The 144179-nt window shown below is 44.8% G+C and overlaps 3 protein-coding genes across 3 annotated transcripts; 1 reads left to right on the top strand and 2 right to left on the bottom strand.

Moving 5' to 3' along the window:
* The first annotated feature begins 4391 nt into the window (after window positions 1-4391).
* Window positions 4392-18663, top strand: LOC120997724 (dysbindin domain-containing protein 2-like). Its single transcript, XM_040427988.1, has 4 exons — window positions 4392-4487; window positions 5190-5325; window positions 14931-15068; window positions 17509-18663. The coding sequence occupies exons 1-4, from the start codon at window positions 4470-4472 to the stop codon at window positions 17706-17708; spliced, it is 492 nt and encodes a 163-aa protein (XP_040283922.1). The 5' UTR covers window positions 4392-4469; the 3' UTR covers window positions 17709-18663.
* A 32947-nt stretch (window positions 18664-51610) lies between these two features.
* On the bottom strand, window positions 51611-58906 carry POLR2D (RNA polymerase II subunit D). Its single transcript, XM_040427987.1, has 4 exons — window positions 58770-58906; window positions 57797-57977; window positions 53824-53919; window positions 51611-52265 (listed from the first exon to the last, which is right to left on the bottom strand). The coding sequence occupies exons 1-4, from the start codon at window positions 58840-58842 to the stop codon at window positions 52187-52189; spliced, it is 429 nt and encodes a 142-aa protein (XP_040283921.1). The 5' UTR covers window positions 58843-58906; the 3' UTR covers window positions 51611-52186.
* Window positions 58907-66714: 7808 nt separating this feature from the next.
* Window positions 66715-136520, bottom strand: AMMECR1L (AMMECR1 like). The gene is made up of 7 exons (XM_040427986.1): window positions 136409-136520; window positions 118561-118887; window positions 108967-109077; window positions 100992-101106; window positions 80771-80861; window positions 71217-71313; window positions 66715-69165 (listed from the first exon to the last, which is right to left on the bottom strand). Exons 2-7 carry the CDS (start codon window positions 118872-118874, stop codon window positions 69054-69056), a joined length of 840 nt encoding a protein of 279 aa, XP_040283920.1. The 5' UTR covers window positions 118875-118887; window positions 136409-136520; the 3' UTR covers window positions 66715-69053.
* Between the last annotated feature and the right edge of the window lie 7659 nt (window positions 136521-144179).

Genomic DNA, 144179 nt, shown 5'->3' with positions numbered 1-144179 from the left:
GTAATGGCCGGACTGGGGGGCAGAGCCTTTAGGGGAGGCCCACATGACGGGGGTTTGGTTCAGGGAGACCCCAGTGGGTAGGGATAGGTCAGTGTGGTGAGAGGGGTTGGGTTAGGGAGAGCCCGGGGGGTAGGGATTGGCCAGTTTGAGTTTAGGGGTGGGGAATAGGGGGTTAAAAGGGGGGTGCAGGGGGAAGAAGGGTGCCATTTTAGGTAAAAGAAAAGAGCTACGCCACATTCTTACAGTGGAGTTCTCTTTTGCATTGCTTTTGGAGTTAGGGGAACAGTTAAAAGGGGTCTGTAGTTCGGCCTGGGAGGTGCGTTTATTTAGACTAGCTTTTTCTTTGGCATTTTTTTGGGGCCTTACACTTGGGGGAGTTGGTTTGTCTGACGGTTAGTCGGGTGGGAGGGTTGCTTAGGGATGATATGGATTTGTTCCACAATAGGGTGGAATTCATAATACGCCGTTCCAAGTCGGATGTAGAAGGAAGAGGGCGTAGAGTAGTGCTGTTCAGTGTTCCGGACTGTGCAATGTGCCCAGTGCAATGTATGCGGGAGTATGGGGCAGAGGTAAAGGTTGGGGTTTTGCCGTTATTAGTGCACGCTGAAGGATCCTTTTTGTCCCGCTTTTAGTTTACAACGGTTTTTACGAAGTTATTCTTATAAAAAAAAACTCATGCATAACCCCTTGAGGACCGGGCTAATTTTCACCTTAAGGACCATTTTTTTGCAAATCTGACATGTGTCACTTTATGTGGTGATAACTTTAAGATGTTTTTACTTATCCAGGCCATTCTGAGATTGTTTTCTCGTCACGTATTGTACTTCATGACAGTGGTAAAATTAAGTAAAAAAATATAAAATTTTATTTATAAAAAAATTCCAAATTGGCCAAAAATTTGGAACAATTAGCTAATTTACAAATTTCAATTTCTCTACTTTTATAATAGATAGTAATACCTCCAAAAATAGTTATTACTTTACATTCCCCATATGTCTACTTCATGTTTGGATCATTTTTGGAAGTTTAGAAGCAAATCTTGAAATTTTTCAGAAAATTTCTAAAACCCACTTTTGCAGGACCAGTTCAGGTCTGAAGTCACTTTGTGAGGCTTACATAATAGAAACCACCCAAAAATGACCCCATTTTACAAACTTACCCCTCAAGGTATTCAAAACTGATTTTACAAACGTTGGTAACCCTTTAGGTGTTCCACAAGAATAAATGGAAAATAGAGATAAAAATTTAAAATTTTACTTTTTTGGCAGATTTTCCATTTGAATCCATTTTTTCCAGTTACAAAGCAAGGGTTAACAGCCAAACAAAACTCAATATTTATGTCCCTGATTCTGTAGTTTACAGAAACACCCCATATGTGGTCGTAACCTGCTGTACGGGCACACGGCAGGGCGCAGAAGGAAAGGAATGCCATACAGTTTTTGGAAGGCAGATTTTGCTCGACTGGTTTTTTGACACCATGTCCCATTTGAAGCCCCCCTGATGCACCCCTAGAGTAGAAACTCCAAAAAAGTGACCCCATTTTAGAAACTACACCCCTCAAGGTATACAAAACTGATTTTACAAACTCTTTTCACCCTTTAGGTGTTCCACAAGAATTAATAGAAAATAGAAATAAAATTTCACTTTTTAAAATTTTCCATTTTAATAATTTTTTTCCAGTTACAAAGCAAGGGTTAACAGCCAAACAAAACTCAACATTTATAGCCCTGATTCTGTAGTTTACAGAAACAACCCATATGTGGTCGTAACCTGCTGTACGGGCACACGGCAGGGCGCAGAAGGAAAGGAATGCCATGCAGTTTTTGGAAGGCAGATTTTGCTGGACTGTTTTTTTTGACACCATGTCCCATTTGAAGATGATTCTTTAGTGTCTCCACATTCTGAAAGCCATAGTTTTTATTAATTTTTTGGGCGACTGTCTTGTGTAGGGGCTCATTTTTTTCGAGATGAGATGACAGTTTGATTGGCACTATTTTGGGGTGCGTATGACTTTTTGATCGCTTGCTATTACACTTTTTGTGATGTAAGGTGACAAAAAATGGCTTTTTTTTATGGTATTCACCTGAGGGGTTAGGTCATGTGATATTTTTATAGAGCAGGTTATTACTGATGCGGCGATACCTAATATGTATACTTTTTATTTATTTATGTAAGTTTTACACAATGATTTAATTTTTTAAACAAAAAAAATCATGCTTTAGTGTCTCCATAGTATGAGAGCCATAGTTTTTTCAGTTTTTGGGCGATTATCTTGGGTAGGGTGTGATCTTTGCGGGATGAGATGACGGTTTGATTGGCACTATTTTGGGGTGCGTATGACTTTTTGATCACTTGCTAATACACTTTTTGTGATGTAAGGTGACAAAAAAATGGCTTTTTTTACACGTTTTTCTTTTTTACGGTGTTCATCTGAGGGGTTAGGTCATGTGATACGTTTATAGAGCCGGTCGATACGGAGGCGGCGATACCTAATAGGTCTACTTTTCATTTTTTCCCTATTTTTTACCAATTTGTTTTTACTTTATTTCGAGAAAATTAAGTTTTTAGTTTTTTTACTTTTAATTTTTTGGGGGGAAAACTTAATTTTTTCATCTTTTTTTCCACTTTATTTTTTGTCCCACTTTGGGACTTCAACTTTTGGGGGGGGGGGGGTCTGATCCCCTTTACAATGCATTCCAATACTTCTGTATTGGAGTGCATTGGCTGTATGAGTAATACAGTGTGTATTATTCATACAGCTTCCTGCCTGTGAGATCCAGGGGGCTGGATCTCACAGGCTCTTCACCGGAAGGAAGCCCCGATGCCTAAGAAAGGCATCGCGCTGCCTTCCATGCCATCGGGTCCCCATTACAGCAGCATGGGGACCCGATGGCAGCGCCGATCCCCGCCGGAATGACCCGTAAACGCTGCAAACCGCAGGTCTGAATTGACCTGCGGTTTGCAGCAATTGCCGATACGGGGGGGGGTTACCGCACCCCCCTCGGCATTGTCACAGAGTGCCTGCTGAATGATTTCAGCAGGCACTCTGTTCCTATCACCGCCCGCCACGCGGCGGTGATCAGAAATACACAGGGCGTACCTGTACGCCCTGTGTCCTTAAGTACCGGGACATCAGGGCGTACAGGTACGCCCTGTGTCCCCAAGACGTTAAAGGTCATGTGCAAGTGAAAACCGAAGAAAATAATTTTTTTTAGAGAATGACCCCTTAAAACTTACTATTTATTAAATCCTTTTAGAAATAACCTGAAAACACAGGCTAACTATACAACAACTCACAGGGTAAGTGAACAATAATCAGTAAATTTACCAGATAGCTAGTGGGCCGCCAGTGATTATAAAGGTCAAAAGGGGGGAGGGCAAGGAAAAATGACAGAGGGGTACAGATATCACCCTAGTGTAGCCCTGCTAAGTCCTCAGCCCGGGGATGACTCCTGAAGGTGGGGCCTCCCCGTCCCCGTACCTAACCTGGCTGCCCCTAAAAAAGCCCTAATAAAAATTGGGTTTCCTTACTGCCCCGACGCGTTTCCCCTACAAGGGTTCACCAGGGGGTCATGCGGGGGGAAAAAAGAGATACAGGGCCCAAAACACTTAGATACTGCAATAGATAACAAACAATGATACATTATGTGCACCAGAAATTGGCAAGGGTGGTCAATACAAGGGACAGCACAGCCTTAAAATTCAATAGTGGATCCCCCTGATGAGGTCATGATACATCCACCTGCATACAGAATATGCAAATAAATAAACAAATCATGTCACCTAAAGGGAGCGGGCAGACAGAGATCGTACTGCCCATATTCTGTTACTTACAGATGATGGTCCCCTGCAGCGGACCCAGCCAAGTCTCCATGAGGTGTGATCATGCCAAGAGATCCTAGTAGTGGGAGGGGGTTAAATAGTAGTACGCTCACCTCTTACCGCCCACCGCTCAGGGCGCATCTGACCGGTGAAACGCATAGCCTAGGTTGTGGAGCGCATGTTGTTTCCGCCGGAATGATCATATGAATGAAGGACAATAGTCCCACGGGCGGCCCTTTGCGCACAGCATCAAAGTGACCTATGATGTATGCCGCTTCGGGACATATGTCCCGCTCATGGACCGTATGTCTCGGAGGGCATACGATTGTGTGCATGAGCCCCAACAAAGCAAATTGGCATGTCTCCTCATGATATAACAATGTATAACAATGTACTATCAGGAGTCTTAAACCAGAAAATAGGTTTATTTTATTATCTTATGTCTCCCTGGGGTTAACCCTGCCCCTTAATGAGTTAAAGGACACATTGTGCTGGGTTACATCTGTATATATAGTGAGCAGTGACTGTGACACCCCATTCTCTGAGGATGAGTAATAGGACGTGAATGTCCCGCCCCGCTCTGTGCTGAGAACTCCTGACAACTTGTGGAACAGGAGGGAGCTCCCACACTGCAGCCCGGCTCAGACATGACTGCCAGATCCCAGGTCAGTGCCTCTGTATACTGTCTGTATGCCCTCTCTTCTGTTCTGTGGGTGACCATCACCCCCAGCAGGCACCATGTGCATGCCTCACACTGACAATGAGTAGTGTCCTGTATGATACAGCAGCACGCCCTTCTCATAGAGGAACCAGGGCACTATATACATCCTATATCATCACCTCAATTCATTTTCCGCTCTCATTTACTGTAGTCCTTGAGTGACTGAGGCATTTAAATGACAGAGTCCATAAAAACCTCACCCATAACCAGTTGAAAGTTTTTATATTGTCTTTATAGCGATGACCTTTTGCTTTGCTTGGAACAATTTTCCCCCGTGAGATCATGTGTTCTAGCCGTGCACCGTCCTAAATGGAAAAATCATCTGGAGCAGTTATTGGCAGTGACTACAAACCAAAAGCCATTTTTAAGCATTGCAGTTACATTTTCCCACTGATGGAGCTAAATGTTTTGTCAAAGATGCTTGGGGGACATGCTGATTTAGGGCGCCTTCACACGCTGCTGATTTTGTTGCAGAATTTTCCGCGACTGAAAAAGTAGTTCCATTCACCTGAATGGGGTTTGCAGAAATTCAATGTGTTTGCATTGAAATGAATAGGACTGATTTTGAAGTTGCGGAAAATTAGAATGTCTGTGACCACCTTACAATGTGCAGCTGTGGTCACCTCATTCTCTCCCTGTCACGCAGGGACATCCTGTCTTCCAGAGCCAGAGCTCCAGCACGCAGCATCTGAGAGACCGTCAGCGCTTCTTCGAGGATGTCCTGTCGCATGATGTAGACACGTACTACCCCCAAATACACCTGCTGAGCGACCGATGGAGGCGTGAGTGCAGGGTGCCGGGTTGTGGCTGGGTTATGGTATTAAGGGATTACACTCTTCTGAAATGGTTTTACAGGGCTGTTAGATACACCCAACTACTTACATGTGTCAGCTACATGAAAAGAAAGTGGGAAGTGCAGATTGCGTATTTATATGTGCTGTGCTGTAGAACTGCTAGATAGATAGACAGACAGACAGACAGACAGACAGATAGATAGATAGACAGATAGGAGAGATTAGATAAGACAGAGATAAAAGATAGCTAAAAAGATAGATAGATATAATAGATTAGATAGATAGATAGATAGATAGATAGATAGATAGATAGATAGATAGATAGACTGATATAAGAGATTAGATAAGACAGAGATAAAAGATTGATAAAAAGATATATAGATAGATAGATAGATAGATAGATAGATATAATATATTAGATAGATATGAGAGGATAGATAGATAGATAGATAGATAGATAGATAGATAGATAGATAGATAGATAGATAGATAGATAGACGGATATGAGAGATTAGATAAGACAGAGATAAAAGATAGATAAAAAGATAGATAGATAGATAGATAGATAGATAGATAGCAAAAAGGCAGCCTTTTTGCTATTTTATATATTGGGAAATAGTCTAGTCCCCCCAGGCGTGCGCCTATTTTGTTGTTTGGTTCATTTTTGCTCTAGTGCTGCAGTTTTTATGTTTAGATAATTAGGTAGATATGAGAGGTTAGATAGATAGATAGACAGATAGTTTCTTCCACATATGTATACACACAAGTTTTGTGGAAATCTTCTTTCCAGCCAAAGCATAAAGTGCCACATTTGGTGAGAAGAAAGGAGAGAATACAATTTCAAACACCTCCCATGTAGCGCTGAATAAATAACATTGTAGTTATCAGGAATGGGATCTGGAAAGGAATCATAGCAGTATATTCTGTGAAAGGAGTGATAGGGTGATGTACGAGAATTTTACTTGAGCCTGAAGAAGTGCAGGAAAGAACAAGCCAAGAGTTCCAAGTAATTCAATTGAGGTTCACGTTGAGTGGATCTATAAGAAAGGAAAGGAACGTTACATTATCCCATAAATGCCTAACAGATACTGTAGATGTCCTACCCGTCTCTTCAGGAAAATGACGAGCTTGTGACCGCAATTCTGGCATTTTTTTTTTTGCTTGTTTTTCCACCATTTGGGATAATTTACATGATTATTGTGTAGTGCAGGTCATTACTGATGCGGCGATACCAAATGTGTGGAAGGGATTTTATTTTTGCAATTGTTTCCATTGAAATTTTAAATAGAAAAATGAGTATTTTTTGCTAGGATATGTGGCCATTGTCTAATAGGTGCGGGTCCCACCTCTGGGACCTGCACCAATCTCGTAAACGGAGCCTTGAATGTCATGGAGGGCGCACTGTGTATGCGCGCCAGCCCTCCATTTCATACGCTCCCATTCATTTCTATAGGGCCGATGGAAATAGCCGAGTCAGCGCTCGCCTATTTTCGGCGGCCCCATAGAAATGAATGGAGGGCCACTGTGCATGACTTTCAAGGCTCCGTTTATGAGATAGGTGCGAGTCCCAGATTGGATTGGACAATGGGGGGCATATCCTAGCAAAATGCCCCCATTGTCTGAGATGGGAAAACTTTTTTAACTGCTTATGCAGTATGCTGACAAGTCACCAGCAGGCCACACCAGAGAGGCTCAGCCTGAGACAGATATACTGCAGGCAGGTCTGGGGCCTTTATTAGGCCCGAAGCTGCCATGCATATACATTGGCCGATGCGATACAGCGGGAGCCCACTCTAAACCATTAGGATGCCACTGTTGCTATTGACCGAGGCATCTAAGGGGTTAAAAGGCCCAGATTGGAGCTTCTGCCAACCTGGGCTATTAGAGCAGGAGCCCAGATCGCATGGGAGAGCTTAGTGCTCTCTGCAGCACAGGAGACCCGTGTAGCAGCCCTCATACTAGGCCTAAGGCCCCTTAGTGACCATGCTAAAAAAGCATATTGGTGGTCACTAAGGATTTCAAGATAGATTTTTATTTCCTGATTTAATATCTTTGCATGGAAAAATGTAGTATGGTAAAGAAACAGAAGGACGTGTATCACCATATATCATTGCTATAATTTATTTGTATAGCTCTCTAGCATTGGAGGATAGAAGCGAGAGGAGTGAAGTGAGGACTAATAGGAGTAGGGAGATAGTGGTGGTGGGACAGACACTGGAGTGAAGGTTATGGCCTGTTCTGTGCTTCCATCATTCTGATGGGTTGGATGGGTCACAGGCAGCTGGGCGTGGAGAGTACTTGTGAGACAAAGATACCTGTACCCACTATGCTCAAGGTGTGTCTGTACTCAGCAGCACTGTCACACAGGTTTTTGCCAGGGGACATAACAGTGTGTGTTGTTTGTCTAAAGCAATGTTCACACATTTATTATAGTATCGTGTATAACAGTGTTTCTCAACTCCATTCCTCGCCACCCCCCAGCACGTCACGTTTTCAAGATTAGTATTGAGCAAGTGATCTAGTTATAGTCAATGCATCAGGACTTACCACAGGTATTTATTCTGTCGGATATTCTCTAATCTCGACCAGCGGGTGTGCCCTGAGGGCTGGAGCTGAGAAACATTGGTCTATAATATACATCTGTACAATTACTTTATGACTTTGTGTAACGTCATCCAACGTGTCTCTTGCAGAGGACCTGTCACCTCTTCTGACATGTCTGTTTTAATAACTACTTACATTCCCCATGTAATAACTATTCTTATGGCTCTATGTTGTATCATTTATTTATCATTCCTTCTAGAAGTTATAAATTAATTTCTAGCAGTTTGCAATGAAGGTCCTGATGGCTGCTGCCAGTGTCCTTGCACAATTTGACATTATCCAATCATTGCTGCCAGTGTCAGACTGTGCAAGGACACACCCCAAATGGTAACATCCATCTGGACCTTTATTACAAACTGCTAGCAATTCATTTATAAGTTCTAGAAGGAATAATAAAGGGATGGCATTATATAGAGTCATAAGAATAGATGCTTTAGAACTTTTATCACATGGAATGTGCAAGGAGTTACTAAAACAGACATGTCAGGAGAAAAATACTGTCACCTCTCCTGTCATGGCTGTTTTAGTCTCCCTGCAGAAAGCCCAGGAGAGGGGGGAGAGGATAGGAGTGGTAGTAGTACAATAATGGAGGTTGTAGTTGTTACTCTCTCTGATGCTGTCTTGGTCCGTTCAGTGATAGGAAGGGCGCACCTTTCTTCCCTTCGAGGCACATCTTGGTTCATGGGTTTTTCCTGCCTGATTTTGGTTCGGGGTGCCCTTGTTTCTGGTTTGGAGTGCCCTTGATGGTGATGAAATGTGAGGTGCAAGTCAGAAGCCCCTGCAGTGATGGAGGCAACGATGGGGCCGTTGAACTTCTTTACGGAGGCAGTTCAATAAGTTGTTCACAGAGGCACTGTACACATTAAATGCAGTATTTTGTACGCATTTCCCAAGGTTGTGCGTGGGAGGCTGGTCTCTTTTTAAAATCTCTCCTTTCCCGGCCCAAGGGGTGCAATATACCTCTCTCACTGTATGGTATCTCTGCAGTATCCACAGTGGAATACAGTCTCTGAACAGAGGGCCCTTCTGTCGTTTTGATATGATAGGGAACCTGAAGCCTTTTGCTCCCACCAGTATTCAGAGAACTCTGTAGCCACAACATAGGTGCATTACCTTTCTCTGACAGGTGCTCTTCACTCCCCTTATGCGGCCGCTATATGTTCTGCTGAATCCACTAGATCTTTCCTCAAATGCTGGTACATCTTCCGTCACTTTAGCTGTTTATTATCCACAGGGTGACGTATTCCCTGGACAGCTCTGCTCCTTAGCTGTTTACTCACCCACATCTCGCACTACACTGACTCGCTTCGTCTTAGAGAGGGAGAGGTGGAGCCAGCCAAGCCTAGCAACAGTAGCTAGCAACTTCCCACTGTCTCCGTAATGCAACCTTTGGGATACATAGTTCACAGAATACAGTGACATTAACACTTGCATTGAAACACTGTTTTCCCAAAAACAAAAGGATCTGGCATGGCGAAATCCAACTGCCCAATATTTTTGTCCCATGACATCTGGTTTCGGGGAGAGTCAGGACACCACAATACACATTAGATAGTTGGCTCGTCCTAGTGAAATCAGAGGGAATGTGTATGGCCACTTTACCTTCTAAATAACATCATTTGTATATTTTGTCCTGGATTCATGTTGCTTCCAGTCAATAAAAAAGAGGCTAAAATACAGAAGAATGTTATATATTCAAAACATCACCAAAAATATGTCTCAAATTATGCTGAAAATGTACAGTATGCGCCCGAGGTCTACTATCTGTAAGGGAATGCAGCTGTACATGTAATTCTTCAGAGGTTAATGACCGCCGCTGAGATCATCTGTGTATACGTTAGTGTGATATAATGCAGAAATCACGTGGAATTCTTCAGGTAAACCTGGGGATAATTTCATCATTTTGGAAATCTGTTGACCTAATACATATGGTTTACTGATACCATTACACTGTACCATCCGAGGTTGCCCTATACTGGGGTATATAAGCCAATTAAAGAGCAGTGTATCAGATCACCATTGCTTATTATTTTTTATCGTTATAATTTTATCATTTTTATTACATTTTATCTATTATTGATTATTGTATTCAGCATCAAATGAATTGTCTTTTTATTGTCTTTATGTGATTCCTAATGTATGAGTGCCCATTCACATGTATATTACTTTAATAAGTAGTATATGTGATACAGTTTGTGAAAAATCAAGACAAGCCTTTGAAAAGGGGAATCTTATCAGTAGCACTTTAGTCTGTGTTCTGCAGCACAGAGGATTAAAGGAGTTTCCAGTCTTATCTAAATAAAACATAACATTAACATGACATTATTTATTAACGGGAACCTGTCACATTGTGCAAGCAATCTGCAGGCAGCATGTTATAGAGCAGGAGGAGACGAGCAGACTGATGTATAGTTTTATGGTAAAGGATTCAGTAAAACTTGTCATTTATACATTTATATCTCTGCTCTTTTTATGCTTAGGAGTCATGTGGGCAGTCTTACTGATCGTCAGCTATCTAATGTGTAATGCAGTCAGAGTTAGATATCAATCACTGAGTAGGACCGCCCACATGACTCCTAAGGGTGCATTCACACGACTGTATGTATGTCTGCAAAATGCAGATCCGCAAAAAATCTGGATAACGTCTGTGTGGCTTCGGTATTGCATCCGTTTGTTTTGCTGACCCATTATAACAATGCCTATTCTTGTCCCCAAAAACGGACAAGAATAGGACATGTTCTATCTTTTTGCGAGACCACAGAACGGACATAAGGATGCGGACTGCACCCCATGTGCTGTCTGTTTTCTTTTTGCGGACTCATAGAAATGAATAAATCCACAATAAATGCAGACCAGAAATGCGGTTATATAAATGGAGCCTAAAAAGAGCATAAATGAATCAATTACAGGTTTTACTGAACCTTTTCCTATAAAACGACCGTATATATCAATCTGCTCAGCTTCTTCTGCTCTATAACCTGCTGTCTGAAGCTTGCACTGCATTTCCATGCGACAAGTTCTCCTTAATTGCAGCTCTGCTGTTTAAAGAATTAAAGGTGTCTTCTGGGGTTTTCCTGGATGAGTGTTGAACTGAGCCAGATACCCAGGGACCACAGTGTAGTGGCAGGTAGCAGTCGAGTATGATTTATTTCAATAGGTAGAAGAGGCCACTAGCAAAAGTGGACAGGGAAGAGATGAGAGAGATGCAGAAAATCTATGCCAGCTCCTAGCTGGAGTAAGTTTCCATTTCTGGTGCACCAACCTGCTGAGATGCTCCAAAATTTTTAAGATGCATTTGGCTCATCTTACACCGGTGTATGAAATGTCATGCTTAAAGGGGTTGTGTCACTTCAGCAAGTGGCATTTATCATGTGGAGAAAGTTAATACAAGGCATTTACTAATGTATTGTGATTGTTCATATTGCTTCATTTCCTGGCTTGATTCATTTTTCCATCACATTATACACTGCTCGTTTCCATGGTTATGACCACTCTGTCATACCTCCCAACCTTTGAAAAGACGAAAGAGGGACATTGTGTGCGGCGCTAAAGCTAATTTTTTCAGCACTAGGCCATGCCTCTAACTCTGTCCAAAACATAACTAAACACCTAATCCCACCCAGATCTCTAAATGCCCCCACATAGTAATTATTCCTCCTTTATGCCACCACACAGTAGTTATGCCAGCATTGTGCCCCCCTTTACAGTAGTTATGACCAGATATGTGCCCCCTCACAGTAGTTATGGCCAGATATGTACCCCCACACTAGTTATGCTCAGATATGTGCCCACTCACAGTAGTTATGGCCAGATATGTGCCCCCTCACAGTAGTTGTGACCAGATATATGCCCCCACACAGTACTTATGCCCAGATATGTGTCCCCTGACATTAATATGCCCAGTAAAGTGCCCACTGACAGTAATATGCCCAGTGAAGTGCCCCTGACAGTAATATGCCCAGTAAAGTGCCCCCTTCACAGGCAGTAATACGCCCAGCTGTGCCCTCCTTACAGGCAGGAATATACTCAACTGTGCCCCCTTCACAGGCAGTAATATGTCCAGCAACATGCCCCCTTCACAGGCACTAATATGCCCAGTAACATGCCCCCTTCACAGGCAGTAATATGCCCAGCTGTGCCCCCTTCACAGGCAGTAATATGCCCAACTGTGCCCCCTTCAATGGCAGTACTATGCCCAGTAAAGTGCCCCCTTTACAGCCAGTAATATGCCCAGCTGTGCCCTCTTTACAGGCAGTAATATGCCCAGCTGTGCCCCCGTCACAGGCAGTAATATGCCCAGTAAAGTGCCCCCTTCACAGGCAGTAATATGCCCAGCTGTGCCCCCTTCAGAGGCAGTACTATGCCCAGTAAAGTGCCCCCTTCACAGGCAGTAATACGCCCAGCTGTGCCCTCCTTACAGGCAGGAATATACTCAACTGTGCCCCCTTCACAGGCAGTAATATGCCCAGCAACATGCCCCCTTCACAGGCACTAATATGCCCAGTAACATGCCCCCTTCACAGGCAGTAATATGCCCAGCTGTGCCCCCTTCACAGGCAGTAATATGCCCAACTGTGCCCCCTTCAATGGCAGTACTATGCCCAGTAAAGTGCCCCCCTTTACAGCCAGTAATATGCCCAGCTGTGCCCTCTTTACAGGCAGTAATATGCCCAGCTGTGCCCCCGTCACAGGCAGTAATATGCCCAGTAAAGTGCCCCCTTCACAGGCAGTAATATGCCCAGCTGTGCCCCCTTCAGAGGCAGTACTATGCCCAGTAAAGTGCCCCCTTCACAGGCAGTAAAATGGCCAGCTGTGCCCCCTTCACAGCCAGTAATATACCTAGCTGTGTCCCCTTCACAGGCAGTGATATGTCCATCTGTGCCCCTTCACAGGCAGTAATATACCCAGCTGTGTCCCCTTCACAGTCAGTAATATGCTCAGCTGTGCCCACTTCACAGGCAGTAATATGTCCAGCTGTGCCCCCTTCACAGGCAGTAATATGTCCAGCTGTGCCCCTGTAGTGTCCCACTAGGTAATTGTGGGCACTACACAAGGGTCAATTGGGCCACGTTGTTCTCCACCTCCTGTGGAACAGTGTCATTGTATTTTACATCACATTTTAATGTGTATTGCTATGCTTTTATGTGCATATTTCCCCTGTTATCAGTGTATCAGGCCTGTTAGGGTGTAGTTCCACCTCCAAGACTGTAGAGGGAGCTAGGGAACCCCTAATATAAATAGTCAGGTCCTGTTCAGGGAGAGGTGTGTAGAGTCAGAAGTGAGTGTGGACTTTAGCTAGGCATCAGCTGAAGTGAGCTTCTGACATGCAGCTAGACAGCCCAGGCTTCTAGTTGTCCCCAGGGGAAGAGTTACCTCCTGAAGAAACCTGCAGTTCCTACAAAGTAAAGTTCAGAGCAGAGCAGAAGTGTTTCCAGCTGAACCCCAGAGCTGAAGGGCAGAAGGATTTATATGCAAAGCAAGGATATATACCTGAGGAAGTTTCCCTAACCAAGGATAAAGCCAACAATAGGGCATACGGGCCTTGGGATAAAGACAGACAGGAGTTCTGAGGAATAGTGCACAGAATTTCTGAGGAAAAGTGCAGCCTGTTCTGTAAGTGTGTTAACCCTCTGTGTATCTTGCAAGAACATTGAGCCTGCCATATTTATATAAGCCTGCTTGTGACTGCTACTGTGACATATGGAACTTTACCAAAAGACTGTAAATAGTTAACTGTTCAGTAAAAGGAAGTTCTGGTTCACCACAACAACATGTTCCTCAATTATTCCTATTATAAATCGGTGTGCCACCATTACCGGCACTGGCGTCACGAACTTAAAGGGACCTTGCCACCGGCACAATAAACCTGCAACATCCAGGGCACCTCACCTACCATCGGCCTGGTCCCTATATACAGACAGTGCCCCAGAGGACTTCTGTGCCAGCCTCTCCATCACTGCTGTACGCCTGCCCAGGGTCTCCTATGAACTGTGAGTAACCAAGAGTAACCCTCGTTTGCCTATTAACCGTGACCTCACTATCGCAATACCCTGCAGGGCGGCGTACTGCACCCCCTTCACAGGCAGTAATATACCCAGCTGTGCCCCCTTCACAGGCAGTAAAAAAAAAAAAAAAACTCCACATACTTACCTCATTTCCCAGCAGCAGCAACACCAACAGCAGGACACACGGAGCTCCCTGCTGGCCCCACCACTGTCACGCCCCCAGCCGCGCCCCCTACCCAGACCTGCAGTGTGGAGCGCCAGTGAGGGGAAATGATGAAGCAAAGAGCCGACGTAGGGAAGCAGAGACAGATGCCAGAGAGCGGGACAGCCACTGAAATCAGGGACTGTCCCTCCAGATCTGGGACAGTGGTGGTCGTGCTTGCCACTATAGGAAAAAGTGTCGGCCTCTCCGGTGGCAGGACCGTGGGAGCTCATCTAGGCTGGTGCTTTTTTCTATAGTGTGCAAGTACGGACACCACTGACGGATTGCAGGGTGGTCATAACCCCTGAAAACGAGCAGAGGAAGCAATATAGATAATAACAATACATTAGTAAGTGCCTTGTATTCACTTTCTCTACATGATAAATGCTATTTGCTGAAGCAACACAACCCCTTTAATATTAATTCCTCCTTAGCATTCAACATGTCTGAAATGACTGGCTGAAAAAGAAAGGCTACATTGACAAGTGACCATGTCAAAACCCCAAAATGTAAGGAGCAATGAGAGACATGAATATAGGGTGTTATTTATTAAACTGGTGTAAAGGAAAACTGCCTAAGTTGCCCATAGCAACCAATCAGATTCCATTTTTCAGAGCTCCTTTGGAAAATGAAAGGAGGAATCTGATTGGTTGCTATGGGCAACTAAGCCAGTTCTACTTTACACCAGTTTGATAAATGACCCCCATAGTTTAGCCTATGTCAGATATATGTCATATTTTATATATTGTGTATAGTAAAGGTGAATCTTTTCTCCCTTCCAGCTCCACTGGACAGTGTATCATCAATGGAAGTGAACATCGACTCAGTGGAGCTGTTGGAACCACTGGACATCAGTGAGCTGGAACCCAGCGATACTTTCCAACAGCCAGAAGACCCCATGAGTCCTCTGGTTACACCTGGTTAGTAACAGGTGCTTGAATAAGAGTACTTTCACACTAGCGTTTTTATTTTCCGGTATTGAGTTCCGTCACAGAAGCTCAATACCGGAAAAAAACTGATCAGTTTTATCCTAATGCATTCTGAATGGAGAGCATTCCGTCCAGGATGCATAAGTTCAGTCCCTCTTACGTTTTTTGGACGGAGAAAATATCGCAGCATGCTGCAGTTTTCTCTCCGGCCAAAATACTGATCACTTGCCGGAATGCCAGATCCGGTATTAATTTACATTGAAGTGTATTAGTGCCGGATCCAGCATTAAGTGTTCCGGCAAAACGGATCCGGCTTTCCAGTCTGCGCATGCGTAGACCTTTAAAAATGCAAAACAAATTAATACCGGATCCGTTTTTCCGGATGACACCAGAGAGACGGATCCTGTATTTCAATGCATTTGTCAGAGGGATCCGCATCCGGATCCGTCTGACAATATGCCATCAGTTTGCGTCCGGATTGCCGGATCCGGCAAGCAGTTCCGTCGCCGGAATCCTCTGCTGCAAGTGTGAAAGTGCCCCTAGGATGGCAAAAATTCAACCTAATGGGGCAGATTTACTAATCCTGCTTATTGTGCACAGCGTAAACAGGCAGACAGCCTGAAGAAGATGTACCGAATTTATCACAGGGGCTCAGGCTGGATAGATGTGCTGCTTGACTAGACACCTTTCTCCAACTTTATAGGAACTGTTGGTTGACGTACAAAATTTTAGTGCACATCATATTTTAAGCCACGCCCCTTCCACTAAGCCACTAAGCCACGCCCCTTCCACTAAGCCACGCCCCTTGTGATATACTTGAGATACTGCAAACACAATACATCAGACACATTCATAAAGGGCAGATTTATGAAAACTTGCTTTACTGCCCATAGCAACCAATCACAGCACAGCTTTAATTTTTCAAGACCAGATTACAAAAGGAAAGCTGTGCTGTGATTAGTTGCTATGGGCAATAAAGACAGTTTAGTTCCCCATTAGCTTTTTATGACACTTTATTACAGACTCTTGTCTTCAATTTTAGGATATGTGAATAAAGTTGGTGGTTTTACTGGACTTAGTGAAATGCTGTCACTAGCGAGGCTTCATGCCCCTTTATTTCTTTGTTTGTTCCTCCATATAACCGCAGCCTGTGTATTCCATATCACCCCCCCCCCTTCATCACCACGATCCGTGTTGTCTGGACCGCCCACTATAATAGCCATGTATTTTGGTCCGGATAACATTGCATACAACTGGTTTATTTTGTATTACTTACCTCCGGCGTCAATTATTAAATTTGCTGAGCTGCAGGAGGCCATATCTCTCCAGCTAAGGCCTCCTGCACACGACCGTATGGCTTTTTCAGTGTTTTGCGGTCCGTTTTTCACGGATCCGTTGTTCCGTTTTTTGTTTCCGTTGTGTTTCCGTTTCTGTTCCGTTTTTCCATTCCGTTTTTCCGTATGGCATATACAGTATACAGTAATTACATAGATAAAATTGGGCTGGGCATAACATTTTCAATAGATGGTTCCGCAAAAAACGGAACGGAAACGGAAGACATACGGATGCATTTCCGTATGTGTTCTTTTTTTGCGGACCCATTGACTTGAATGGAGCCACGGAACGTGATTTGCGGGCAATAATAGGACATGTTCTATCTTTAAACGGAACGGAAAAACGGAAATACGGAAACGGAATGCATACGGAGTACATTCCATTTTTTTTGCGGAACCATTGAAATGAATGGTTCCGTATACGGACCGTATACAAAACGCAAAAAACGGCCAGTGAACGGGGGGAAAAAAAAAAACGGTCGTGTGCAGGAGGCCTTAGCCTGAGCACACCAAGTCCACTTTATATAAAAGTGCTGAGCGTGACGTAAAAGTGCAAAATTTCCCCTAAGTTTGTACCATCTTAACCTTAGACAGTATTAGTAAATCTGCCCATATAGCATATCCAGAAGTATACAGATGGTGACACAGTTGGTCTCCAACATAGCGCCAGTGCTGCAATAAAGCAGTGACAACTGTTAAAGGTCTTCTACATTGATGACCTATTCACAGGACAGGTCATCAATATCTGATCGGTGGGGATGAGTGGTACGATCGGCCGTAACACTCTGTTGAGGGCTGGGGCCTCCTTGCATTTTACCAAGCACAGCGCCCTACATTGCATAGTGGCTGTGCTTGGTATTGCAGCTCAGCCCCATTTACTTGAATGGGATGGGGCTGCAACTAGTCCACGTGACCGATGAACCTGGGAGCGCCGCGGTGTATTCAATCAGCTGATCAACGGGGATGTCGGTAGTCGTGTTCCCACCCATCAGATATTGAGTCCCCATCCTATCTGACTCAATTCTTACTCTGATATTTTACATTTGGAAAACTGATGTGTGTAAGATGTTTATTTATTTTTTTCCATTTACTTTCAGGCGACTTCCGAGGAATTGACTATTTTACCCTTCACTTCCCCTTTTCTCCTGGTTCTGGCCAGCAGCAGCCAGCACATGACAGTAGTGACGCCGGTGACAGACAAGAGGAAGCTGCAGATGAGCAATCCAAAGAACACATCCTCAATCTGGATTCTGAAAACAGCGACCACAAGAAGACGCCCTTGTGTGAAGCACAATAACCTGCTGCCTCCTCTGAAAAGACTATGGTACTCGCCAGTGCCCACTACGGCTTTTCTCCTGGGTTAGAAATGTATGATAGTAGATTGTAAATGAGCCAATGGGCAAGAGTTTCTAGTGAATGGATACTGACGGTTGTATGGCAGCTGCTGTATAAGATGGGCATTCAGTAGCAGTAAGCTCTGCACAATGCTGTATTCTTAGGAAAATAGTTTTTTAATGCATTCCAATGTTTTCTGTCGCAGCACGGTTCTGTGCGGTTAGGTTTGATGAGGACTAAGGTCAGGCTGCCCTTTCAGGAGCCCCATCTATTAATAATCTTGTTCTAGGAAGAGAATGTTGATTGGGACAAAAGTGCAACATCCTTCTATTTCCGTCCGCGCCATGTGAAGTCAGATGAAACGGTAACATGATCATAATCCTCAAGTGATTATATCAGAAATTAGGATTTACCTATGGCGCCCTCTAGTGAAAGTACTGGTGTTGACAGTTGGCAGTCCTGCGTACTTCTTTCTGCTGGATGCACAAATATAGTTGCAGTGAAATCCCATGAATATTCCATCTGATAATCCAGAATGTCTGATCATTTGGCACTTATTTTCAGTGCAAAAAATGCTATATAATTTGGGATTTCACAAAAAAAAAAATCCAGGAGCAGAGAAATCCAATAAGTAGTATATATTTTTTTTATTAATTCGTCAGATTAAAGGGATTTAAAAAGGCTTGATTATAATAAGAGATGATTAAAAGCTCAATGAAAACTCCGGCAGCCCCTGTACGTGTGCTAAAATAACAAAGGAAGCCATACTTACCCCATTTTTCCCCTGCTTCTTCCAGCGCTGAGCTCCAGTACTCCCCGCTACTGACGTCATCTTCCTGGCTGCAGCAGTGACTTTTCCTGCACACAGATCACTGTGCAGCCAATCATCGGCCTCAGCAGTACATGGGACATCACTGCTGCAGTGAGGAAAACAAACAGCAGCAGGGAGGACTGGAGCTCAGCACTGAAAGTAGGGGAGAAAAGGGGTAAGTATGGCTTCTTATGCACATGTACAGGGCCTGCACGAGTTTTATTTAACTCAGATAACCCATTTAAAGGCAATATATTTGGGATGGATATTTCAAAACTTTCTGCAACAAATCTGTTGAGTGTGAACATGTCCCATTACTCCTTAGGCCTCTTTCAGACGGGCGTTGCGGGAAAATGTGCAGGTGCGTTACGGGAACACCCGCGATTTTTCCGCGCGAGTGCAAAACATTGTAATGCGTTTTGCACTCGCGTGAGAAAAATCGCGCATGTTTGGTACCCAAACCCGAACTTCTTCACAGAAATTCGGGCTTGGGATCGGTGTTCTGTAGATTGTATTATTTTTCCTTATAACATGGTTATAAGGGAAAATAATAGCATTCTGAATACAGAATGCATAGTAAAATAGCGCTGGAGGGGTTAAAAAATAAATAAATAATAATTTAACTCACCTTAATCCACTTGATCGCGGAGGCTGGCATCTCCTTCTGTCTCCTTTGCTGAACAGGACCTGTGGTGACGTCACTCCGGTCATCACATGATCCATCACATGATCCATCACCATGGTAAAAGATCATGTGATGGATCATGTGATGACCGGAGTGACGTCACCGCAGGTCATTTTCCTGTAATGAATGCTCACCACAGGTCCTGTTCAGCAAAGGAGACAGAAGGAGATGCCGGCCTCCGCGATCAAGTGGATTAAGGTGAGTTAAATTATTTTTTATATTTTTTTAACCCCTCCAGCGCTATTTTACTATGCATTCTGTATTCAGAATGCTATTATTTTCCCTTATAACCATGTTATAAGGGAAAATAATAATGATCGGGTCTCCATCCTGATCGTCTCCTAGCAACCGTGCGTGAAAAATCGCACCGCATCTGCACTTGCTTGCGGATGCTTGCGATTTTCACGCAACCCCATTCACTTCTATGGGGCCTGCGTTACGTGAAAAACGCAGAATATAGAACATGCTGCGATTTTCACACAACACACAAGTGATGCGTGAAAATCACCGCTCATGTGAACAGCCCCATAGAAATGAATGGGTTGGTATTCAGTGCGGGTGCGATGCGTTCAACGCGCGCATGTCATCCGCGTGGAATACTCGCCTGTGTGAAAGGGGCCTTAGGCTACCTGCACATGTTGCAATATTGCTGTGGACATTTTTGGCAGAAACGCCACAAGAATCTGGAGACCTGCAGTGGCAGATCCGCACCAAATTATGTGGATTTGCCTGCAGATTTCACCCGTGTACAAAAAGTAAACTATAAAAATAAAAAGAATACCCACCTCCTTTGGTAATTCCCTTGCTCCCATGCCAATCCCTGTATAATCCGGCCTCCTGTGATTTGTAATCCGAGGATTAGATTTAGAAAATCTCATCTACTGAGGTGGTACTGTATTACGGATCTCACAAACAGAAAACCAAAACGTGAGTGTGAAAATAGACTTAGGCCTCATGCACACGGCCGTTGCTCAGCCGTTCCATGCATCGGGGTCCCCAATGCACAGGCAACATACGTGCAGATTCCGCAGACGGATCCAGACCCATTCAATTTAAATGGGTCCGTAATCCGTCGGCACCGCAAAAAAAATAGAACATGTTCTATTTTTTGCGGTGCAGAGGCACGGAGAGAAACCCCACAGAAGCACTCGGTGGTGCTTCCATGGGGTTCTGTGCCTCCGTTCCGCACCGACCTTCCAGATTGTGGACCCATTCAAGTGAATGGGTCAGCATCTGTGATACGGTGAGCGTATGGCCGATGCCTGAATATTGTGGCCGTTCCGTGCATTTGGGACTGCAATTTGCGGTCCCCAATGCACGGGCAACATCCGTGCGGCGGTCGGGACGGATCGAGACCCTTTTAACTTGAATGGGTCCGTACCTTAAAAAAAATAGAACATGTTCTATTTTTTTGGGGTGCAGAGGCACGGACAGAAACACCACGGAAGCACTCTGTAGTGCTTCAGTGGGCTTCCGATCCGTGCTTCCGTTCCGCACCGCATCTCCCGGATTGCTGACCCATTCAAGTGAATGGGTCCGCATCCGTGATGCAGGGTGCACGCGGCCAGTGCTTGTGTATGCGCTGTATGCGGGCCGCAATACAGCCACGGCCGGGCATGAGGCCTTATGCTGAGAATTTTCCACATAAAAATCTGCAATACTGTGAGCAGATAGACCATGTATTACACCTATGCTTAAATCAGGGCTCGACAAATCCCAGGCGCCAGGTCGCCGTGGCGACCAGGAATTTAGTCCTGGCGCTTGGGTATTTGTCAGCCCGTTTTCAAAGGTGCCCGGGTGATGGGTGCGGAGCTGCCGCTCTGTCCGGAGGCAGCACCGTTTGAAACAGCTCCTCAGTCTGAGTCAGCTCCGTCACAGCACACAGAGAGTGAGACGCTGGCAGCAGGGAGGGGAGGGACTCGGGAGGAGTGTAATCTGATCCTAGAGTGGAAGCTGCTTCTGCCCCCTCCCCTCCCACCAACCAATCAGAGCTGAGGCAATGCAAGCACTAGCAGCTCTGAGTCACTGACACAAGTACAGGAGGGAGTCTAGAAAGAATCGGATGAGTCTCAGGTTAAAAGAATCTAAAGATCCGACTTAGTTAGGCTCCTTTCACACTTGCGGCAGGACGGATCCGACATGCTGTTCACCATGTCGGATCCGTCCTGCGGCTATTTCGCCGTGCCCCCGGGCCGCCGCTCCGTCCCCATTGACTATAATGGGGACGGGGGCGGAGCTCCGGCGCAGCACGGCGGTGCACTGCGAAAGCCGCCGGACTAAAATTACTGCATGTCAGGTTTTATAGTCCGGCGGCATTCGCCGTGCACCACCGTGCTGCGCCGGAGCTCCGCCCCCGTCCCCATTATAGTAAATGGGGACGGAGCGGCGGTCTGGAGGCACGGCGAAATAGCCGCAGGACGGATCCGACATGGTGAACAGCATGTCGGATCCGTCCTGCCGCAAGTGTGAAACTAGCCTTAGAGACTCATTCGATTCTTTGAGTTAAAAGAACCATGAGTCAGTCAGACTCTAGAACAGGTTACACTGAGGCTGATGCTTTTGCAGCAGTGATAAGATTAAGGGACAGGAGCAGAGAGATAAAAGTGACAGCACACAGTTTAGATTACAGTTTGAATTAACCCTTTAGGATCAAATTGGCTTCTCAAGGAGATATATAGGTTAAAGGCATCCCTTCTTCTGTCTCATTCAGTAGCTATATAACTAACGGTACTTTCACACTTGCGGCAGGACAGATCCGGCAGGCTGTTCACCCTGTCGGATCCGTCCTTCCACTGTTTCGCCGGACCACCGCTCCATCCCCATTGACTATAATGGGGGCAGAGCTCCGGCGCAGCACGGCAGTGCATGGTGAAAGGCCGCCGGACTAAAAGTACTGCATGTCCAACTTTTTAGTCCGGCGGCCTCTCACCGCGAACTGCCGTGCTGCGCCGGAGCTCCACCCCCATCCCCATTATAGTCAATTGGGTCTGGGGATGGAGCGGCGGTATATGTAACGTGGTATACAGCATTATTGGGGGGCTCTATGGAAAAGTGGGGGGGGGGAGCACTATGGGGGCACCTACTGGGGGCTTTATGACGTGGCTCCGTCTGGCTCCTAACTTTTTTAGCTGGCTCCTAGATTCCAAGGAAATTTGTCAAGCCCTGGCTTAAATACTTCACTAGAGGGATTTCCCTTTGAATTCTCTTAGAACATTGAATAACCGAAAGCTACAGTCATTTAAAATTTGTTAAAATGTAATTGACTTTCATGAAAAAATGCTATAAATAAAATATGCACTAATTATGGTATATTCAGCAGAAACATTTGTGCTTTTATCTAGTGAATCTATGGGAAGTTGTTTTAGTAACTATAAGTGGACCAAATGTTCAAAAACTAGTAGCCTATAGTAAGCAATAAGTGTCAGGCCTCATGCACGTGGCTGTAGTCTTGGTCCTCAACCGATTCCCATTTTTTTCCAGATCGGATGCGGACCCATTCATATCAATGGGGCTGCAAAAGATGAGAACAGAACACCCGTGTGCTGTCCGCATCCGTAAGTCCGTTCTGCGGCCCCGCAAAAAAATAGAACATGTCCTCTTCTTGTCCATTTGGGGACAAGATGTGACAGTTAAAGGGTCTCTACCACCAGATTTTCACCTATTTAGCTGTCTGACACTAGCGATCTGCTAGTGTCTGCTGTACCTAACCGTGTTCATGTATTACCTTTGTCTGGAGCGGTTAAGCTTAAAAAACGTAGTTTTATTGATATGCAAATGAGCCTCTAGGTGCTATGGGGGCGTCTTTTCAGCACCTAGAGGCTCCGTCTACTCACTATTTCTGCCGCCCAGCGCGTCCCTCCAGCCCGCCCCTCTCCTCTAGATTGACAGCCAACCTTGCTCCATCTCGGCCGAATTCTCACACCTGCGCCGTGTGCTTCTGTATTCGGCGCAGGCGCAGTGACTGTCGGACCGCTCCCAGCGCCGGCATCTTCACTGTGCCTGCGCCGATTACAGAAGCACATGGCGCAGGCGCGAGAATTCGGCCGAGATGGAGAGAAGGCGGCACACAGGAATACAATTAAGTAATATAGCTAACCTCACTCATGTTTCCTTTCAAAAGTGTTGGGAGTGGCGTTACATAAATGAGTCACAAATTTCTGTGCAAAATGGCACGCAACAAAAATTGGGACTTGTTTTTACTGAATTCTAGAGAAAGTAAATTATAAATCCCCCCATGGACTTTGAGCCTATGTCAACAGAGGGGCCGGCTGTATGATGACAAGTCAAGGGCTCAAGTGCACGACCGTATTTTGGGTCTGCGTCTGATCTGCTTTTTTGCAGAATGCACGTTATGTACCCATTCATTTCTATGGGGTTGCAAACAATCCAGACAGCATGTAATCTGTATGCTGTCCGCATTTATGCCCTTCCGAATATTATAGAATATGTCCTATTTTTGTCCACTTTGCGGACAAGAATAGTCAGTTCTATTAGAAAAATGTGGCATGCACATCCGTATCTGTATTTTATGGATCTGCTATTTGCAGACTGCAAAATACATGCGGTGTGCATAAGGCCTTAGGCCTCATGCACATGACCGTAGTTATGGTCCGCATCCGAGCCGCAGTTTTTGCGGCTCGGATGCGGACCCGTTCATTTCTATGGGACCGCAAAAGATGCGGACAGCACTCCATGTGCTGTCCGCATCCATTGCTCCGTTCCGTGGCCCTGCAAAAAAAATATAACCTGTCCTATTCTTGTCTGTTTTGTGGACTAGAATAGGCATGTCTACAATGGGCCGCCCCTTCCGTTCCGCAAATTGCGGAAGGCACATGGGCGGCTTCTGTTTTTTGCGGATCCACGGTTTGGGGACCGCAAAAACCGGACGGTCGTGTGCATAAGGCCTTATTCAGATTTTTCCTGGCAGTTGGTCAGAGCATTGAGGCCGGATGGAAGTAGACAGGAGAAAACAGCCGGATCTGAATTTCCTTCTCACACAATAAACCCCCATGAGGATGGCATGGTTCATATTTACTCAGCTATAGTTAGTTGTCTGTTTCCAGCTACTACATGAAGAATTTGATGATTTTGATGAAGAATTTGATGATTTTAAATGATTTTTTATTTTTTTTTATAGGATCTGATCATGAATGATTCTTAAAGGGGTTTTTGACACATAAAAAATCAGGTAGAAAGCAATAGTTAAAAATAACAAAATAAGTATTACTCACCTGGAAAATTGCCATGTGATCAGGAGCGTACAAAGAAATCATAGGACCCCATAATATAATTTAGAATGAGCCCCTAAATGAATGCCCATTGTTGAGGCATAGTTGGCCATGACATTGTTTTCTGTCACTTTTATAAGGCTTCATTCACATTTGTGTTCTTTTGTGTGTTTTTTTATTTTATTATTCGCCACATCTAAAGGCGGGTTTAGACTGTATGATGTAGCAGCCGATTGTCGAGAAGAAAGTGTTCCGTTCAGTGAAGGACACCGTTGAATTTAAATCTCCTTCACAGTATGAGGACTAGGGGCCGCTATTACAATCGCTCGTCCCCAGAATTATTGTTTATGGGCAGCAGATCGCTGTTTAGACCACACGATGAGCAGTGTGCCTGCACTCCTGTTCATCGGGTGATCGGCAGCACGTTTACATGGGCGGATTGTCAGGAAGGAGTGTTCGCAGGAACGGCCATTCTTTATAATCTGCCCAATAATTGATACGTGTAAACCCACCTTTAAGCATGCTGCCAGGGACATAAAAATGCACTGAAAGTGAACAAAAACACCTATAAAACACCCTAGGACTAATTTACTGAGCCAATACATGGCGGAAATTAAGGTCTACACGACGACATTTGTCGCGCGACAGATAGGGCACAACTACAATTGTCGCGCAACTTTTTGTTGCAAATGGATTTTCTGCAACAGTTGTGTCGCAGTCGCAGCATGTTGCATGTTGCAGTGCGACACCATAGACTGCCATTATAAAAATTGTCGCGCGACATTGGTGCAACAGTAATCGGGCAGATTATCATGAACGAACGTTCCTGTGAATAAGGCTAAGTTCACACGAACGCAATACACGGCCACAGTTCCGTGTGCATTCCGCATCACGGATGCGGACCCGTTCACTTCAATGGGTCCGCAAATCCAGAATAGCGGAACGGCCACACGGAACGGGACCCCTCGGAAGCACTACGAAGTGCTTCCGTGGGGTTGCGTCCCGTACTTCCGTTCCGCAAAAAGATAGAACATGTCCTATCTTTTTGCGGAACGGCCGGATCGCGGACCCATTAAAGTGAATGGGTACGCGATCCGATGCGGCTGACCTACGGCCGGCGATCGTGCATTGCACCCTTGCTCCTCCTGCTTCCTCTGCCAGCAATTTACACTAAAATCTCAGTGGCCTCACATTAGTAAATGGGAGCCACTGTATGTAGTTGATTTCGAAAAAACAAAAAAAACTAAATTTTCAAAAAATGTTATGTGATAAACCACTGTTATAGTGACGAGTATTGATAAAAATCTAACCCTGATTTAGTAATGTATCTGCACCAAAAATCTGTCTAAAAAAAGTGCAGGGCAGAGCTTCATGGGAACAGGATGGGGGCTAATGTGCACCATTTTTTGCATCTTTATGCAGTAAGCTCCCCCTAGTGGTGGCTATAGGAAACCTTTTTGACTATGTCAGGAAGCAGTTAAAACATATCCGTGCTGGCCCCATATCAGTCACGTGGTCTGCTTTCACAGAGGGTACGCCACTGCAAATGGACAGTGATTGGCTACAGTGGTCAAATGTTGGCACAATGTCATCACTGCAGGAAAGCAACAGTGACCAGCAGGAGAACTAGAGCGACAGGGGATTTTCCAGGTGTAAATTACTTATTTTGTCACATTGTTTGCTTTCCCAAAGATTTTTAAAATTTCTTGGACAACCCCTTTAAATGCTGTGTACACAACTAATTATTAGCCCAAATGCAAGGAATCTAGAAGAGCAAATATCCCTATATCAGCAAAATGTAGCTCTAAATATTAGTTGTATGTCCCAAGAAAATATTTTTTATATATTTTTTCAAACCGACACCTGGATTTTAAAACTTTTGTAATTTACTATAGCCATTGAGTTATTCAGTGAAATCTATCTGTATAGCGCAACCTGCTGTTTGCTCTTTTTCTATTTTTTCTGTCCTGCTCACTGAGATGGAAGCACATGCTCAGTTCCATCCTTCAACTGCCACCAACTGCAGTAGAAAGGACACACCCATGATAAAGGACACACCCCCTGATCTGCCAGCTTGAAATATATCTAGCAGAGCAATTGGAGCAGTGAATGGGGAGATTTCTGGATCTATGTGAGGTACAGGACTGGTTCTAAGTTTGCTATGATATTGGATTTTCATTTTTTACATTAATCATGGAATAACCCCTTTAAGATAAGAAGAGTTTCAACCTAAAATCGAGATGATGACAAAAACTGCACACTTGCCTTAAAGGGGTTTTACCATTAGATACATATCCCCTGTTGATCAGCCCACATCGATCAGGAAAATAGCAGCTGTGCTACCGCTCTCTTCAACTCATTGGCCTCTCTGGTGGCTGGGACCATGGGACTGCGCAAAGCCTGGCTCCTTTTCCTATAGTATGCAAGCACGACCACCACTGCTGGATTGCAGGGTGGTCGTAACCATGGAAACAAGCTGTGTATAATGTGATGAAAAAATGAATAATGCCAGCAAAGGCGACAATATGGATAATAGCAATACATTAGTAAGTGACTTGTATTACCTTTCTCTACATGATAATTGCCATTGCTGAAGTGAGACAGACCCTTTAATTCATACCAGAACAGTCCATAGAATGGAGTAGGCAAAGTCTTAGGGGTGTATGGAGTGGGCTCACAAGCTAAGCCCGCTCTATACGTAGCGGGTGCTGGCTGTGCAAGAAATATTTTAAAAGTTGTTTTTTTTTAAGTAGTAATATATAATAAAAACAAGATCACTGTAACCATATTGGCCTGCAGAACATGGTTGTCATGTCATTTTAGCGTACAGTGAACGCCATAAAAACATCCCAAAAAACATAGTGGAATTGTGATTTCACCCTTTTCAATAGAAGGGTGAGATCTGCAGCAAAACCGCATCAAATCTGCAAGAAACACATGCAGATTTTGATGCACATTTAGTACAGAAACAGACAGAAATCCGCATGGAGAATCGTGTAAAATGTTCATACTGGTGTGCAGGTCGCCTTAAAGGGGCATACTGATGCAGATGTCACATTTATTTTGCCGCATGCCCCCATATACAGGCGCTGTATTTGGCACACCTCCTGATAGTTTGCATTATTTATACTTGGTAGAGATTTCTGCAGAAGGGTCTGATATGAGACATTTCAGAAAGTTAAACCCATAGACCACCAGACAGGTCACATAACAATAGAGGCTTGCTGACATACAAATCCAGCGTTATAGGCTGTAGCTCTACAAATATTTAGACAGCCGTAATCCTGCCTACCTTTTAAGGAATTGTGGTTATATCCCCGGCTTACAATTGCACATTTGCCCTATAACTCTGGTACGGTTTATAGCTGCGCTGACTGGATCGCTTGCTGCTTACACTTTGTTATTAGTGTGAGAAGCAGTGAAATAACGGACACAAGGAGTACAGCTTTATTAACCCTTCAAGCCGCTCCTGTCAGTGGTAGTCTGCACTTTCAGTGCAAAAATGAATCTAAACATTTTCTTGTCAAAAAACAGAACTTTCATTATACAATTGAAAAAAGATTTATATCCATCAAGTTCAACCAAGGGATGGGGTGTGGATGAAGGGAAGTGGGGAGTCAAAATTCTATATATACACATAAGCATTAAATGTATGCTGTTGTATAATAAAAAAAGCATCTAAGACTTTATTAACCACCTCAGCCCCCAGTGCTTAAACACCCTGAAAGACCAGGCCACTTTTTACACTTCTGACCTACACTACTTTCACCGTTTATTGCTCGGTCATGCAACTTACCACCCAAATGAATTTTACCTCCTTTTCTTCTCACTAATAGAGCTTTCATTTGGTGGTATTTCATTGCTGCTGACATTTTTACTTTTTTTGTTATTAATCGAAATTTAACGATTTTTTTGCAAAAAAATGACATTTTTCACTTTCAGGTGTAAAATTTTGCAAAAAAAACGACATCCATATAGAAATTTTGCTCTAAATTTATAGTTCTACATGTCTTTGATAAAAAAAAAATGTTTGGGTAAAAAAAAAATGGTTTGGGTAAAAGTTATAGCGTTTACAAACTATGGTACAAAAATGTGAATTTCCGCTTTTTGAAGCAGCTCTGACTTTCTGAGCACCTGTCATGTTTCCTGAGGTTCTACAATGCCCAGACAGTACAAACACCCCACAAATGACCCCATTTCTGAAAGTAGACACCCTAAGGTATTCACTGATGGGCATAGTGAGTTCATAGAACTTTTTATTTTTTGTCACAAGTTAGCGGAAAATGATGATTTTTTTTTTTTTTTTTTTTTTCTTACAAAGTCTCATATTCCACTAACTTGTGACAAAAAATAAAAAGTTCTATGAACTCACTATGCCCATCAGCGAATACCTTGGGGTCTCTTCTTTCCAAAATGGGGTCACTTGTGGGGTAGTTATACTGCCCTGGCATTCTAGGGGCCCAAATGTGTGGTAAGGAGTTTGAAATCAAATTCTGTAAAAATTGACCTGTGAAATCCGAAAGGTGCTCTTTGGAATATGGGCCCCTTTGCCCACCTAGGCTGCAAAAAAGTGTCACACATCTGGTATCTCCGTACTCAGGAGAAGGTGGGGAATGTGTTTTGGGGTGTCATTTTATATATACCCATGCTGGGTGAGAGAAATATCTTGGCAAAAGACAACTTTTCCCATTTTTTTATACAAAGTTGGCATTTGACCAAGATATTTATCTCACCCAGCATGGGTATATGTAAAAAGACACCCCAAAACACATTCCTCAACTTCTCCTGAGTACGGAGATACCAGATGTGTGACACTTTTTTGCAGCCTAGGTGGGCAAAGGGGCCCACATTCCAAAGAGCACCTTTCGGATTTCACTCGTCATTTTTTACTGAATTTGATTTCAAACTCCTTACCACACATTTGGGCCCCTAGAATGCCAGGGCAGTATAACTACCCCACAAGTGACCCCATTTTGGAAAGAAGAGACCCCAAGGTATTCGCTGATGGGCATAGTGAGTTCATGGAAGTTTTTATTTTTTGTCACAAGTTAGTGGAATATGAGACTTTGTATGAAAAAAAAAAAAAAAAAAAAATCATCATTTTCCACTAACTTGTGACTAAAAATTAAAAATTCTAGGAACTTGCCATGCCCCTCACGGAATACCTTGGGGTGTCTTCTTTCCAAAATGGGGTCACTTGTGGGGTAGTTATACTGCCCTGGCATTTTACAGGGGCCCTAATGTGTGGTAAGTAGGTAAATGACCTGTGAAATCCGAAAGGTGCTCTTTGGAATGTGGGCCCCTTTGCCCACCTAGGCTGCAAAAAAGTGTCACACATCTGGTATCTCCGTACTCAGGAGAAGGTGGGGAATGTGTTTTGGGGTGTCATTTTACATATACCCATGCTGGGTGAGAGAAATATCTTGGCAAAGACAACTTTTCCCATTTTTTTTATACAAAGTTTGCATTTGACCAAGATATTTATCTCACCCAGCATGGGTATATGTAAAAAGACACCCCAAAACACATTCCTCAACTTCTCCTGAGTACGGAGATACCAGATGTGTGACACTTTTTTGCAGCCTAGGTGGGCAAAGGGGCCCAAATTCCTTTTAGCAGGGCATTTTTAGACATTTGGATACCAGACTTCTTCTCACGCTTTGGGGCCCCTAAAATGCCAGGGCAGTATAAATACCCCACATGTGACCCCATTTTGGAAAGAAGACACCCCAAGGTATTCAATGAGGGGCATGGCGAGTTCATTGAAAAAAAAAAATTTTGGCACAAGTTAGCGGAAATTGATTTTTTTGATTTTGTTCTCACAAAGTCTCCCTTTCCGCTAACTTGGGACAAAAATTTCAATCTTTCATGGACTCAATATGCCCCTCAGCGAATACCTTGGGGTGTCTTCTTTCCAAAATGGTGTTATTTGTGGGGTGTTTGTACTGCCCTGGCATTTGAGGGTCTCCGCAATCATTACATGTATGCCCAGCATTAGGAGTTTCTGCTATTCTCCTTATATTGAGCATACGGGTAATGAGATTTTTTTTTTCCGTTCAGCCTCTGGGCTGAAAGAAAAAAATGAACGGCACAGATTTCTTCATTCGCATCGATCAATGTGGATGAAAAAATCTCTGCCAAAAAAAGAAAAAAGGAGGGGAAAGGCGTCTGCCAGGACATAGGAGCTCCGCCCAACATCCATACCCACTTCAGCTCGTATGCCCTGGCAAACCAGATTTCTCCATTCACATCAATCGATGTGGATGAATAAATCATTGCCGGGATTTTTTTTTTTATATATACAAAGTGTTTGCCAAAGTATATGAACACCGCCACCTCCTCAGCTCATATGCCTTGGCAAACATATCTTTTACTGCAGAGGAGAAATCTCGTCTTGCAGCGCCGCATACACCGACTTGCGTGTAATCTGACAGCAGCGCAATGCTTCTGTCCGAATGCACATCAGTGCTGCAGCTGGTCGATCGGATGGTCCACCTGGAAGGTAAAAAAAACAAAACAAAAAAGAAAAAACCAGGCCGCAAAGCAATAACTTTATTAACTTTAGAACAGAACACTTTTTTAAACTTTTTTAACTTTTTTACTTACCGGTAATTTTTTTTTTGTTTTGTTTTTTTTACCTTTATAGAACAAACCTCTCCTTCCCCATGGGACAATGTGCAAAGCGCAAATCGCCCAAAGATGTGGCGAAGTACGTTATGCACTTTATCCCAGGTGAAAGGAGAGGTTTGCAGCAGCTGTGAGAGAAAGGGCCCTAATAGCCCTGTGTGCCTGTCCTGGTGAGATGTGATCCCTATGCTAGGTGTACCTGTGTGTGGTACTTCCGGAAACACTCTCCTAAGCATAGGGCAGGGTGGTCCGGACAGTCAGGACAGAAATAGCGGGTGTCACGCCTTATTCCACTCCTGCTACAGACACGACATTTTTTTCGGGGTGGCGGTTGGGTTGAGGTACCAGCAACGACACTGGGGAAATGTCGCTCGTGTAGACGGCTAACTACACTGGTGGATGGGGCCACGGAACCTCCTGGGTAAAGGAGGTTCTCGATGATCTCTTCCTGGAATTTGAGGAAGGATCGTGTTCTCCCAGCCTTACTGTAGAGAACAAAACTATTGTAGAGCGCCAATTGAATTAAATATACAGACACCTTCTTATACCAGCGTCTGGTTCTGCGGGAAACTAAATAGGGAGCCAACATCTGGTCATTGAAGTCCACCCCTCCCATGAGCGCATTATAGTCGTGGACTGAGAGGGGCTTTTCAATGACACGGGTTGCCCTTTGAATTTGTATTGTCGTGTCTGCGTGAATGGAGGAGAGCATGTAAACGTCACGCTTGTCTCTCCATTTCACCGCGAGCAGTTCTTCGTTACACAAGGCAGCCCTCTCCCCCCTTGCAAGACGGGTGGTTACAAGCCGTTGGGGGAAGCCCACGCGACTAGTTCGCGCGGTGCCACAGGCGCAAATCCGTTCTAGAAACAAATGCCTAAAGAGGGCCACACTTGTGTAAAAATTGTCCACATAAAGATGGTACCCCTTGCCGAATAAGGGTGACACCAAGTCCCAGACTGTCTTCCCACTGCTCCCCAGGTAGTCAGGGCAACCGACCGGCTCCAGGGTCTGATCTTTTCCCTCATAGATCCGAAATTTGTGGGTATAGCCTGTGGCCCTTTCACAGAGCTTATACAATTTGACCCCATACCGGGCACGCTTGCTTGGGATGTACTGTTTGAAGCCAAGGCGCCCGGTAAAATGTATTAGGGACTCGTCTACGCAGATGTTTTGCTCAGGGGTATACAAATCTGCAAATTTCTGGTTGAAATGGTCTATGAGGGGCCGAATTTTGTGGAGCCGGTCAAAAGCTGGGTGGCCTCTGGGACGGGAGGTGGTGTTGTCGCTAAAGTGCAGGAAACGCAGGATGGCCTCAAATCGTGTCCTGGACATAGCAGCAGAGAACATGGGCATGTGATGAATTGGGTGCGTTGACCAATATGACCGCAATTCATGCTTTTTTGTCAGGCCCATGTTGAGGAGAAGGCCCAGAAAAATTTTAAGTTCGGAAACTTGGACTGGTTTCCACCGGAAAGGCTGGGCATAAAAGCTTCCCGGGTTTGCGGTTATAAATTGTGTGGCATATTGGTTGGTCTCTGCCACGACTAAGTCCAAGAGCTCCGCAGTCAAGAACAGCTCAAAAAATCCCAGGGCCGTACTGATCTGAGCCGTCTCAACCCGAACTCCAGACTGGGCGGTGAAAGGGGGAACTACTGGTGCGGCTGAAGTTGGTGACTGCCAATCAGGGTTTGCCAGCACCTCAGGGATTCTAGGGGCTCTACGGGCCTGTCTGTGCGGTGGCTGCGACGGGGTAACTAGTGCACGTGCCACCGTACCAGCTTCAACTGCCCTTCTGGTGCTCGCTACTTCACCATGTTGTACGGCAGTGCTGGTACTAGGTCCAGGAAGGGCTGCGCTGCTGGTGTATGCCTCACCACGTGATCCGGCAGCGACAGCCCCACTCTGCTGCTCTTGAAGCGGATCCTGCATAACCTGTGGTCTAGCGACACGGGGCCGGGTACGCCTGGTGCTGCCAGGGACCTCAACCTCCTCGTCCGAACTTTGGGTCAGAGAGCCACTGCTTTCTACAGGTTCATATTCTGACCCGCTAGATTCATCAGATGAGGGTTCCCACTCCTCATCCGACTGGGTCAGAATCCTGTAGGCCTCTTCAGAAGAATACCCCCTGTTTGACATTTGGACTACTAAATTTAGGGGTATTCCCTGAGACTACCCAAGAAAAAAAGCAAGCCTGTCTTACAAAGGGGAGGCTAGCGAAGTACCGGAGGCCGCTGCGGTTGATAAAAAATATCAAAACTGATTTTTTTATCGCCGCAGAGCGTGTAAAGTGAATGTGCAGTGATCAAAAAAAAAAATTTTTTTGTCACTGCGGTGGGGCGGGCGTGGGTGAACGCACGTGTGGGCGACCGATCAGGCCTGATCGGGCAAACACTGCGTTTTGGGTGGAGGGCGAACTAAAGTGACACTAATACTATTATAGATCTGACCGTGATCAGTTTTGATCACTTACAGATACTATAAAAGTACAAATGCTGATTAGCGATACGCTAAACAGCGAATAAAAGTGACTGCGGTGCGGTGGGGTGGGCTCTAACTGACGCTAACTACCTAACCAAGGGGCCTAAACTATCCCTAAAACCTAACAGCCAATACTAGTGAAAAAAAAAAGTGTCAGTTTACACTGATCACTTTTTGTCTTTCACTAAGTGATTGACAGGGGGCGATCAAGGGGTTAATTTGGATGATGGGGGTGATGGATGGTGATCAGGGGCTAAGGGCAGTGTTTGGTGTGTACTCACAGTTCAGTCTGCTTCTCTGCTGGATCCAACCGACGAAAAGGACCAGCAGAGAAGCAGAGAAGCCATATAACAGATCATATTTACTAATATGATCTGTTATCTGGCTTGTGATTCGATTTTTTAAAAATCAGCAACCTGCCAGCGACGATCATTGGCTGGCAGGTTGCTGATGAAATACTCCTCTAACTTTTGCCGGCCCGCGATGCGCATGCGCGGGCCGGCTGTGACCGAAATCTCGCGTCTCGCGAGAGGACGCGCCGGCGCGTCCAGGAGGAATGAATCAACCACCTCCAGGACGCGTCTGTGCGTACAGCGGTCCGGAGGTGGTTAAAGGGGTTTTCCAGGATTACCATGGTTTTTAACAGATATGCTCATGTAGTTGTTTACCGCATGTACATCTTCCACATGATTCCCCATGTAACTAATGAATCTGGTTTGTTTCCTGTATGTAGCACTTCCGGTTGCTGTATCCAACCCATCCCATCATGCACTTCTCCTTTCTCTGCTGCAACTCCAACTCCGCCCTAATGCCTAATTTGTTTATAGCTCCTCCCACCAGCTAGTTACATAGACACTCCCCTATCACTGCCCCTAACAACACCCAGCTAGTTTATAGCTCCTCCCACCAGCTAGTTACATAGACACTCCCCTATCACTGCCCCTAACAACACCCAGCTAGTTTATAGCTCCTCCCACCAGCTAGTTACATAGATCTGCCCTTAACAACACCCAGCTAGTTTATAGCTCCTCCCACCAGCTAGCTACATACACACTCTCCATCACTGCCCCTAACAAATTCAGTGGCGTCGCCAGGGGGGGGGGGGGGGGGCAGAGGGGGCCACGGCCCCCCCTACATCAAGATGTGCCCCCCCCAACTAAAATGTCCCCCATTCATTTTGGTGTGCAGTGTGCACTACAGTGTGTCATTGTGTGTGACACTTGGTCTGTGCTGCGCAGGCAGCCGGCCTACCGGACATCACATCTGAGTCTCCCCACTGTGTCCCCAAGACCTAACCAGTCAGACTCAGTCAGTGGCAGTGCTGTGCGCTGACTGCTCACGCTGCTGTGCATAAATCAGCGCTCCGCTAGTCGAGACTAGCTAACATTCAACTACTGGCAGTGCGCGCGACGCTCCTGCTCCTCCTCCTAGGCGGCGCAGCCTGGGCCAGGCGCGTGATGTCACCGTGAACGCTCAGCGCAGCCCGGCCACTGCCTGTAGTTGAAGTAGTTGCCTAAGCAAGCCAGGCCCAGCCCAGAGACTAGAGAGACAGACAGCGTGGCGTGGCCCTACCCTACAGTCGAGTACCGATACCGAAGCGAAGCAGAAGCACTGCAGCTAGCTGCTGAAGCTGAGAGTCAGCCTGACTGGTCTGAGACTGAGCCTGACCTAGTGGTGTAGCAGGTTAATAACTTAATAATAAGGTACAAGTAGTGACTGTCTGACTAAGTCTCTTTCTAACTAGAGAGATGAGATCTGACTCTGAGTCTGAGAGGAGAGCTGGCGCCCCCTGAATCTTCCTGATTTAAAAGTTAAAGGGGTTCTGCACTTTCATTTAACTGATAATCTATACTCTGGATAGATCATCAGCTTCTGATCGGTGGGGGTCAGACATCCGGGACCCCCGCCGATCAGCTGTTTGAGAAGGCAGCGGCGCTCCAGTAGCGCCGCGGCCTTCTCACTGTTTACCGCCGGCCCACTGACGTCACGAGTTACGACTAGTATCAACTAGCCTGGGCGTGGCTAAGCTCCATTCAAGTGAACAGAGCTTAGCCGCGCCCAGGCCAGTGATACTAGTCGTGACGTCAGTGGGCCGGTGGTAAACAGTGAGAAGGCTGGAGCGCCGCTGCCTTCTCAAACAGCTGATCGGCGGGGGTCCCGGGTGTCTGACCCCCGCCGATCAGAAGCTGATGATCTATCCAGAGTATAGATTATCAGTTAAATGAAAGTGCAGAACCCCTTTAAAGTTACTGTCAGTGCAGCCTGGATGATTACAGTGTTTACTTTACCGTTTAGAGAAATCATGTTCAAATGTGAGCGGTGGGGAGGGTGATCTGTGGTCTGTGGATGTCATGAGTCATTACACTGTTATAGGGGGGGGAGGGATCTGTGGATGACACTGTTATAGTGTTATAGGGAGGGGGATCGGGGGTCTGTGGATGTCATGACACTGTTACGAGGGGGGGGGGGGGATCTGTAGATGACACTGTTATAGGGAGGGGGATCTGTAGGTATTGGGTAAAGTATCGCAGCATTTCTAAGCATACTTGTGTAAATGTATCGTTGTTATAGCTGCCCCCCCTACTTTTGTCCTGGCCCCCAGTGTGCCCCCCCCCCCCCCCCCCCCAAATTTGAAAGCTAGAGACGCCACTGCTAACAATGCCCAGCTAGTTACATAGACACTCCCATTATGTATATTTTTACCCTACACCTTTCCTTCTGAACTTTTCTAGTCCCTCCATTCATTCCTTCCCCAGTTCTATTACCTTGCCCCAGGTCTCTATCTGCACATCCCCTCCTATAGTGTAATTACCTGATGTGGTTGGAGGCTGAGCCTGGAAGCAGAGCCGCATGCAAGGAGCCGAGTGAGCTCTGCTGAGGATTAGCAGGGAGCAGGCAAAGTCAGCCTTATAACAGCAGCAAACATGGGCAAAATTACAAAAGAAAAACCCAAGGAAGCCCCTGGAACTGTTAAAACGGCAGTGGGTCAAGGAGACCTGGACCGTTTTGTGAGGAGATCGGGTGCGCTGCCTCAGAGACGACTAGACAAGATGGCGCCGACTCCAAAGACCGCGCAACAACAAGAAGCTACATATTCAGAGGAGGGAGAGGGTAGCGAAGCGGCAGCTCCTACCTCAGAAGAACACCTCCCGGTCTCCAGATCCTTCATGCGCCAACTGTTAGCAGATGCCCTGGACCCATTAATCCAGGAGCTTAAGGATTTTAAACATGACTTAAATCGACTAGGAGAGAGAGTTGAAGGGATTGAGACCTCACAGTCCGCCATGATTGAGTTTGAGTCGGCGGTCACACATAATCTGGACCATGCCCAAGCACACCTGAACTACCTCTACAACCAACTAGAGGATCAAGATAATCGTGGAAGGCGAAATAATTTACAGCTCAAAGGTTCCCCTGAAAGTGTACAGGCAGAAGCCATAATGCCTATGCTGGTAGACTTCTTCACTGACCTCCTAGGTGCAGAATCAGCTTCTGAAGTAGCGATGGAGAGAGCGCACCAGGCACTGAGACCCCCACCAAGCCCCACAGAACAACCTAGGGACATAATCTGTAAGCTGACACATTTCCAAACAAAGGAAAAAATATTGAAAGCTGCCAGATCTATGGCACCAATAAAATACGAAGGGGCTACTATCTCTATATATGAAGACCTCTCCACAATGACACAAAAAAAAAGCCTTAAAACCGTTACTGGATATCCTGAGAGAATGCAAACTCCTCTACAGATGGCTATATCCATTTGGACTGCTTATTAATACATCAGAGAGGAAACTAGTGATACGGTCTCTCGCAGATCTAAAAAGGGTTTATGACCACCTGGAAATTGCTGACCAGCAGATTCTTGACTGGAACCCTGTACAGGAACTGACAGATCTTCCAGCCCTGCCTTTGACGGCTTCATGGATCTCAGGGAAACCCCAAAGACAAATGAGAAAACCTGGCATCCCTACACCGCAGAAGAAGTTTCCAGAGATAGAATGAGAGACTTACATAGGTCTTCAGTAGTATTATGTTCACGTGGCGACCACACAGGGGTGAGAGGTGATAAATTTGTTGTGTCCATCTAATGTTTTCTCTAACATCTCCTTGGATAAGAGCAGCATTAACTGAGTTCCAAAAATTCGCCGAAGGTATAACCATTTTAGGAGGTGACCTAAAAGTAGCAATGTTTCCAGAGGTTGACACGTCTGTGGGTACATCATCCCTATCGCAAACAGCTCTTAGACATATACATAATAACATTGCTAAGGCAGGTCTGGTTGATGGTTGAAGAGCAATGCATCCTAAAGAAAAAGATTTCACATATTATTCCCCGGCTCACACCTCATACCAAAGACTTGATTACATTTTTGTATCCACCTCATTGCTGCCATGTTGCAGGGGTACATCTATTGGGTCATTGACCTTATCAGATCATGCTCCTATATTTTTACAATTCTCCTTGAAAAACACTCCCAGAAGGGAGATGATATGGAGACTTAACAAAACTCTCTTGCACAACCCTGATAATGTACAGAAATTAGAAAAAAAAAGATAAAGGAGTACTTTACACTCAACGACTCAGTGGACGTATCACCAAGTGTAATCTGGGAACCGCATAAAGCAGTCACTTTATATCACTTGGCACACATGTAAAACTTCAGCTTCTCTTCTTTTCTTTATAACTACAAGCACGAATACGGGACCTAGAATCACTAAATAAAAGATACCTTACTCCAGACATATTACATAATCTACAGTCAGGTCCATAAATATTGGGACATCGACACAATTCTAACATTTTTGGCTCTATAAACCACCACAATGGATTTGAAATGAACAAGATGTGCTTTAACTGCAGACTGTAAGCTTTAATTTGAGGGTATTTACATCCAAATCAGGTGAACGGTGTAGGAATTACAACAGTTTGCATATGTGCCTCCCACTTGTTAAGAAACCAAAAGTAATGGGACAGAATAATAATCATAAATCAAACTTTCACTTTTTAATACTTGGTTACAAATCCTTTGCAGTCAATTACAGCCTGAAGTCTGGAACGCATAGACATCACCAGATGCTGGGTTTCTTCCCTGGTGATGCTCTGCCAGGCCTCTACTGCAACTATCTTCATTCAGTTCCTGCTTGTTCTTGGGGCATTTTCCCTTCAGTTTTGTCTTCAGCAAGTGGAATGCATGCTCAATCGGATTCAGGTCAGATGATTGACTTGGCCATTGCATAACATTCCACTTCTTTCCCTTAAAAAACTATTTGGTTGCTTTTGCAGTATGCTTTGTGTCATTGTCCATCTGCACTGTGAAGCACCGTCCAATGAGTTCTGAAGCATTTGGCTGAATATGAGCAGATAATATTGCCCGAAACACTTCAGAATTCATCCTGCTGCTTTTGTCAGCAGTCACATCATCAATAAATACAAGAGAGCAAGTTCCATTGGCAGCCATACATGCCCACGCCATGACACTACCACCACCATGCTTCACCGATGAGGTGGTATGCTTAGGATAATGAGCAGTTCCTTTCCTTCTCCATACTCTTCTCTTCCCATCACTCTGGTACAAGTTGATCTTGGTCTCATCTGTCCATAAGATGTTGTTCCAGAACTGTGAAGGCTTTTTTAGATGTTGTTTGGCAAACTCTAATCTGGCCTTCCTGTTTTTGAGGCTCACCAATGGTTTACATCTTGTGGTGAACCCTCTGTATTCACTCTTGATTGTTGACTTTGACACACATACACCTACCTCCTGGAGAGTGTTCTTAATCTGGCCAACTGTTGTGAAGGGTGTTTTCTTCACCAGGGAAAGAATTCTTTGGTCATCCACCACAGTTGTTTTCCGTGGTCTTCTGGGTCTTTTGGTGTTGCTGAGCTCACCTGTGCGTTCCTTCTTTTTAAGAATGTTCCAAACAGTTGTTTTGGCCACGCCTAATTTTTTTGCTATCTCTCTGGGTTTCAGTGGCGTAGGGATCGCCATAGCAACCATAGCAGTGGCTATGGGGCCCTACGCCACTAGGGGGCCCGTCCGACCGCATTCACATTTTTTTTTTTTTTTATTAACACACACAGACAGCCAGGAGGTGGCGTAACTACCGGGGAAGCAGCTGCTTCGGGGCCCGACAGTTTATTTTCAAGTTAGTTAAATATCGATGTCTTACTGTTCAGGGCCCCTTCACAGCAGCGGTCTTAATGTTCCCTCGCTAATGTGCTCTAATCTTACTGTATATACTAAAGTCTCCTGATGTGTCTGGGATTCGAACCCACAACCTCCAATGTATCAGTGTATCAGAGGCAAAGCATTAACCCTCACAGCCATAAAGAAGGCATTGCAACTGACTGAAAAAATTTGACACTTCTACTGTTATAGCTGGCTAAGTGTACATCTATACACATGACAGCTGCCCCAACACACCCAGCACTGCTATATCTCTATATGACAGCTATCCCAGCACACTCAGCTCTGCTATATCTCTATATATGAGCAGCTATGTGTATAGATGTACACTTAGCCAGCTATAACAGTAGAAGTCTCATAATTTTTCAGTCAGCAGCAAGGCAGCTGTTATGGTCTTGAGGGTAGGTGCTCTGCCTCTGATACAGAAGGTCGTGGGTTCGAATCCCAGCAGAAACCTTTTCTGAAATACAAGCAGTGACTCCATATATGGACATACAGGGAGGGACACAGGAAGAGGCTGCATCGCATCGCTGACATGGAGGTAAGTAGAAGTGTTTATTTTTATTTTTTTTAATACCCGACTGTTACTGCCATGGGGGGAGCGTGGGGGGGGCACTTGATACTGGCACATGGGGGGAGGGGGGTTGGCACCTGACCTGATACTGGCACCTGGGGGGGGGGGGGTTTGGCACCTGATACTGGCACATGGGGGGGGGGAGAGAGGCACCTGATACTGTGGATGGCACTGTTCAGGGGAGGGGGATCTGTGGATGGCACTATTTAGGGGAGTGTGGATGGCACTGTGGATGGCACTATTTAGGGGAGGGGGGATCTGTGGATGGCACTATTTAGGGGAGAGGGATCTGTGGATGGCACTATTTAGGGGAGAGGGATCTGTGGATGGCACTATTTAGGGGAGAGGGATCTGTGGATGGCACTATTTAGGGGAGGGGGGATCTGTTGATGGCACTATTTAGGGGAGGGGGGATCTGTGAATGGCACTATTTAGGGGAGGGGGGATCTGTTGATGGCACTATTTAGGGGAGGGGGGGATCTGTGGATGGCACTATTTAGGGGAGAGGGATCTGTGGATGGCACTATTTAGGGGAGAGGGATCTGTGGATGGCACTATTTAGGGGAGGGGGGATCTGTTGATGGCACTATTTAGGGGAGGGGGATCTGTGGATGGCACTATTTAGGGGAGGGGGGATGGCACTGTGTATGGCACTATTTAGGGGAGGGGGATCTGTGGATGGCACTATTTAGGGGAGAGGGATCTGTGGATGGCACTATTTAGGGGAGGGGGGATCTGTTGATGGCACTATTTAGGGGAGGGGGATCTGTGGATGGCACTATTTAGGGGAGGGGGGATCTGTTGATGGCACTATTTAGGGGAGGGGGGATCTGTGAATGGCACTATTTAGGGGAGGGGGGATCTGTTGATGGCACTATTTAGGGGAGGGGGATCTGTGGATGGCACTATTTAGGGGAGAGGGATCTGTGGATGGCACTATTTAGGGGAGAGGGATCTGTGGATGGCACTATTTAGGGGAGAGGGATCTGTGGATGGCACTATTTAGGGGAGGGGGGATCTGTTGATGGCACTATTTAGGGGAGGGGGGATCTGTGTATGGCACTATTTAGGGGAGGGGGATCTGTTGATGGCACTATTTAGGGGAGGGGGATCTGTGGATGGCACTATTTAGGGGAGGGGGGATCTGTGGATGGCACTATTTAGGGGAGGGGGATCTGTGGATGGCACTATTTAGGGGAGGGGGGATCTGTGGATGGCACTATTTAGGGGAGGGGGGATCTGTGGATGGCACTATTTAGGGGAGGGGGGATCTGTGGATGGCACTATTTAGGGGAGGGGGGGATCTGTTGATGGCACTATTTAGGGGAGGGGGATCTGTGGATGGCACTATTTAGGGGAGGGGGATCTGTGGATGGCACTATTTAGGGGAGGGGGATCTGTGGATGGCACAGAGGGGGGGGGGCCCATAATTTTTTTTTGCTATGGGGCCCATGCATTTCTAGCTACGCCCCTGCTGGGTTTGTCTTGTTTTTTCAGCCTAATGATGGCTTGCTTTACTGATAGTGACAGCTCTTTGGATCTCATCTTGAGAGTTGACAGCAACAGATTCCAAATGCAAATAGCACACTTGAAATTAACTGTGGACCTTTTATCCCATTGTAATTGGGATAATGAGGGAATAACACACACCTGGCCATGGAACAGCTGAGAAGCCAATTGGTTCCTTAACAAGTGAGAGGCACATATGCAAACTGTTGTAATTCCTACACCGTTCCCCTGAATTGGATGTAAATACCCTCAAATTAAAGCTGACAGTCTGCAGTTAAAGCACATCTTGTTCGTTTAATTTCAAATCCACTGTGGTGGTGTATAGAGCCAAAAATGTTGCAATTGTGTCGATGTCCCAATATTTATGGACCTGGCTGTAGATACTCTACATTCACAGCTGAAAAACATACTAAACGAGAAAACAGCTAAGATATACCTCTCAGCCATATTTAAATATTATGCACATGGAGATAAGGAAAAGAGTAAAATTAACTCTTATATACATAGCATCCAATCTTCATCTGCTCAACTGCTCTTCCGTACTGACCAGATAGCCAAACGATTCGTTGAATACTATACACAACTCTATAACATCAGGAAAGATCCCATAGCACAAGAGGAAGAAAAAGGATTAACACTATGGATAATTGGCGTTATTCCCTCAATTTACCCACATTAAATTTAGAACAATCACAGACATTATCTAAACCTTTCACATTAAGAGAGATACAAAAAAAGCTACAATCTTCACCACTCCACAAGAGCCCAGGTCCGGAAGGCCTGTCTATGATATATTATAGCACTTTCAAGGAAATATTGCTACCTAAACTGCTCTTAGTGTGTAATTCTCTTTGGGAGGGAAAACCTCTCCACCCACACATGTTGGCAGCACAGATCACTGTCATACCGAAGGAAGGAAAAGACCCCTCATCTTGCTCCAGCTTTCGGCCAATCTCACTGCTAAACAACAACCTAAAAATGATAGCTAAAGTATTAGCACTTAGATTACAACTCCTACTCCCACAACCTCTACATATGGAACAGGTAGGCTTTGTAAAAGGGTGGAAAGTGAGGATGAACACTAGTCGAGTTGTTAACATCATCCAATACGTGCATAACACTTCTACACCTCTAGTCCTTCTCGGCCCAGATGCCGAGAAGGCATTTGATAGAGTAGACTGGACTTATCTAACGAGAGCCATGAAGTGCTTTCAGATTCCCGAAGGATTCATAGAAGTGGTGATGGCAATGTATAGAGATCCTAGTGCCCGTATCCTAGTGAACAATACTTTATCACCTTCCTTTTCAATTAGCAACGGGACTAGGCAGGGGTGCCCACTCTCGCCGCTATTATTTCTCCTTTCTATGGAACCGCTCCTACAAGCTTTTAGGCTCAACCCAAAGGTACAGGGGATAACGGTTCAAAAACAAGTCCATACCCAAGCAGCCTTCGCAGACGACTTACTCTTGATTATCACCAATCCTATAGATGCTTTCCCAGAAATACACGCAATGCTTGAACATTTTGGGGAACTCTCTAACTTTAAAGTGAATTTCTCCAAGTCCCAAGTATTGAATATCACTTTAGATCTACAAACACAGAAATTACTTGAGAGGGTCTCACCATTCACATGGGCATCACAAAGTATCTCGTTTCTAGGCATAAATCTCACCCCTCACCCATCAACATTTTATCTAGAAAATTACAAAGCTCTCCCACGTACCATAAACACCCTCATCAAGTCATGGGATATACCATTCACCTCATGGTTCGGACGTAGGACACTCATCAAAACAGTACTACTCCCGAAAATATTATATCTCTTACAAGTCCTTCCAATAAGCATTACCTAGATCCTTTTTTGCAGAATTGAAGAAAATACTAACCCATTTTCTATGGAGTGGTGCCAGACCCAGAATGCCATATGTACAAACTGTTGAATCCAGTAAAGCTGGCGGCCTATGGGTCCCAGATTTTTACCTATACTACAAGGCCATGCAAGGGCTTAGAGTTTTGGAATGGATAAGAAACCCACAAAATAGACTTGATATACTTATGGAGCAATCTATGACAAGGGCACCGTTAAGATCGCTGGTATTAGCTAAAAGACATAAAATAAACTTGATGAGAAATGTTGAGAACCCAATGACCTGGAATACTATCAAACTGTGGTGTTCTGGCCTGGCAGACATTCTACTCACTAGCCCACTTACCCCACTACTACAGGTCGCGGACGTAATGTGGGATTCTCCTAAGGAGTTTAGAGCATTATTAAATGAGGCATGTAAAAAGAATAAAATGCCTATATGGGATATTATAAGTGCAAGCACTGAAACTTTGGATGCCTCTGCTCAAAGTCTGCTCCTCCCTGACTTCACACAATTTCACAACTCACACCTTTTGAATTATCTAAAAAAACTAAAGATTCCAAAGGATGTGACCTCTACGTGCTTTGAAAAATTGGCACTAAGCGTTAAAGATCCAGTAAAGAAATTATCTAAGCTTTACACCTCTCTTTTAGCAAAGGATCTGACATATATAACCCTCATTCATGTCTTAATGGGAAAAAGACCTGCAATTAACATTCACAGGGGATGATGTGAAAACCCTTCTGTCACATACACCAAAAATTTCTAGATGAGTGTGCCTTCAAGAAAATTACTACAAAATGCTCGTTAGGTGGTACTATACCCCAGAAAAAATACACAAAATGTACCCTGCTTCCTCCCCAATATGTTGGAGATGTCTTGGAGAAGTGGGTACCTTCATGCACATCTGGTGATGCTGTCCGGCTATTATACCATTTTGGACCTCAATATGCGAGGTACTAACCAAAAAGGCACAAACGGGACATAATACGAGCACCACAACTGTGCCTTCTTGGTTTGACAGACGGACTACACCAGTCGGGGCATGAAGGTAGATTATATCAGCAACTACTTGCTGCTGCAAGGCTTCTAGTTGCAGCAAACTGGAGGTCTCCCAGTCCTCCAACACTAACGCAATGGTTGACTAAACGCGATCAGATATTCCGAATGGAACAACTCACCCACTGGGACGCAAATACCTTGAATACGTTTGAGAGGATTTGGGGCCCCTGGAAAATTTTCAGAAAGCAAACCCAACTATCCTGATTTGTGACCGCTACGTATGTGTACTCTCCTCTTTCTCACCATATAGTTTTGTTACTTATAGAAAATTATATGTTTTCATCACTGTATGTAATATAGTGAAGCAGAATTGTTAAACTGTATGAATTACAATGATGTTCACTGTTTAGACACTGTTTATATATCTGTATGCAATGAACATGTCAAATGTACATTTACTCTGCATCATTACAGAAACTTCATTAATAAAATGTTTTAAAAACTAAACTATAATGTAATTATCTTGCCCCCCAGTCCCTAGTTTAAACACTCCTCCAACCTTCTAGCTATCTTCTCCCCCAAAACAGCTGCCCCTTCCCCACTGAGGTGCAGCCCATCCCTACGATAGATAGAAAAAATGTGTTAGATATCTGATGTATGTGTGATCAATTTGCAGCAGGATCCTAAAAAGGAGTAGTCCCAGTCCTCCGTTTATAAACAATAAATCATTGATGGATCCGCGCAATATAATACCGATGGTTGGAAATGTTGTATGATGAGACTGATCTCCATTGTCTCTTTTCATATAACTTACAAATCCGCGTAATGTCTGTAGCCCACGGGCCGTAACTTTTCCACTACCACTTCCACACTTCTGTGCTGTGTACACCTGTTCCAAGACAGAACTTCACTCGTTACTCCAGCTTACAAAACCTCATATACGCATAGTGCTCACCGTTTCAAAGTATAACAAAAATACTTTATTATATATGTGCCCCCTCACAGTGGTTATGCTCTTTTGTGCCCCCTCACTCTAGTTGTTGCCCCCTTTTTGCAGCTTTATGGAAAAAAAAAACAAAAAAAAAACATATATTTACCCTCTTCCCTGTTGACACGCTCCCACACTCACATCGCGCTGCTGACTGTGCAGGAGGCCGATTCCCAGGCCTTCAGCGCTCCTCCCACAGCCAGCAGCGCGATGTGCGGCCTGCAGGGGGAGTGCCTGAGCTGTGAAGAACAGTGAAGCAGTGAGCGGAGAGGTCTCCCTGCTTCACTCTGAAAACAAACAGCCCGGCGCCCCCTCATGTTTGAAGAGCGCTCTGACGGGGCCCGGCATTCTCACTGTACTTTATGCCGGACCCGTCAGAGCGCTCCCATTACACGTGAGTGCAGCAGGCCCCCTCCGGACCCGATCGCGGCGCACCCTCTGCGACCGCGATCGTTACGCCCCTGCCGTCACCATATGTGAATACTGTGGAGAGGGTTAATACATAGACACTGCTTTCACACCCCACTCAATATTCATACCAGTGGGTTGCAGAGTGCACATTTTGTATATCCACTCCACCTCCTTCCTATTAATATGCTCCACCGGATCCCCCCCCTTCACCGCCATGTATTACGTACAAGCTCACCACCTATGAACTTCAAGCCTGCTGGATTCCCTGGTGATAATTTTTTAAATGAGCTGACACGCTATGGGTTTCTAATACTTTTTTTATATTACGAATATCTTCCCCAACTCTCACTTTTAATTTTCTCAAAGCCCTACCCACAAAACAATTTTGTACAGCTGATCGGCGGGGGTCCCGGGTGTCCGACCCCCGCTGATCAGATGCTGATGATCTATCCAGAGGATAGATCATCAGTTTAAAAAACTGCAGAACCCCTTTAAAACGTTGCTGAATCACTCCACTCTGTTCTTTATAATCCTTCAATCTTGTACAGTTCCTTTTGATCCTCCGAAATTGACCTTTGGGTATATTATCCACCCATGGTTTATGATGACAACTACTCATCTATCAGTGGGCTTAAAATAGGTCTTTGTATACAAAGATCCGTCCTCAACCATGATTTCGAAGTCTAAAAATTGAACTGTTGTTCTACTGGTATTGATAGTAAATTTAAAGGGGTTGTCCAAGTTATGAAAAAAAAAATATATAGGACTGTAAATCTGATGGGCAGCAATATATAACTGAGCTAAGCATCTATCCCACAAGGGGATCCTGCCGGATTTAGGGAGAAGAATCTCTGGACCTTCCTGTTCTGGTAAGTAGCAAAAAAGTCGATGTCTGACTGTCCCCAGAGGGCCGTTATTTTCTTGAAAATGGATTGGTCTAGAGTCCATTCGCCCTGAGAGAAAAAATGGCGACTCAGAAAGTCTGCCTTTACATTTTCCACGCCTCTGATATGTACTTCTGGGATAGATGCACACTCTTTCTCTGCCAATAAGAGGATTCTCTGGGCTTCCTGCCTTAGAATTTTGCATCTTGTGCTCCCCCTGCTTGTTCAGATACGAGACTACTGTTTTGTTGTCCGTCATATTCCTGAGATCTTTTCCTCTTATTCTTGGAAGGACAGAACTAATTGCTAGGCGTACAGCACTTAGCTCTTTTAGGTTGGAGGATCCCCTTTCCTGGATATTTCCCCCACGACCCTGAAGGGAGATTTCATGAATGTGAGCACCCCACCCCCAGGGGCTTGCATCTGTAGTTAAACATATCAGGTCTTCCAGTTTCCATGGGACTCCCTGAATCAGATTCTTCCTCTCCAACCACCACGTCAAGCTCTGGAGAGTGCGGTTCGATATTCTTATATTTGCATCTAAGGAGTCATTCTTCTCCCAGAATGACAGGATTTCCCACTGGAGACCCCTTGAGTGGAGTTGCGCCCATCTTACTGCCAGAATGCATGATGTGAGGGACCCCAGAATTGACATTCCCTTCCTCATTGTGATTACCGGGTTTCTGATCAGATCCTTGACTTTCTTCTGGATAAGGCTACATGCACACAACCGTTTGTTTGTTTTGCAGTCTGCAAATCTCGAATCCGCAAAACACAGCTGGCGTCCGTGTGCGTTCCGCAATTTGCGGAACAGCACAAACATCATTTAATATAACTGCCTATTCTTGTCCGCAAAACACGGACAAGGATAGGACAGGTTATATTTTTTTTGCGGACCACGGAACAGAGCAACGGATGTGGACAGCACATGGAGTGCTGTCCGCATCTTTTGCGGCCCCATTGAAGTGAATGCAGACCAAAACAACGGCCTTGTGCATGAGACCTAAGGATTACTTTTTCCTGTGGCAGAAAACAATCTAATATCAGTCCCAGAAAAGACTGTCTTCTGGTGGGATATGGTCTAGACTTTTCCAGATTTAAAATCCAGCCCAATTTGTTCCGAATTTCTGACACTGCTGCTCTGCAGGCTTCTTCTGTTCCCCCTACTATCAGAAAATCATCCAGATATGGTATGAAGAGAAAGAATTTCTCCCTTATATGAGCTGCCATTTCGGCAATTATTTTTGTAAATACTCTCGGAGCCATGGACAGGCCAAATGGGAGAGCCTGAAACTGAAAATGTCATAACTGACCACCTATTCTCACTGCGACCCTTAGGAATTTTTGATTGGAACGTGATAATATGCATCTTTGAGATCGAGTACCGCCATCAAACAGTGAGGAGGAAGAAGGTTTATGGCTGATTCTATAGTTTCCATTTTGAACTTTTTTTATCTGAAGGAACCGGTTCAATTTCTTTAGGTTTAATATTGTCCTGAAAGACCCATCCATTTTTTTCTCTAAAAACAGGGTCGAGTAAAACTCGCCTTCTTACGCCCTTGCTACTGGCACCTAATCTAATTTTCTGACTAATTTTAGCACCTCGTTTTCCATGGCAGAATTTCCTAGAGCGGAGGACTGATTTTTTGCAGTTAAGAATGTTACCGGTGGGGCCAGACAAAATTCTAGTTTTAACCTGTTGTGAATGGTATCTAGTATCCACGAACTTGAAGAAATCTGGGACAAGGCGGGGAAATTTATTTTTAATCTGCCCCCCATCTGACTTCTGGCGTCATTGCTGATCCTGTTTCTTTTTGTCTCCAAAGGACTGGTTGAAAAAGTAATTTCTACCTCTCCTTTGGTTCCGAAATCTTTCCTCTCTGGATTTTTTGTCTCCATCTTGATTATTCCTAAAGGGACAGTTAAACCTATTTTTGGAGGAGAAGGAACTCTGAAACCCCGCAAATTTTCTCTTTTTATCGGCAGCTTTATCTAATAAGTCATCCAGAGTTGGTCCAAAAAGGTACTCCCCTTCACAAGGGACACCACATAGCTTATTTTTTGAAGGGAAATTGCCAACCCAATTTTTAGCCAGAGTGCTCTATGGGCAGAGTTAGACAAAGCGGCAGATCTGGCCACCAGTCTAACAGAATCAGCTGAGGCGTCCGCCAAGAAGTCAGCTGCTTTTTTTATAGTTGGCAAGGATGCTAAAATCTCTTCCCTGATACATCTGTTTTTCAATAGATTTTCTAGTTCAGAGAGCCAGACTACAAGAGACCGGGCCGTACATGTAGAAGCTGTACTCTCTCTGAATGAAGAAGCAGATGCCTCATATTCTCCCTTTAATATACCCATATCATCAAAGGGAAGAGCCGTCTTTCTGGATACTTTAGAGATGGCTACATCTATTCTGGGTGCTTTATCCCATGTGGCACAATCTTCCTCTTTAAAGGGATATTTACGCTTGAGATTTTTAGATATAAAACTTTTCTGTTAGGTTTCTTCCATTCTCCCTTAAGGCTAATACATTTTTATGAACCGGGAAGGTGCTGTGCTGTCTGGATTCTAGCCCCCTAAACATAATATCTTGGATGGACCTGGGTTCCCTGGTATCTTCAATGCCCATAGTTGAACGTATGGCTTTTAGGAGTTTTTCTGCGTCTTCTATAGGGAAACGTGGCCTTCCACTGATTTCACCTTCTTCAGAGGAAGATAGGGATGAATCATTAGAATTCCCATATAAAGGAGTGTATCTCATCTTCATCAAATGAAATATGCTCCTGTACCGTATTAAGTCTTCTCACTTTAGATTCTTTTTTAGATGATAAGTAGAATTTACTTCCGATCTGACTAGTGCTTGAAGCCATTTATAAAATGATGGCGATTCCTCAGCCACCGTTTTATCAATATAGGACTGACACATCCTCTTATCCCATTCAGATGACAACTCAGTTTTACAAAGAACACATTCTTTATTCTTTCTTTTAGCCACCACCTTGCTAGGTTTTGTCTGTAATACATTAGTATAAGTGTATCCGCAAAGAGAAGCACATTATGCCCAGAGCAATCACCCCTCAGAGGTACCAAGTCTGGAGGGACTGCAGACTCCTCAATGTGCTTATCCTTCTCCATGCTTCTCCCGTTTCTGGCCACCAGAGCGCTTCTTAGGACGTCTGCTTTCCGTTCACAGCGCGCCCTTCTCATAGGCGCTCTTTGATGACGTCACACCCGATGCCGAACCACATGACACATGCCGCTCTCCCTGGCCTAACTCCTTGCCGGAAGCTCCTCCACCCTCCCCCTGGGGTCCGGAAGTCCGTGCCTATAGCGCATCAGCGATGCCGCCAGGCACTCCATGCTCCAGCATACAAAGCACTCCCTCAGGAGTTTTGCTGTGCCTCTACCTGTCTCTTTTAGCGCACCAACTTATTCCGCATTATATCCCAGGGACAGCAGGTATGTTGGGGGAGAACTCAAGCCCACCATAGGGGTCAGCGTAGCAGCACCATCAGAGGGAAGGAACCTGAAAGAAAAACTGCAGGCTTCCCCAGAGACTGGAAACCACACAGAATAGAGAGGAGAGTGTCTGCCCTTTTATTCTGCAGGTTTCCTGTCTGTGGGGACGGATCCTCACTCGTGGTTCTGTCATGGGCGAAGGGGAGGAAAAAAAAAAAAAAAAACGTACACTAAAAACATACAGAACTGTTTGTATAGAAATGGTTATCCATCAGTTATGGAAGATGTAAGCCATTTAACAAAACAATCTTTATTGCTCAAACACCTAGAGAGGATGTACCATGACCATTGTCCTCCAGAAACCGTGCCACTCCTGTCCTTTCCTTTTGTGTGGTGGACAGCTGTGGCGCTTGGATGAAAGTAGCCATGTTTTTTAAAAAGGGGTTTTCCAAGATTTTTGAATTGATGACCTATCATCTGGGTTATACACCTGGAACCCCAGCTAATCAGGTGTTTGAGACTTCTCGTAGCTTTTCTTAGGCCACATGACATCACATTCATTGGTCACATGCCCTAGGCGCAGCTCAGCCCCACTGAAGTAAAGCACAGGCGTTACACAAGGTACAAGCTGTGCAGTGAGCTGAGGGAAGGCCATGATGCTACCGAGTGACGATGCCTTTTCGAACAGCTGATCAGCAGGGGTCCTGGGTGTATCCAGATAGGTCATCAGTTAAAATCTCAGACAACCCTTTTAATCATGTGCAGCCCCTTTAAGCCTACATGCACACGAACGTGGTTTGGTTCCGCATCCGAGCCGCATATTTTGCGGCTCGGGTGCGGACCCATTCACTTCAATAGGGCCACAAAAGATGCGGACAGCACTCCGTGTGCTGTCTGCATCCGTTTCTCCATTCCGTAGCCCCGCAAAAATAAATAAATAAATCAAACATGTCCTCTTCTTGTCCGTTTTGCGGACAAGGATAGGCATTATTACAACAGATCCACAAAAAAAAAAAGGATGCCATACAGACGTTCATCCGTTTATTTTTTTCCGGATCCGCAATTTGCGGACCGCAAAACACAAACGTTCGTGTGCATGTAGGCCAAGACTGTTTTTAGGCAATTGATACAACTATAGAAAGTGTGAAAAAGACTTTTTTTTCTTTAAATCACAGAAATCCTGTCCAGGATAACATGACTGCAATTTTTAGGGTAAGCTGATTTTTTCCCCCAGCATATCTGGTATGCTTTTGTCAAAATTGTCCTGCTTTATTTCACTGGTAAAAACATTTAGGGCACATCCACATGGATAGATATATGGCTTGTGTAAGTCAAACTGCATCATAAATGTATCTCAACACACAGCCATCTTACTGCTGAGAATGGTAGCAATTTTTAATCTATCTTAAAAATAAAATTCACAAACAATTCATATTTATGCACAAACTCCTTCTTGCTTTAAATTAAAGAAATTTACACAATGATAAACAGGAGAAAACTACTACATAGGTCAGTAGCAGGACTGCAATGTGTCAAGGAGCAGGTAACGAATCGCTGAGATAATTCAGCATTACAAAAACAATTTGTTAAAAATATCTGTTAAAGGTTGAACACTATAGAAAATAATAAAATACACAACGAATGAGGAGTCTCTGCTGAAAAATGAGATACAGATGATATCTGCAATCCAGTGCTGGTGGAGCTGGGAACATGGCGGATGATGAGGACTTCTTTAGTACTGAAAGCTTCTCTTTGTCTGAATGTCATCTAATATTTGCTGGAGCTCCTCTTCTTCAAAACGGCCTTCAAGACTGGAGGGAAAAAAAACAAACGCAGCATAAGAAGGGAGGAAGGATTATTAAGGTGCCTTCACATGCGGTAGATTTTATTGCAGAAAATGTCTAACTAAAAATCTGTTCCTTTCATCTGAATGCTGCTTTAAGAAATCCAGGACTATACAAAAAGCTGCACATCAATATGTACAACATATGTCAATCTTTATTTAGCACCACAACATTAAAATATTGTACACAATAGAATCCTTTTGTAAGGACTGGATATGTCCTTACATAAATGGGTAAAAATAAGGACAATCCTGAATGCCACAATAGACAAATCAGTATGCAGATTATACTAAAACATGACGTCCAATGCACAATGGAAAACAATATCTATGATTTGAAAATAGGCATTCAGGTCCTAGTGAGCACAAGGCAAGTCCCAGCTTCCTAAGGGGTCTCCAATTGTAAACATTATATCCATCTGTATACAAGCGATTATTATGTGTTATATTTGACTTCATACATACATATGTCACTTCAACCACAGTCTACAATTCGAGACCCCTGAGGAAGCTGGTTTTCCCAGCGATACGCGTGGGGCTTGACTTGTGTGCTCACTAGGACCTGGATGCCAGTTTTTACATCCTGGGTATTGTTGCTTTACATTGTGCATTGGACGTCATGTTTTAGTATAATCTGCATACTGATTTGTCTACCGTAGGTTGTCCGGGTAGTGATGAGTAAAGCGAGCTTTGGATGCTTCAGATTAATGCTGTGCGGGGATCCGTTTCTGTACAGCATTAAAAAGTACGGACTACGATCAGGCAAAGTAAGTTATTTGCGAAGTCGCGCAAGACTTCGTTGAATAACTTTGGTAGTTGATTTTTTTAAGTGGAAAACCACTTTAAAACTGGTACTCAACACTAGGGGGGAAGATACAGAAGATACTGGGAGAATAAAACTTTGTATAGAGTAAATTTGCATAGAAAAGTGGTCTTCTAGTGGATGGTCTTCTTAAAGTGATGGAACTGAAACTTTGTCACAGGAAAGCTGGTCTGTGTAAGGGTGTGGTTTTCTCAAAGTGGTTGCCTTCCGGAGAAGTTTCACTGTATATTATCTCTACTTTTATTATATATTCATTTTTTCTATAGAAGGTTAACCAGTAGATTGAGACATACTGGCAGGTCCGCCAGGTTTGTGGCCCACACAGTATTCTATATTGTGTCTATTACATATAGATTGCTGCCAGCCACCCCTCAATGGTGCAGTATATCATGTGCTGCCTTGACACTACACATGGCCAATATTTCCTACATACAGAGCACGGTCCTGATACAATGCAGTTCATAGAACAGGACATGAAGACCCCCTCAGATAATACAAAGCTCTGACTACACCTGGGAAGTAAATCTGGAAGAAAGTAGGGGCAGGTCCTGAACTACAGTGAATACAAGTGGCCTGCCTATAGTTCTACTTATGGGAAAGATGGATGGAGAGGCATTTTAACTACAAACTTACTAACAATGGGGTAATAAAACATAACAGGGTCTGGTCACTGAGGAATTCTAATAACAGACTGTCCACATACCTGGGAATTAAAGCTTTTGCCTCATCTGCTGTTTCGGGGCACAGGTTTGCTAAACAAGCCAACTCGAACCTGTGGAGCTTCTTCTGTAAAAGCAGGCTGTGAGAAGACAAGAAGTGTCAGTATATACCGCCATGTCACATCACTACTACAGTATGCTGCCATTCTCTTGAAAAAACGGAAAAATCCAGCACACGCACTACGGATAAAATCCAATCTCTTTATTATAAGCCTTTAAAATTCCATGAGCTGATCAGAAAGACTGTAAAGCTTTCAGTTCAGCTCATGGAATTTTAAAGGATTATAATAAAGAGATTGGATTTTATCCGTAGTGCGTGTGCTGGATTTTTCTGTTTTTTCAAGAAAGTGTCTCCCAGATCCGGGGTTCCTTGCACGCCTATGGAGTGGAGCAGGTGAGCTGGAAATATTTTGCTATAAGTATGCCGCCATATAACGGACATGGATAGATTATCTCCTGATCCAATCCTATAAAACTGACCACGTCAGGGTGTCTGAAAAAACATAGGCCGACATCTGAGGATTCTGGACTGCTCCAGAATGCAAGGTTATATATATATTGTTACAGAATATTGACTCTAGTATATAGACTGATGTATGTATTGTGTACAGCCCATCACACTATGTCACTGTATTAAAGGGGTTGTCCGAGTTTTTACTACTGATAATCTATCCTCCGGATAGGTCATCAATATCAGATCGGCGGCGGGGGTCTGACAAAGACCATAGACAGCAGCAGTGAACAGGAAGAGACGGGAGACGGCGCCGTCTCCTCCTACAGCTGATTTATGACCTATCCTGAGAATAGGTCATTAATAGTAAAAACCCAGACAACTCCTTTAATAACTGTGTCTTCTATTCAATGTGACAACGCTGGATATCCGGATGCGTTCAGTAAAACTCGCACCATTTTGCAAGCAAGTTCACTCAGTTTTGTCTGCAATATGCGTTCAGTATTTTCCGCGCGGGTGGAATGCGTTTTGATGCGTTTTTCACGCGCGTGATAAAAAAAAACGGAAGGTTTACAAACAACAACTCTTAGCAACCATCAGTGATAAACGCATCGCACCCGCACTTGCTTCCGGATACAATGCGTTTTTCACTGAAGCCCCATTCACTTCTACGGGACCAGGGCTGCGTGAAAAACACAGAATATTGAACATGCTGCGTTTTTCACGCAAAGCAGAACAGGATTCAGTGCGGGTGCTATGCGTTCTCTTCACGCATCGCACCCGCATGGAAAACTCGCTCGTGTGAAAAAGAGGCCTTATGGTGCACCAAGAGGCCCTTGTTGCACTTTACAGCTAACTAGCATATTTAAAAAGCACTTTTTCTGTGGACTGCAGTATAAGATCAGACACAAAAGTATATTTTTAATTTGAGCCCTACCTTACCAGATACACTGGCCAGCATAAAGCACGTTGCAGATTATGCATGATTTTTCCTGAAAAACTATAGCGTAATACAGTACTAGCAAAGTGAACGATTAGATAAACCTCATGTACACTTTGCTTTTTTTCCTGCGTGCAGCATGCCAATTCTTTGTGCAAATTTAACCCTTTTCCATGTAAGGATGAGATCTGCAAGAAAACCACATCAAATCCGCATCCAAAACAGCAAGTAACACATGCAGGTTTTTTTTTGTGCACTAAAAACTATGCAGATTTTCTGTTTTGAAACCTGCACTTGTGTGCGGGTAGCTTAAAGGGAGTCTGTCATCAAAGTTTCACCTTTTAAACCCTTCCCATAGCTTTGTAGCAGCCTTACAGTTAAGAAAAAACGTTACCTTTATGAGCAATCCTGGACTTATAAAACCGGCGAAAAACAACTTAGTAGCATATGCAAATGAGGGCTTGCAAGTGCCCAGGGGCGGCGTTACCCTCGTAGGTGCCCAGCTAGCTCAGCCTTATCGTCGCTTCCCCCCGCCCATTCTTTCCCTCTGCCCGCCGATCTACTTACTTCTTGTTTCACCGAGATCCCGCGCCTGCGCACTCAGTCCGTCGGACGGCGCGAAGCCGGCGCATGCGCATTAATTACTGTGATGCCGTGCAAGTAATGGGCATCACAGTGCGCATGCGCCGGCCAACAGACTGAGTGCGCAGGCGCGGGATCTCGGCGAAACAAGAAGTAAGTAGATGCATATGCTACTAAGTTGTTTTTTGCCGGTTTTATAAGTCCAGGATTGCTCATAAAGGTAACGTTTTTATTAACGGTAAGGCTGCTAGAAAGCTATGGGAAGGGTTAAAAAAGGTGAAACTTTGATGACAGACTCCCTTTAAGGATCCAGTCACACATCCGTGTGTGTTTTGCGGATCCACAAAACATGGACACCGGCAATGTGCGTTCCGCATTTTGCAGACCGCACATCGCCGGCACTAATAGGACTATTCTTGTCTATAATTGCGAACAAGAATAGGACATGTTCTATTTTTTTCAGGAACGGAAATGCAGACCAGGAAGTGCGGGTCCGCATTCCGGAATCGGGCCGCACATTGTGTTGCCCCAGAGAAATGAATGGGTCCGCAATTCCGTTCCGCAAAATGCGGAACAGAATTGCGGACGTGTGAATGGACCCTAAAGCTGATTTTACTGCTGAAAATGCAATGTAAGCAACAGGCAGCATGTTATAGAGCAGGAGGAGCTGAGAAGACTGATGTATAGTTTCATGGGAAAAAAATTCTAGATAACTAGTATTTTATACATTTAAATGCCAGCTCATTTGGGGCTTTGAAGTCCACTATCAGTGATTGACATCCTCCCCTCTATGACTGTGCATACAGAGAGCTGTCACTGATAGGAAATGTCTAAACATATCCTCATGCACACGACCGTTGTTTTGGTCCGCATCCAAGCCGCAGTTTTGGATGCGGATCCATTCATTTCAATAGGGCCGCAAAAGATGCGGACGGCACTCCGTGTGCTGTCCGCATCCGTTGCTCCTTTCCGTGGTCCGCAAAAAAAATATAACCTGTCCTATTCTTGTCCGTTTTGCGGACAAGAATAGACAGTTATATCAATGGCTGTCCGTGCCGTTCCGCAAATTGCGGAACGCACGTGGACGCCAGTGTTTTGCGAATCCGCAATTTGCGGATCGCAAAACACACAACGGTCGTGTGCATGGGCCTAAGTCTAACACTTATGTCTTGAGATGGCACTCCTTTACTAGAGTAAGGTTGCAACAATTTTGGCGACTTTGTAAAAACCTGTATACATCTAATTGACACAGGGAACTTCCAATCCATTTTCAAAACTGAAGTGAACGGTGCAAAAAAAACAAAATGTTGCAAACCTTTTGCATAAATCTGCCAAAAGTGATAAAGTACTATTTTGCAACTTTCTGAAGCCAACATTTTGGAGTGCATATCATTTCCAGAAAACACCCTTAAAGAGGACCTTTCACCAGAATAAAACATCTAAACTAAGTATACAGACATGGAGAGCGGCGCCCAGGGATCTCCCTGCACTTACTGTTATCCCCGGGCGCCGCTCCGTTCTCCGGTTATAGCCTCCGGTATGTTCGTAGTTAGGCTCCACTCAGGGGAACCTGCCGGCGTCTCTTTCTCCTATGCTGTAGCGCTGGCCAATTGCAGCGCTCAGCTCATAGCCTGAGAGAAAAAAAAACACCTCTCAGGCTATGAGCTGAGTGCTGCGATTGGCCAGCGCTAAAGCCTGGGAGAAGGAGACGCCGGCAGGTTCCCCTGGGTGGAGCCTAACTATAAAGATACCGAAGGCTATACCAGGAGAACGGAGCGGCACCCGGGGATAACAGTAAGTGCAGGGAGATCCCTGGGCGCTGCTCTCCATGTCTGTATAGTTAGTTTAGATGTTTTATTCTGGTGAAAGGTCCGTATTCCCATCTGGGACTTTTATGGCATATGCACTGAGAGATATGAATGTACAGGTCGTCTGGATGCAGCAGTAATGTACAGCTCTTTTATAGGTCTAGTGATGGGGGTACCTTCTGACACTGGCGATTGTTTCTCTGTTCTTGAAGCGGCTGAACCTGGCTGTGTAGTTCAGCGTCTTCATGAAGACTTCAGATAACTCCTGTTCCTCTTCTGCGCTTTCATTCTGTTGTTTTCTGTGCTCCAGCAACATGTGCACCTCCGAATTCAGCAGCGTCTCAGCGATCTCAAACTCTGCACAAAAATAGTAAGTCCACGTCTACTGTTAAAGGGATGCTCCAGCCTTATGTAAATAGAGCTAAATTAAGAGCTGTGCAACCTTCTAACATGCTTCATTTCAATTTCTCGCCATTTATAACGTTTTTGTCCAGCTGAAAGCCAGCGTTATAAGATCAGTGCAGAAGATTGTCCTATGTAAACGAGGACGAGAGACTGCAGCAGCCATCATTAATCGGCGTGCAGGTGACTGCTGGATATAAAGGCAGCTCTCTGCTCAAAGATCGGGCAATTATCAGGAAGGTTTGGTTCATTCACGGTAATTGCCTGAAGAATCATTGTGTGTGTATATGGACCATAAGACTCTGACGCAATCGGCACATGGCCTACATGAGGGTGACACAGACGGGGGTCACCACCACCCATCATGCATTCAGCCACATCTGGTGATACCACCTGTGACCAGTACGGTATAATACACCGAACACTGTGGGACCAGTCATCAGCAGTGATCATGGGGGGTGGGGTAATGCTGAGGGGCACAGCCTGCACTGGCTGATAACAGTGGACCAGTCACATTCACCAGTACTGGAGCTCCTCAGTGACAGAATACACACAGTGATCTGGAATAGGAGTGGGAGCCCTTATGGCTGTACAATAACAGGTGCAGGTACAAGCCAGAGGTGTGCGCCAAATCCCCCTGCAGCAAGGTGCTCTGAGAATATGTCGCACACCACACTCATTCCGACTAGTAAACCCAAACACAGTCAGGAGGACAGCACTCCCCCGGTATCATCACTAGGCGCTCACCTTTCGGGAAGAGTAACTGAGAGGCGTCCTCCTCCACATCGCCCGTGCGAGCCTCCGCGCCACCAGTAGCCATCCTGGCTTTTCCCAGATGCCGGAAGCGGAAGCGTCATAGAGCTGTAGTGACTACAGGGAGAGCATCGAGTTTGTCGGCGCTCTGGCGGGACGGTCACATCTCTATGGTAGGCTGGCCGCGATAATAGTGAGCGCTCAGCGCACCAGACTGGGGACGTCAGGGGTTAACTGAGAGGGTCACAGAAATAATATAGGATTTTCTAAATATACCTAGCAGCGTTTTGAACGGGGGTTTTACAAGCGTATACGTCTGGAAAGGTCACTGAGGCAGGGAAGATAACTGCAATGTAACGTTCAATGTGAATAAGGGCCAGTCTTGTGTAGGAGCTCAGACCCAGTACTCTCTCCCCTGCTTCCCCTCAGACAGCCATAAGAAACACAGGATCATATGCTGTTTGCCTACAGCCACCACTAGGGGGAGCTCCTCAATAAGGTTTTGTACAGATCCGTTCATATCCAGTAAGCCCCTCCCCCCCCTAGTGGTGGAAACAATATTTTTTGCCCTCACACAAAAAACAACGGGACTCCAGAGTTGCTCTGGTCCTTCCATACATAAATGGGGCCTTTGTTTACCTGAGCTGGTGTTTTTTTTAAATATTTTTTTCAGACTTTTTTTTTTTGTTGCACCCAGCCACTCAATATTTTTGTGCCAAAAATCCACCTAAAAAGTGGCCCATCTAGAGTTTGTACATTTTCTTCTGCCATGTTTGATCGGGCGGGAATAACAGAAAAGGGTAGGGCCTCAGATACACCATTTTGCACCAAACTTGCGCCACAATTCTGTCATAAAAATCTGTCTCAAGCCAACCAGTAGTTGGTATAGAGTCAGAGTAAGGCCTCACGCACACGACTGTTTGTATTTTGCAGTCTGCAAAAAATGGATCCGCAACAAATACACATGACGTCCGTGTGCATCCCGTATTTTCCAGAACAGCTGGCCCCTGATAGAACAGTCCTATCCTTGTCCGTAATGTGGACAATAAAAGGACATGTTCTATTTTTTTGCATAACGGAAATACGGAACCTGAATGCACACGGAGTAACTTATGTTTTTTTGCGGACCCATTGAAATGAATGGTTCCGTATACGGTCCGCAAAAAAAAAAAATGAATGGGCATGGAAAGAAAATACGTTTGTGTGCATGAGCCCTAAAGTGTCTATCCCTGCAGCACATTTATCATCCAGCCTGAGGCCCTGTGATAGATCTGGTGTAGGTGTAGACAACCTGTCTAAGGCTATGTTGACATTTCCGTTAGGAGATCCGGCAGGCGGTTCCTGCACAGAGGAGCCTGTCAGATCTCACAGGATCCGGCGTTGCCATATCGTCTACTGCACTGCTGGATCCCCACTGACTGCAATGAGGTCTGGTGGTGATCCAGCCAATTTCCGGCATAAATGCCAGGTTTCACTTGTTGCATGCAACTTTTTTTTTGTTCGGCCAACAGCCGGCATTTGCAGCCTCAGGTCACCCCGTCTATAGGATTGGGAAATCTGAGCCTTTGTGTGTCTTGGACTACTCTCACACTTGCGGTAGCCTTTTCCGACAGGCTGTTCCGGCGGTGGAACAGCCTGCCGGATCCATGCTACCGCTAGTCCACCGTGCCACCGGAAGTCCGCTCCGTTGCCATTCTCTATAATGGGGGCGGGCCAGAGTTCCAGCCGTAGCACGGCAAACAAGCCGAGAGGCGGCCGGTCAAAAACCGCATTATAGTGAATGGCACCGGAGCGGACTTCTGGTGGTACGGTGGACTAGCGGTAGCACGGATACGGCAGGCTGGTCCCAAAAGGCTACCGGGCCGGTCAGAAAAGGCTACCGCAAGTGTTAAAGTAGTGATTAGTGTTGAGTGAACGTCTGTTTTCAAGTTCAGCGTACAAGGTTCGGACTCCACTACCATGAACCATAATTTATGGTCCGTGGTAGCAGAATCCATAACAGAATTCTTAGATAACCCGAATCTTGTATGCCGAACTTAAAAAAACAGACGTTCACTCAACACTAATCACTAGTTTTCTTCATGGTGTTATTTCCTATAGAAAAAGTATCGGAAAAATGCAGCGTTTTACAAAAGAAGCAAGAAAGACATATTTCATATTTCCCATTGACCTTTTGCTTACATCTGGTGGTGGGGTTTATACAATAAAAACATGCTACCAAAACACCCCTAAGGCCTCTTGCACACGACCGTTGTTGTGGTCCGCATCCGAGCCGCATTTTTTGCGGCTCGGGTGCGGACCCATTCACTTCAATGGGGCCGCAAAAGATGCGGACAGCACTCCGTGTGCTGTCCGCATCCGTTGCTCCGTTCCGTGGCCCCGCAAAAAAAATATAGCATGTCGGATTCTTGTTCGTTTTGCTGACAAGAATAGGCATTTCTACAACGGGCCGCCCTTTCCGTTCCGCAAGTTGCGGAAGGCACACGGGCGGATTCAGTTTTTTGCGGATACGCAGTTTGTCGGACCACAAAAAACTGAAAGGTCTTGTGCATGAGGCCTAAAGTGCAGAAAAATGCCAGAGAAAAACCTGAGTGTGTGAAAGCACCCTGAGGCCTCTGTCACACGGCCATAGTTTTGGTCCGCATCCACTTTTTTTTTTGCGGATTGGATGTGGACCTATTCATCTCAATGGAGCTGCAAGTAAGTCAGTTTCGTGGCCCCGGAAAAAAATAAAACATGTCTTATTCTTATGAAAAACACCATGTACACGTTTGTTTTGTAAAATAAACACATACAGTAGGCAAAAAATATAAAAAATAAGACACTAAGGCCCCTTGCAGATGAGCGTTCCTCCCGCAGTGAGTCCGCATCGCAGCACCCGGCCTGACCTCCCAGCACTGATTCACATAGCATTATATTGATTTATAATGCTATGTAACCCTTACAGTTCTGGAATGTATTGGATACCACTGGCAGCATTATGCCAGTGTTATCCAATACATTCCAGAACTGTAAGGCCTCTTTCACACGGGCGTCATGTTTTTTGCCCGGATAAGATGCGGGTGCGTTGCGGGAAAATGCGTGATTTTTTTCCGCGCAAGTGCAAAACATTGTAATGCATTTTGCACGCGCGTGAGAAAAATCGGCATGTTTGGTGCCCAAACCCGAACTTCTTCACTGAAGTTCGGGTTTGGGTTAGGTGTTCTGTAGATTGTATTATTTTCCCTTATAACATGGTTATAAGGTAAAATAATAGCATTCTTAATACAGAATGCATAGTACAATAGGGCTGGAGGGGTTAAAAAAAATAAATATATAATTTAACTCACCTTAATCCACTTGATTGCGCAGCCGGCATCTCTTCTGTCTTCTTCTTTGCTGTGCACAGGAATAGGACCTTTGATGACGTCACTGTGCTCATCACATGGTTCATCACCATGGTGAGGGACCATGTGATTGGATCAAGTGATGTGACGTCACCACAAGTCCTTAGCCGGCAGCTCAACATTACAGAAGAAGACAGAGATCGCAAAACTACGCGATCAAGTGGACTCGGTGAGTTAAATATATTTTTTTTAACCCCTCCATCACTATTTTACTATTACTATTATTTTCCCTTATAACCATGTTATAAGGGAAAATAATACAGATCGGGTCCCCAGCCCGATTGTCACCTAGCAACCATGCGTGAAAATCGCACCGCATCCGCACTTGCTTGCGGATGCTTGCGATTTTCACGCGCCCCATTCACTTCTATTGGGCCTGCGTTGCGTGAAAAACGCACAATATAGAGCTTGCTGCGATTTTCACGCAACGCACAAGTGATGCGTGAAAATCACCGCTCATCTGCACAGCCCCATAGAAATGAATGGGTCAGGATTCAGTGCGGGTGCAATGTGTTCAACTCACGCATTGCACCCGCGCGGAATACTCGCCCGTGTGAAAGGGGCCTAAGGCGAAGAAAGAAGACGATGCCGACTCCGCGAACAAGAGGATGAGGTGAGTTAATTTTTTTTTTTTTTAACCCCTCAAGCCACATTTTAGTAAGCATTCTGTATTAAAGGGTTTCTGTCACCCTGCAAAACTCATTTTTTTTTTTTTTGATAGTTAGATTGTCCATAGTGCGATATAGCAGAATATAATGCTCTTACTTACATTCATGCGGCCGATTCTTTATAAAACGAACTTTTATAATATGTAAATTCGGGCTCTACCAGCAAGTAGGGCGTCTACTTGCTGGTAGCTGCTGCAGAAATCCGCCCCCTCGCCGTGTTGATTGACAGGGCCAGCCGTGATCTCCTCCTCCGGCCGGCCCTGTCAGTAATTCAAAAATCGCGCGCCTCGCGTCATTCGGCGCAGGCGCTCTGAGATGAGGAGGCTCGTATCCTCAGCACTCCCTCAGTGCGCCTGCGCCGATGACATCACTGAAAGAGAAGACGTCATCGGCGCAGGTGCACTGAGGGAGTTCTGAGGAGACGAGCCTCCTCATCTCAGAGCGCCTGCGCCGAATGACGCGAGGCGCGCGATTTTTGAATTACTGACAGGGCCGGCCGGAGGAGGAGATCACGGCTGGCCCTGTCAATCAACACGGCGAGGGGGCGGATTTCTGCAGCAGCTACCAGCAAGTAGACGCCCTACTTGCTGGTAGAGCCCTCATTTACATATTATAAAAGTTCGTTTTATAAAGAATCGGCCGCATGAAAGTAAGTAAGAGCATTATATTCTCCTATATCGCACTATGAGGAATCTAACTATCCAAAAAAAAAAATATGAGTTTTGCAGGGTGACAGAAACCCTTTAAGAATGCTATTATTTTCCCTTATAACCATGTTATAAGGGAAAATAATAAAATGAACAGAACACCTAACCCAAACTTCAGTCCGGGTTCGGGTCTGGGTACCACATTCAGTTTTTTCTCACGCTCGTGCAAAACGCATTGCACTCGAGCGGAAAAAACGGAACATCGGAACGCAATTGCAGTCAGTTTTGCCTACTCGCGCGGTTTTCCCGCAATGCACAGGCGACGCATCCGCAGCAAATCCGGGACGCCCGTGTGAAAGAGGCCTAAAAGTTTCAGAGTGTTCCTCTGGAGATGTTCTCATGCATTTCAATGCTGATGAAATAGGCACAGGACTTCTAAATCATGACAACACTACGTTTCATTGCCTGATCCAATCAGTTCAATTTATTCTCAGCAGCATGAAAGGAAAAACAATCTTCCATCATTCCTCAGAGGGAGGGAGGGGATGCGCCTGGCAGGATACTGATCAATCTGCTGCCAGGGAAGCCAGTGGGTGGCTTCTCTGGCAGGACAAAGATGAAGACAAAGCTTGACACCAAGGAAGTCTGACATTTCATGTGCAAAATTAATCCTCTCTCCCTGTCTCTGCCACACACAAGTTTACACTCTTCCCCTGAGCTGCCTCTCCAGTTTGCCAGCAGGCATAAAAGACGTCATCGTAGACGTAGAATTCATGGAGTAGAAGTAAGGTTGTAATGATAAAAGGGGTAAGTGGGTGTTGTATCGCACTCCGATTAGGGTGGACGGGAGTTTCCATGTTCCTAACTTGCTTAGAGAAGAAACCGAATTTCCTGCTAAAATCTAAAAAAATATAACCATGAAGTATATGTTAATTTAAATACACCTGTCCCGTCAGCCATTAGTTTATATCTGTCCCTGGAAAGCTGGGTGACAACTGTTATAAAGAATGTCCACCAATGAACATTTCTTATTTTTTTTATATTTTAATCTAAATAGGTCCAAAGTACTGGCAGATTCTTACAGAAAACTAGAAAATCTAGAAAATCAGCTCTCGTGACCGGTCTATTGTAATGAATACAATTCTGGAGCACTTTTTCTTACAGCTGTCCCTGTTATTTCCACTAGAAAAGTATGACTGAACTGGGTGTTATCCGTGCTGGCAGTTTTAGGGTACAGCCCCATGGTGTGGCCAGCTGCATGTGGCCAACCCATGCCATCAAGCTATACCCTTAGACGTTGTAGGGACACTCCCCTGTGAAAATTGAATGGTAACGACCAGTTGCCAATTTATTCTTACATTTTCAGGAGAAATAACAGAGGAACAGCACACCACCAAGCTATGAGAAAAGGTGCTTCAGCACTGTTATTTCTTGGGAAATACTGAGTAGACAAAGAAAAAAAGTCCACTTATATCAGCCACATCTAGTAGGAGCTATCTCCAGGCTGGTTAAGCATGACACTCAATAATAACACAGTATGCAATCAGCTCCTCAGCTCCCTCTAGTGGTGACTGTAGACAGCCAGAAATGTATCTTAGAACTCTACTCCAATAGAGGGGATTTGGTTCTCTATCAGAAAAACTGAGCAGCAATCTCTAAAACAATTCATTAAGAAATTAATCCACACAAAATGATGGTCCTAAAAACAACAGTGTGACATGTGGACAGCCACATTAAGACCATTATAACAGTTACCATAAAGGTTATCCTTCCTTACTAAAAGGGTTTTTTCCACAATACAAACTTATCAGATAAGCATCAGATTGGTTGGAGGTCTCACCACTGGGATCCCCCACTGTTCATGAGAAGGGAGGTCCCCTTCCCCTGAATAGCATGTATGCTGCCACTCCATTCACGCGCTATAGGACTGCCAGCAGACCCATAGATAGTGAATAGAACGGCAGTGTGCATACTCAACCTGCGTTCCATTTATTCAGGGGAAGGGGGATCAGTGGGGGTCTCAGCTGTGTTCATAAGATGACAAGATTGGGGATAGGTTTGTATAATGGGAAAACCCATTAAAATTTCTGTAGAATGCAGTCATATAGCCTGGAGGCTGTTTTGGTGCATAATAAGCCAGATTAGCTTTAGGGCTCATGCACACGACAGTGTGCTCGCCGGGCCCGTGCTGCGGACCGCCAACTGCAGTCCGCAATGCACGGGCACCGACCGTGGGGCAGCAGCATGCGGATCGCGGACCCATTCACCGCATCCGATGGTCCGCACCGCAAAACATTAGTGCATGCACTACTTTTTTGCTGTGCAGAGGCATGGCCAGAAACACCACTGAAGCACTCCGTAGTGTTTCCGTGGGGTTCCGATCCGTGCTTCCGCACTGCATCTCCAGGTTTGCGGACCCATTCAAGTGAATGGGTCCCCATCCGTGATGTGAGGTGCACACAGCCGGTGCTCAGTGTATTGCGGACCCGTCGTATGCGGGCCGCAATACGGCGGGGCAACGGCCATGTGCATGAGCCCTTACAGGGATTAAAACACTGAATGGCAGCCCCTGTAGTGGCAGCCCTAATGGTTGCCTACCTCCTCTGAAAAGTAACATTCAACCTATGAGAAAATTATGTCATGTTAAAGGGTTTTTCTAGCCCAATGAAAATGTAGGCTGCAAATGGTTAAAAAAATAAAAAAGTTTATGCCCACCTTGCTAATCTGATGCCCCTGCCCTTCCTGCTGACACAAAAGGAAATGGATGAAAATGCCCCTCTGGCAATCATAGGCTGAGCTGGGTCATTGCTGCAGCCAGTCACTGACCGAGTGGTATTCCTAGCAATTTCCTGCGATGACAAGACGTCAGCAAGAAATGGAGTGCAGCAGGGACCCTGGAACTGACTGTCGGAACGGCAGCGGAGCTCATCCTGCTGATGACACCAAATCTGTGCATAGTAAGTATTGCTGCAGGCTGCATATTATAGAGCAGGAGGAGCTGAGCAGATTGTAGTTTTGTGGGAAAACATTCAGTATACCTTGTAATTTATACATTTATATCTATGCTCATTCTGGACTTTGAAGTCAAGGAGGCGGTCCTATCCTCTCGCTCTATAACTGTGCATACAGAGAGAGCTGTCAATCACTGATAGGACCGCCTCCTGGACTTCAAAGCCCAGAATGAACAGGAATGTAAATGAATAGAATACAAGTTTTACAGAATCTTTTCCCACAGAACTGTATATCAATCTGCTCAGCTCCTCCTGCTCTATAACATGTAGCCTGCAGCTCAAACACCACGTTCAATGTGACAGGTTCCCTTTAAGGACCATTTGAAGACATGGCTGTCGGGAGAGGATGATGGCCACTATGACCAGTACTGGATTGTCGGCTGTCAGGTAACTATCACGTTCATTTAGTTTGCAGTACATTTTTGGCTATGGGCCAACAGTGAGTTTTACTTAAATGGGTTCTAAACCTTTTTTATAAATAAAGCTGTTTGGTCTTGGAAATAAAAAAGGTCCTTTGCACAGTGTTCCACATGTTCTCTGCTGGTTGACATGGACACGTCCAGCATTATGTATTGACCGCCATTGAAATTGTGTTTAATTTTTATTCAGATTTTATTAGGAAGACCTAATGGGGCAGATTTCTAAAAAAAAAACAAAAAAAAAAACGGTCTTTATTGCCCAGAATAACCAGATACAATACAGCATTTAGTTTTCAAGAGCAGAATATGAAATGAAAGCTGCACTGTGATTGGTTGATATGAGTCTTTTAGACCGCTTCATAAAGCTGACACGTTTAATAGAATGCATTTGCATATTATTATGTCTAGTATAAAGGAAAAAATGTACGTCCATACATAAAAATGATCATGGATATATTCATAGCAACCAGACATAAAACATTCATTGTTAAAGGGAATCTGTCACCAGCAACCTCTCTATCAAACTGTTTGCACAGATACATACAGTAGTTCATCTGATTAAAATACAGTTTTTATTTTGTTGATCCGAGGCTCTGTTCCCTAGTTATGATATGTTTATTAAATATGCAAATTAGGTCTTTGGTGCAATGAGGGCATCCCCATTGCTCTTGTTGCACAAAAGCTCCGCTCTTTTCTGTGGTCAGCCCTTCCCTCACTGCTTTGCCACCGCCTGGCCCTGTCAATCAAAGCAGGCAGGGAAGAGCTGGCCACAGAAAGGAGCGGAGCTTGTGTGCAATAAGAGCAATGGTGACACCCTCATTGCACCAAATTACTAATTTGCATATTAAGAAAAACTATCATAATTCATGAACGGACCCTCAGATCAACAAAAGAAAAAATGTGTTTTAATCAGGTGAACCACAGCTATGTTTCTGTGCAGTTTGAGAGCGAGGTCGCTGGTGACGGATTCCCTTTAACATTGGTGACTGTGTCAATAGAACTGGAAAATAATGGGAAATAGAAACAAGAAGTCTTTTTTATTTTAGGACTAAACAGCTGGAAATAAAGTTTAGAACCCTCTAAAGGGGTTTTCTGGGAGAAGAATATCTGATTGGTGGATGTCCAACTCCGCCAATCCCTCCCGATCAACTGTTTGAAGAGGTCTCAGTGCGTGCTGCAGCCTCCTCCTAGGCCACTGACGTCACATCTATTGGTCACCTTGACCAGGTGCAGCTCAGTCCTATTCAGGTGAATGAGCCTGAGCCGCAGTACCAAGTACAGCCACTATACAATGTACGGCGCTGTGCTTGGTATGCTGCAAGGAGCCTGCTCACCGATGCGCCGCAGCCTCTTCATACAGCTGATCGGTGGTGGTGGTGCTGGATGACTCCACCGATCAGATATTGACGACTTATCCTGTGGATAGGCAATCAATATTCTACTCCCAGAAAATCCCTTTAATTATAGGTGGACACCTCCCAACAGCCCAGCTTTCCACAGGCTTGTTTCATAAATGGGACAACAAAGAGGTAGAATGTATTCAGATTTGCATAGAAAGAGGTACTCCTATGCAGTATTGAGACTTTCTAAGGCAGAACGGGGCAGGATTCACTTGAAGTAAGGTGTGATACATGGAAACGGATGTCCCTGGCAAACTAATGTGCACTACTCGCTCACAATGTGTCAGACTTACAGCCCCGTGCTGAGCTGTCAAAGCAACACACTGAAAGCCATTCCAGGCAAATTTGGAAAATAAGGGAGCCTATTTCAAAGTAGGGCATGTTCTTTAGGTTAAAAAAAGATATATTCATATATGTGTATATAAAAAAAATGAATACTGAATGTAAAAACCTAAAAGTGCTTTTTCTGGGGGAGTGACCCCTAACACAGGAGGGGATGAAGGAGACCATAACTTTCTATTTAGCTCTCCCTCCCACTCAAGGTCCCTGGAGAGAGCGGGGTGAGGTAAGGCTGCTTGTGTCTGCGAGTCTCTGGGCACTGCGCCCTCCTCTGGTGAAGCTCATAGGATGGTGCAGTAGTATAGGTAACTGGACCAGGAGGAGGGGGCTGAGGAGGAGTCAGATGTCAGGAGATCACAGGCATTGCCGGCGAGCGGGGGGCAGGGCTGCGACACGGGCAGCGCTGTGTCAGGAGTAATGCGTATAATGAGGCAGTGCATGCACAGTGCCATTTTGCTGTGCATTCTGGCGGGAGGCCATGTATTCTGTGTAGCTGATTGTCACCTTCTCACTGCGGTACCTGGCAAAGAAAACACAATGTTACAGCATTTGGGAAATAAGTACTTTTATTTGTTCAGGGTGAACTAAGGGAACAAGGGCCAGGAACGAGGACAGAGGGTCCCCACCACTAGGGGATACCCCTGGGCCCTCAGGTAGATAGGGCCTATGTAGGGAAAGATTTCCCTCCTTAGTACCCTCTATGCCCCCATCCACTCGTTCTGGACAATTATCCCACCGTTTTATGCATATCTGTATTGTATCTTATATTGAGTTAAGTTCACAATTCTATCTATAGATCCTCACATACGGGTCTTTTTTAGGATAATGAAATAAAATTAGCTTTTTAGGAGTCCTTTTGATTTAAAGGATAACTGTCATATTTTAAATTTTTTTTGCTAAAGTGTAGGGCAAGTGATAGGTAACTATTTTGCAATAGACTTTATTTAGCCAAAACGTTTATTTTTGGTAGAAAACAGGGGCTGAAATGGCCCTTAGCAGCACTCTTCAAATGAGCGCTGCTAAGGGCCATCTGTATCTTATTAGAAAAGACGGGCTGTGCAGACGCTGTGCTTCTGCCTCGTGCTTCCCTGGGAGACAGAAAGCTGGGCACAGGAGTCTTAGGAGTTAAAATTACATTTATATTCCCCCTTTCTATGCAATCTAATACTCCGTTACATTCACTGACCTGCGATCCCTGTGATAATAGTTCATGAAGCAGCCACCGGCTCACTGCGCATAGTGCTTCTACTTCCGGCGGCTGCTTCATGAATTATTATCACAGGGATCGCAGGTCAGTGAATGTAAGAGAGCATTAGATTGCATAGAAAGGGGGAATATAAATGTAATTTTAACTCCTAAGACTCCTGTGCCCAGCCTTCTGTCTCCCAGGGAAGCACGAGGCAGAAGCATAGCATCTGCACAGCCTGTCTCCCCTTTTCTATTCGGAGACGGAAGGCCCTTAGCAACGCTCTTTTGAAGAGTGCTGCTAAGGGCCATTTCAGCCCCAGTTTTCTACCAAAAATAAACGTTTTGGCTAAATAAAGTCTATTGCAAAATTGTTACCTATCACTTGCCCTACACTTTAGCAAGAATAAAAATAAAAAAATATGACAGTTATCCTTTAAGTCAGTACATACAAAGTTAAAGGGAACCCGGTCACCATGAAAATGTAATGTAAGCTGCAGACAGCATGTTATAGAGCGGGAGGAGCTGAGCAGATTGATATATAGTTTTATGGGAAAGGATTCAGTAAAACTTGTACTTCATTCATTTAAATTCCTGCTCATTCTGGGCTTTGAAGTCCAGGAGGCGGTCCTATCAGTGATTGACAGCTCTCTGTATACACAATCATAGAGGGAAGGCTGTCACCGATAGGACCACCTCCAGGACTTAAAAGCAGAATGAGCATGGATATAAATATATAAAATTACAAGTTATACTGGACCTTTTCCCACAAAACTACCGGTATATATCATTCTGCTCAGCTCCTCCTGCTCTATAACATGCTGCCTGCAGCTCAGACACCATGTTCAATGTGACAGCTTCCCTTTAAAATTGATTTTCTGGACTGGCTTGAGCTATTCTGTTAACCATGGAAAAATATAGTAAGAGGCGGGCACGGGACAGCTAAGACAGCTCTACATTGTGTAAATCTGGTAGCCAAGAGCTCACATCTCAGCTTCTTGGATAGAAAGAGTTTGAGTGTGTAGGAAAAGATATGTTGGGGACAAAGGGTGTAGGGAAGCCACCCATCAGATAACGTTCCCAGAGTCTGTTTCAGTAAACAAAAATATATATTTTTTTGAGATTAAATCCCTTTAGAGGAATTTACAGTAGTAGGGGTGGACTGACCATAGACCTTAGAAGGAAGCTTTCCGGTGGGCCAATGCCCAGGAGGCAGTCTGAACCCTCCTCACTGCCACCAGCAAGCTAAGTAATTATCTGACGCTCCTTTCCAGACTCCTGAATTCAACTGTATTGCCATCCAGGGGCAACTGGAGTAGGAGGACAGGACCTGACTACAAAATGGGGCTACCTTAAGTTCCCAGTCGGCCCCTGGGTACTACTTACCTTGTGAGTTTGATGCTTTTTCTAAATTCATTAGTAATTGGAGCTTTGAAGCCACCTTTCCTGAGCAGAGAGTCTATTGTCTGAATCTGATCCCAATCTGAGAAGAGATGCACACAGAGAAATACAGATATAAGTGTTCTACATTGGGTTTTTAGTACTCAGGAATTTCTAGAAATGTGCATGTTTTGATGCCTTCTGGTTCCTCCTGACATTGTAGGTGTTCCTGCTCTAAATATTATCCATCTGGTCTGCTTCCTCCAATATTCAGGTCATCACTTTGCTTTTCTTACAGATTGAATATTCAACATACTGTGTCAAACAAGATGTAAAGAAGTATGCCATCCTTTTAAATCCATTGACATGATAGTTGATGTACGTTAGATCAGTGGGGGTACACCTTTCTAGTTGTGCGTCCCCCACCCATGGCTGGAACGGATGCCAACCCTCCAGCACATCCATAGTGGCCAAGGATCTGCTGATGTTCTATACAACTCCATGAGCCATACTGGTGTGGAGGGACAGGGGAATGGGTCAGACCCCTCTAGTCTAATATTTATCACTACATACATATACATTGGCATAACTAGAAATTACTGGGCCCCATAGCAAATTTTTGAACACTTAAAAGGTTGTTAAAGCTGGAATTCCAGCTGGTCCCATAAATGCTCAACTGACGATAAATATGGTGGTCGGGCAGGGCAAGGAAATGTTGTAATATGGCTGACACATTCCTGGGAAACCCTTGCTGTGTGTGGGCAAGCACTGTCCTCCTGATAAATGGTAGTTGGAGACCCTGCCATGAGAGACAACACATGTGGCTGCAGGATGTCCTGCACATATCGCTGAGCTGTTAGTGTCCCTCAAGTCACTACTAGGGGTGACCGACTGGTACATGATGGCTTCCCAGATCATGACAGCAGTTGGGGGCGGTGTGTCACTCCACAGCAAAGGCAGGATTGACACGCCAACCACCAGGCCTCCATAATCAAACCCGATCCCAAACAGAATCTGGATTTGTCTCTAAAGATATTACAGTTCCAGTCCGTAGCAGTCAATGGCGAATTATCCTATGGCTTGCCCAAGGCTCCCAGGGGTCCATGGCCACCCAAACTTCACATATGATTATCCTCCACTGGTATAAACTAGGTTGATACCAGCTCACACATGTGTAAGGTGTAGAGGAACTTACCCCCTTACACATGAAGCAGCCGTTTTTTTTATGTCCACTGTGTGGACCCAACAACCTCCTGCTTGGACCCATCCTTCCCCACTGGATAGAGCAGGGGAGCAATGGAGTGTGCAGGAGAAGAGAGAGGGACGAATCAGGAAGGAGAGGGGGCAGAACCTATTTGGGCCGAGTGACAACCGTACTGTATGCCCTCCACATTTCTCTGCAGACTAAGGCTTCTTTCACACCAGCTTCCGTTCTGAACGGTTGTATTATCTTTAAAATAGCCAAGACGTATCTGTCATCAACACCATTGAAAGTCAATGGGGGACGGATCCGTTTTCTATTTTGTCAGAGAAAACGGATCTGTCCCCATTGACTAACATTGTGAGTAAGGATGAATCCGTCTTGCTCCGCACCACATCGCGGACAGAAAAACACTGCTTGCAGCGTTATTCTGTCCGCGATGGGGACACAACCAAACGGAACAGAATGCATTCTGGTGCATTCCATTTTGTTCAGTGACAATGAATGGGGACAAAACGAAAGCATTTTACCTATGACTGATCTCAATAGCGGAAAGGGAAAGTGCAAGTGTGAAAGTTGCCTAAAGGCCCTTTCACACAGACCGATTGTCTGGCAGGCAAGACAGACACTCCCAATCACCGTCAGATCATCAGCGGAGATGAGGGCCGCATTTAAATGCAGCAATCACGTCCACTGTATGGGGACAAGCAATGGATACAGCAATCTCCATAGAAAGTCAATAATCTGGGCAGCAGATAGTTGTTTAGGCAGTACGATCTGCTGTACAGGCCAATTAATTTTACATAATTACCAATTATAGATTATGGAAGGTTTTATGTACAATACATGTATATCACAATTTTGTTAAGAATCATGTATATTATGTTTTTTAGTTATAATTCGGTCTATATCATGTATGAATTGATATAATCATGTAGATATTATATGGTGATTTTGTATTCATTGGCTAGTGAGGACAATACTGTTGTAAAGCTGTATAAACACAGTCACTTTCAGAATAACTTTGCTTGAGAAAGGTTCTTCTGCAAGAGGACTGAAACGTTACACTGATATGGGTGAAAAAAGTATTTTTTTTTACTTGATGCCATGGAGTGCTGTGGAGTCTCTTGGTGTGTGTGTGAATATATATATATATATATATATATATATAAAAACACACACACACACATACACATATACATTATATACATACACTGTGTGAATATATTACTCTACATATGTGTGTATATCCACTTGTGGATTGTGTCCTATGTCTATGTGGTGAACACATTTATGAGTGAGTCCATGTGTGTGGCGAGTGTGTTTATAACTGAGTCCATGTGTGTATAACTAAGTCCTTGTGTGTGGTGAGTGTGTATATTAGCGCATCCATATGTGTGGCGAGTGTTTATATTAGTGCATCCATATGTGTGGCGAGTGTGTGTATTAGTGCATCTATATATGTGGCGAGTGTGTGTATTAGTGCATCCATATGTGTGGCGAGTGTTTATATTAGTGCATCCATATGTGTGGCGAGTGTGTGTATTAGTGCATCTATATATGTGGCGAGTGTGTGTATTAGTGCATCCATATGTGTGGCGAGTGTTTATATTAGTGCATCCATATGTGTGGCGAGTGTGTGTATTAGTGCATCCATATATGTGGCGAGTGTGTGTATTAGTGCATCCATATATGTGGCGAGTGTGTGTATTAGTGCATCCATATGTGTGGCGAGTGTGTGTATTAGTGCATCCATATGTGTGGCGAGTGTTTATATTAGTGCATCCATATGTGTGGCGAGTGTGTGTATTAGTGCATCGATATGTGTGGCGAGTGTGTGTATTAGTGCATCCATATGTGTGGCGAGTGTGTGTATTAGTGCATCCATATATGTGGCGAGTGTGTGTATTAGTGCATCGATATGTGTGGCGAGTGTGTGTATTAGTGCATCCATATGTAAGACGAAAATGCATTATAATTGCAATGTTTGCATATATAGCATCAGACATAACAGTTGAATTTGGAGTAGGCACTATACCAATATATATGTCTGCTTCCAGATCTGGATGTATTCAACTACAAAATCACATTTTGCCAAATACCTGTCAGCAGCAATGAGAAAATACTAATCAGAAATATGGGATTGAATGTATTTGTGTCTCTGGAAACAAATAAGCAAAAAACGCATGTGGGACCAAAAAACGCATTGAAGACGCATCAAAACCGCAATGCTAAGTTACATGCGTTTTTTGTGCGAAAATGTCCCCAAATATGTGTTTAGTTGTTCTAGGTGATTATTATGCTATTGAAATATAAGATTATGCATTCATCTGAACATATGGTATTCTATGTGAAGTAAATGAAGTGTTGGTATGCCGTTTTGTTTGGTACAACAATCCAGTTCCATATATTTAGGATGACTTCAACTTCAATTAAAGATAAGGTATATAAGGGTACGTCTGTTCATAGTTGAGTTACCACTGAAGAAGGAGTAAGAAATGATATATACTCCGAAACGCGTTTGGTTTGAACGAACTATTTATAAAGTACCCAAGTGTTTTTCGGAAGAAAAGAACAGATATGCGCAATTGAAACAACAAACAGGATCCTATCTACAAAACTTTTGCTCACAAGCTTGATCAGCTACAAGGAACAGCTGACTACGGATCTATATACCCCGGAACTGAAAGCCGGCAAGTTCAACAGGGTGAACACTCCAATTCTCGTGATAACTCACGAGATTTACTGCATTAGCAACGACGATCACGCTGAACACAGGTGGGACGCCACACAGCGTGCAACTCCATCCGCAGTTTGGTTACCATAACCGTGAGTACCCTGTTCTATGTCGATATTTTGAAAGAACATTTTGCAGAGATTTGGGGCAATTATAGAGTGGATGAGTGACAATATACACAGCATTCCTACCCTATGAACTCTTGGTGAATACACTAAACATGTCAGTGTTAGGACGCACAGTATACAATCAACCTACTGTTTTTCCTTGGAAGGATAAATAACAAGATTCAATCTATAATACCTATATCCGTCATCCACGTATTATATTGTATTGTCATCTATATGTGTCCATCCTATGTCATTGCATATGATTTTATTGTATTGTGATTTTATTGAGTAACCTTTTAATTTACATCTCCTTGTTTTATATCGCATATAGGCGAACGATATTGGATTTTTTTAATATATTGTACTAGATGTGTAATAAACCATTGTGTTTCCAAATGACCCGGATATTTGGTTGTGCCTATCTACACTTCTGAATTTATCTATGTATTAAGCTTGGTTCTGTTAAGGTATCTATGTATTAAGCTTGGTTCTGTTAAGGTATCTATGTATTAAGCTTGGTTCTGTTAAGGTATCTTTGTATTAAGCTTGGTTCTGTTAAGGTATCTTTGTATTAAGCTTGGTTCTGTTAAGGTATCTATGTATTAAGCTTGGTTCTGTTAAGGTATCTTTGTATTAAGCTTGGTTCTGTTAAGGTATCTATGTATTAAGCTTGGTTCTGTTAAGGTATCTATGTATTAAGCTTGGTTCTGTTAAGGTATCTATGTATTAAGCTTGGTTCTGTTAAGGTATCTATGTATTAAGCTTGGTTCTGTTAAGGTATCTTTGTATTAAGCTTGGTTCTGTTAAGGTATCTTTGTATTAAGCTTGGTTCTGTTAAGGTATCTATGTATTAAGCTTGGTTCTGTTAAGGTATCTTTGTATTAAGCTTGGTTCTGTTAAGGTATCTATGTATTAAGCTTGGTTCTGTTAAGGTATCTATGTATTAAGCTTGGTTCTGTTAAGGTATCTATGTATTAAGCTTGGTTCTGTTAAGGTATCTATGTATTAAGCTTGGTTCTGTTACAGTATCTATGTATCAGTCTTGGTTCTGTTAAGGTATCTATGTATTAAGCTTGGTTCTGTTAAGGTATCTATGTATTAAGCTTGGTTCTGTTAAGGTATCTTTGTATTAAGCTTGGTTCTGTTAAGGTATCTATGTATTAAGCTTGGTTCTGTTAAGGTATCTATGTATTAAGCTTGGTTCTGTTACAGTATCTATGTATCAGTCTTGGTTCTGTTAAGGTATCTATGTATTAAGCTTGGTTCTGTTAAGGTATCTATGTATTAAGCTTGGTTCTGTTAAGGTATCTATGTATTAGGCTTGGTTCTGGTACCATATCTATGTATTAAGCTTGGTTCTGGTACCATATCTATGTATTAAGCTTGGTTCTGGTACCATATCTATGTATTAAACTTGGTTCTGGTACCATATCTATGTATTAAGCTTGGTTCTGGTACCATATCTATGTATTAAGCTTGGTTCTGGTACCATATCTATGTATTAAGCTTGGTTCTGTTACGGTATCTATGTATTAAGCTTGGTTCTGTTATGGTATCTATGTATTAAGCTTGGTTCTGTTATGGTATCTATGTATTATGCTTGGTTCTGTTATGGTATCTATGTATTAAGCTTGGTTCTGGTAAAATATCTACAATATGTATTGAGCTTGGTTCTGTTACGGTATCTATGTATTAGGCCCCTTTCACACGGGCGAAATGTCCACGCGGGTGCAATGCGTTCACCTCACTGAAGCCGGACCCATTCATTTCTATGGGACTGTGCACATGAGTGGTGATTTTCACGCAACACTTGTGCGTTGCGTGAAAATCGCAGCATGCTCTATTTTGTGCGTTTTTCACACAACGCAGGCCCCATAAAAGTGAATGGGGCTGCATGAAAATCGCAAGCATCCACAAGCAAGTGCGGATGCAGTGCGATTTTTACGCACGGTTGCTAGGAGATGATCGGGATGGGGACCCGATCATTATTATTTTCCCTTATAACATGGTTATAAGGGAAAAGAATAGCATTCTGAATACAGAATGCTTAGTAAAATAGGGCTGGATGGGTTAAAAAAATATATATTTTTTTTTTAAAGAGGACCTTTCATCGGTCCAAACATTGTGAACTAAGTATCATGATCTGTACAGCGGCGCCCAGGGATCTCACTGCACTTACTATTATCCCTGGGCGCCGCTCCGTTCTCCAGTTATGTCCTCCGGTATGTTCGGGGACTTGGTATTACCTATAGTAGGAGGAGACCCTAAATCTCACTCTCCGCCTACTATAACCAAGTGACCGAAGATACCGGAGGGAATAGCAGGAGAACGGAGCGGCGCCCAGGGATAATAGTAAGTGTAGTGGGATCCCTGGGCGCCGCTGTATATATCATGACACTTAGTTCACAATGTTTGGACCGATGAAAGGTCCTCTTTAACTCACCTCATCCACTTGTTCGCGCAGCCCGGCTTCTCTTCTGTCTTCTTCTTTGCTGTCCAGGAGGAAAAGGACCTGTGCTGACGTCACTGCACTCATCACATGATCCATCACCATGGTGACAGATCATGTGATGAGCACAGTGACGTCACCACAGTTCCTTTTCCTCAAAAAAGAAGAAAGAAGAGAAGCCGGGCTGCGCGAACAAGTGGATTAAGGCGAGTTACATTTTTTTATTTTTTTAACCCCTCCATCACTATTTTACCTAGCATTCTGTATGAAGAATGCTACTATTTCCCTTATAGCCATGTTATAAGGGAAAATAATAAAATCTACAGAACACCTAACCCAAACCCGAACTTCTGTGAAGAAGTCCGGGTTCGGGTACCAAACATGCCGATTTTTCTCACGCGCGTGCAAAACGCATTAAAACGCTTTGCACTCGCGCGGAAAAATCGTGCATGTTCCCGCAACGCACCCGAATCTTTTCCCGCAACGCCCGTGTGAACCCAGCCTGTTATGGTATCTATGTATTAAAATTGGTTCTGTGGTCTGGAATTTAGAGAACATATATCATGTGTGCTCTTAGATTCATTTCCAGAAGTCCCCACGGGCTTGTTACTTGAAGATATTGTTATGTTCTGCTAATTATAGAATGTACTACTACCTCAGACTTATTTGTATGACCAGTTTTTGACTTTTGTAATTTTCATGTTTATGTATACATATTGGATATATTTATACATTGCTCATTTATACGCTTTAATAAAATAATGATTGAACCGTAAAATTGGTTCTGTTACCTTATCTATGTATTAAGCTTGGTTCTGTTAAAATATCTACAATATGTATTAAGCTTGGTTCTGTTACAGTATCTATGTATTAAGCTTGGTTCTGTTACGTTATCTATGTATTAAGCTTGGTTCTGGTACTGTATCTATGTATTAAAGGGGTTTTATCATCTCAGATTTGGTGGCATATCTCTAGGTCAAATAGGTGCAGGTCCCACCTGTAGGACCCATACCTATCTCCAGAAGGGGCCCCCATAAGTGAAGGAGAGCACACCATGCATGCCCGATGCACTCTCCATTAATTTCTATGGGAGTTCTGAAAATAGCCAAGCAAGCGCGCTCAGCTATTTTCATAAGTCCCATATAAATGAATGGAGAGTGCACCGTGTAAGCATGGCCACCACTCCATTTACTTCTATGGGACTGCTGGAAATAACTGAGCCAGAGCTCAGCTTTTTTCGGAACTGCCATATAAGTCAATGGGGGTGTCTGCACATGCGCGGCTGCCCTCTGTTCACTTCAGGGTCCTGTTCTGGAGATAGGAGCGGGTCCCAGAGTTGGGACGCATACCTATCCAACATTGGTGGGATATCCTAGCTAGTAAGGTTAGACAACCCCCATAAGCTTGGCTCTGTATCTTTGTACAGTTGCAAGATAAAGTATGTGAACCCTTTGTAATGATATGGATTTCTGCACAAATTGGTCATAAAATGTGATCTGATCTTCATCTAAGTCACAACAATAGACAATCGCAGTCTGCTTAAACTAATAACACACAAAGAATTAAATGTTACCATGTTTTTATTGAACACACCATGTAAACATTCACAGTGCAGGTGGAAAAAGTATGTGAACCCCTAGACTAATGACATCACTAAGAGCTAATTGGAGTGAGGTGTCAGCCAACTGGAGTCCAATCAATGAGATGAGATTGGAGGTGTTGGTTACAGCTGCCCTGCCCTATAAAAAAAAACACACCAGTTCTGGGTTTGCTTTTCACAAGAAGCATTGCCTGATGAGAATGATGCCTCGCACAAAAGAGCTCTCAGAAGACCTACGATTAAAGAATTATCTACTTGCATAAAGCTGTAAAGGGTTATAAACGTATCTCCAAAAGCCTTGCTGTTCATCAGTCCACAGTAAGACAAATTGTCTATAAATGGAGAAAGTTCAGCACTGCTGCTACTCTCCCTAGAAGTGGCCATCCTGTAAAGATGACTGCAAGAGCACAGCGCAGACTGCTCAGCTAAAGACTTACAAAAGTCTCTGGCATATGCTAACATCCCTGTTAGCGAATCTACGATACGTAAAACACTAAACAAGAATGGATTTCATGGGAGGATACCACAGAGGAAGCCACTGCTGTAAAAAAAAACATTGCTGCACGTTTACAGTTTGCACAAGAGCAAGATGTTCCACAGCAGTACTGGCAAAATATTCTGTGGACAGATGAAACCAAAGTTGAGTTGTTTGGAAGAAACACACAATACTGTGTGTGGAGATAAGGAGGCACAGCACACCAACATCAAAACCTCATCCCAACTGTGAAGTATGGTGGTGGGGGCATCATGGTTTGGGGCTGCTTTGCTGCATCAGGGCCTGGATGGATTGCCATCATCGAAGGAAAAAATGAATTCCCAAGTTTATCAAGACATTTTGCAGGAGAACTTAAGGCCATCTGTCCACCAGCTGAAGCTCAACAGAAGATGGGTGTTGCAACAGGACAACGACCCAAAGCATAGAAGTGAATCAACAACAGAATGGCTTAAACAGAAGAAAATACGCCTTCTGGAGTGGCCCAGTCAGAGTCCTGACCTCAACCCGATTGAGATGCTGTGGCATGACCTCAAGAAAGCGATTCACACCAGACATCCCAAAAATATTGCTGAACTGAAACAGTTCTGTAAAGAGGAATGGTCAAGAATTACTCCTGACCGTTGTGCACGTCTGATCTGCAACTACAGAAAACGTTTGGCTGAAGTTATTGCTGCCAAAGGAGGGTCAACCAGTTATTAAATCCAAGGGTTCACATACTTTTTCCACCTGCACTGTGAACGTTTACATGGTGTGTTCAATAAAAACATGGTAACATTTAATTATTTGTGTGTTATTAGTTTAAGCAGACTGTGATTGTCTATTGTTGTGACTTAGATGAAGATCAGATCACATTTTATGACCAATTTGTGCAGAAATCCATAGCATTCCAAAGGGTTCACATACTTTTTCTTGCAACTGTATATAGCCTGGTTCTGGTAAATATATACATATTAGTCAGTAAGCATACCTTGTTCCTTGGCTACTTCTGGTAGGTAGGTGGCTGTGCGTTTTACCCCTTTCTCATTTAAGAACTCAATCCGGATCCCATGGATTCCAACCTAAAGGAGAAATTAGTATGTTAATCCTATTCTTAGAGAGCAACCATTTATAACCCATATTAATGCATGATGGTATTTACGGATACATTGCAGTTAAAGAGGACTTGTCATTTCTCCTGATGGGTCGGTTTTAGTAACAATTTGCATTCTCTATGCAATAACAATTCTGGCCAAAGAGGCATGTCGCAAGGAAAATGAACCATCTCGTTAGCGCCACCTTGTGGAAATGGCTCCCTATGAGTCAAAGTATGACTTTTTAACACGCCTTGGGGGCTATTTTCTCTTGTCATATCCCAAGGCGTGTTAAATTTTTTTAACTCATAGGGAGTCACTTCCTTAAGATGGCACTCGCTCCATGGACCATTGCCTACAAGTCTCCATACCATGGAGCACTTCCAATATGTCTTCATACACAGCTGGTCCTTTAAAGGAGACATAGCACCCTGTCTATAACAATTCTGGAGCATGTCCTAACATATAATTCTGTGTTGTACCATTCCTCTATAATTCTGACTAGAAGTTTATGAAAAAAGGCACTGTTTGTTACCAGTCTGGGGGTGTCCCCGCACTGTCTGACATTGGCAGGATTGATTGGACACTGTCAGACTAAACAGGGACACCCCCCCAACTGGTAACAGTTGAACCTTTATTCATAAACTTCTAGAAGGAATAATAGAGTCTGTGAAGTCCCGCTCCTATCTCCAGAACAGGACTTTGAAGTGAACGGAGGTCAGCCGCGCATGCGCAGCCACCCTCCATTTATTTCTATGGGAGTTCTAAAAAAACCGAGCTCTGGCTCAGCTATTTCCAGCAGTCCGATAGAAGTAAATAGAGTGGTGGCCACGCTTACACGGTGCACTCTCCATTTATTTCTATGGGACTTCTGACAATAGCCATTTATCCCCGTCATGTATTTGCTCTTGAAAACGTTTCGCTAGTCATGACTGGCCTTCTCAATTCTAACTGAGAAAGCTAGTTGGATGACCAAGGAAACCTCTTCAAGAGAAAATACAAGTTCAGTTGCTCTGACTTATTACTACTTACTAGGAATAACAGAGGAATGGCACAACCTAGAAAGATGACAATAGAATTGTCATTTTATGTGACATATAGATTACAGTACTTACTAAGGCTACTTTCCCACTCGTGTTTTGTACGGATCCGTCATGGATCTGCACAAACTCTTCTGTTCGGATAATACAACCGCATGCATCCGTTCCGAACGGATCAGTTTGTATTATCTGTAACATAGCCAAAACTGATCCGTCTTGAACGGATCCGTTTTCTATTGTGCCATATTGTGTGAATTTAGACGGATCCGTCCCCATTGACTTACACTGTGTGTCAGGACAGATCCCTGCCTCCGCATCGTCAGGCGGGCACCAAAATGCTGCAAGCAGCGTTTTGGTGTCCGCCTCCAGATCGGAATGGAGACGGAACGGAGGCAAACTGATGCATTCTGAGCGGATCCTTATCCATTCAGAATGCATTAGGGCAAAACTGATCCGTTTGGGACTGCTTGTGAGAGCCCTGAACGGATCTCACAAACGGAAACCAAAACGCCAGTGTGAAAGTAGCCTAAAACAGACATGTCAGGAGACAAGAGAAGTCCTCTTTAAAGCAGTACTAACTTTCCAAAAAACTTTGGCTGTCATACAGAGGTTTTGATCGGTAGCAGCCAGAGTGCTGAGACCCCCATCGATCTCTGAAACGAGTGGAAAGAAGCGGACACATATCACGCTCTCTCTCCTCCTCTATGGAGCCTGTCTTGGGGGTCCTCAGCGCTCTGACCCCCACCAATCAAAACCTTTGATATGCCTGAAATCTCAAAGGTTTTTTGAAAAGCTAGTGATGGTTTAAGCTTCCCTTATAACGTCAGAGATGTAATCACATATGTGACTATTGCTGGGGGGATAAATTAATATGAAGGCTATATCATGTTGTTGATAGGAATTTATACGTATAGATAAGGTGGGATTCAAAAATAATCTGCCCTCATCACCAGCCAAGACATGGATTCCTCCACATCTTCCACTTTTCAGCTCAATCTACTTTACATCTCATCTCAGGTTCTTGCACATTAACTTTATTTGCTAGAACTCATAACTTTGGCTAGGAAAATTAAAAATAATTTATTTTTCTTCTCAGCAGCCGTCCTGATACAGACTTGTTTTTGTGTTTTGGATGTTATCTTGCTACATAAACCAATTACACTATAGCTTTCTAAAACCGATGATTGGACCTGTGATAAAGGACAATATTCCTTTTCAACAGCATCATACCCCAAACAGCCAACAACCTGATCCAAATACTACAAACCATCATAGGGCTGTTTCACACTAAACATAAAAACAGATCCAGCAGGCTGGTCCGGTGGATCTGTCCTTGCCAGGCGCAGCTGTGCGCTGCTGGCAATCCATCCAGACCCATTGACTATAATGGGGTCTGGCGGCCAGACAAATACCGCTGAACACTGCTGTTTCTGGCTCAGCAAGCATGTAGAGCCTGAATTCAATGGAGGCCAATATGGCACCAGTGGAGGTAGTATTTAGTGTACGTTCCTGTCCTAATAAGATCGCCTTGTCGTTGGTAGACAGGCACAAATAATATTATATAAAATTTATTTGCCAAGAATCTCACATTTATAACGTAGTATTAGCGTTACTTTATTATTTGTGTTTTTAGAATGCTGTTGCATTGTGATTGTTTTTGCTTTTGTGCTTGCAGCCATGGCGATGTGCACCTGCGCACTCCCATTTTTTTTCTTTACAGACCCCATTATGGTCAAATGGGCCGGACAGATTGCCGGCAGCACACAGCTGTGTCCAGCAAGGACGGATCCGACAGGCTGTACCCAGCTGGAACAGCCTGTTGGATCCGTTTTACCGTTAGTGTTTTACGTATTCTAGGTAAAGGCTCCTTCCTGACAATTGCCTGCTCGTCAGTAAAGGAGACCACTGCATTTACATGCAGCAATCTTCTCCACAGTATGTGGAGGAGCAATTGCTAATGCCGTTGTTCGTCCCCATACAGAATCATTATTTCCCGGCAGCAGAGGCTGTTTAGACGGCTCGATCTGCTGCAGGAAAAAATGATGATTTAGGTCACCACAAAAACGTTCATATTACCAGATGAACAAGCGCTTGCTCATTTATTGGGTAATTGGCAGCACCTTTACACCAGCAGATAATTACTAATGATCGTTCGTATGAACGCTTGTTAGCGATTATCTGGCCAATGCTTGATCAGTGTAAAGGAGCCTTAACATACACACTCTGACTTCATCTGTCTCAATATTATTCACTGATCACAATTTGTTTTTTAACCCCTTCCTTTCATAAACAATTTTTCATTTTTGTTTTTTACTCTCTGCCTTTCAAAAGCCATAACTTTTTTGATTTTCACATAGCAGAAAGAGGGCTTGTTTTTTTTGCAGGACATGGTTCACTTTCTAATGGCACCATTTAAAGGGGTTGTCCGGGTTCAAAGCTGAACCCGGACATATGCCCTTCTTCACCCAGGCGGCCCCTCTGAGATGAGAATCAGAGCATTTCATGCTCGATGCGTTCCCTTGCCCTGCGTTGTATTACGCAGGGCAAGGGCTTTTTTTGTTTATAAACTTACACTGTGAGGCGGAGGCTTCCACCTAGCAGTGCGTTTCAAACCATCCAATTTTTTGCATACGAGTAAAACATCAGATTCCACAATTGAATGTGGAGTTTGACGTGATACCGTGCCCGATATAGTAAGAGGCATATTTGACGATAACTCACCTTTCTTTACACTGTACCTGGTTGCGAGCAATGAATGAATAGAAACGGCTGCGTCTCACGTTAGGTTCTTCGATGATTGGTCAGCATGAACCACGTGGACGCGTGTAGGTCGATGATGTGTGGAAGGGAGTTTATGAATGGGATCTCCCGTAAATGAAAATGTATATTTGCGTAGTTTTTATAAAAGGAATGATAGGGTAGTTGCATAAATATTAGGGGAGTTAGATTAGTTTTATATATAATGTAGGCGTACTGTATATTATAGATTAATATAAAAGTAAGAGTGGGGGAGAGAGAATAGGAGGATATTTAAAGACCTTTCCTAATTATTGAGGTACAAGCCCCCGATGAAGCATTGGAGCGAAACCAGTGTCGGGCATGAGCACAAGGCTTTTTTACCCATTTTATGTGCATATACAGTTGCAAGAAAAAGTATGTGAACCCTTTGGGATGATATGGATTTCTGCACAAATTGGTCATAAAATGTAATCTGATCTTCATCTAAGTCACAACAATAGACAATCGCAGTCTGCTTAAACTAATAACACAAAGAATTAAATGTTACCATGTTTTTATTGAACACACCATGTAAACATTCACAGTGCAGGTGGAAAAAGAATGTGAACCCTTAGATTTAATAACTGGTTGAACCTCCTTTGGCAGAAATACCTTCAACCAAACGTTTCCTGTAGTTGCAGATCAGACGTGCACAACGGTCAGGAGTAATTCTTGACCATTCCTCTTTACAGAACTGTTTCAGTTCAGCAATATTCTTGGGATGTCTGGTGTGAATCGCTTTCTTGAGGTCATGGCACAGCATCTCAATCGGGTTGAGGTCAGGACTCTGACTGGGCCACTCCAGAAGGCGTATTTACTTTTACTGTTTAAGCCATTCTGTTGTTGATTTACTTCTATGCTTTGGGTCGTCGTCCTGTTGCATCACCCATCTTCTGTTGAGCTTCAGCTGGTGGACAGGTGGTGGCCTTAAGTTCTCCTGCAAAATGTCTTGATAAACTTGGGAATTCATTTTTCCTTCCATGATAGCAATCCGTCCAGGCCCTGACGCAGCAAAGCAGCCCCAAACCATGATGCCCCCACCACCATACTTCACAGTTGGGATGAGGTTTTGATGTTGGTCTGCTGTTCTCTTTTTCTCCACACATAGTGTTGTGTGTTTCTTCCAAACAACTCAACTTTTTTTATCAATTCTTTATTTTATTTTTTTATCAGCTATTGTAGTATAGAACAAATGTCATAAGAGAATAATACAATGTATAGGTTACTGCACATAATGTCGTCCTAAAAAGGTCAGCAATAAGGAACAATTCCATAGTGTTACTTCTGACATAGTGCTAGAAATTATCAGATAATTTAGTAAACATAAATTTAACGGCCTGTAATAATGAGGCCTACATTAGATAAGAAAAATTGAAGGGGGAAAAAGGTGAAAAGGAACACAAAGATAAGAAAAAAGGGATATAGGTATAAGGAAGGGGGGTGTCCTCTCTCATGAAAAAGGTGACATCATTTCTTTCTCATGGATGCAATTGTACATAAGTAGGTTTTAGTGTTATTTATACACATGCAGTTAACGCAGATTGGGTAGTTTGGTCCCGATATCTGAGCCAGGGAGACCAGACTCTGTGGAATTTATCTTTGAGTCTATTATTTAGACTAGTTATCTCTTCAAATTGGTAAATTTGATTGACTTTGTTCACCTATTCACTAAATGTGTCTGGCTCCTTGCTCAACCAATGCAAGGGGATAAGGGATTTTGCAGCTGCTATAAGATGGGTAGTTAAATTGTGCTTGGATGGTTGGAATGTAAGGCTGGGTCTTGCTAAGACAATATGTTCAATTTGAATAGAGAAGGAGGGGGAGCATATTGTCTCAATGGTCTGTTCTACCTGGCTCCAGAAGGTGGCAACTCGTGGACAATTAAACCAGATGTTGGAGAGGGAGCCAGCCCCCGTCTCACAGCGCCAACAGTTGTTGTGTTGGGATAAGTTGTGTATATATAGAAATTCTGGAGTTCTGTACCAACGTGTTAGTAACTTATAGTGGTTTTCTTGAAGGCGCACACAGGGGGAAAAGCCATGGGATGACTTTAGAATTACCTTCACTTCCTCATCATTGAGAGTAATATTTAGCTCTTTTTCCCAAGATGTGATGAAGGTAGGTCTAGATGGAGTCGAGGGAGATGTAAGAAGGGTATAAAGTATTTCTAGTTTCCTTTGGGTGAATCTCTCCGCCACTCTCTGGAAATGTGTAAAGTGCAAAGTGTTCATGGTGGTGATCTGTAACACCTCTAGCAGCTTTTTTTGAGACGGTATCTGGTTTGAAGGGAAGAGCTCAGCTATTGTGATATGTTTGAGTTTCTCCCAAAGTTCTAAGTATGGCGAATCTAGACCAGTGACTGCTCTAGGAATTAGGTTTGCGGGTAAGAACAGGGAAGGGGAAAGAGCTAGGGAGTTTTTAAGTGACAGCCATACCTTGCATGTGCCTTTTAGAAGTGGGTCGAAGTCTGTTAGTCTCAGCTCACCCTCCATCGGCCACCAAAGTGTTTTGATTAGCGGAGAACTTAATGAGTATTGAGCTATTTCATCTAGTGCTTAGTTTTTGTTAGGTTTTAGTAGTTCAAGCCATCTGTTGAGGTGGACTGCCTTATAATATGTTGCTATGTCTGGGAGAACTAGTCGTCCATGTTCTCTTCGTTTTATTAGGAGAGTATATGGCAACCTAGGCCTACGACCCTTCCATAAGTATTTGGAGAAGAGAGCTCTGATAGAGCTAAAGAAGCTTGTTGGTAAGTACATTGGAACCATTGCCAGGGTATATAATATTTTGAGCAGGTTCTTGCGGCCTATCCAGGAGATAAAAGGGAAATCATAATCGTGCAGAAGTTGTTTGACTTCTAAAAGCAGAGGGAAGAAATTCATGGCATTTAAATCCGATAGCTTGTTTGGGATTTGTATACCTAGATACTTCAGTGAAGAGGAAACCCATGGGAAGTGAGATGATGATTTTGCTAGGTGAATTTCTTTGGAGGGGACAGTAATGTTAAGAATCTCAGACTTTGATATGTTTACTTTAAAATTGGACATAAGGCCATAATCATTTAGCATTTTGGTGAGGATCGGGAGATCAGCAGTTGGGTTTGCGATAAGGAATAATAGGTAGTCTGCGAAGGCTAAGCATTTGAGTTGTATATGGCGTATGGTGAATCCCTTGAGGGATTGGTTCTGCCGTATGTTCTGTAATAGTGTTTCTACTACCAAGATAAAAAGGGATGGGGACAGGGGGCACCCCTGTCTTGTCCCGTTTGTGATCGCAAAGGAGGGGGATAATGTACCGTTTATTTTTATTCTCGCTGAAGGTTTTGTGTAGGGTGAGAGGATGGCTGTTATGAAGCTAGGGGGAAAATTACATTTATTAAAGGGAACCTGTCACCAGTTTTATGGTGTCCTAACTAAGGGCAACATAAATAAGTGACTGATTCTGTTAGCAAAATGCTGGGTCACTTTCTTTAATTGACCCAGTCAATCTGCCAACATCTTGTATTGAAAAGCTCCAGCTCATAATGATGACTCCTGAATATTCATGAGCTCCTGCCTCTCCCCGCCTACCTGCTGCTGATTGACAGTTTTTTTTCATATGAATCAGCAGCAGGTGGGCAGGGGAGTGGCTATAGCTCTGAATAAAAAAAAACGCTGGACTCAATGACATCATGCAGCATCTTTGTGTGTATATTATGAGGTAACCGTCTGTCACACCAGTAAGTGAATACATCTAAGGTACTTTTTAGTAGTTAATGATTGTATATAATTAGTTAGATTATAATCAAATATCCACATGACAGGTTCCCTTTGAGTGTGTCTTCCATAAAGGCTCAATTTACGCGGTCGAAGGCCTTCTCCGCGTCGACCCCTAGTAGTGCTAACGGCAGGTTGCGCTTATGTGCTATATGTATGGCATGAAATAATCTGCACGAGTTATCCCTTCCCTCTCTTCCTTGAATAAATCCGGCCTGTTCGCTTCCTATAAGTTTCGGGAGTAAGGGGGCGATGCGTCTAGCTATCAGCTTGGCCCATATTTTTAAGTCCAAATTCAAAAGCAAAATAGGTCGATAATTCCCACATGACTGGGGGTCTTTTCCCGTTTTGTGAATCAATGTGATGTGGGCCTCTAGTGTCTGGGGGTACAACCTACCTCCTTGTAACAACGAGTTGCACAGAGATACAAGTTGGTGTGACAACACTTCACCAAATTTTTTGTAATACAGAAGCGGGAGTCCATCTGGGCCAGGACTTTTCCCTGGTGGGAAGAGGTTAATGATGGTTTGTATTTCTGATAATGTAACCGGCGCCAAAAGACTGTCCGACTCAGATTCAGATATTGAGGGTAAATCTAGGGTATCTAGAAAAGTCTGAATCAATTTTTGAGATGAGGGGGAGGGGTTAGACTGGAGGTTATAGAGTTCTGTGTAAAATGAGTGGAAAGCTCTAGCTATGTCGTCTGTCTGCGTGTACTGTTGTCCCTGGTTCCCCTTAATCTTTTTAATGAATGTTCTTTCCCTTGACTTTTTAAATCAGGGAGGACATCAACTTTCCTCCCTTGTCCCCATGTGCATACAACTTATGTTTTAAAAAGAGATGTTGTTTGGCATGGCTTAGATCTAGTACATGTTTAAGTTGCTGCCTAAGTGCTGCTAAATTTGCCCGTTTTTCCTAAGAATAAGAAAGCTTGATAGAACTTTCTACTTTGGCTATCTGTTCCAGTAAGTCATCTATTACCTTCTGCCTCTCTTTCTTGGTCCTAGAGCCCAATTCAATTAGTACACCTCTAATGTATGCTTTATGTGACTCCCACAACAACGCTGGGTGGGTCTGTTTGGACTCATTATTCTGGAAGAATTCTTGAAGGTGCTTTCTAATATGCGCCTGGTTTTTCTCTGTGCCTAGTAGCGCTTCGTTTAGGCTACATACACACGACCGTATGTGTTTTGCGGTCCACAAATTGTGGATCCCCCCAAAAAACGAATGACGTTCCGTATGGCATCCGTTTTTTTTTTTGCGGATACGTTTTTTTTGCGGATCCATTGTAATAATGCCTATCCTTGTCCGCACAATAGAACATGCACTATTTCTTTTTTGCGGAGCAACGAAACGGACATACTGATGCGGACAGCACACGGTGTGCTGTCCGCGTTTTTTGCGGACCCATTGAAATTAATGGGTCTTTATAATCTACCGTTCACTTTTATTATCATTATTATTATTTTTCTCTTATTTTATTTTAATTTATTTTATCGTATTTTACTTTATATTTGGTACTACGCTACCACCAAGATACTACATTTTCTACCCACTCCTAGCTTGGTTTGGCGCTTCCGTACATTTCTCCATCTCCCTTGGTCATTTGAATTCCTTTCAATCGACCTCCCCCTTTGTGTATCTCAGTTTTATAAATGTGAAAGGGATCGAGTTGTGTATGGCTATTGCTACTTCTTTGGTGGCCGAGGAGGTATTGCAGCTATGGAACCATTGTGAAAATTGTGATTTGGGCATCTTTGGAATGCGTTTCGTTTTAAAGTGCGTTTCTTGCAGGAAGATGATGTGAGATTTCAATTTCTTGAGTAGCGCGATTATACGACTCCTTTTGTTGGGGGAGTTTAGGCCCTTTACGTTAAAGGTGCTAAAAATGGTCTCCATTTATATCAGAGAGTGGCGAAGAGATCCGTAACAACCACCTAAATGGGTGAGAGAGAAGGGTGGGTGTAGTAGAGGGAAGGATGGGATAGGGGTCAGAGGTAGGAGGAAAAAGTGTGGTTAAAAGGTTTTGATATTAGAGAAAGCTATGAGTTGAATATCCACACCAATATGAGTATCAACACAAATCAACTCATAAAGTAGCGGAGTTTAAAAGAGTGGGGGTTATAGAAGAGCAAAGACAACAATCTGTCCTGACTAACAGTATGTAAGCATCATCTTAATATTACAGACAAGCAATAGAACCAAGAGAGAACTTCTTTTTTTTACCCATCTTGTGGTCGTTGAGGTGTATGCCTCATCATAGGTGGGAGGGTTTTTGGTGGTGAGTCGCCATATGTTTATTAAAGGATCGTTATGATCCAACCTGGGGGGATTCTTATGGGGGGGGGGGGGGTTTGGTCACCCAAGGATTCTGTTTCAGTTTGTAGCGGTCTTTATAGAGGGCAAGGGGGGGGTTGAGGGAAGACAGTTTTGTAGTAAGCATGAGAAGACAGTAAGCATACATCAACACACATAACGGTGATATGAGTTGAGTGAAGGAAATATAAGAGCAGCGACAGCCAACCTGCACATGAAGCAGGACTAGATGTGAATCATTATTTTACCCATCTTGTGGAGATTAAGGCGCATGCCTCAGTACAGGTGGCTGTGGTAAACAATAGGGTAATCTTAGTTATTGAGTTGTCTTATATTCCCAAATGATCAGTCATGGTCCAGTCTGGATTTGTGGGGGGGGGGGGTCACCTCGGGCCCCGGCTCCCACCAGTGGCGGTTACAGGTTGGGTTGAGACCAGTATTAATAGAGCAGTAAAAAAATCGAAGACTCAGGTTGAAGAGGGTTATACATGTCACATCATTGTGGATAACAGTGATAGACAGAAGAACTGGTGATCATTTAGATATATACCTTAAACATGAGAATAGGATATATAATGAGGCTCTACTTGTTAGAAGACCGATATATAGTTAAAGGAAAACACACATGTTCTCACAGGTGGTGACTCTTATGTCGGCATTCATGAGTCGACTCCGTGACTCAGTTTAAGGGGGGGGGGGAATGGTTATGTCGGTCTCGCAGCTTATGATTTTGCACTTTAAACAAGCACTTAAAACAACATGTAAAACATATAGCTAGCTTATTAAATTCTCACTAGGTAATGTGTGAAACAGGAGACATAAGTCTCAACGTTCAAATGAAGAACTGCATTATGAGTGAGCACGGCTGTACTTCACTGGGCCATCGAAAATGGCCTCAATAGGACGCGGTGCCTCCGACAAGACCAAGTCCTTTCTCAAGTTGGTTTTCTGGTGCTTTGGGATGCACGTTGGTCTGGGCGCTGCCTCTTATTCTTCGTCACTGGCTGCCAGGGTGATGAGGTCGGTAGCGTGGGTAGGTGCGATATAGGCATCCATGATGGAATCTTCATCGGTTCTAGGCCTAGTAACGACCACGATTTATCTAGGTCATCTGGCGTGTGTATGCGGATCCTTCTGCCATTGCGCAGGATGTTTAAAGAGGACCTTTCACCAGAATAAAACATCTAAACTAAGTATACAGACATGTAGAGCGGCGCCCAGGGATCTCCCTGCACTTACTATTATACCTGGGCGCCGCTCCGTTCTCCCGTTATAGCCTCCGGTATCTTCATAGTTAGGCTCCACCCAGGGGAACCTGCCGGCGTCTCTTTCTCCTATGCTGTAGCGCTGGCCAATCGCAGCGCTCAGCTCATAGCCTGAGAGGCTTTTTTCTCTCTCAGGCTATGAGCTGAGCGCTGCGGTTGGCCAGCGCTACAGCATGGGAGAATGAGACGCAGTCAGGTTCCCCTGGGTGGAGCCTAACTATGAAGATACCGGAGGCTATACCGGGCGAACGGAGCGGCGCCCGGGGATAACAGTAAGTGCAGGGGGATCCCTGGGCGCAGTTCTACATGTCTGTATAGTTAGTTTAGATGTTTTATTCTGGTGAAAGGTCCTCTTTAAGCCGAAGGGGTAAAGCCGGGAGTAGACAATGTTCTTTTGTCGGAGCGGTTCCAGCAGAGGTCTCAGTATTCTCCGTTTAGCCAGTATAGATGGTGCGACATCTTGGTATAAGGCTAATTCAACCCCTGCGTATACCACTGGTGCTTTTTCTCTTGCTTCTTTTAATATGGAAGCATATTACATCCCTAGGCGGATCTATGGGAGACGGCTTGGGTCTGAGGGACCTATGGATTCTCTCTATAGTGATCTTTTGGGCCTCAGTTTCACCCACTAAGCCGCTGAAGATTTGAATGGCAACTTTGCCTAGTGAGTCCGCTGACCAAGATTCTGGCAGGCCTTTAATGCGGATGTTGCGTCTTCTAGTCCTATTCTCCTGGTCTTCAATTAAAGTGAGTGCTCTGTTAATGTGCCCGAGGTGATCTGTTGTTCGCGCCTCCATTGCTGTGGAGTGGTCAACTATGGCTGCAAATGAGGTTTCCAGAGTCTCTACCGTCGCACCCACCTGTTTGATCTCCGCCTTGATCTCTGAGAGCTCGGTGAGTACTGGGCGCAGGGCTTGTGTGATGGTATGCTTGAAAAAAACGCTTTGGAAGTGGCCACCATGCCAGGTTCTTCATACTCTTTCTCCTCGCCGCTGCGCAGCTCCGCGTCTTCCTCGTTGTCAGCTGCCGCCGGATCTTTCAGCGCCATTTTGGTCAGTTGCGACTGCAGGCTAGCGGTCTTCTGTTGCAGAAACTAGTGCATATCTGGATTGGTCTTTTGGTTGGAATGAACGCTCAGGATGTCTGTCTTGCGTTCTCTGCCGTATTAGACCATGTCTGTCTTCCTAGGATCGAGTTCTATGATGTTTGTAGGGACTGTTACGGAGGAGCTCCACACTCACACGTCTTCCTCCATGAGCAGTCAGGCTCCGCCCCCAAACAACTCAACTTTGGTTTCATCTGTCCACAGAATATTTTGCCAGTACTGCTGTGAAACATCCAGGTGCTCTTGTGCAAACTGTAAACGTGCAGCAATGTTTTTTTTGGACATCAGTGGCTTCCTCTGTGGTATCCTCCCATGAAATCCATTCTTGTTTAGTGTTTTACGTATCGTAGATTAGCTAACAGGAATGTTAGCATATGCCAGAGACTTTTGTAAGTCTTTAGCTGACACTCTAGGATTCTTCTTCACCTCATTGAGCAGTCTGCACTGTACTCTTGTTGTCTTCTTTACAGGACGGCCACTCCTAGGGAGAGTAGCAGCAGGGCTAAACTTTCTCTTTTTATAGACAATTTGTCCTACCGTGGACTGATGAACAGCAAGGCTTTTGGAGATATTTTTATAACCCTTTCCAGCTTTATGCAAGTCAACAATTCTTAATCGTAGGTCTTCTGAGAGCTCTTTTGTGGAAGGCATTATTCACATCATGCAATGCTTCTTGTGAAAAGCAAACCAGAACTGGTGTGTGTTTTTTATAGGGCAGGGCAGCTGTAACCAACACCTCCAATCTCATCTCATTGATTGGACTCCAGTTGGCTGACACCTAACTCCAATTAGCTCTTGGAGATGTCATTAGTCTAGGGGTTCACATACTTTTTCCACCTGCACTGTGAATATTTACATGGTGTGTTCAATAAAAACATGGTAACATTTAATTCTTTGTGTGTTATTAGTTTAAGCAGACTGCGATTGTCTATTGTTGTGACTTAGATGAAGATCAGATCACATTTTATGACCAATTTGTGCAGAAAGCCATATCATTCCAAAGGGTTCACATACTTTTTATTGCAACTGTATTTATTTACGCTTGTGAGTATAGTAAATAATTTTTATAGGCAAATTGTTTGCAGAGCTTCACTATTGGAGCGAATTTCTCACGGGAGAGACACACGAGACGGTTATGTGTGTTCGATGTGCCTGCATTTTCTCAGGCGTTTGTGAGTATAACAAATACAAGTGCATGTGAATAGTGTCCACAGTACTTCACTATTGGTGCGGTCTTTGATACTCCACGGGGCTCTCTGTGAGAGGAAGATCTTTGTGGAATCTGATGTTTTACCCATATGCAAAAAATTGGATGGTTTGAACTTAAGTTATCAACAGAAATCGCGCGGTCCACTAAAATGCATTTGACTGATTGTGAACAGAGCCCACTTCACATTTGGGACCTGTGGCGCTCAAACATTGAGGCAACGTATTGAAAAAACATTTTTATTTCCAACTAGCAGTGTTCCCGGTGACGTCACCGGCACTAATGGGCGGGCTTTAGCGCTACCCTAGCCTGTTTTACAGCTAGGGCAGCGCTAAAGCCCGTCCATTAGTGCTGGTGATGTCACCAGGAACACTGCTAGGTGGAAGCCTCCGCCTTGCAGAGACCAGACCTAATGAAATAGGCCCATGTCCTGCGTGGTTCAGCACAGGGCAAGGGAGAGCATCGGAGTATGAAGTGCACCGATGCTTATCTCAGAGGGGCTGCCTGGGTGAAGACAGGTATATGTCCGGGTTCAGCTCTGAACCCAGACAACCCCATTAATATATCATACAGTGTATTAGGAACTTGGAATTTTTTCTTTAAAGGGGGTGGAAATGTAGAAAAAATGCAATTCTGCCATTGCTTTTTTTATTTTTATTTTTTTATGGCATTTATTCTGTGGGTCAGTACGATTCCAGCTATACCAAATTTATATGCCTTCATCGCCATATTCTGACACCTATAACTTTTTATATTTCTGTCTACAGAGCCGTTTGAGGGCTCATTTTTTTGTGCGGTGAGCTGTAGTTTTTACTGAAACGATTGGGATATGTATGACTTTTGGATAACGTTTTATAAATTTTTTTAGTGGAGGCGAAATGACCAAAATACAGTGATTAAGGGTCCATTCACACTTCCGCATGTGTTTTGCAGGTCCGCAAATTGCGGATCCGCAAAACACGGACACCGGCAATGTGCGTTCTGCATTTTGTGGACCGCACTTCGCCGGCACTCTCATAGAAAATGCCTTTTCTTGTCCGTAATTGCACATTCCGGCCTCAGTGAAAATGAATGGGTCCGCACCTGTTCCGCAAATATAATATATTTTAATAGTTTGCCAATTTTTGGATATATACCAATCATCTTTATTTATTTATCGTTTACTTTCATATTTCAAATCAGGCATTTTGAATTTTGTTTTTACATACAGTACATTTAAAAACTTTTTACATTTTCATTCCCCTAGGGGACTTAAACATGCGATCACCACATTACTTCTACCATAGACTGCAATGGTTTGTCTGGGCAAAATCTGTAACAAAGCCACAGCCAGGGTTATATCTATTGCCATAGTTATTGGTAAGGGGCCTGCAGTGACTGGGGGCCCTAGGCCATAATGGATGTTTGCCATCCATTACGGGTCGGGCCTCCACCATGACAGAGAATGTAAGGACCTCTACCAGATCTGCAGAATCTGCCTGATGTCCCTGCTGAACCTGCAGATACCAGTGAACTAATACTGAAATAGGAGTTGCGGTCCACTTACTCCTAGCGCAGTTTTTGGGCCGTAATGAGGAGAGACAGGCTCCCGCTCTGAAAACTGTAATTACCTCTTCTGTTTTAAAGAAGAGATAATTACCGTGGCCAGTTGGCGTGACAGAGGTGGTGAGACCTGTGATATTGTCCTGCTGTCAAGTAAGAAGAAATGGAAGGAGGAGGGAAGTTTGCAGCAGTCCATCCCTCCCTACAACCAGAAGTGGCTGCGTGAGGGCCTCCTATGCGTTTCTGCTTTTGGTACGTGACTGTGGGAGGGAGGTCCCTGTTCCCCTGAAGCTGCTGCATGTCTATGTTAAGTAGCAGATTCAGTGGAATTATGTTTCTGTATGTGCCACTCTACTTCTGTCAAGAGCCCCTGATGCCCACTATTTCCCCCTTAACCCCTACTGGTGTGTTCCCTTTGTCCCCACAGACCTCTGACAGGCTGTGTTTCCTGATACCTCTTTCTGTTCCTTCTACCCCCTCCTGCCAGACACCAGACTCTTTATGTCTCCCAACACCTCTCACATAGCACGGCCACATCATGTCTCCCCTGACCCACAGAGACCCTGACAAATAATGCCAGTTCTCAGCACTGCCTGTTACCTGTGCTACTTTCAGTTCCCCTTCCACGTTGTGCTCCCTAACCCCACACAAAATCCTGACTGACTGCAGCATTTACACCAGTCTATGTACTGACGGCAGTGTTTACACCAGACTATGGACTGACGGCAGTGTTTACACCAGACTATGGACTGACGGCAGTGTTTACACCAGACTATGGACTGACGGCAGTGTTTACACCAGACTATGGACTGACGGCAGTGTTTACACCAGACTATGGACTGACGGCAGTGTTTACACCAGACTATGGACTGACGGCAGTGTTTACACCAGACTATGGACTGACGGCAGTGTTTACACCAGACTATGGACTGACGGCAGTGTTTACACCAGACTATGGACTGACGGCAGTGTTTACACCAGACTATGGACTGACGGCAGTGTTTACACCAGACTATGGACTGACGGCAGCGTTTACACCAGACTATGGACTGACTGATCACAGTGAGGGACATTTATCAAGACTGGCGTATCCATACACCAGTATTGATCTCCCTGCACTGGAGTGAGATAAGCCTAATTGATTAACAAATCAGGTGCATCTCTGCCCTGCTGTGCACCAGATATTGAAGTCTACGCCAGCTACAGGCTGGTGTAGACATCAGCTATAACTTTTGCCACTGGTGTGTGCCATAATTTGCAACATTTTTTACACCATAATAATGGCGTAAAGTATTTAAAGGGTTTCTGGTCAGCAGAATTAACCCTATTAAACTAGCTGACATTAGAGATGTGCTAATGTCAGCTGAACCTAACTAGTCTATTCCTACTTTTATCTATGCCCACGTTACGCCAGAAATCTAACTTTTATAATATGCTAATTAGCCTCTAGGAGCAGGGGGGGCGTTGCCCCTGCACCTAGAGGCTCCGTTCTCCTACCTCTGGCCATGCCCTGCTACACTAGATTGACAGGGCCAGGCAGCGTTGGTTTCCTCCTGCCGGTCCTGTCTGTCGTGTAAATCTCACACCTGCGCCGTCCCGTTCAGTATTCGGAGCAGGGGCAGTGAGTTGTCGGGTATATAAAGCAAAATGACTGCCCCAAGATTCTGCACATCACTTGACCCTTGGGTAATGTGTATTTTTATTTATATGCAGTATTGATATAAATTAATTGGCTTGATACTTAACCAGATACCAGCTCATTTGTGTACGTGTAACGTTAGTTGCTACATCAATATTTTCGCTGATTTCAGTTACGATGCATATAACTGAATAAAGGGGATAATATTGGAGAAACTCTCTGTTGGGAATCTTTATATTCCCTAGTTTGATATCAAGCCGATAATTTATAAGTTTTGTTGCAATACTACCATTATCTGAGATTGGTCATCATTTTGGGCAGAGCAAGGGCTCGTATCTGTCATTTTCTTGATTGAGTTTTTGCGCGTAATCCATTGATTTTATATCTCTCACAATTTTAAAGCCGTATTGCATAATATTCTTGTGTTGGTTGAGTAGTGTTTTGTTGGCTCCACATAGTGGCGAATTCTGGGTACTGCATATCATTGTATATTATTGAAATTTATGTTGATTAATTTTTTATTGTATTTTAAACTATTGTATAATAAACCATTCATATTTTTGCATAGACGCTTGTACCCTGTTTAACTGATTGCACAAAATAATTATGTTCTCGATCGAACTATTGGAGGTGTATATATGTCCACCTCGCGGATCAATATCATTTGCATAAATTTTTCTTTTGATCTGTAATATAAGTCAAAAAAGTGGGCAGCACCCCATAAGATAAAAAAGTACAAAAATCTTTATTTACCCAAACAGGACATGCAACGTTTCGGCTCTATGCTGGAGCATTTGTCAAGCATAGAGCCGAAACGTTGCATGTCCTGTTTGGGTAAATAAAGATTTTTGTACTTTTTTTTATCTTATGGAGTGCTGCCCACTTTTTTTTACTGCATTAGACTTCCTAATATCCATGGGCCAGCTGCACCCCCTTGTTTGCATTAGAGACCGTGCTGCCGCATTTTTTTCTCTTTCTGAACGGCGTGAGATTTCCCTAGCGCACAGGGCCAGCCGTTGGAGGTGAAGGCTGCCTGGCCCTGTCAATCTAGTGTAGCAGGGCGTGCCCAGAGCTGGGAGAACGGAGCCTCTAGGAGCAGGGGCAATGCCCCCTGCACCTAGAGGCTAATTAGGGGGCATAGATAAAAGTAGGAATAGGCTAGTTAGGTTCAGCTGACATTAGCACATCGCTAATGTCAAGTAGTTTAATAAGGTTAATTCTGGTGACAGAAACCCTTTAATAAATGTACCTGAGAGTTTACACCAGACTATGGACTGACTGACCGCAGCGTTTACAATAGACTGTGGACTGATTGACCGTGGCATTTAGACTAGACTGTGGACTGACTGAACACAGCATTTACACAGGGCTATGGACTGACTGACCGCCCTATTCCACTAAACTATGGACTGACTGACTGCAGCATTTACACAGGGCTATGGACTGACTGACTGCAGCATTTACACAGGGCTATGGACTGACTGACCGCCCTATTCCACTAAACTATGGACTGACTGACTGCAGCATTTACACAGGGCTATGGACTGACTGACTGCAGCATTTACGCTAGACTATGGACTGACTGACTGCAGCATTTACGCTAGACTATGGACTGACTGACTGCAGCATTTACGCTAGACTATGGACTGACTGACTGCAGCATTTACACTAGACTATGGACTGACTGACTGCAGCATTTACGCTAGACTATGGACTGAGTGACCCCAGTGTTACACCAATTTGGACAATGAGCAATTGTGGCAGGTGGACATTTTCCCCAGCTATGTTAAAAATGTAAATTTCGAGGCCCCACAAGATTTTTTTGCCCAGGGGCCTCCATGAGGCTTAAAGGGGTTGTTCAAGTTATTTTTATTGATAAGCTATCCTCACACCCGGCACCCACACCGATCAGCTTGTTGAAGAGAAGGTGCGTGCTCGGCCATCATAGCCTTCTCTTCATTGTTTACCTGCTTGCTGCTGCAACAGTAGCGGTGAGCAGCTGTAACTACAAGAAGCTATCCCATTCACATCTATGGGACGGCTCGTTCCTATTGAAGTATATAAGATTGAGCCATCACATTGAAGTGAATGGGACAGCTTATTGTAATTACATCTGCCCACCGCTGCTGTTGCGACGGAGAGCAGGTAAAGAATGAAGGAAAGGCTGCGCTGGAACAGCACACGCCTTCTCTTTAACCAGTTGATCGGCAGGGGTCCCGGGTGTCAGACTCCCACTGATCTGATATTGAAGACCTATCCTGAGCATAGTTCATCAATAAAAATAACTTGGACAAATCCTTTAATCCGGCCTTGTCGACCTGTGCTCTTTCCAGCAGGCACTGATGACTGATGCACTGATATCATCGTACCTGCTGGATTGAATACAAGAGCGAATGGGCTGAGGATCATGCCTCTGTGTTCTCTCAGTCCAGCATGTGCAATGACATCACTGCATTGGTGCCTACTGAGGAGAACATGATGCGCTCTGTTTATTGGGGGGAATGGGGCTAGGTGAGTATTACTGTTTTTCATTTTATTAACACTACTGGGGCTTCACTAACGGGGAACACTACTTTGTAGTAGTAGTACTGTGAAGAGGGCACAAAGGGGGCATTCTACTGTGAAGGGGCAGAAAGGGGGCATTCTACAGTGTGAGGGCACCAATGGGGCATAAGTACTGAGTGGGAGGTCTTAACTAGCGGAGGGAGAAGGTTGTGTGGAACTTGATGGGGGAGGGGGCATTCAAAAATTTGCTATGGAGCACAGCATTTTCTAGTTACACTCCTAGTTACAACATTCAGATCTGCTGTGGATTTTTTGCTGCGGACCCCCTATGTGTAGCTGTACCCTGACACAGCATACATACCCATCGCTCCCAGAGCTATAATGACTTAATTACTGCCTCTGGATTTTTTGCTATGCACAACTTAATTCTGCTATTTAGTGACAAATGAAAGCTAGTAATGGAACTTGCACAGTCCCCCATGTACTGCCAATGAGCTCATCCCATCCTTATACACTAAAAAAGAGCTCATTGCGTCATTGAGGTGACTTAAAAACCCTCACACTTCATGCTAAGGAACTTATGAAGAAGCTGTAGCTTCATCCTTTATAGCACAAGTGTGCTATCTTCACTTTCTTGCTTCCTTCAGGTACTGCAAAAAATAATAAAAAATGCACTGCATTTCAAGGACACCTTCTTAGGTTCCAGACACTTCAGAATCCATTTTTAACAGCAACCAGTCAGATAATTTCATTCCACCCTACCATGGGGGGTGGGGAAGGAAGAAAGTTGGATTCTGATTGTTTGCTGTAGGTAACACTGGTTGACCTCTGCGCCCACTTAAAAACGCAGAAGGAAAATGAGAAGTGAAAAGACCCTCATTTTTGGTCATTGATGGTGCAATGATACTATAAACTGAGCAGATAGTGCAGTATGGATTGAAGCCAAAGTCACATGGAACTTTTTACCTCCCAGTCCAGGAAATCGCCTACATCCTCAAAGTTGGTGAGCAGAGACACCGAGCAAGACAGCTTTGGCAGCTCCTCACGGGTTAGAGGAGGGAAGCGGCTGTCCTTAAGGGCACTGCAGGTTGACAGGAATATATGGTTTATTTTAAATAATACAAATACTACAGTCATGAAAGGCAAAATGTGCATAACACAAATCACCATTCATTTCTTAAATAGAACATGTCACGATGAACATGGTGTGTGACCTGCTAGCATCGTGTTATATAGCCAAAGGGTCTGAGCAGTTCGATATATAGTTTTATGGGGTGGTAGGGAACATCCGTGTGACTTATTGATTGAAATTCCTGCTTTTTCTATGCTTAGAAGTCTAGTGGGCGGTGTCAATTCATATGTGACGGCGAATACAAACATAGTTTTCACCTCCCACTGGACTCCTAGACTCAAAATGAGCTGGGATTTAAAGGGATTATCCGGAAATTTATATTGATAACCTATCCTCTGCATAGGTCATCAATATCAGATTGGTGGAGGGTCCAATACTCGTGACCCCCACCAATCAGCCGTAAGAAGAGGCCGCCACTCCGTGAGCGCCACGGCCTCTTCCATGGCCATATAACGTCACCATACATCGTTCAAATGGCCTAATTGCAGTTTCTGCCCCATTCGGGTGTCCGCTGCATTGACCAGAGCTTTGGTGAGTGTGGTGGCTCCCTGAACCAGCTGGTCGGTGGAGGTGCCAGAACTTGGATAGATGATCATTTTCTATTCCTGGATAACCCCTTTACACTGCTTAATTTCCATCGCTCGTCCCCATACAGAATCATTGTTTGCCAGCAGCATTGTGCTGTTTAGACAGCATGATCTGTTGCTGGCAAACAATTTAGGCGACTGCATGAAAGAGCCAATTACCCGATGAACGAGCACTTTTACACCAGTAGATCATCGGTAACAAGCGTTCCTACGAACGCTTGTTAGCAATGATCTGCCCAATGTTTGGGCAGTGTAAAAGGGCTTTTAGATCAAGAAATTGCAAGTCATACTGAATCTTTTCCCACAAACCAATATATCAATCTGCACAGCTTCTTCTGTACTATACTATGCTGTCCACAGATACAACTGGATTTTCAGCGTGACACGTTCTTTGGCTAGATTAATCAGTACATCCACTGTCCATATGCCCACACAACAGTCATAGGAAATACCCCTGGAAAGAGATGGACCCAGAGAAAAAAAAATATCTGCCGGGGTGTCTATTAGACAACTTGAACTTATTCTTAAAAGGCTATGCACACATTTGGAGGCAATTTTTGTTTGTGATTGTATTTTACTCATTTTTGGCTAAAAATCATATTTTCAATTGGCCTTTATTAAAAATATTGAGCCACTCTGTCACAAAGGGTTAACTGTTTTTCTAACTGTGTGACTGGTACTTTCACTTTGGTCATCTAATAAACCTTATCTCTAAACTACAGTGGTGTCATAAACACTAATTTAAGCCACATTCTTATCAGTAAGATAAGAATTGAGCTTTGATGAGATGATAATGTCAGAGCAGAGATAAGGAGCCCGTTAGCTCCCTAACTGACGGAAAAGAGAGAAAATCCAGAGGCTGCTACTAGAGCATCTCAGCTAAAAAAAGGGTTCCATGTTTTTAATAAAGACCAACTGAAAAAATGATTTTTAGCTTAAAATGAGTACAATGCAACAATAAAAAAAAATTGCCCCTATAGTTGTATATGGCTTTTAAAAGTGCAAAATACCATAATTTTTTTAAATCACCAAATAAATGTAAATGCAACTTTTACAGCCATTTCTTATTGCTCCAATGAATCTGAATTTTTTTTATTTTTTAAAAAAGGTTTTGTTTTTGTTTATCTATTTGTGGTTGCAGCTGCTTTGTAGACCTATGTCTCCATACTCTCTTCCATCTGTCCCCTATTCTTAGCAGTAGATAACTTATGTAAGGGAGTATGTCTGTAGGATGAGACTACACAGGGTTTCTTTGTGTTCTGTAGCCATTGACATACATAGGGCTGCATAGGAGCTGTAGATACAAAATTGTAGGATATATTTAATGAAGACCATTTGCAAAGTTAATTTATTTAGTGCTGTATTATAGAAGCAAATGAGCAATAAAAATTGGTTGAAAAGGTGGATATTTAGAAACACTAAACACAGAAAATATATGGTTTTATGTAGTCTATTACAGTTAAAACTGTTTTTTTTAGGAGTTCATGCATGTCCTCCCTGCTCCTCAAAGTCCTGTGACAACCTGAGACCCAAGTGGCTGGAGCAGGAGCCTTCCTCTTTAAGCCCCATCCTTTTGGCTAATCCCACCCACCTCAGTTGGTCTCCAGCCAAACCAGTGTGAGCAATGATGGAAGATAACACATCCATCGGCACTCGATTGCACCGGCCTGATTACACAGGTAGATGCATACTGAATGTGGGAGGAACGATTGTTGCCGTTTGTTCATTACCGGGAACGAGCTTTCGTATTCCCAACAACGGGCCCAAAATCATGCAGTGTAATAGGGCCCTAAGACAAGGTTCACATCACAGTTCTGTTTTCCGTTCTTCTAATCAATCAGAAGAACAGATTTTTTTTTTTTTTAACCATCAGTTATTTTGAGCATCCGTTGTGCTCAATTTGCATCAGTTTTTGTCAGTTCTATCAGAGATTGGTTATTTTAGATGAGAGAAGTCTCCTGCTAGGACAACTTTTTCTCCCGCCTAAAATAAGGCTACTTTCACACTTGCGTTCAGAGCGGGTCCGTCTGGTATCTGCACAGACGGATCCGCTCCTATAATGCAAACGCTTAGATCCGTTCAGAACGGATCCGTTTGCATTACCATGAACAAAAAAAATAATAAATAATATTTTTTTTTTTTGTTCATGATAATGCAAACGGATCCGTTTTGACTTTACATTGAAAGTCAATGGGGGACGGATCCATTTGAAAATTGAGCCATATTGTGTCAACTTCAAACGGATCCGTCCCCATTGACTTACATTGTAAGTCTGGACGGATCCGTTTGCCTCCGCACGGCCAGGCGGACACCGGGTGTCCGTCTGCTGAGCGGAGCGGAGGACAAACGCTGCCAGACTGATGCATTCTGAGCGGATCCGCCTCCACTCAGAATGCATTAGGACTGGACGGATCCGTTCGGGGCCGCTTGTGAGAGCCTTCAAACGGAGCTCACAAGCGGAGCCCCGAACGCTAGTGTGAAAGTAGCCAACAGATCTCCGACGGAACTGATGCAAAATGAGCACAACAGATGCTGAAAATAACATCCATTTTTAAAAAAAAAATTCTGTTCTTCTGATGGATCAGAAGAATGAAAAACTAAACTGTAATGTGAACCTGGCCTAACACATTTGTTCTCTGCACAATTTCTCCAAGACAATTTGTACCATTATCATGCAGAAAGCTATGGAGACTGATGAATGCAACTATATTTTTGTTTGTTTTTGGCCTTCATTAGTGGGTTTAGTGATCCTTTAAGACCATTCCCAACTAGAATAAACCAAATGTCTGAAAATACAAGTCTAATGATAGAGATGTGGATATCAGTGTTGAGGATGTCATGATATTAATGTGAAGCCATTACAATATGGCGCTGGCACCTAGAGGTTTACATAGTTTACATACCAAAGTTCGTAAAATAATGCACAGTGCGCAGATGCCAAGTGTTATCTCTTTTCTTGTTTTTGTATTTTAGCCAATGAAACAATGGCATGAGCCTCAGTAGAGGAACGCCCTCTCTGATGATATTAAAACTGCTCAACTTCCTATAATAAATGAGAACTGCTTTGACCCTGCCTGATGTCAGTGTTGTTTCTTCCATGCATGTAAAATCCTAGGATTAAGACAATTTGGAGCCGTGGAGCAAATACATTTGGCTCTGATTGAGAGCAGCTTTAACACTAACATAAGTCTTAATATTTATTTCAGCCACTTCTAAGATGCATTGCTCTTTTAAATGGGCATCAAATGCTGTGGGCAACCACCAGTGACAGCCATTACTACAGAGCCTGTTATAAGGAGTTACACTATTTATTACTATTTTTACAGCTCTATTTGTCTATTACAGTAAACTAATAAGCAGGGGGTGAACAATGCTAAAGATCCCTCCCATACTGGAGAGTGCAACGATACTTGGATTTATGGGAGCAGTGGGGTACTTAAAGGGATTCTGTCACCAAGTTTTAGGCTATAGAGATACGGACATGCACGGCTAGATTGCCGCTAGCATGTCCGCAATATACCGGTTCTATATGGCTGTGTGCTTTTATTTTGTTTGAAAAAGGATTTTAGAGATATGTAAATGAGTCTTGTAAGTAGGGGTGGGCGATATAGGCGATATGCGATATAAATTTGTGCCACGATATGGATTTTGTGCATATCGCCGGACCGCGATATGATCGCGCTCTCGGCACGCACCATGTTCTCCTGAGCCGGCACAGTGGAGAAGGAGGGAGTCCCTCCCTCCCACTGTGCGCAGCTGCCGCTGACCACCAATGAGAACAGAGTAGGAGGAGGAGGGGAGGGACTGTGGCCACTGCGCCACCAATGAAAGTGCCGGCCATATAACCGATCGGAGCCCCAGCATTACACTGCTGGGACTCCGATCGGTTACCATGGCAGCCAGGAGTCACGCTACTGAAGTCCTGGCTGCCATGGTATGTTAGTGAGCAGCATTATACTCACGTGCGCCGTGGCCGCCGGTCGCTCCTTCTTCTGTCTGTGCGGCGCATTGCTAATGCTTATAGCATTAGCAATGCGCCGCACAGACCTATGAGAAGAAGGAGCGCCCGGCGGCCACGGCGCACGTGAGTATAATGCTGCTCACTAACATACCATGGCAGCCAGGACTTCAGTAGCGCGACTCCTGGCTGCCATGGTAACCGATCGGAGCCCCAGCATTACACTGCTGGGACTCCGATCGGAACTGCCCACTGCCACCAATGATGGGGGGGAGGAGGGGGACCCTGTGGCCACTGCCACCAACGATTAATACTGGGGAGGGAGGGGTATGGGTTTGAGTTACCAGAGGGGGCTGATAAGAGGGAGAGGCTGGGGGCGGATCAGAGGCTGGGGTGGCGGATCAGAGGCTGGGGAACGGATCAGAGGCTGGGGGGGCGGATCAGAGGCTGGGGGGCGGATCAGAGGCTGGGGGGCACATGAGAGGCTGGCTGCCATGGTCAGCTCCCTGCTGTTGTGTGCACAAAGCACAGGGCAGCAGGGAGAGTGTAAAGTCCTATTCACCCTAATAGAGGTCTATTAGGGTGAATATGACAAGGGTTCTAGCCCTAAAGAAGGCTAATAGTTATTAAATAAAAAGTAAAAAAAAAAAGTTTAAACACCCCCCCCAAATATAGAAAACAATATCGCATATCGCATATCGCACATGCTTAAAATTATATCGCAATATAGATTTTAGGCCATATCGCCCACCCTTACTTGTAAGGTGCCCAAGGGGCTGTACGAACCTTCCTGGTGGCCAGCCACGCCAGCCTGTGAAGGAGCCCAGCACCGCCTATGTCCTCCGAATCTCCTCCTTTCGTCACAGTTAGATAGCCGTGAGCTCGTGCATGCGCAGTGCCGGTATAGTGTTCCTTCCCTGTGCTGGCATAAGCCTCAGGGAAGGATCTGCGCATCGCGAGATTACGGCAATCTATTGGTGACGAAAGGAGGAGATTCGGAGGACATAGGCGGTGCTGTGCTCCTTCACAGGCGGGCGTGGCTGGCCACCAGGAAGGTTAGTATAGCCCCTTGGGCACCTTACAAGACTGATTTACATATCTCTAAAATCATTTTTTAAACAAAATAAAAGCACACAGCTCTATAGGACAGGTATATTGCGGACATGCTAGCGGCGATCTAGCAGTGCATGTCCGTATCTCTATAGCCTAAAACTTGGTGACAGAATCCCTTTAACATGGAGGCAGATGACGTGACTGTTATGGGGCACCTTCTCCCGCTTCCCGACAGAAAAGCAGGCATTTCATCCAGCCACCACTAGATGGAGCGCAGTAAAAAGAGACATTTACAGATGCCATTGAATTCAGTGGTAACTATAAAAATTTCTATGCACTGAGCTTCATCTAGTGGTGGTTGCAGGCAGCCAGTTTTATCAAGTAGTAAAGGCTGATGTAACTACATTGAGACATAGTGGGGCAGATTTACTAGTAGTGTCGTACTTTATACTGTCCAAGAATATGAATCACAGAATTTACTATTCTGGTGCATGGACATTTGTAAATGTTGTCCGTACGCCCAAAAAAACTGTCTAGACTAAGTTGACACGACCTATAAGTTGGCATAGTTTCACTCCAAAAATTCACCCAAATTTTGGCGCACGAAGCTGCATTTAGGACACGCCAACTTTTCCCACAAAGCCACTCCCCTTTCCCATTAAAGGAGTGTAACACATTTAGTAAATGTGATGCAAAGCACGCACTTCAGTTTTTTTGGTGCAAAATGTGCTAAAAACTGGTGCATTTTCAATATTAAATCTGCTCCAATTGTGTTCAGAACAGGCACAATATTTATTTTTTCTTTAATTTAATTTTTATAGGAGCGAACAATCACAGTAGTGATAACTAGTTCCCATACATGACGTGATTGCTGCATGTTAATGTTTAGTTCATTCCGGATAATTGCCTGGGAATCACCCCATGTAAAAGGGCCTTACGTTACTCAACATGTACATGTAACTGAGGAGGGCACTGGCCAATTGTCTTTGCCCATGGACATCCACTAACATGGATCCAGCCCTGCGTGGAAGTCTATAAACAATAGGTCAAATCAACGTCCATGTGACGCATCAAAAAAGTTACACAGCACTTAAAGGTCAGATTAAAGGGGTTGTCCGCTGGGGGCCGATTCCTGCTATCCCCACCAGTCGGCTGTATGAAGAGAAGGTAGCGCTCCTCATTGTTTACCTGCTCATCGTTGTAACTGCAGCGGTGAGCAGTGCAATTACAAATACTCCATCCCCATTCACTTCTATGGGATGGCTCCTTCCTGTTTAAATAGGATGGAGGCGGCCCATTGAAGTGAATGGGGACGACTGAGTTGTAATTACACTGCTCACTGCTGTGATTGCGACTGCGAGCGGGTAAACAGAAGAGAGCACAGCGCTCATACGAGCACTGCCTTCTCTTCATCCAGGAGGTCATCCCACCGTGGATCTGATATTGATGAACTATTCAATAAAAAAAATAAAACGGACAACCCGTACAAGCCAAGTAAGATAATGGCACGGTGTGATTTATGAAAAGTTACTTTTCTTCTTCGCTGTGCTAATACTCGACAACCCATTTACAACTTTTTCCTATGGATTAATGGGGTTGCATGGCTGCTTTCTTCTAGAAACAGCACCACACTTGTTCACAGGTTGTGTGTGGTATTGAAGCTCAGTCTCACTCACTTCAATGGTGCGGAGCTGCAATACCAGACAAGACGGGGACAGGTGCGATGCTGATTCTGGAAGAAATGTTCTTCTAGCCTTACGCAATCCCATTAATTATCTTTTAGTTACAATATCTTAATAGGTTTATTATTTTTCAGGCCAATGTAAAATTCTCCCTGAGCTGTGAAGGCTTTCTAGTACTCTACTTTCCTCTAAATCTTAGTGCCATATTAAATTAGATAAATGTAAAAATGAATTTAGTTGGAATCTCTCTCACAGTGACCTGTAGTTTGATTGTTGGGTATCCAGGTGGTGACACCCCACTGATCACTGGAATAAAGCTGCAGATATGCTCCGCTATAGACTTTATGAGCCTGTACACTATGCACAGCCAAAAGTCTTCTGCTCCAGTGATCGATGGTGGTCTGAACCATACTGAACTAATTCGGACAGGTCACATTTTTTTTACCGACCCATGAAGCTATAGCCTGTGTATGGGCTACGTGTACACTCTACATGTGTGCTTATTATGCACTGTTGTTGCATAAAGTACCTGGTTAAGGTGTATTCCCTGAGTCCTGAATGTAAGTTCATGGCCGAAAAAGTGCCAATACAGCCACGAAGACGCTTGTCACGTCCAGCCTTCCATGTGACAAAAAGAGGGCTAAGAGAAAGGTGAATAAAAAGGATAAGGTAAGATGAAATTTAATAGACTGTGAAGGACTGACCTCACTACATGAATGTGAGGAGTAAAGGTAAGGCTAGTTTCATACTTGCGGCAGGGAAATACGGCGGGCTGTTCTGGTAGGGTCCTCCGTATCGGGCATTGTAGGATACTACCATTTTCCCGCCAGACCCCATTGACTAGAATGGGGTCCAGCAGAGATCCGGCCACCACCCAGCAAATATGCAGAGAATCGGCAGATTCCTGGCATTGTCTGCTGGACCTGCCAGACGGAAAACCTGGCCTCAGGTGTGAGAGAAGCTTAAAGGGGACCTTTCATTGATTTTTTTTTAGTTTACCGTAATTAAATACCTTTCTTTGCCGATGCTGCCACCCAGCCTGTTTTTTTTAAAAATATCGCTTGTACACCCCGCTGTGCCAAACTTATGTTTTCCCGCCCAGTATGTTAATACTGAGCATTGGTACAGGGAGGAGGAGACGCTAGGGGTTCTCAATGGGCGTCTACTTCTCCCTGGCTGTGACGCTCTCCGCTGTGATTGGATCGCGGCACAGCCAGGGAGACGCCTATTGAGAAAAAAACAGGTAGGGTGGCAGCATCAGCAGGGGGTACTCGTCAAAGAAAGGTATTTTTAGTTGGGTGGGAGGGGGGAGGGCTTGGGGGGTTGGGCTTTCTTTGTTTAAGAAATGATAAAAGTATGTATTGCCTTTTATTTTGAACTTTGATTCTGTAACCAAAGTCTTATATCTTTGTATATTGGTGATACTAATAAAAATATTTACAAAAAAAAAAAAAGGTATTTAATTAAACTAAAAAAAATAAAATAAATGAAAAGGTCCTCTTGTAGAGAAAGTTCATACAAGGCACTTACTAATGTATTGTGATTTTATTTCAAGACATGGAGGCTCCTATTGCTTAACCCTTTCTTTACTGTCCACCAATAGCAGCAAAGAAAAACATGACATAAAGGAAAGAAACCATGGCAACAAGCCAACAAGCCCCTCCCCCTCTAGTGCCAGTATAATAGACCCCCACATCCATAAGTCCATCCTCTTTCTTTGCTGCTGCCACCAAGATAAGTGCACTCCAGTACAGTTATTTTCCTTGTTTGTACCTATTTCAGTGTTTCACTCGATTGGTGTTTTTTGGTTTTATTAGGTTTTCTTCCTCACATATATATTTACTTATAGGTCTGGTTATTTCGGCGTTTTTATATACAGTCAGGTCCATAAATATTGGGACATCGATGCAATTCTAAAACTTTTGGCTCTATACACCACCACAATGGATTTGAAATGAAACGAACAAGATGTGCTTTAACTGCAGACTGTCAGCTATAATTTGAGGGTATTTACATCCAAATCAGGTGAACTGTGTAGGAATTACAACAGTTTGAATATGTGCCTCCCACTTGTTAAGGGACCAAAAGTAACGGGACTGAATAATAATCATAAATCAAACTTTCACTTTTTAATACTTGGTTGCAAATCCTTTGCAGTCAATTATGGCCTGAAGTCTGGAACGCATGGACATCACCAGACGCTGGGTTTCATCCCTGGTGATGCTCTGCCAGGCCTCTACTGCAACTGTCTTCAGTTAATGCTTGTTCTTGGGGCATTTTCCCTTCAGTTTTGTCTTCAGCAAGTGAAATGCATGCTCAATGGGATTCAGGTCAGGTGATTGACTTGGCCATTGCATAACATTACACTTCTTTCCCTTAAAAAAACTCTTTGGTTGCTTTTGCAGTATGCTTTGGGTCATTGTCCATCTGCACTGTGAAGCGCCGTCCAATGAGTTCTGAAGCATTTGGCTGAATATGAGCAGATAATATTGCCCGAAACACTTCAGAATTCATCCTGCTGCTTTTGTTAGCAGTCACATCATCAATAAATACAAGAGAACCAGTTCCATTGGCAGCCATACATGCCCACGCCATGACACTACCACCACCATGCTTCACTGATGAGGTGGTACGCTTAGGATCATGAGCAGTTCCTTTCCTTCTCCATACTCTTCTCTTCCCATCACTCTGGTACAAGTTGATCTTGGTCTCATCTGTCCATAGGATGTTGTTCCAGAACTGTGAAGGCTTTTTTAGATGTCGTTTGGTAAACTCTAATCTGGCCTTCCTGTTTTTGAGGCTCACTAATAGTTTATATCTTGTAGTGAACCCTCTGTATTCACTCTGGTGAAGTCTTCTCTTGATTGTTGACTTTGACACACATACACCTACCTCCTGGAGAGTGTTCTTGATCTGGCCAACTGTTGTGAAGGGTGTTTTCTTCACCAGGGAAAGAATTCTTCGGTCATCCACCACAGTTCTTTTCCGTGGTCTTTCGGGTCTTTTGGTGTTGCTGAGCTCCTTCTTTTTAAGAATGTTCCAAACAGTTGTTTTGCCCACGCCTAATGTTCTTGCTATCTCTCTGATGGCTTTGTTTAGTTTTTTCAGCCTAATGATGGCTTGCTTCACTGATAGCGACATCTCTTTGGATCTCATCTTGAGAGTTGACAGCAACAGATTCCAAATGCAAATAGCACACTTTAAATGAACTCTGAACCTATTATCTGCTCATTGTAATTGGTATAATGAGGGAATAAACACACACCTGGCCATGGAACAGCTGAGAAGCCAATTGTCCCATTACTTTTGGTCCCTTAACAAGTGGGAGACACATATGCAAACTGTTGTAATTCCTACACCGTTCACCTGATTTGGATGTAAATACCCTCACAGTCTGCAGTTAAAGCACATCTTGTTCGTTTCATTTCAAATCCATTGTGGTGGTATATAGAGCCAAAAATGTTAGAATTGTGTCGATGTCCCAATATTTATGGACCTGACTGTATATATTTTTCTCCCCTGTCGGCATTGCTCCCACACCAGTCTCTGCCTCAGGGACTGGTGTGGTTCTTTCTTCCTTCTGGTCTCCTCGAATCCGTCCCCCCCATTTTCCTTGTTCCCTCTCTCTTTCCCCATCTCCTCTGCTTCGGCGCCTACTGCGCCCGTCCGCTATTGCTCTTACCTAATCTTCTCCTTCTTCTCCGCACTTCCCGGCCGCTCTGTTCTGGCCCAGCCCTCCTACTGACGCGCCCGCAGTCTCGCGAGACTTTAGGCGCCCCGCGCTTCATTCCGGCCGGCAGTTGCGGACGACATTACCCCTGGTCTCGGCCCTCTGGTACCTATTGCTCTGTTTTCCTTGTGGCCAAGTACTCCCTTGGGCTAATATTATTGCCCCTTGTCTGTCTTCACTTACTGCAGGAGGGATCCTGGTCCTGTAGAACCTGCTATAGATTTTTCAATAGGGATTCATTATGTCCAGACAAAGTGTGCCCCTTAGCCCCCCCTTCCCTTGGGGACCATGCAGCGGGAGAAGTCCCGGATATTCCTGGCCCCTTCCCCCCTGCGGGAATGGATAAACCCCAGGTGGAAAACTCCCAGGTCCTTGCGCTCCAGCGCTCTATGACTGACGCCATCATTGCGGCTATAGGATCCATGTCCTCCACACTATCCCGGTCCATCTCTGAGGCCATTTTGGCCCAACCCTCTGCTTCTAGAGTGCAGGTGCCCCATGCCACCCTTGACTCTACCTAATCAGCCCCTGACCAGTCAGCCTCCAGAAACGATTTGTGCGGTGTGACTTGCCACCCATGATAGCGCGCCTATGTAGCGCAAAAGAGCCTGTACGCGCCAGGCAGAAAGAGCGCGCCCATGGAAACGTGCCAGGGCACAACCAGACACTGAGTCCGAGTCGGACTTTGGCTCAGATGAAGAAGCTCCGACTGACGCCTTAGGCGACGCGGATGGGATCCTTGGGGACGTTCGGGTGGACTGATCCTTTTCAGCCCCTTCGGCCAGCGGCTCTCTAGCTGAGGCCGCCACTGCCTCTTCGGCCGCCATTATAGACCCGGTTGGCGAACCCCTCTTTGACCCGGATGCCCTCCATCATCCCAGATCGGCGGAGTGGCTCCCGGTAGACCATGTGGCCAAGTACTTAGAGGTCCGTGTGCGGTGCCCCCTTAGTAAGGAGGCTCGCAATAAGCTACGGGCGGAATGCCCGAGACCCCTGGTACCTAACAAGGTCTGTGATACCCCAGTGGTGGACCCTAAAATGGCAAATTTTTGGCCAAATCAGGTTGGAATCCTTGCAAGGGGCTAGAATCAGCCTTAAAAGCCTGCCAGGACAAACTCTTAGATGTCTTTGGCCCCTTGGCCAAAATTTTCGAGCTGGCAGAAACCGCTAGAGCTGAGGACAGGCAGGTGGACCCGGAGGAACTCCGGGGCTGGGTTCAACGCGCCATTTGTATTAACGGGAATGTTAATACTTCCCATTCTATTGAGAGGCGCAAGGCTATCCTTTTTAAAATAGAACCCAAATTGGCCAACCTCGCCCTTACAGAGGCGGGCAGGGAGGCACAAGGTTTGCTCTTTGGTGATTATTTTATCAAGGATATGGGCCATTTTGTGGGCGCCTTTACGGCATTAGACAAGGCCCAGTCCTCCATGAAAAGGGTGTTTCAGAATAGGGTTTCTACCAGGGCCGGCAGTTCCAGGGGCCGTCTGTCCGGCCGGTCGACCTTCCAGACCCGAGGCTCCTTCTCTCAGAGGTCCTTTGCTAAGAGGAACCCCTACCCGGAGGCGAGGCAGTCTTCTTCTTCCTTCTTCCCCACTCGTGGAGGATCGGGCCATTTCAGAGGCTATAGAGGTTCCACGGGATCAAGACGTCCTTATGGTAAGTCCAACACCTCCTCTGCATTTTTCGGATATTTGTGTAGAGGGGAGACTCAGTCTTTTTTCTCATGTTTGGTCCAGCATCACCTCGGACCCGTGGGTTCTTTCCACAGTTCGGGGGTTTCACATAGAGCTGGTAGACGACCCTCCTTTCCTGCCCCCACCGCATATCCAGGTCCGCTCCACACAGGCGCAAGCTTTGGTGGATCAGGAGCTGTCGGACCTCTAACGGAAAGGGGCGGTGGAACGGGCCCCGGACGGACACTCGGGAGTTGTCAGCAGCATTTTCCTAGTGGAAAAGAAAGGAGGGCCTATGCGCCCAGTAATCAATCTCCGGGCTTTAAATGCGTTCGTCAGGTACCGCCACTTCAAAAAGGAGGGGATTCACATTCTCAGAGATCTTCTTCTGCAACAAGATTGGATGGTAAAGCTCGACCTCAAAGATGCGTAGCTTACTGTTCCGGTGTCAGAGTCTTCCAGAGACCTTCTTAGTTTCCTCTGGAAAGGGGACCTTTGGCGTTTTACATGTCTCCCCTTTGGTCTCTCTTCAGCTCCCTGGTGATTCACCAAATTAATGCGTCCAGCTATGGCTTGGCTGCGCAGTCGAGGAGTACGTCTAATAGTCTACCTAGACGACATCCTCATCATGGCTCGGGACCGATCCATCCTTCTCAGTCATGTAGATTTGACGATGAATCTCCTGTCCCGTCTGGGTTTTCTTCTCAACAGGGAGAAGTCTGTGCTGGTACCATCTCGCAGCATGGATTTTCTGGGCTTCACGGTGGATTCGACCACGTCTACGCTACGCCTCCCTCAGGAAAAAATCCATTCCATCCGCAAATAGTTGCGCCGCGCCTTGGCGGCTCCTCAGATCTCACTGCGCCATCTGGCCCGGATTATCCGCCTCCTCTATTCAGGCAGTCTTCCCAGCCCGCTGCATTACTTGGCCTTGCAACACTTGAAGATTGCCCACCTACACGTGGGGGCTTCATATGCAGATCTCATCTCGCTGGATTCGGATACCAGAGACGGGTTGTTATGGTGGATCCACAATCTCTCGGCCTGGAACGGCAAGGCGATTTTTGGGCCCCAACCGGACTTCATTGTGGAGTTGGACGCCAGTCTTAGAGGTTGGGGCGCTCACTGCGAAGGTGTGACCACCGTAGTATGCTGTACGGAGGACGAGTCCCACCTCCACATCAATGCTCTGGAACTTCTGGCGGGATCCTTCGCGATTCGCAGTTTTGCGAATGGAGTGGCGAAGGCGTGCATCAGGCTGCGTATGGACGTCTCGGCGGTGAGGTACGTCAACGCCATGGTAGGCACTCATTCAGCTATGTTGTCTCGGCTAGCGAAGGGCTTTTGGTCATTCTGTCTGGCCAGGGACATTGTGGTACTGGCGGAATACCTTCCGGGGCTACACAACACTCACGCGGACTGGAGCTCTCGATATCTCAAGGAAGGCAGCGATTGGAAGTTGCACGAGCAGGTGTTCGCTGCTTTATCTTCTCACTGGGGTCCCTTTTTTATCGACCTCTTCGCTTCCTGTTTGAACACTCAGCTTTCCAGTTTTTACAGCGGGCGCCCAGACCCAGACGCGGTGGACACCTTCCTACAGGACTGATCGGGGTCACTGATGTACGCTTTTCCACCATTTTCCATGATTCCGCGGGTCCTCAGTCGAGTTCGCCAGCAATTGGCTGAGCTTGTTTTGGTGGTCCCCTTTTGGGGCACCCAATCTTGGTTTCCCCAATTGTTAGAGCTGACAGTCGACACACGCTTCCTCCTGCCTTGCCTTCTGGATCTCTTACGAGGACCGTCGGGGCTTCAGCATCCTCTCATTCTGGACGGCTCTCTTCAGCTCCTGGCATACAGGATTTCGGGAACTCCTGAGAAATCCGGGGAATTTCGGAGACGACCCAACGTCTTTTGGAGGACGCATGGGCTCCCGGCACAAGAAGATCTTATAGAGCTGCCTGGAGATCTTGGGCTAACTGGTGTCTGGCTCGGGACTTGGATCCCTTTTCAGCCCCTGTAGCGAAAATTTTGCAGTTCCTTACTTCCTTGTTCGAAGAGGGCAAGGCTTACCGCACAATTAACTTGTTTAGGTCGGCTATCTCCTCCGCTCACCAAGGTTTCAACGGGCTTCCGGCGGGCCGGCACCCTTTGGTGTGTCGTCTCCTCCGTGGTTCACGCCTGGCTAGGCCCCCCGAGGCCTCGGTTCTCCGTGACTTGTCATGTGTCTTGTCTCTTTTCTCTACCTGGCCGTCCAACCCAGATCTCTTCTTGCGCCAGTTGTCGGCCAAGCTAGTTACACTCCTGTGTCTCATCTCTTGTAAGAGAGTGTCCGATGTCCGGGCTCTGGACTATGATGCCTGTTCGTTCACTCCGGAAGGCGTTACCTTCAACATTACTCACCGCACCAAGACGCACATTCGCGTGGTACATTATCCTGCTTTCCCTTCTACCCCAGAGCTCTGTCCGGTACTCTGCCTCAAGGAATAGGAGGCTCGTACGTTAGCATCTCGCTCTCCCGCGTCTCCCCAGCTTTTTCTTTCGTTCCGTCGGCCCTTCTCCCCTGTCACCAGCACTACGTTGGCTCGATGGGTTAAGTGGGTCATGTCCTTAGCGGGAGTGGACATGTCAGTCTTCACGACTCACTCCACCAGAGGAGCGGCGGCCACTTCTATGGCGGTAGCAGGTACTATACTGGAAGATGTCAGGAGGTTGGCAGATTGGTCCAGAGTATTCACCTTCAGGGAATTCTACTTTCGACCGCCACTTCATGCTTTCTCGTCTGTTATGGGTCGGCTTTGAACTCGCAATAGGAGCCTCCGTGTCTTGAAATAAAATTGCATGATTTTCCTATTCTATGACGTAAAGTCATGATTTTCTAAAAGACACGGAGGCGAGTATTGCCCCACCCCTTTTACCCGCCCTGGCAATCCTTTGAGTGTCAATATGTTATTTCTTGCCTTGATTAGTTGCATTGACAATGATTTTTATCTTCAGGGATGCTTACCCCTGTTCTAGGTAATTCCGCAATTTTTCTGTCTTTCTTGTTTTGCAGGATAGAATCTTCGAGATCATTAGCAGCTTCACATGGTGGCTCCAGTGCTGAGCTCGCCAAGCCGTGGCGGTGTTTCCAGTTCCGGAGAGTTCAGCAGTTCGTGCTGCATCGGTTGAAGAGGATTGTTCTGGTTATTGAGTTGGTGTCACCTCGCTAAGAAAGAGGAAGGACTTATGGATGTGAGGTCTATTATACTGGCACTAGATGGGGAGGGGCTTGTTGCCATGGTTTCTTTCCTTTATGTCATGTTTTTCTTTGCTGCTATTGGTGGACAGTAAAGAAAGGGTTAAGCAATACTCGCCTCCGTGTCCTTCATAAAATCATGACTTTACGTCATAGAATAGGAAAATCATGCAATTGTCCATATTACTTCTTTTGTTGGCTGGATTTATTTTTCCATCACATTATACACTGCTTGTTTCCATGGTTACGAGGAAAAAGTGGCGGCCTATGCGTGCTCCCCCAGAGAGGCTGGCGCTTTTTCCTATAGTGTGCAAGCACGGCCACCTTGGCTGGATTGCAGGGTGGTCGTAATCATGGAAATGAGCAGTGTATAATGTGATGGAAAAATTAATCAAGCCAGCAAAGGAGGCAATATGGCCAATAACAATACATTAGTAAGTGTCTTGTATTAACTTTCTCTACATGATAAATGCAACTTGCAGAAGTGACACAACCTCTTTAAGGAGAACCTACTCACTCCAGTTGACTATACATGCACGCACCAACATGTCTGCATGTTATGGATTGAGTTATGGAAACCTTATTATAGTACATTAATATCACATAGGAGGGTCCCTGCTCAGGACACCCCTCAATGATGAGGACCAGATCTGCTGTGATCAGCTGTTCTCCACACCATCTACCTTTGCAAAAGTAGTTGTCTTCACAAGTCAACCCCCTATGTTGTGCCATTTCTTTATTATTCCTGCTAGAATTTTATGAATGAAATGCAAACTGCGTGTTATCAATTTGGGGGGTGGGCGGTAGTCTGACACTGTCCAATCAGTGCTGCCAGGATCAGACTGTACAGGGGCACGCCTTTATGACAAGGGGAATGGTAACACCCAGCTGTCAATTTATTCATGAATTTATAATAGTAAAAAGAGGAATGGCACAAGAGAGAGTTGTGAGCCATGTCAGGAGGGTCGATAGGCCCTCTTTAAAGGGGTTGTCATGTAGAGAAAGTAAATACAAGGCACTTACTAATGTATTGTGATTATCCATATTGCCTCCTTTGCTGGCTGGATTCATTTTCCTATCACATTATACACTGCTTATTTCCAGGGGTTATGACCACCCTGCAATCCAGCTATGGTGGCCGTGCTTGTACACTATAGGAAAAAGCCCTGGCCTATTTGGTGGCCGGGACCTTGGGAGCAGGTATAGGCACGCATGTGCAGCAGCTCCCGTCCCGTCCCCTCGTAGCTACGTAACCCCTGGATACGAGCAGTGTCTAATGTGATGCAAAAATGAATCCAGCCAGCAAAGAAGGCAATATGGACAATCACAATACATTAGTAAGTGGCTTGTATTAACTTCCTCTACATGATAAATGCCATTTGATGAAGTGACACAACCCCTTTAAGCATCATGTTAATTTTCGACCGTAGATATAGCTTTAGTAATAGATATGAAAATTGTAGCTAAAATCTCAACACTTACTAGGGGTCATTGGTGAACCGTGGCAGACGTGGCTGTGGGAAGCCATGCAGATGACAATAAAGAACATCAAAGCAGTAGCAGCCCATTTCAGCTGTCACCACCAACTGCTCCCTTCCGCTTGTGGTCCCATTAGGGCGGGAGAGTGGGGTGAGAGCACCTGGCCCCACCGTCTTGTCCTCGTGGGGCTGGCAGTTATGCGGGACTGGGGGCTGAACACTGCCAGCAGGAGAGGGGCACAGTTTGGGCTTTTTTACTCCACAGCAGCCTGAAGATGGCTTATTCTCGGTAGTTGACACGCAGCGTCTCTTTCCCATTCTGTGATAGACCCTGCAGATAACAGAGAGTATAAAAAGTGAGTGTTATATATCCCTGTTTTTCATTTGTTGAAATTAACATTGCCTTAGGAGGATGGCATGCTGCGGGCTTCTTCCTCCATACACATTTTTCAGATTCAATACCTCAATAGAGTATAAGCGGTAAAGGAGCCACAGGAGGCGCCAGTCTCTGTTCTGTCAGGTTTCTATCGCTTTCTGATGGCAGGAACAGGCTGGTCTGCGGTCTTACAGGGAACCTGTCACTAGGTTTGAGGCCAAGGTGTTACAGCTACGGTTTAGCTTTCTATAGATGCTTGTGTGAAAAATGGTTAGAAAAGTTAGAACTTACTTGATACAATTCCAGGACCCATGTCTAGAAGCACTGGGTTCATATAAAGCTGAGGAAAGGACAGTACGCCTCGCTTTGCTGCACATGCGCACAATGCCGCTGGGCCCTGATAAGTTCTAACTTCGAAATGCACGCTTTACAGATAGAAAGCTAAACCCCAGCCGCCAGACAACATGCTCCGACCTTGCGACAGGTTACCTTTGGGATAAATAAGATAAACGTGATGATCCCATCAGACGCCAATGGCATCTGTTTCAATACAGACAGTTATTGTCAAGAAGGGGCAAACGAAGAAGTCATAGGGCCTCCTAGCAAAATTTAGAATGTCACCCCCTACTCCCATCCCTGTTAATGGGGAGTAGTTGGAGCTTGTGTTGTTTTCTGTCACTTTTCTAAGTACTCATGTACACAACTGTGTCTGTATTTCGGTCTGGAAACCAGAAATCCGCTAAATATGGACACGTCGTGCGCCTTTTTCTCACTCCCATCTTGTCTGCAAAATACGGATAAATAATAGGACATGTTCTATAATTTGTGGAAAGGACATACAGATGCGGACAGCACACAGAGGACATCTGTGTGCTTTTTTTTTTTTTTTTTTTTGCAGACCCATAGAAGTGAATTAGCGATGCGCAAACAAATAAGGTGTGCATGAGCCCTAAGGCTTCTTTACACATATGATTACGGCTTTTGTCTTTTTGCCACAACTAGAACGTGCTGCAGTTGTTGTTTTTTTTTGGGGGGGGAGCCACTGACCCAAAAATTGCACCAAAAGTGAAGAAAAACACCTAAAAGGTATTTTATATTGACTTTAAGCAAACATTTGGCCATAGATGTAAAAAAAAAAAAAAATGCAAAAAGGCCACAGAATTGTTAAATGTTATACTGCCGTTATAGTCATTATAGTGACAGATGTTGTTAACATTCTGTGCCACAAAATTGCACATGTCAGAAAAAGTATGGTGTTAATCCAAATGTTAGATTTTTACTTTTTCCATGTACTTATCCCTAGTGAACACCATATCCCATCTGTAAATGATAATGCTCTGGCTGCTTGCAAATGCAAGGGGGAGCTCAATGAATATGAATTTCTATAGTTACAATAGAACCCAATAGGAGATGTATAAATCTCTATGCAGTTGGTGGTCCTCCTAGTGGTGACTGCAGGAAATTCATTTGACTACATAATAAGCAGTGAAGCCAGGCCTCCCTCCCACCATAGCCCAATAGCAGTATCATGGGCTGTACACCACTGCTGTCCAGGAAAACTGCCCATGGCTGGTAAAAACTTATGGACACTACTTTATACATGTATTTGAAGTTGGTGTGAGTGAAAGACAATGGGCCATGCAGCTATTCCAGTTACCACATATGACATAAGGACAACTGTGGATTCACAAGTGTTATAGTTGTAAGTATTTTTAAAATTTACTTATTTTTCTGTAAACCCAAAAAAAATGAATGTCATTTTTTTGTAATTATGCATTTGCAAGTATACAGTTTTGTGTAATTAAGTTATAAATGATAGGCTATAGCAATCTTTTTTTGTAGTTGATAGGGTTGTCTTTTTTTCCCTCATACACCTTATCAGTAAATTCTAGGTTAATAGAAGGAGGTCTCCTGTTCAGCTGGATCCTCATTACTTTGCCAGAATAAAGAGCTACAAAGAGCTTCTCTGGCTCTGAGCCTCCTGGAGAACCTCCACTGTATTACATTACACAGACATCCCATTGGATTAAAGGGGTATTCCCATCTCAACACAATTACTGCAGGCCAGTGCTCCCGCTAGTGTTCGTCATGCATTACTACATGCTAGAGCTCCCTCAAGTGAGAGACGTGGATTTAAATGAGGAAATAAATTATGAAGATTTAATTGCATGCTGGCTTCAATACCTTCTTCCTTTAGTGAACAAAGTGTCTCTCCATGCACCACATTTATCATCCAGCCATCTACAGGCTTAGTAAATCTGCTCCGCCTTGCATGCTCTGTAAGAGGCTCTTGAGTGACCTTTTCTAATGCCCTCGGTTAGTTGTGGGTATTATTTGATGTCACATTTTTTTTATAACCTACTTCCAAGAAGGAAATGCTGTGGTCATCCAAGTACAGTCAGCGTTAGCATTTACTGGTATTTGTCCCATGTATAGTAGTTTATTTTAGGCTAGGGCTACTCACTGACTGCTCACATGACATCAAGTGTCAGACAAGTCGCACAGCCCAAAAAAATTTGACCACAACGAGGTCACATGACTATTTTAGATTTACGATTTATACAAAAAAAAAGGACTTGCAACCAAAAAAACGGAATTAGACTTACCGGTAATTCCGTTTCCATGAGATCATCACGGCGGCATACAAGGAGATTGACCCCTGACCTCTGTAGGGGCAGGAACAGAGAAAGGTTAAATACCCTCCTCCCACCACCAACACCAGTGCTTCCAAAATCACACAGAGTAACCCGGTGGTGAAAAAATAACAAACAATGGAGAAGGTATTACTAAGTTCATACCTTCTGGAGACCCTCAAAAAGTTAAAAATTTAGAAATATATGTAGGGAGGGAATAACGTGCCGTCGTGATGATCTCATTGATACTGAATTACCGGTAAGTCTAATTCCGGTTTTTCCATAGCATCATCACGACAGCATACAAGGAGATATACAAAATATATCAGTTAAGGGGGGGCTACAGCCTGGAGGACTTTCCGTCCAAAGGACAGATCAGAGGATCTGGAAAGATCCAGGCGGTAGTGTTTTATAAATGTATGGATGCTGGACCAAGTGGCAGCTCGACATATTTCTTCCAGGGAGGCGCCAGCTCGCTCTGCCTGAGAGGAAGACATGGCCCTAGTGGAATCGGCCTTAATGTTGATTGGACATGGAAGATTTTGAATTTGGTAACACAGATAAATGGTTTCCTTGATCCACCTAGCTATAGAAGACAGAGAGGCCTTCTGGCCCTTGTACTTTCCTCCAAAGAGTACTAGTAAGTTGTCATATTTTCTGAACTTTCTGGTAGCAGAAATATAGTCTAGAACTGCCCGTCTAACGTCCAGAGAGTGGAATGAAGACTCTCTGTCATTAGAGGGGTTTTGACAAAAGGAAGGCAGGGTAATTTCCTGGCTCCGATGAAAGCTGGATACAACTTTAGGGAGAAAGCCTGGGTCGAGTCGGAGAATCATTCTATCATCCAGGACACGAAGGTAGGGTTCCCTAACGGATAGAGCCTGTAACTCGCCTAATCTGCGGGCCGAGGTAATTGCAATTAGGAAGGCGGTTTTAAGGGACAATAATTTTATTGGACAATCGGTAATGGGTTCAAATGGTGGTAGAGTGAGACCCGTAAGGACAATATTTTAATCCCAGGAGGGGACACAGGAGGTGATTGTTGGACGAAGTCTGGTAGCTGTTCTAATGAACCTTCTGACCCAACGATGACTAGCTATATCTTGGTCAAAAAAACAACTTAGGGCTGAGATTTGGACCTTCAGGGTAGAGGGTCTAAGCCCCAGGTCGAGACCCTGTTGCAGGAAATCCAGGATTCTTTGAATGTTGGGTCTATGCAGGTGTGGAGATTTTTCGCCACTCCAGGAGCAGAAGCGTTTCCAGATTTTAAGGTAAAATGTATGACATTTTAAGTATTTTATTGCATCAATAAAGCGACTTGTTTTGAGCAAAATTTTCCAGATACTGAGTGCCATATCTCCAATATTATTTGAAATTCTTTATTTTCTGGTGTTTGGAGTTTACACCTAGATATTGAGCACCTCTCCACCCTACGGAGCAGTAGAGCCACTCCATTTTTTGTTAAATTGTCAGATTTTAAGGTAGATTGCAGATGTTACTTTCTTCCTGGAGGCTTTCAAGGTAGTTTATAACCTTATCTGATAAGCCCTGTCGTTTTAGAGTCTGGGTCTCAGGATCCATGCTGCTAATTTCAGAAGCTGTGGGTTTAGGTGTAGAACCGGACCCTGATGGAGTAGATCCCCCCGTGTAGGAAGGGGCCAGGTATCCTGTAGGGAGTATCTCTGGAGAGATGCGAACCAGCTCCTCTTCGGCCATAGGGGAGCGATCACGATTACTGTGGCCTTGTCCTGGCGAATTTTCTGGATTACCTCCGGAATTAAAGGAAGCGGAGGGAAGGCATAGCATAGCTTCCAATGCCAACGGATGGCGAAGGCATCCAAGGCATGAGGTCTTTCCCTGGGGTTTAAGGAACAGAATGTCTCCATCTTTGAGTTTACCCTGGTGGCGAATAGATCCACATTGGGCATCCCCCACTTTTCTACCACCAACCTGAATGTCTCTGAGCTTAGGGACCATTCCGTATGATTGATCCTGTGGCGGCTGAGGAAATCCGCTTCCAGATTCAGCGTTCCCTTCAGATGAATTGCAGAGATGGAGGCCATTTTCGTTGTCAGCGTTTGAAGAGTTGCTGACCGCGTTCCCCCTTGATAGGAGAGGTAAGCGATGGCAGTAGTGTTGTCTGATAGCACTCTTATATGGTGAAGACGTAGTATTCCCTCTGCTGCTTTCAATGCCTCCCAAACTGCTCTCAGTTCCTTGAAGTTTGACGACTGGGATTTGATAGATTGTGGCCAGGTGACCTGAAAAAGATGATCCCCTACCTTTGCGCCCCAGCCGGATAGACTTGCGTCCGTTACTACTTGTATTAGGGGAGTTTTCTGCCAGGGAGTCCCATTGGATAAGTTCTCGTGGTTCTTCCACCAGTTTAGGGACTGAAGTACCCGAATTGGTAGGATTACTCGATGATCCAGGGGGGATTCACACCTGTTCCAGACTCCCCGGATTCAAGACTGAAGAGGTCTGAAGTGAATCTGGCACCAGGGAACTGCCGGGATACAGGATGTTAACAGACCTAGCAGACTCATTGCTTCTCTGATTGAGCATGACCTTTTCTTCTGAAAGGATTAGATTTTTTGCTGAAGAGTCGAGATCTTGTCTTGAGGTAGGAATACCACTTGCCTTCGGGAGTCCAGGATAATGCCTAGAAAACAGACTTTTCTTGAGGGGGTGAGGACGGACTTGTTTTCGTTTATAATCCACCCGAGGTTGTTTAGGATGGAGAGAAAATATTTCAGATCCGAGTTGATCTGATAGAGACCTTCGCTGATCAGGAGAAAGTCGTCCAAGTAGGATACCACCATAAGTCCCTTTCTCCTGACGAAGGTAAAGATCACTTTGGTAAAGATCCTTAGGGCCGATGAGATCCCGAAGGGGAAGCCTTTGAACTGATAATGATGAATTTTTCCCGTTACATCCTGGATTGCAAACCGGAGAAAACTCTGAGTCGACGTGAATAGGAATATGGTAGTAAGTGTCTCGCAGGTCTATTGTACACATGAAGATGTCTTTGCTTAGGAGTGGTATCGTAGATGCAAGGGTTTCAATCCTGAATTTCCGGCAAAGAATACATTTGTTTAAAGGTTTCAGGTTTATGATTGTTCGAAATGTGCCTTCTTTTGTCCTGACTAGGAATAATGTTGAATAGTATCTCCGGCCCCTTTCTGGAAGTGGAACTGGGGTGATTACATTCATCAGAAGAAGATTTTGGACTCCCTGCCAAGGGTTGGGTTGGAATCGTGTTAGCGAAAAAAATTTGGGGGTTTTAAAGAACACTCTATTTGATAACCTGTTCCCTGGAGACCCAGGGATTTTGGGAAATAGATTCCCACTCCGCCAGGAAACTTGAAAGTCTTCCCCCCATTCCGGCGTCATTGCTTGTCGGATGGCTTCTGGTGGGAAGAGGATTGACCTTTCCCTCTTCCCCCTTTAGGGTAACTCCAGCGCCCCGACTTCCCCCTGTAGCTTCTCTCTTGACAGGAGGAAGAGCGAAAGGGAAATCGGCGCCTGAAGGGACGATCCTCCGGAAACCCTTTCTTTTTGTCAGCGGGTTTTTCTAAAATTTTGTCCAGGACTGGGCCGAAAACTCCCCGGAAAAGGGTATTGAGCAAAGTTTTAATTTTGAAGTCTTGTCCCCAAACCAGCACTTCATCCAAAGTGCCCTTCTGGCCAAGTTGGAAAGCGCCGCATCTCTGGCAGAGAATCGGACTGACTCAGCCGAGGCATCCGCCAGGAAGGCAGTAGCAGATTTTAAGAGAGGAAGGGAATTGAGGATTTCTTATCTAGATGTTTTATTCTTTATATGATCTTCTAATTCTCCCAGCCAAAGAAACATGGATCTAGCGACGGAAGTAGCCGCAATGTTAGTCTTAATATTAAACATAGCAGCCTCCCAAGATTTCCTGAGGAGGCTGTTGGCTTTACGATCCATGGAACCCTTGAGCTGGGAGGCATCCTCAAATGGGAGGGATGTCTTCTTGTTCACCTTAGCAACCTGAACATCTATTTTGGGGATCTCATTGAAGATCTTGGATTCTTCGGGATCAAATAGTAACCTGTTCTTAAAGGAAGTAGAGACTCCCAGACGTCTTTCAGGGTCTGCCCATTCCTTCAAAACGATGTCCCTAATGCTCTCGTTTATGGGAAACACTCGTGTTTTTTTTAACTCTTAACCTTCTAAACATTTCTTCCTTTATGGAGTGGGTGCGTTGTACTTCCTCCACCCCCATTGTGGATCTGACCACTCTGAGTAGGTCGGACATATCTTCAATAGAAAAATAGAATCTGCGCCCACTGTCCACAGAGTCCGAATCGGAGACTCTTTCGCCCTCTTCCCATGACTTGGCCGAATGGACACTCACGTCCGCTATGGCTTTAGAGTCAGAAGAGGAAGGTGACCTAGCACGCTTCCTCTTGGGTTGAGGTAAATCGGAGGGATTAGCAGATAGGTGGGCCAGAGATGAATGAATTTCATCCTGTATCATAGATTTAAGTTCCTCTTTCAGAGAGGGTGCTCCGTTACGTACAATGTTTGATATACAATCTTTGCAAAGCTTCTTGGGATAATTGTCTGGAAGTTTGCCATTACAGGAGATACATCTGAGGGATCTCTTGACCTTTTTTTGAGTTTCTTTGGACACCTGAAAATAAGGGGACGGTCGGAGGAAAGGGGGGGGGGGGGGTATGGATCCAGAGAGGTGTACCTGGAGCCAGGGACCTGAAAAAACAAACAAATGTAACATCTGCACATAAAGTGGACCTCTCAAGAGATAGAGAGAAGACCCACAACATTATCTTCAGTGATAAGCAGATAAAGACCAACAGTAAGCCTTATACAGGAGGATAAAATATTCTCCCCCCCCCCCCTTTTTGCCGCAGGAGAGGGGGACCAGCAGACTCCCTGACCATGCAAAAAACACCCCCTGAGGGGACTCACAGATGGTGGCAGCGGTGGTTCGGTCTCCTTAGGAGAGCATGCGTCTGTCCCAGACATCGCGGCAGGATACTGTCGCCCTCTCAGTTCAGGAGAGACAGGTGAGGGGCCCCAGACTTCAGGCCAGGAGCATCCATAGAATGTCGAAGGCCTCGGCTTTGAGCCGGGCCAGACACGTACACCGCCTACGTCACTTCCGGAGCGCCGGAAGTGACGTCACACATATGCGCCTCAGGCGCCGGGTGCCCAACTCTGCTGAAGCCTCGGTAGGGCAGGAGGGAGCCATCGCCCCGCGAGAAGGCCCCAGATACGACCAGAGCGAGTATACCCATCACACCCCTGCTCATCGTTAGTACTGGGACCGCAGCAGGGCAGGGGGACGCCATGGCAGGATGCCAGCGATTTTGCTCAGGTAAAAAAAAAAAAAAAAAACGTCCTTGTAGTTCCTAGCTTCTCTCCCTGCATACAGGGAGACCTTTCTCTGCCCTGTCCTCTGTAGGGACAGAAAACACCGGTGTTGGTGGTGGAAGGGGGGTATTTAACCTTTCTCTGTTTCTGCCCCTACAGAGGTCAGGGGTCAATCTCCTTGTATGCCGTTGTGCTGATGCTATGGAAAATGCAGGTTTGGACTTTTGGTGATGGCCATGTCATGGTATTTCATGAGCCACAACGTGACCACACACACATAATCATTCAATGCAGTGTGACATTGTAGTCTTCATACTGGGCAACCAAAGTCGCCGTGTAGCCCTAGCCTAATTTGTAACTCACTAGTATTCAGCGTAAAATACATTCAAATGGAAAGAAAACCATATTTTTTTTCATATCAGAAGATAAATTACACACAGCCTCAGACAAGGGATGAATTCAGCAAGGCTATTCTGGGAATATAATTTCTACTGAGGTCCCACCTAAAAACAAGCCAAGTCCAGCCCATGGGTTGTAGAAAATTACTGCTGGCTCAAACAGTGCCCACACCCAGTGGGAGACCAAAGGAAAACACAACTATATATGTTATTAATCATAATTTTATTGGCTTTTTCAGTTATTTATCAATAAAATAGAAACAATGTCATGAACGCATAGATACAATATAACCCCATGACACACATGTATAATAATACAATAAAAGGGAGAAGTATCCATAAAATGGAGAATGCTTAGACACATTGTAACAAACAGGTCACACAAGACGTTAGAGAAAATGAAAAATTATAGGGAGGACGAGCTGACAGTGGGGCTATGTAAAGTAAGTATTCACTCCAGGGGGAAAAGCAGACAATGGGCAAAAGTGTCAACAAGCACTTGTTATGGTGCCTCCTGATCGGCTTTTGATTCTCTTCTCAGAAGGTCCACTTAAAAGGGTTTTCCAGGAGTTTAATATTGATGGCGTATCCTTAGGATAGAGGTGGATTTACGAGGGTAGATTATTGGTCAGATTATGTTCCTACAAACGCTTGTTCCCGACAATCTGCCCATTTAAAAGTACATCGGGTGATCCTGTCGTTCATGCAGGCACCTAAATAATTATTTCTGGGCAGCAGACCGTGCTGTCTAAACAGCAATCTGCTGCCCAGAAACAGTGCAGCTGTATGAGGATGAGAGATCACAATAGCAACCGCTTGTCCTCATACTGTGGAGGAGATCGCTGCATGTAGATGGGCAGTCTACTTCACGGAACGAGCAGCCGACTGTTGTGAAGGAACGTTTCCTTCCCGACAATCTGCTGCTGCTTGGCGTATCTAAATGTGCCTTAGGTCATCAATATCCGATTGGTGGTGGGGGGCGGTCTGACTCCCAGCACCCTTGCCATTTAGCTGTTTGAAGAGGCTGCAACGATCCGGTTCACTTGAATGGGACTGAGGTGCAAATGGACCATGTGACCAATATACGTGACATCACTGGTCAAGGAAGAGACTGCGGCCTCTTAAAACAGCTGATCGGTGGGGGTGCTGGGACTTAGACCCCCCACCAATCATATATGGATCACCTGAGGATAGGTCAATGGAGAACTACTTCAATGTGCTGGTGTCACGGACGTACCAAGACATACGGACGCTCCCGCGACAGGGAACAGGAGATCTGTGAGACTGGCAACACCTGCTTTGATCTGACATGTTTTCCTTTTGGATCAAATGACGTCTGTGCTGTTTCTGGTGCTTGCCACACCTTCTTTCCCCAGATGTTGCTATTGTGATCATTTTACCTTTTCTATTTATTGTTGTTTCTCCCACTATGCGGATTATAGCTTCTGTTGGACTTGTGGTTAGCTTGTGTTTGGTTCTCAGCCGAGTTCCTCGTGCTACCAAAGCTTCATTGAAGATAAGTGCTTCCTTTCCCTTTTGTATTTTGTTTATATATAGGTGTATATTGACTTTCCCTGTTGTTTGTCATTAGGCCTGAGGGAGACTCCTGTTCGTCCTTTCCTTTGGAGGAACAGGTAGACTCAGTCCTGACATTAGTTCCAGGGTCCTATAGGGTGAGATAGGCTTCTAGGTATCCGGTGTATGAACTCACCTACCTTTGGGGCCTGTTCATACTAGTAGTCTGTCAGGACTGGAGTTAGGGTTTTCTTTAGGAAGTGCCCATTTTCCTTCCCTAGTTTTCAGGCTTTATTCCGGTATCCCCTTTTCCCTCCTATGCTCAGTGTGGTGTTTTCCTCCCACACACGAGCGTGACAGCTGGTGAGAAGAAGCTACAAAAACTTCATCAAAAACCCTGAAAAGAACCTGCACATGTGACTATAACCTAAGCTCCTCTTACTGAGTGCTATATACACTCACCTAAAGAATTATTAGGAACACCTGTTCTATTTCTCATTAATGCAATTATCTGGTCAACCAATCACATGGCAGTTGCTTCAATGCATTTAGGGGGGTGGTCCTGGTCAAGACAATCTCCTGAACTCCAAACTGAATGTCAGAATGGGAAAGAAAGGTGATTTAAGCAATTTTGAGCGTGGCATGGTTGTTGGTGCCAGACGGGCCGGTCTGAGTATTTCACAATCTGCTCAGTTACTGGGATTTTCACGCACAACCATTTCTAGGGTTTACAAAGAATGGTGTGAAAAGGGAAAAACATCCAGTATGCGGCAGTCCTGTGGGCAAAAATGCCTTGTGGATGCTAGAGGTCAGAGGAGAATGGGTCGACTGATTTATGCTGATAGAAGAGCAACGTTGACTGAAATAACCACTCGTTACAACCGAGGTATGCAGCAAAGCATTTGTGAAGCCACAACACGCACAACCTTGAGGCGGATGGGCTACAACAGCAGAAGACCCCACCGGGTACCACTCATCTCCACTACAAATGGGAAAAAGAGGCTACAATTTGCACGAGCTCACCAAAATTGGACTGTTGAAGACTGGAAAAATGTTGCCTGGTCTGATAAGTCTCGATTTCTGTTGAGACATTCAAATGGTAGAGTCCGAATTTGGCGTAAACAGAATGAGAACATGTATCCATCCTCTGATGGCTACTTCCAGCAGGATAATGCACCATGTCACAAAGCTCGAATCATTTCAAATTGGTTTCTTGAACATGACAATGAGTTCACTGTACTAAAATGGCCCCCACAGTCACCAGATCTCAACCCAATAAAGCATCTTTGGGATGTGGTGGAACGGGAGCTTCGTGCCCTGGATGTGCATCCCTCAAATCTCCATCAACTGCAAGATGCTATCCTATCAATATGGGCCAACATTTCTAAATGCACCTTGTTGAATCAATGCCACGTAGAATTCAGGCAGTTCTGAAGGCAAAAGGGGGTCCAACACCGTATTAGTATGGTGCTCCTAATAATTCTTTAGGCGAGTGTATATATATATATATATATATATATATATATATATATATATACACACACACACACACACACATATCAGGAGGCAGAGATGGGAACATATATACAGTCTCTACCTTCTCTCCGGATTGCCCAGATGGCTCCCCACTCCTCTCCTGCAGCTGCAGACTCTGCAGGGACATTTATAAATGTCTCTACAGTTATATGTGGACCAGTCCTACGACTGTAGTTGTCGGACAGTCTGCAAATAGTTAAAGACATTCTCAGGTGACAAGTAAAAGCCCATAAGACCCATCTGCACATAACGATCTGTAACCAAGTATTCACGTTCTGTTAGTTAAAGGGAACCTGTCACCGGGATTTTGTGTATAGAGCTGAGGACATGGGTTGCTAGATGGCCGCTAGCACATCGCAATACCCAGTCCCCATAGCTCTGTGTGCTTTTATTGTGTAAAAAAAAAACGATTTGATACATATGCAAATTAACCTGAGATGAGTCCTGTCCCTGATTCATCTCACGTACAGGACTCATCTAAGGTTAATTTGCATATGTATCAAATCGTTTTTTTTGACACAATAAAAGCACACAGAGCTATGGGGACTGGGTATTGCGGATGTGCTAGCGGCGATCTAGCAGCCCATGTCCTCAGCTATATACACAAAATCCCGGTGACAGGTTCCCTTTAAGACTTCTGTTTGCAACCAGACAAGCACAGCAATAAACTTCTTCATTTACACAAGACATCACTGCTAAGAAACCCTGGAAGCGCTCCGATCTGAACAGTTCTTGCTTTGTGTAAAAGGTCCTTTAATTCGCAGTTTAAATGTCTGACAGATTCCATCTTTGCACAATATGCTCATTCAACTATTTCCACACCTCCTGAGTGTCCCGCCAGTAAATGGCAGAAAACATTAAGCACATTTACCATTTTCATGCTGTTCAAGAAAGGGTCCAATGAAGAGTGATGATAAGTGCTTACCTGGTGTATACAGTGTACAGAGCTCTACACGTCCATGTGCTGAGCTGAGTGCTGCTGGTCACACATGCTCAGTAACTCTCCCACTCCCAGGTCTGTACATAGAGAGTCTTCATCCCCTGCAAAGCAGCCAATATAAAGAGCTTTCTACCCTGGCAGGTAAGGACCAGAACCTCTGCAGTAGCATGGCAGTATAGCTTTCCTTCTGCAGGAGAAGGTGGGGCTATATTGCCAGCTGCCAGAGGGTGAAGCAGACAGATTCTGCCCTGAGGTAGTACATCACACAGATGTCTTTATTTCCCTTCTGTGATGCTGCAGGGAAATTGCACTTGCTGCAGCGTTGCTCCATAGTTCACTTACTTGGTGTCCAAGCGGTGGGACATCTTGTGAACAGCTTATAATTGGGGAACCCTTCCAACAAAAAGGCATTGGCGAAAACAGACTATCCTTTTAACTGGGTTGGCCACTTTGCAATGTGTTTCTGTTACTGACTACATTAGACCATTTTCACACAGGCGTCCCGGATTTGCTCTGGATACGTCGCATGTGCATTGCGGGAAAACCGCACGAGTAGGGACGCAATTGCAGTCAGTTTTGACTGCGTTTGCGTTCCGATGTTCAGTTTTTATTGCGCGGGTGCAATGCGTTTTGCATACGCGTGATAAAAAAAATGTATGTGGTACCCAGACCCGAACCCGGACTTCCTCACTGTTCGGGTTTGGGTTAGGTGTTCTGTAGATTTTATTATTTTCCCTTATAACATGGTTATAAGGGAAAATAATAGCATTCTTAATACAGAATGCTTACTAAAATGTGGCTTGAGGGGTTAAAAAAAAATATATATATATTTACTCACCTCATCCTGTTGTTCCTGCAGCCGGCATCATCTTCTTTCTTCTTCTTGTTTCAGGACCTGCAAAAGGACCTTTGATGACGTATTTGCGCTCAGCCTGGTGACGTCAGCGCAGGTCCTGCTGAATGAAGATATAAATCTTCTATCTTCATTCAGCAGGACCTGCGATGACGTCACCGGGCTCACCACGTGGTGAGCGTGACTACGTCATAAACTTGCTTGCGGATGCTATGCGATTTTCACGCATCCCCATTCATTTCTATGGGGCCTGCGTTGCGTGAAAAATGCAGAATATAGAACATGCTTCGATTTTCACGCAACGCACAAGTGATGTGTGAAAAATCACCGCTCATCTGAACAGCCCCATTGAAGTGAATGGGTCCGGATTCAATGCGGGTGCAACGCGTTCACCTCACGCATTGCGGAAAACTCGCCCGTGTGAAAGGGGCCTTACAGTCACTGCTTCTGATGTGTTGAGTAACTTCAAGCCATAATCTGCTTATTCTCTCTTTTGCTCTTCACATCTGCTCCTGAAAGCATTGATTGTGGTGTGATTTTGTAGCTGTGGCCCATACATATGACATCACAGAAAATAGGGTGTTGTCTCTCCCATCCAGCAGACATTGTGAGCACCTGTCATCTCTCATACTGCGCAGACTCCACAAAAAACATTCAGCGTCTGCGCAGTATAAACAGTTCTCCTCTAACTCAAATTCTGCACCTGTGGACGAACGAGGGCTTTCACAGTGCGCACGCTCGCTTTACTTGCCAGCTGCGCATATAGGACTAGTACTGGAGGCAAAGGAGAACTGTTTGTACTGCACAGGCGCCAAACACTTAGGCCTCATGCACACGACCGTTGTGTGCATCCGTGGCCGTTGTGCCGTTTTCCGTTTTTTTTCACGGACCCATTGACTTTCAATGGGTCCGTGGAAAAATCGGAAAATGCACCGTTTTGCAGCCGCATCCGTGATCCGTGTTTCCTGTCCGTCAAAAAAATATGACCTGCCCTATTTTTTTGACGGACAACGGTTCACGGACCCATTCAAGTCAATGGGTCCGTGAAAGAACACGGATGCACACAAGATTGGCATTGGCGTCCGTGATCCGTGGCCGTAGGTTACTTTCATACAGACGGATCCGAAGATCCGTCTGCATAAAAGCTTTTTCTGAGCTGAGTTTTCACTTCGTGAAAACTCAGAACCGACAGTATATTCTAACACAGAGGCGATCCCATAGTGATGGGGACGCTTCTAGTTAGAATATACTACGAACTGTGTACAGGTGCTGCACCTTCGGGGTTAATTGTGCATATCATAGCCCCCTATAAGAGATCAGGGGCTGCCAGGCAGCAGGGGGCAGACCCCCCTCCCTCCCCAGTTTGAATATCATTGGTGGCCAGTGTGCGGCCCCCCTCTATTGTAATATCATTGGTGGCCAGTGTGTGGCCCCCCCCGGCCCCCCCCCTCTATTGTAATATCATTGGTGGCCAGTGTGCGGCCTCCGTCGGCCCCCCTCCCCCCCTCTATTGTAATTTCATTGGTGGCCAGTGTGCGGCCTCCATCGGCCCCTCTCCCCCCCTCTATTGTAATTTCATTGGTGGCCAGTGTGCGGCCCCCCCCTCCCTCCCTCTATTGTATTATCATTGGTGGCCAGTGTGCGGCCTCCCCCAGCCCCCCCCCCCCTATTGTAATATCATTGGTGGCCAGTGTGCGGCCTCCCCCAGCCCCCCCTCTATTGTATTAATATCATTGGTGGCCAGTGTGCGGCCTCCCCCCCCCCCCCCCCCCCCCCCGATCATTGGTGGCAGCGGAGATTCCGATCGGAGTCCCAGTTTAATTGCTCTGGGGCTCTGATCGGTAACCATGGCAACGGGAGCTCCTCCTACTGGTAAGTGACAGATCATTAAGCAATGCGCCGCACAGACCTGTCACTTACCAGTAGGAGGAGCTCCCGGCCGGACACAGACAGCGCAGCAGGTAAGTATGATGCTTCTAATATTGTAATATTGCTAAGTAACCATGGCAACCAGGCCTGCAGTAGCGTCCTGGTTGCCATGGTTACCGATCGGAGCCCCAGAGCGATTAAACTGGGACTCCGATCGGAATCTCCGCTGCCACCAATGATCGGGGGGGGGGGGGGGAGGCCGCACACTGGCCACCAATGATATTAATACAATAGAGGGGGGCCGCACACTGGCCACCAATGATATTAATACAATAGAGGGGGGCCGCACACTGGCCACCAATGATAATACAATAGAGGGAGAGAGGGGGGGGCCGCACACTGGCCACCAATGAAATTACAATAGAGGGGGGGAGAGGGGCCGATGGAGGCCGCACACTGGCCACCAATGAAATTACAATAGAGGGGGGCCGACGGAGGCCGCATACTGGCCACCAATGATATTACAATAGAGGGGGGGGGGAGGGGGGCCGCACACTGGCCACCAATGATATTCAAACTGGGGAGGGAGGGGGGTCTGCCCCCTGCTGCCTGGCAGCCCCTGATCTCTTACAGGGGGCTATGATACGCACAATTAACCCCTTCAGGTGCGGCACCTGAAGGGTTAATTGTGCTGATCACAGCCCCCTGTAAAAGATCGGGTGCTGCCAGGCAGCAGTCATGTACACAGTTTGTAGTATATTCTAACTAGAAGCGTCCCCATCACTATGGGAACGCCTCTGTGTTAGAATATACTGTCGGATCTGAGTTTCATGATGTAACTCAAATCCGATGGTATATTCTAACATAGAGGCGTTCCCATGGTGATGGGGACGCTTCAAGTTAAAATATACCATCGGATTGGAGAAAACTCCGATCCTATGGTATATTAACTCCTGACTTTACATTGAAAGTCAATGGGGGACGGATCCGTTTGAAATTGCACCATATTGTGTCAACGTCAAACGGATCCGTCCCCATTGACTTGCATTGTAATTCAGGACGGATCCGTTTGGCTCCTCACGGCCAGGCGGACACCAAAACGACTTTTTTTTCATGTCCGTGGATCCTCCAAAAATCAAGGAAGACCCACGGACGAAAAAACGGTCACGGATCACGGAAAAACGGAACCCGTTTTTGCGGACCGCAAAAAAAAAACGGTCGTGTGCATGAGGCCTTATTGTGGAGTCTGCGCAGTATAAGAAAGGACGGGAGTAGATCATTGCTTTTCATTAACTATTAAAGGTAATCATATGTTATAAAAGCCAGCTTGATCTGTGGTTGACTGTCAGCAGTTTTTCATTAAATGGGTTTTCCAGGAGTAGAATATTGTGACTAGGGATGAGCGAATCGACTTCGGGTGAAACGTCCAAAGTTGATTCGCATAAAACTTTGTTCTAATACTGGAGCTCCGTACAGTATTAGAATGTATTGGCTCCGATGAGCCGAAGTTATTGCTTTGCGAAGTCCTCCAGAGTCTCTCTACTTTGCAGCAGCTATCCACTGTCTAACAGAAGCTGTCCATGTAGTACCCCCCAACCCCTTATTACATCCATATGCCCCGATGAAGCAGTGAATCTGTCACCACATACCTTCATAACAATCCAAGTCCAGTGCCAGATGTGCTCTAGTCTTCCGATTCTATTGTTTTTTCCCCCCCATCCCGCTCAGTACCCACATTCCTGAGCTGTTAGGTGCACCAGGGGCATCACTCTTAGGGTCCAGTTACACGTCCGTGTGTGATCTGTGGATCCGCAAAACACGGACATTGGCGATGTACGTTCCGCATTTTGCGGACCGCACATTGCCAGCACTTAATAGAAAATGCCTATTCTTGTCCGCAATTGCGGACAAGAATAGGACATGTTCTATTTTTTTTTCGGGAACGGAATTGCGGACCCGGAAGTGCGGATCCGCAATTCCGGATCCAGGCAGCACATCGTGCGGCCCCAAAGAAATGAACGGGTCCACAATTCCGTTCCGCAAAATGCAGAACAGAATTGCGGACGTGTGAATGGACCCTTACACGTTGTTGCACCTAAAACTCCGCTCCTTATTGGATCCAGCCCTGCCTCCCCAGGTTTGAGTAACCCTGCCTGACCCTGGGTTACTGTGAAGGTGCTGGCGCTTGCGCAGTAGTGCCCTGATGGCATTCACAACCCACATATGATAGATGGTACTGGAGAGCCATGTAACGAGCACATAGTAGCCAGTCCTCATTAGTGACTATAACAACTCATGTAGACATCTGCAATAGATGAATAATGTCTGGCCGGCAGGTACATCTCCAATGTGAAAAGATATACAAGATCTCACCCGCTCCACCCACTGCTGGTTCCGGTTTTCCTCCAGCCCCCAGGCCGGACTCTGCCATCCGCAGCCGAACCGGCCGGTAGATGCTAGATCCTAGTCAGCTAAAGGACCTTCGATGATGTCAGGGCCATGTGGTCGGTCACATGACTGGGAGGAGCCAGCCCTGGGTCTGTGCTTGGCTATGCGAGGTGTCAGACGTAAGGCTGAGTCTTCACGGTCAGGTTTTCCGATGCAGTTTTTGAAGGCAGAGTCAGGAATGGATCATAAAGGGAGGGAAAATATTAAGGACAGATAGGACTTCTTCTCTTTTCTGAATCCGCTCCTGGTTTTGGATCCAAAAACTGCATCAGAAAACCTGAAGGTGGAAACCCAGCCTAAGGGCGACCTCTACTACATCCTGATCCTCCAGAGGAATGCAGTCATGCTGTGCGCAGGGAAGGACGTGGCTGGAAATGTATGAGGCATGCCTGCAGCAGGGCTGTGTGTGTGTGTAATGTATGCGCTGCAGAGCCGAGTGTGTCATGTGCCTGCAGAAAAGCTCAATGCAAATGGGACATGACTGCAGCGGAGCTGTGTGATGTCAGTACATGCAGCAGTGCTGGCTGTGCATACTGAAGAGTTGTATGCAGCAGAGTCATATACATCCATCAGCATTAACATTAAAACCGGTGAGGCGACTAACATGGATTATGTAGTGACAAGGACACCAAGGGATGGGATATATCATGCAGCAAGTGAACAGTCAGTACTTGAAGGTGAAGCAGAAAAATTGGGCAAGCGGAAGGATCTGACTGTGATTACTAGATGACTGGGTCAGAGCATCTTCAAAATGGCAGGTCTTGGGGGTGTTCCTGGTGAGCAGTGGTTAGTGCCTACCAAAAGTGGACCAAGGAAGGACAACCAGTGAACCGGCGAGCAGGGCTAATGCTCATTAATGCACATGAGGCGGAAAGGCTAGGCAGCCGGGTGAAATCCCATATTAAGTAAAGGATAGGGGATACCTATTAGATCGGTAAGGGTCCTGCTACTGGGATCTTCACTGATTATGAGAACAGGGGCCCGTACCTCATGAAGCCCCCTGATATCAACAGAGCAGCCAAGTGCAGCACATGCCCGATCAGCCTCTCTATTCATTGCAGGCAGCTCCAAGGGGCTCCTACTGCTGGGATCTAAGGGCTCTTTCACACAAACGTGTCCCTTGCGGGAATCACGCTCTGTGTGAGAGAGGGATCGTGCGTTCTGGACTTGGGAAGTGCACGACACAAATCATGATTGATAATGCTCTGTAACCGAATCATACTGACATAAAGCTGTCAGTATAATTCTGTGATCATGATAATGCCGTGCGCTTCCGTAAGGCTACTTTCACATCTGCGTTGTGCTGTCCGGTTTTGAGATCCGGCGCAGGCTCTCAAAATCGCAGCACAACGCCTCATTTTCGTCCCATTTGTTGTCAATGAGGACAAAACTGAACAAACCGACACAGCGTGCACCAGAATGCATTCCATTCCGGTTTGTTGCGTCCCAATGCAAGCAGCATTTTTGTGTGTGGCATAGGAAACTAAAGAAGCAGGATCCGGCGCCAAAACCATGTAAGTCAATGGTGCCAGATCCGTTTTTTTGGGGACACGAAAAACCAGATTTGGTGCCCATTGACTTACATTAGTGCCGGATCCGATTTTTTCATTTTCGGTATAATACAACTGGATTCATTCTGAACGGATGCAACTGGTTGTATTATACGAATGGAATTGTTTTGCTGTGGTTTTGAGATCCTATGCCAGGATCTCAAAACCGGACAGCAAAAACGCAGATGTGAAAGGTAGCCTAAGGCCCCTTTCACACGAGCGTGACGGATTAGGTCCGGATGCGTTCAGGGAAACTCACACCATTTTGCAAGCGAGTTCAGTCAGTTTTGTCTGCGATCGCATTCAGTTCCATTTTTTCTGCGCGGTTGCAATGCGTTTTGATGCATTTTTCACGCGCGTGATGGGGCCCAAAGACCCTTGTGCTTATAAGAAGACACTGGTATAATAGAAGGTGGGCTGGCTCTGTTATAGATTCAGTTTTTGCCTCAGGCTGCAGGAGGGCTACGTGCTTCCCGACCCCTGGCCACAAAACACTGAGGGAACAGGGGCCCAAGCTGAACTCTTGCACCAGGGCCCACGAGCCTTTAGCTACGCCCCTGGCTCCTGTGGAAGAGTCCTAACAGTTATTTCCTATCCTGGGTGTGACAATACCTACTTCCAGGTCACATTGCAGGGGTGAATTACACTACTGAGCTAAATAATTTATCACATAAATTCACGCCCACCTATTTTAGATGACAGAATTATGCTACATTACTCCCACAGTTTTTCAACACCCCAATATTTCTAATACAATTACTACCACTACCTATACTTCTCTAGACATTAGGGGTTTACGTTTCCAGATGTTCTCAGTACCAATGAATCACAATAAATTGTTTTATCTTAATGGAACATAAAAATACCCTGAATCAATACAGATAATGTTTTTCCCTTCAGTAGAGTAAGTTCTGCAGGAGACATCAATATTTCTAATTTACAATAGTGCAGTGCAATACAAAAAGTAATTGTGAGATAAAAAGATGAAAAAAGATACACACAGTTACAATGTAGTCAACAGTTTGTGACAGTAAAAGGGATAAAAAGAAACAGAGCTTTCCGTTCTTCTGATCCGTCAGAAGAAGAGAGAAAGGAAAACAAAACAGGATCCTCTAAAAAAAATGGATCCTGTTGCATCAGCTGTCTGTCATGTTTAGGTGTGGGGGGGGGGACACCACACCGAACATAGGAGGGAAGAGGTGAGGGAATAAGGCCTGGAAACTAGGGAAAGGAGATGGACACCTAGTAAAACCCTAATCAAAGTCTGACTAACTACCAGTATGAACAGACCCCAGAGGTAGGTGAGTTCATACACCGGAACCTAGTGTCCTAATACACCCTATAGGACCCTGGTACTAATGTCAGGACTGAGACAACCTGTTCCTCCAAAAGGAAAGACGAACAGGAGTCTCCCTCAGGCCTTAATACAAAAAAAAAGGGAAATGCAACACACAAGATAACCCAAACAAAATACAAAAGGGAAAGGAAAGACTAAACTTCCAACGAGCAATGGAAGCACCAGGAACTTTTCCGGGATCCACACACCAGTTATTCACAACTGAAACTGAAGCTATAAACCGCACAGCATAGTGGGAGAAGTAACTATAAATAAGGAAGGTTAAATGACCACATTAGCAACACCTGAGGTAAGGGGTGTGACCATTACCAGAAACAACACAGACGCCTATTGATCCACAAGGAAAACCTGTCAGATCAAACCATGTGTGGCCAGTCTCACCGATCTACTGCCACCTGCCGCGGGAACGTCCGCCACACTGTCATCCGTTTGAGCCATCAAGGTTACATTTTTTCTCATCAGAGAATAAAACTTTCTTCCACCTTTGAATGTCCCATGTTTGGTGCTCTCTTGCAAAGTCCAAACGAGCAGTTCTGTGGCGTTCAATGAGACGAGGTCTTTGAAGATGTTTTTTGTTTTTGAAGCCCTTCAGTCTCAGATGCCGTCTGATGGTTATGGGGCTGCAGTCAGCACCAGTAAGGGCCTTAATTTGGGTCGAGGATCGTCCAGTGTCTTGACGGACAGCCAATTGGATCCTCCGGCACAGTGCTGATGACATTTTTTTGGGTCTTCCACTTGGCGTTTTTGTTCCATAACCCTCAGGATCATTTAAAGGGAATCTGTCACTAGCATATTAGCGCGGGATTTCAGATGCAGGCGAGAGGAGGATCGGGGGTGTTTGCCGCAGAGCGCGGCACTGGGGGGGAGGGGGGGGGGAGCACTTAGCCGCGCCTCTGGGAGGCGATTTAGCTGAACTTGGAGGAGTTCTTAGTTTTCAAATTTCGGCGGGCACGGCACTTCAGAGGGGCGTTCCTGGGCACCGTGGAGAAAGAATAACGCCCCTCTGGGCTCCTTACAGTTTCATTTGCATATCATAAGAAGCGTTTTTTTGAAGAAATGACAAGACACAGAATAAAAAGAACAAGACATATGGAAATAAGGTACTTTATTACACATGGATTCATAAAAAATAATTACTGCGTCCCACCTCAGCGGCGATGGCGCGCTGTGAGAGACCCTGCTTATGCAGTTCAACAATCCGACCACGTTCAAAAAGGGAGAGTTTTTTTGCCTTTGCCATCACAACGTGTGACTACCTGACAGAAAATGACAATGAATCCACATCTTTGCACAGATTTGGTCCTAAAATTTGGATCAGCTGAAAAACAGTCTGTTTCAGTTTAATCGTTATTTTCAATTAATTGAATGCTCAAAAAATGTTTTGTCTCACTCTCATTTCTTCTTGTTGCATGTTGAAGCTCTACTTGGAACCTTGTTAAGATCCAACAATGTAAAATATTATTTTTTTGCCATTTTTCAAGTGGTCTTAAACTTTTGATCAGGACTGTATGTTAGTGCAAGAATCTCCTAGAAATATATATTTATCCTAGTAATATACAGTACAGACATGGGCGTAGCTATAGGGGGTGCAGAGGTAGCAGTCGCTACCGGGCCCAGGAGCCTGAGGGGGCCCAAAGACCCTTGTGCCACATAAGAAGACACACAACGCACTGAGGGAAGGGGGGCCCAAGCTGAACTCTTGCACCAGGGCCCATGAGCCGTTAGCTACGCCCCTGAGTACAGACCAAAAGTTTGGACACACCTTCTCATTCAAAGAGTTTTCTTTATTTTCATGACTATGAAAATTGTAGATTCACACTGAAGGCATCAAAACTATGAATTAACACGTGGAATTCTATACATAACAAACAAGTGTGAAACAACTGAAAATATGTCATATTCTATGTTCTTCAAAGTAGCCACCTTTTGCTTTAATTACTGCTTTGCACACTCTTGGCATTCTCTTGATGAGCTTCAAGAGGTAGTCCCCTGAAATGGTCTTCCAACAGTCTTGAAGGAGTTCCCAGAGATGCTTAGCACTTGTTGGCCCTTTTGCCTTCACTCTGCGGTCCAGCTCACCCCAAACCATCTCGATTGGGTTCAGGTCCGGTGACTGTGGAAGACCATTTCAGGGGACTACCTCTTGAAGCTCATCAAGAGAATGCCAAGAGTGTGCAAAGCAGTAATCAAAGCAAAAGGTGGCTACTTTGAAGAACCTAGAATATGACATATTTTCAGTTGTTTCACACTTGTTTGTTATGTATATAATTCCACATGTGTTAATTCATAGTTTTGATGCCTTCATAGTCATGAAAATAAAGAAAACTCTTTGAATGAGAAGGTGTGTCCCAACTTTTGGTCTGTACTGTATATTACCTGCAAATCACCTGGGCATACCTTTACCACCCACGGCACATAAAACACAACTGTAATCGAGCCATAGTTTTAGCCTCTAGCCAATTCTGGGTAGTTGCTCTGGGTGTGTGCGCTGAATTCAACATATATATGAGGGTTAAGGCTTTATTACACTGGCCAATATTTCAGATTAATCGCTAACAAGCATTCGCATGAACGCTTGTTCGCGATCATCTTGCAGTGTAAGAGCTCATGCACCGACAGTGTGCCCATTGCCCTGCCTGCGGACGCAGACCCAGTCACTTGAATGGGGTCCGTGATCTGCATGCACTACTTTTTTGCGGTGCGGAGTCACGGATAGAAAACCCATAGACGCACTAAGTAGAGCTTCCATATGCTTCCAATCCGTGCCTCCGTTCCGCACCGTATCTCCTGGATTGCAGACCTATTTAAGTAAAAGGGTCCGCATCCATGATACGGTGGGCACACGGCTAGTGCCCTTATATTGCAGCCCTGCTGTTTGCCGATCGCAAAACGGGCACAGGCCACCTACATTCGTGTGCATGAGCCCTAATACTGCTGCCAATTGCCAATTCTGATTTTTAAGCATGCTGAAAAATCAGGATTTTCTGGCAGCAGATTGTGCTGTCTAATAGCGATCTGCCGGCGGCAAACCACTAGAGAGCATGGGGACGAGCGATGGCCTAGTGATCGCTCCTCCTCATGTTGCTGAGGAGATAGCTGCATGTACTAGCCGCTGTCTACTTCGCTAGCGAGCAGGCGATTGCTAGGAGGGAACGATTCCCTCCTGACAATCGCTTGCTGATCTACCTGTCTAATACAGGCTGTATTCTCTCTGAGCATGCAACGTGCCAGACCGCAGGGGCGATATGTGAGTGTAACGGTGTGCCGAATGGGTGTAGTAGTTGTACTCACTCTTGCCGTAGCTCCCTGGGCCGGCCTTGCAGTGGAGGGGAAGACAGCACTAAATCCTCCGGGGCACTCTCTGTTGCAGGGAACACCAGCCAGATGGAAGTTGAGGGGCCCTTAATGGTAAAGGGTATGCTTAGGGTGCTTTGGTGGCTGGGCCCCTGTGTTGTTCGTGATGCCAGCACTGTAAGGTGCAATTAGGAGATAGAGTTGAATGATGAGAGAGGCAGTAGTTGAACCAAACAGGAACTTTACTTGTCTTGCAATAAGTATAGCAGCACTTTGTCATAAATACAGATGGCAAAGCTGTAAATCCCAATAACAGGCTCAGTGAGGTGGTATATGTAGGTTCCAGCTCAACTGTGTAGGAGTGATGATCTTAACTTGTACTTGGTTCCTGATCTTGCTCTGGTTACTCAGCCTTTCAATAATAGTTTGGATCCTCTGTAAGTTCTAACCCAAGGGCGGTCTCCCTCATGGCAGGCAAACTCTCTGCTCCCTTCTTTGAAAAGGTTGCACAAGAAACAGCAATTATTCTCTTAATCCCTGGAAGGGGTTTTACAGTAAAGGATCAATGAGACCTAGTCTTGGATTACAAAGGTTGCAGTAGTATGGTCCCCTGGGCTAGGCCCAGGAGGACAGAGACAAGTCTGTCTCCTCTCCTCTCCTAACTCCTCACTCCTAATCTAGCTAAATTCCTGAGGCTGACCTATATAAATGATCTTACAGAGACCTCTAGTGTTGGATGTATGTAATGCATTCACCAGCCTGAAATAGGAATTTAGCAGCTGTGACAAAGGAAATGCATAAAATGGCATGAAATGACATATATATATTTAGTAATCACAGCTAAGACAATACCCCGTCAGAGGGAAAATAGACACGGATGGCATGTATAAATGATGTAATCACAGGGTACCACCTGCATTAAAACGTAGCCTTTATTATATCGTACATATAAAATAACAAACTCCCATTGTAACAAAAACACACAAAGAAAAGAAAAAGAAAAGAAAAAATCGACACCTAATAACTGGAGATGCAAATCGTGCTCTGAGAGGATTGTTTCTGTTGCATAATGAGATCCCTAAAGAACACTCGATTATAGACAGGATGACAACTTCTGGATTGGGCCTGTCCCTAGGTATGGCCCTAAGATATTTAGTCCTGCCTAAAAAACGGAATAGCCGCCCCGATAAGGGCGATCCTGTGTTCAGGAACCTCCTGTATTGCCCTAATTTGCCCCTGTTCGATGACAGTTGGACTGGGTCCGATCACGGCCTCCTAGACGATGACCTGATCTAAATACAGAAAACAATAAAAAAAATATATTCACAGATTGTTGCACCATATAAGTATATGCTAGATCCAATGTGTCGTTAGAGTAAGAGAAAAAAGGTATTTAATGATACACATTCTAGGCGGCTGCTTACTGCTCACAATGATGCACTCTTACAGTGCAGCCGTACATTGCGATGCCAAATGCACTATTGGTATAGATATA

This window comes from Bufo bufo, chromosome 4 (genome assembly GCF_905171765.1).
Source record: "Bufo bufo chromosome 4, aBufBuf1.1, whole genome shotgun sequence".
Classification (NCBI taxonomy): domain Eukaryota; kingdom Metazoa; phylum Chordata; class Amphibia; order Anura; family Bufonidae; genus Bufo; species Bufo bufo.
Note: the sequence above shows the minus strand (reverse complement) of the source record. Positions and strands in the feature narration are given on the sequence as shown.

What these genes read in the sequence shown, in the direction of transcription:
- LOC120997724 (XM_040427988.1), top strand. An exon ending in GCTGAGCGACCGATGGAGGC is followed by an intron (nt 5,326 to 14,930) that starts GTGAGTGCAGGG and finishes TCTCCCTTCCAG; the next exon opens with CTCCACTGGACAGTGTATCA. An exon ending in GAGTCCTCTGGTTACACCTG is followed by an intron (nt 15,069 to 17,508) that starts GTTAGTAACAGG and finishes ATTTACTTTCAG; the next exon opens with GCGACTTCCGAGGAATTGAC.
- AMMECR1L (XM_040427986.1), bottom strand. Translation starts at nt 118,874, where the DNA reads ATGGGAAAGAGACGCTGCGTGTCAACTACCGAGAATAAGCCATCTTCA. An exon ending in AGGGAATACACCTTAACCAG is followed by an intron (nt 101,107 to 108,966) that starts GTACTTTATGCA and finishes GTCAACCTGCAG; the next exon opens with TGCCCTTAAGGACAGCCGCT. An exon ending in AGAAGTAGCCAAGGAACAAG is followed by an intron (nt 71,314 to 80,770) that starts GTATGCTTACTG and finishes ATCTCTTCTCAG; the next exon opens with ATTGGGATCAGATTCAGACA.
- POLR2D (XM_040427987.1), bottom strand. Translation starts at nt 58,842, where the DNA reads ATGGCTACTGGTGGCGCGGAGGCTCGCACGGGCGATGTGGAGGAGGAC. An exon ending in TCAGTTACTCTTCCCGAAAG is followed by an intron (nt 57,978 to 58,769) that starts GTGAGCGCCTAG and finishes ATTTTTGTGCAG; the next exon opens with AGTTTGAGATCGCTGAGACG. An exon ending in GCAAAAGCTTTAATTCCCAG is followed by an intron (nt 52,266 to 53,823) that starts GTATGTGGACAG and finishes TTTTCCCTCCAG; the next exon opens with TCTTGAAGGCCGTTTTGAAG.